General features: G+C 44.6%; 2 protein-coding genes and 2 long non-coding RNA genes across 8 annotated transcripts; all 4 read right to left on the reverse strand.

Moving 5' to 3' along the window:
• Positions 1–7,067: 7,067 nt before the first annotated feature.
• Positions 7,068–11,317, reverse strand: LOC135378686 (uncharacterized). Of its 4 annotated transcripts, none has more exons than XR_010418530.1 (4): positions 9,967–11,301; positions 8,579–8,668; positions 7,288–7,393; positions 7,068–7,218 (listed from the first exon to the last, which is right to left on the reverse strand). It is a non-coding gene; the product is annotated as an uncharacterized LOC135378686 (long non-coding RNA). The 4 variants fall into 4 exon arrangements; XR_010418532.1 differs by lacking the exon at positions 7,068–7,218 and having other exon boundaries at positions 7,261–7,393; positions 9,967–10,359; positions 10,987–11,317; XR_010418531.1 differs by lacking the exon at positions 7,068–7,218 and having other exon boundaries at positions 7,261–7,393; positions 9,967–10,050; positions 10,987–11,305.
• Positions 11,318–13,730: 2,413 nt separating this feature from the next.
• Positions 13,731–21,172, reverse strand: LOC135371478 (uncharacterized). The gene is made up of 3 exons (XR_010415626.1): positions 21,068–21,172; positions 18,167–18,290; positions 13,731–13,885 (listed from the first exon to the last, which is right to left on the reverse strand). It is a non-coding gene; the product is annotated as an uncharacterized LOC135371478 (long non-coding RNA).
• Positions 21,173–24,472: 3,300 nt separating this feature from the next.
• LOC135371487 (uncharacterized) lies at positions 24,473–28,635 on the reverse strand. The gene is made up of 6 exons (XM_064605527.1): positions 28,563–28,635; positions 28,019–28,260; positions 26,311–26,327; positions 26,168–26,229; positions 25,494–25,601; positions 24,473–24,610 (listed from the first exon to the last, which is right to left on the reverse strand). Exons 2-6 carry the CDS (start codon positions 28,256–28,258, stop codon positions 24,552–24,554), a joined length of 486 nt encoding a protein of 161 aa, XP_064461597.1. The 5' UTR covers positions 28,259–28,260; positions 28,563–28,635; the 3' UTR covers positions 24,473–24,551.
• Positions 28,636–52,106: 23,471 nt separating this feature from the next.
• Positions 52,107–116,553, reverse strand: LOC135371503 (uncharacterized). Of its 2 annotated transcripts, XM_064605528.1 has the most exons (6): positions 116,469–116,553; positions 91,009–91,151; positions 84,478–84,626; positions 84,317–84,402; positions 72,414–72,494; positions 52,107–52,344 (listed from the first exon to the last, which is right to left on the reverse strand). In XM_064605528.1, the coding sequence occupies exons 1-6, from the start codon at positions 116,539–116,541 to the stop codon at positions 52,187–52,189; spliced, it is 690 nt and encodes a 229-aa protein (XP_064461598.1). In that variant the 5' UTR covers positions 116,542–116,553; the 3' UTR covers positions 52,107–52,186. The 2 variants fall into 2 exon arrangements, with proteins under 2 accessions (XP_064461598.1, XP_064461599.1); XM_064605529.1 differs by lacking the exon at positions 72,414–72,494.
• Between the last annotated feature and the right edge of the window lie 27,626 nt (positions 116,554–144,179).

Below are 144,179 nucleotides of genomic sequence, written 5' to 3' on the forward strand. Positions count from 1 at the left end.
CATTGTAGCCTCATCAATGCTATGCGGTAGCAAATACGGGAACAGAGGATGATGAATAGGAGGGCTGTGGAATCAACATTGATTGTGTATGCGGTAAAAAAAGCTTGTGAATAGTCGGGACCAACGTCGTGTAACATCACATAGATGTTATCGTTCTTTAGTTCACGATGTCTCATTTTTAGAGCCTGACGTTTTAGGGTTTTATACGAATTCTTCCCCGGATTTGTGCATCGAATTGAAGGCTGCCTGCTTACAGTGAGACCTGATGTTTACCCAGCAAACTGCCCTTACTGAGAAGTCTGTAGGAATGCACACTAACTGTTTGGCAGCCAATGCAATTACATCACACTTTGTACCAAACCAATAGTTGACTGACTGTGCGTAACTTCTTACCGAATTTAGCATACTGGAAGTTTTTTCCGCCCAAGTTCACATGAATTCAGAGCACATCTTTCGTTACCCAAGTTTTTTCCCCTCAAAATTAGAAAAGAAAATATTTCCTGAGAACTTCATTTTGATCACAATGGATTGCTCCACAGAGATGCATAAAATGACCAGGTAACACCTCTTTGCTCACTGTACTATCCACGGCATAAATTTTGAATGGCCAATCCCACTGGTTAACAAGAAAGCAGGCTACTTTTAGTATTATGTCCCAAGTTTCTGTTTATCTGTATCAAGAAGAATACTGATCTCTGTGTTGCATTTGTACCTTTGACTGAGCACAAATATGCAGCAGGAACATCTTATGGGAAAAACTAGAAGCTTTGTAAATTTTGTTATTCAACTTGGCTGATCTACAGATGTATTTGAAAGTGAGATGAAGGCAACAAAGCAACATTGTGGCAGTGATGCGGTGTTTACATCTGGTTTTCAGAAGATGGTTTTCTAAAGTGTCCGCAAGCACTACCAAACTGTGTTATCGCCCAAGATAGTTCAGCGTCAATGTGCCAAAGTGTTGGAAGTGAACAAATGCACCCAATTCTTTTTTCTTGACTTGTAGTTCATGCTTGCACAGTGTAAAATTTTAATTTGTTACCTCTTGGTATACAGATCTTAGCAATGTTAATGAATTTGAAAACTGTCTATCATAGGTGCTGATGGTCTTTATTGTTGTAAGTGTATTTGATCTGCTACAGTTTTTCGTGTTACTGTGTTGACCCCTTCTGCTTGGGCCACTTATGGCTCAAAGTATGTATAAATAATAAAGTGACACATAAACATGAACGAAAATAGCGCAGTGCCTTCTGCAGGCAGCATAGAGGAACTGCATCCGCATTCTTCCTCACAGCCGTTATGTGCCAGTGAAAAAAAAAGCAAAAAAAAAAGAAGAGCTCACTGTGCATCTCAGAATAGCCATCTAGCATACATTCATGTAATAGCTTTTCAATTGGAAGCAACTACAAACAGCATAGAAGCACGCGACCTTTATATACGTGTACTTCGTTTTCCATTTCTCCGATCTTCTGATAGACAACACATTTTGTATGACCTGCAGAACGTACCCCTAGATGAAGCACACGGAAAAATTCCGGTATAAACATAGAAATTATAAATAATTTGATTTAAATATATAATAACATATGTCCCAGGAATGCACAGTTCATAGGTAACGTCTGCCCTTTGTCTTGAAATTTGGAGTTAAAAACGTCAACATCACACTTAGACTTACCTGTTGTACCTTAGCATAATGTCAGCACATCTACAAGATGGAGACTCAAATATTTTGGCTAATGTCTCTTACATGTCACTTCTCTCTCTTTCTTAGATATATCAGTGGGTTTGGCGAAAGTCTGCCGATCATGACGCCTAATCTGGTGATGTTTTTTATACAGGTCTCATCCATATCAAGAGCATCAGAGCTTCAAACGTGTGCGACGGTTTATCATGGTCTATCAGCGGAATCAACCTGCGATGTTCCCGTTGCACCAGTGTTTCCGGAAGCGAAATTGACGCCCTCCTGGTCTACGTCACCAAGTCCTGCTATATTTCTTCGCCTGCAATGCGATCTCCTCAGTGGGCTTGGCGAAACTCTGTTGGTCATGAAACCTAATGTGGTGCTGTTTGTTATACAGGTCAGTGATAAATACACATATGGTATGAGATCGAACTATCTCACCTTGTTGCGTGTGCCAAGCTCACATGTTTAGTTTATGTTATCACAAGAACTAGTGGACGTTGCAAATAGACTACTCTCTTTGTCGAGGGCCCGGCCGAGGACGCTAGCAACTTGGTGGCAGGGTACAAGTTGCTTAGACACGCCGTCCTCCGCGAGGGACGTTAAATACGGGGTGCCGTGTGATGAGCTTTCATCGCACGTTAAAGAACCCTCAGGTGGGCAAAAGTAATCCACAGACCGACCGCTGTGGCGTCGCTCATGATCTCAGTTGTCTCGCGACGTAAACACACAATTATTATTATCTTTGTCGGGGAACGTGGAAACCAATCCAGTGCCTACTGATTTACTGGCTCAAATTGCTGACGATATACGAAGTGTCAAGTCTGCTAGAGCTAGCACTGACCAAGTGTTGGAAAATATTCAAGGTAGAATTTCTGTTATTGAAACAAAACTAAACGAAACAGAGGAGGTCTCAAAGATGGTCCAGGAGTGCAATAACGAAATATTCTCTCTGAAATCACCTATTGAGCATTTGGAGGCGAAGGTTCAGGATTTAGAAAATCGTTCTTGTCGAAATGATCTTGTGATCTATGGAATCGCTGAGGACGTCTGTGAAACAACTGCTAGCTTGTCTAAAAGTCACGACCGAATGAAACAGTCTCTTGGCCCTGACCCTGTCATCAGTTGAGCGTAGCTTGGGAGACATAGTGAATCTAAACATCGTCCGGTCATTCTCAGACTTCACAATTACTCTGGGAAATCTAATGTGCTGCGCACCTGTTCAAAGTTGAAAGAGTCCAGTATTTCCATCTCGGAAGACTACTCAAAAAAGGTCCGGCTGTTACGGAAAAAGCTGGGGGAAAGCGCGGCTGAGAACAGGCGACGTGGCGACAGGGTCTCATTGCACTTTACCAAGTTAAGGATAAACAATGATTTTGTTTGATAAACAATGATCTTAATCGATGTGGTTCATCGGATTTGTGCAGGGCTGTGAACAACGTCAAAGTTGAGCAGGTGGTTCAGGTGGTTCAATTTAAAGAGCAAAGCGTGTGTAACCTAGTCACTGCAGCCTACTGCTGCTATCTTGTCTTAAAGGATTGCTAATTGTCAAAGCAATAAAAGCTCTTATCTTAAACCTCTAGTCTGGAACGATTGAGTAGCTTGTCAAAAATGTAAAATCCCGCTTGCAACAAATTATGTAGTTCTGCTGTGTGTTCTAACTGCCAGTACACCTTGACGTAAGTGACCAAATGGAATTTATATTTGTGCGTCCTGCTCAAGAACTGGTGCAGTTAGCGAGTACTGCAGGGAAACAGAATTTATTGCAACGGTGCTTGGTTTTGGCGCATTTTTGTGTGGGGGTGGAAGGTCCCCCCACTCGTGGGGGCATCAAGTGACTCCCCCCATGGGGTCACTTGACGCCGGTAGGAGTCAAAACAGATGCATGCCAGTGGGAGTCAAATGACTCCAGGAGGGGGGCTATATATGTGGCAGGATTTGACTCCCCCAAGGGGAGTCACCCTGATTCCCTTATTTTTTAGAGTGTAGCTGTAGCAGTTACCGCACCAAGAATTATACGTTATTGGCTGTTTTTCACTAACCAATCGATACCTAGTGGAGCCAATGCGGGGGAATGAGGAGTTAGCCAGAGAACTTTTGCTAGTTTGCTGGGATATGTTTATTAAAAAAAGAAAGGAAAGGTTAGCCATGTAAAGAGCCAGCTTATACAACGGCTTTCAGACGGAGTAGCGTTTATCACTTCATATAAACGCATAGTCGCATTGACGTCGTGTAAACTCGTAATAGTGGTGCACAAATGCGCGAATAAAAGCAGCTGTTGACCTTGAATTTACAGATACAGGAGAAGAAGGAGAAATCAGCTTCGTTACTAATCAGGCGCATCCTATTTCCAATACATGCATCAAATAAGGGTGGCTGTATATTATGCAGCCGTGCCTTTCCACGGCAATTTTCACTCTTACCATAGAGGCTCTCTCGAGGAGACGCACCAAAAATAACCGATGCCCATTTCGAGTACCAACTATATTCTTTAAAGTAGAATTCCATGTAAATTGTCTGAAGAAATACAGCATGTGTAAATTTTGATTTTGACATGGTTGTGGCTCCGTAATAGCATGGTAGCGTAAGAGTAACTTGTTACTGTCAAGTAATGGGAACGCGTTCCTTTTGCAGCTTTGTTAACGGGTAACGTATTTAGTTCGTTTTTTTTTTCGTGGTAACGAGTAACGGTATTTGGTTCCTTTTTTTTCGGTAACGTATACAAGTCTGTTGTGACCCCCATTCAATTTTCTTGTTAACTTACTTTCCTTGGCCTGAATTACATAATCATAACTACATGACATAGCAATAATAAACTTGCAGTATCATAATGATCTTTTGCCTCAGAGAAATTTTGCTAAAAATATGCAGAACTCAGATTTGAATAAAGCTGCAAATTTTTAAATAATTAAAATTTTCAAAGCATGTGCAAAGGTTTCCCAGTCCTACAAGTTGAAAGTGTGTAGGGAGTAATTGATCTACATGGCTTTTCATATGCGTACAATGTGTGCTTCAAACAAGGTTTTATATAAGGACAGCGTGCATCTTCTATCCTGTAAGATTTCAATATGCTGATTACAACTACAGTTTATGTGAAACAAGCAAGTCATATCATTCTCCATGGAAAGAGAGGTATGGTCCAGAACGGTTGAAAATTAAGGACGGTGCCGAACACACATATGAGCATAAAAGCAACAGGGCTAAGTGGAATGGCCAGTACACGTGCCGCACAGGAATTGTTTACGTAGATTGTTGTCGTATTCCAAGGCGCAGTCCTATTCAGAGTATACCGTTCTTTGTAACGTAAATAGCTGTGCGGGATCCTTTCGAACAAACTCAAAGACACTGTCACAAACACATTGTGCAAGGCGAGCGTGTTCGACCGCTACGTAGGAGGAGAGAATAGCGAGTTTTAGTATACCGTTGATAAGGTTATCGTGTCTATCGGAACCAATCGTAGTCGCGCGTGACTCAGAATCTTATCCACTGATTGGATCCGGTTGATACGGTTCGACGCAAGCCACGTTAACAACGGTCTGCTAAACCTCTCCAATGCGTTTGAGTCTTGCAGAAGTATGAAATTATCATCAAAGTCGAAGAACCAGGAATAAATCAGTTTTCGTTCGTTATTTTTGTTCGTTGATCTTCAAGCATATATTCTGTGAGATTTATTATTAACCGTGGCTACTTACGCGTTTATTTTTGAAAGTTTATTTTTAAGAGTTTCAAACGGGATACACCCATTTCGGGGCTGTTTCTCGAAGCATATTGTCCATTTCACTCGCGGCCATATCACGTGACTGCGGCGACCGAGGGTGGATCTGGGAGGGATTCTGAAACGATGTATTTTTAATGATTTTTTCCTTGGCCGTAGATTCCTAACCGTTTTTATTTACACGGGGATATTTCATCGATTATTTCTGTGCGTCGATTTTTAAGCGGATACTCCGAGAGGTTAATTTTTAACAGTGGCTAATTACGCGTTTATTTTTGAAAGGTTATTTAGAGGGGTTTCAAACAGGATACACCCCGCTGCCTTTCTATCCCTAGGCAATTGAGCAGGACGGCTGTCTTCCTGGCGTCTCCAAAACGTGTTCCTCCAGAGGCCTCGAAGTACGTATCGAACAGTAGATGCCATTCGGGCCAGAAAATGAGCGGATTACCAGGTACAGCCAGAAACCGTGGCGAAGCTTGAACGTTCATTATAGGTCGACTGCGCCAAATATGTTGCATCGACAGGGTTATTCTAGCAAACGTTACACATTTCGATTCGCACTGTAAAAATAGAAGACTAGGTTTAACCCATCCGAAACTCTGCAGACTGATAGCCATTTATCTGAAGTTTCATTCTAATTTTTTGTAAGCGATATGGTCATGTAGGAAGAAAATTAAAAATAAAGCAAAATCTGGCCCCATGCGTTTTCAATGGCCTATCCTCCGCAAACACCGCCAGTTTTCCTTGTGTCTGTTTCACATTCACATCACTTCACACAGGTACGCTGCCTAGAACGATGTGACATGCCGATTCTGACGTTATGTACCAATTCTCTTGTTACAGTCTTGTTCTGTATGCTGATGTCACCTGTGTGTGGTGAAATGAAAATGAAGCGCACACAGCAGAAAACGGCGGCTTTCGAGTGAGATAGGCCATAGAAAATGCATAGAGTGAAATGTTGATTGATTTTTAATTTTTCTTCTACAGGACCATAATGCTCACAAAAAATTCCAACAAAACTTCAGACAAATGGCTACCAGTCTGGAAAGTTTGGTGTTGGATAAACCCCGTGTTCTATTTTTATGATGCGATCAAAATGCGTAACGTTTGCGAGACTAACCCTCGGGCGAGTCCCGACCACACGACGTAGTTCATACCTTTATTCTCTTCAGAATTATCGAACACTCCATTTCTTTTACCTCTTCTTTTTTTCCGCTGTGGTCATCTTCCTTTGTTCGCAACGTAACAGGTAGGGGGTGAGTACCTAACGACAAAACCACCAGTGTAAGCTACATCGTACCGCTGTCCTGTTGGGGGGTCCCCGAAATCCACCATTAAGAATAAACGTTTAAGAATAAAACATTCAAGAATAATCCGCTTAAAAAATACAGGATTAAAAATATATCTCCTAAAATAAACCGCTTACTATCCCCGCTTAGAGATCACCGTTTAATAATCCATCATTAAAAATAAACTGTTTCAAAATCCCCTCACCATCCAGCACGGACACGGATTGCAATTTGCGCCGGGTTACCCTATTAGAAAAAACCATACAAGTGTCCGTTTGGCAGTCATACGGTATAACTGAACGGACTCCATACACTCTATGGACTGGTACGGACTCCGTACGCTGTATGGCATCCTATGGCAGTCCGTACACTGAATTGCCTCCTATGGCAGTCCGTACACTGAATGGCCTCCTATGGCAGTCCGTACACTGTATGGCCTCCTATGGAGTCCATAGCCTGTATGGCCCCCGACCTTGCTGTATGGCATGGGTATGTGTGGCAGTCCGCAAGATGATGGGATGAGACGTGAGTGTTTGCTGAACGTAACACCAGCACAAAATGAACACAACTAGTGCATGTCAATTTGACAAAATTTATTGTCTTACAGCCTTTTTAGGAAGTCAGCCAAGTAGCCGTTAATTGGATCAATTCACTCAGTCAGACTTCTGCCTTTGCGGCTGGGCTTCGTGGCAGTGTACTCCTGAAAGCAACCTAAAATAAGAAAATGAGCATGCGTTAGTACCAAATACCACGCTACCATATGCTCTGTGGAAGCATATTCTACAAAAATAAGGAACTTCTTAACATGATGGAAATTGATGTTCTGAAGCTCGAACACAGAGATTAAACGAAAACACACTAAGCTTCAAGTGTCTAAGAAATACAGAAGAAGGAAGTCACTGAAAAAGCCAGTTGTAAGACTCTAACCCACATTTCGTGGTCCAAGACTGCAATTGAGCTAAGCTGTCCCACTTTGTAAGACAGCTCGTGGTGACCAGCACCATGGGGGCAAGTAATTTGATTGGTCAACGAGGCAGCTCTTGACGCAAGTAATACTGTTTGCTGTTCATTTGACAATGTTAACATCATATGCTACAGCTGAGCTCAGAAACCCATTTTATCTGTACAAAAAAAAAAGTTTAAATGAGGAGTGTTCACTGGCTTTCTTTCAAAAATGTTAAATTGTGCTTGCATCTGCATCAGTATTGTACATAACAGCTTAGAGGACAAAGACTGGTGCGAAGCAGCTTTACTATATAGCGTAAAGCTTCCTCTCAAACGAACGGGATGATAGAGCTTTCTCAAACAGAGGCTTTTTGTTGAAGAACATCCCCCACAGCCACACAAACAGATAATGGGGATCATCTCAGGGCTTTCTTTAAAGGAGTGCTGAGGTGCAAACAAATAGCTCCTGCTGAGGAACCATGAGCATAGGTGACGCAGAGAGCAAGCGAGAGAGCTCTGTTCTGCGCCCCTTTGAAAAATTATTCGCCTCGTGAAGAGAGTGCATCGCAGAACGAGAGGAAGTCGGGATGTATGTTACTCCTTCACGAGACCAGTGATGTACTGCAGAACTGCTCAAGCAGTTATAAGCAGACTGTGATGTGCGAAGAAAAAAACTAAGAAACAAGGTATGGCGCCTTCACCGTGTCATAAAAGCATCGTGTTCGTTGTCTGCAACTGCTCTCTCCAACTATTTTTTTTTATAAATTCAACTGCGCAGCTATAACGCAGAGAAGAGTGAAAATATTTTGCATCGTGGCGCCTGATGGACAGCTTGACAGGTGAGGCAAGAATTCGGTGATGTTAAATGTCACCACATTGCTCCTTAACAAGTGGATACTGTTGTCAAAATAGAAAAATTGCTCAATGTTCTGGCAGAATAAATACACATACTCGTGACAGCAGCAACTGCTGGCGCCGCTTTGCAGTCATGATCTGTCCGTGGAGCTCCCTAGGTGACCGCACTGTTCTTGCCACTTCTCGCTGCAAAATTTTTCAAACCAGCCTGATACAGGTACCGGCAGGCTTCACATACACTGCAATAAATATACTATACCGTGGCACGAACAATGAAATCTACAACTCAGACATTGGGGTACTGCCATTGGAGAACTGCACTACACTGATATCTTGTCAGCTATGTGGAAGTAAACAGCTCTTGAACACATGGAATAAGAAGCTCGTGTAATGCACGTTGTACACTGCAGCAGTGGGAGCCTGACAAAAGAGCAGCAAGGTAGTTGGCATGGTTGGGACAACAACTTATAAAATGGAACAAAAGCTGTAGGCCATATTCGTCATTGTACTTATTCACGATAAGTAATGTGATGAAGACACAGCTACAGTAGCCGCCAATGTGACAAACCGAAACTTTTTCGTTCAAGATTTTGTACGAATACTAGAAAGACAGCTCTGGAATAAAAGATGGCGGTTCATATTGGTCCAGTGCTAATGGTGCTGTAGGCACTATCAACAGCATTGTCTGTAAACTGTTTTCGGATTGTTGTGTTCGTTCTGGTTGTGCCAATAGGCACAGGGCAATCTGAAAACAGTTTATAGACAATGCTGTTGATAGTGCCTATAATGACATTAGCACTGAACAGATATGAACCAGTATATTTTATTCCAGAGCCGTTTTTCTAGCACTGGCATAAAATCTTGAACGAAAAAGGTTTGGTTTGGCACGTTGGCTGCTAGTGGAATGCTGTGCCTTTATCAGACTGCCCATGATGAATAAGTATACTGACCAACATGCCTTACAACTTTTGGTCCGTTCTATAAGTTCAGTCTTAAGCATGCCAACTACACTGCACCGCTGCTCTTTTGTCAGGCTCCCACTGCTGCAGTGTAGAACATGCATTGCACAAGCTTCGTATTCTATATATCTAAGTGTTGTTTACTTGCACAAAGCAAACGAGATCTCAGTATGGTGCACCTCTCCAATTGGTTGTACAGCAATGCCTGAGTTGTAAATTTCCTTGTTCATGCCACAGTATTTGTCGTGTGGTATCAGCAGCTTTAACAGTAACTAACGTAAGCAGTAGATGCATTTATGAACATGGACTTTGCTCCACAGTAACATCCAACAAAAAAAGAAAAAACAGAACATTGACAAATGCAGACTGGGAGTAATAAAATTAACAGAGATCCATGCTTTGACTTCATGCATTTTAAACTCACACTGTCATGCTTGTCTGTGTACACGTGAGAAGTAGTGAGAAATAAAATGCCATTCACACCGTTTCCCAACGAAAATAAAAAGTATTAAAGCGTAGTCCTACCACAGAGCTGCATCCGTGTCATGAGCATAAAAAATCTGTGGCACTTGCTTGTGGACGTCACACTGTCTTGATAAGGTACGTTTTCTGGAAAACAGCATTTGACAGATGAAAGGCACAATCAGAGGAGTATGTCGTACAAAGCATGGCATGCATGTAACTAATATAGTGTGGAAACACTACAAGTACACAATACTATGTTCATGTTCATATATGTCAGAATATATTTTAAAACAAAATTTTGTAGGAAAAGAAAGATGGCTTCAGTACGCAAGCATGCAGTGGGTGAGCAAGCCACGCCGTGCTGTCCACGCCTGTAGACTACCTCGGCTCATTCTCATTACGTTGGATGCACATGTGACTTACTGTGGTCAACAGCCGGCCCACTCTACTTTTCTGAAAATTTAATCATGAATTACTAACATATACATTTGACTTTATTTATGAGAAATTCACCTGTGTTATTTTATCTAAGCGTTGCGAAAGACAAAAGCAATGGTTTGACAAGATAACACGGGATTGTTTTAAAAAGTGAATGTGTTACGATTTCGGGGCCAACTATACTATATGTCTACAACACAGGGCACTTGTATTTGCAGCGACATAGAAACACACATTCAAGTACGTGCATCTCAAACATATGATGATCTAAACGACGAGATGTAGCCGAGACACACCCGAACAGAAACATCTAAGCTTCCAACCCATCCGCGCACAACCAAGTCGCACATGACAAACCACAGAACCCCACCTAGCAATCCTCAATGGCACGCGCTTTTGTATGTGCAATGACGATTATGTAACACATTTCAACGCTTATTCCAAAGCTAATCAGCCGGGTCCCGATACATAAACAACCGTTGCTAACTCTAGCGAATCTCACTCTCCTCTCGTGATCGAGTTTCGTTCCTTTGTTTGAACGGATCGCAAAGGATTTTCAAACTTCACGCATGCACTTTGCAATCACAGATAGCATTCCGTATCACTTCATTATCACATCACAACAAATATTTATATGTTTACCTTTCATTATCGGCACCTTGGCGGGACAACAGTCCATCGTTTCTTCGCCAGCAGGCATAAACAGCCGTTGAGCTAAAATCGTCCACCGATCCTTCATGGAAGTGCAACTTCTTGACACTGTAGTAACTACCTCCACTTTGTCCGCATATATCACGAGTTCATACACTGCACGCAGATTAAAATACGTTGTGCAGCCAAGAAAGGTTTTGCTGGAAAAGGAAATTGATCACACAGAAACAACGTGCTTCGCCTACGTCCGCCATAACCACCCAAAGCCAAAAACACAGCGACACGTAGCCCCCTAGGCAAAGTGCATCTAGCAACACGTAATTTTTATATATTATTTCTTACCCACTTTTGGCTTTGCGCAAAAGATTAACCGGATTAACCATCATTTTTCTCAAACTAAATAACAGTGCCCCATAACATTAATCAGAGTGCCATACGTTGACGACCATCGCCATTCCTAGACGGCAGTTTGTCTGTTTCGGTTTCTGTTCTATTATTGCATTTTCGTGTTATGAAAACACCGTTCCACGGAAAGTATTACGCCAATTATGTGCGTGTATTTGTGTTTGTGATTATAGAACGCTCACTTCAAGGCATTGAGAATGATGTCAAATCACGAAAAGGATAACTCGTGATATCTCCAGAAAATCGCCACGAGCGGCACCCAACGATATATGAACAAAGGACCAGCATAGCCTATGTGTTACTTCAATATTGTTTGCCTATTTTTAGATCCCTATCATGCGTCAACAAGTAAATATTGAATCATTTTATTCCTGCATATCAACGTATCCCATCTGCCCTTTATGGTAAATTAATCAAACATATATATGTTATTGAGTATAGCACTAGGCGAAATTCAATGATTGTTCCAAAGCCAGCCGGGTTCTGCTTCCTTAATTCCTGTTGCTAGCACCAGCGTATCTTTTTCTCCTCGAATGACAACAACTTTATATTATTATTATTATTATTATTATTATGTTATGTAAACAGTGCAAACAGCTTGATTGTGTGCCGTAAGCTAAAAAAGCAACGTAAACAAATCCGCTTTAACAGATTGCAGTTTGGAAAAATCTCTATGATAGTGGTGAAAGTGTTGCGGAATGCGCAAAGCAGCAACCATGTCACGGTGATGCGCACACAGCGCATTTTACATCTAGTCGTCCTTCGGCTAAATATGATTTCTATGCCTGCCAAGAGATTCCGTACACACAGAAGTTTGCTGTATGGACACCTGTACGGCCGTCACAGAAGTCCGCAAACTCGCTCTACGGACTTTGAACGGCTGCCATAGAGTTCCGTACACACTCTCTATGGAACCCGTACGGCCACCATAGAAGTCCGCACATGCCATATGGATTCCATTGGTGCACCGTAGCAGTCCGTACGCGTAGCGTTTGAGGACCATATAATTCCATAGCGTTCCATACCATTTCCATTCAAAGTCGTAAGAGTCCACACAAGTCCATACATAATCTGTATGGACTTTTATGGTTTTTTCCAACAGGGGGTTAGTTCATGTTATGTTAGGTTAGTTTAGTTTGGTTTCGGTTAGCTTGGGATAGTTTGGGATAGTTCAGGCTAGTTTGGCCCTGTGAGGTTAGTTTAAGCCCCTTGCTTGCAGTTCACCTTGATTTGGGCCATACCACATGACTCTAGCAACTGTACTGTGGATTTGGGGGGATTCTGAAACGATTTATTTTTAACGATATATTCTTAATCGTGGATTCCGTAGCGTTTTTATGTAAAGGGGTATATTTCGGCGATGATTTTTGTGCGTTGATTTTTAAGCGTATATTCTGGGAGATATATTTTTAACAGTGGGTACTTACGCGTTTATTTTTGAAAGGTTATTTATAATGGTTTCAAACGGGATACACCCGTCCTGTTAGACTGCAGCATATATTTTGAAACTGTTCATTTTAGACGATATATTTTTAAACGGTTCCTTTTAGACGATATACTTTGCAACGATATATTTTTCATGGTCGATTCTTGAGTGATTGTTTTTGGGCGGGGATTTTTGCGCGATTGATTCCTTATCGGGGAATTTTACGTGGTTTATTGCGAAACAATGTTTTTTGGAGGAGTTTTTCTTAAAGGACTCATTATTAGTGAATTTTTGTGTAACTCCCCCCCCCCCCTCACGTATTGTGATGTTGATGCAGTCTTGTGCTAACACCGCGCAAAGCATGGTGAACTGCGGGCAACGCACTTAAACTAACCTCAAAGGACAAACTAGCCTAAACTATCCCAAACTAACCGAAAGCAAACTAAGCCTTCCTAGTAGACCTAACATAACCTGATCTACCCTGACGCAGAAAGGGATCAGTCCGCCTCCGTGCCAGACGATGGGGGATTTTGAAACAGTTTATTTGTAATAGTGAGTTATTAGCAGTTGATCTTTAAGCGGAGATTTTAATCAGTCTATTTTCGGAGATTTATTTTTAACCGTGTATTTATTCAGCGGTTTAGTCCTTGAGAGTTTATTGTGAAGCGGTTCATTATTATTGCTGGGTTTCGTGTAACTCCTCACCCGGAAAGAAGCACACCAGGTTTTTACGGTTTTCTTTTTACACTCTACACGTTTTATTCCGACCAGTTTATACTCCAAGTTTATTTTCCGGATTGTAAATCAGAGTTGTATCAGGGGAACCACAGCGCATTTCCAAAATTATTCCGCAATAAAAGCACACAGCCCAAAACAAGAGAAATTATAGCAAAATACCAGTGGCTAAAGTACCAGGAAAGGCAATGTTTATTGGCATTCTTGTTTCTTCGTTGCTCATTAGCCCGCAACATCGTACCTCAGCGTGCACACACCCCCTGTGCCATTGGCGAAGGGGACACAAACACACCATTCCTGTTGTTGGCAGATTGATCCCGGACACTGAAATGACGTGCACAAATTTCAGGTTGATATCCTACTATACCACATGCCAGAGTTAAGCAATCCGTTGGCGTTCTTCCTTCAAATACTATAGTAAAAAGAAGAAAAACAAAGTGTCTTAACCGCATAACACTCCCAGTGATTACAGCTGCGCCGAAGCATTTGGCAGCAGGACGAGCGCTTTTTTTATGAATATTAATTCGTGGGAATAGCCACAATAACGTGCGGGGCATCGAACAATATTATTCCGCGTGTTATGCGGGTTCTGAGTCTGTTATGCGGTAAAGCTCTGCTTGCCGTGTGCAACAATGCAAAAGAGAAGAGTTTCCGATAATAGTCGCGTTTACGTGAATGCGACAGAAGCGCGTCGAATCGAGTGGAAACCTGAATGAAGACGACGGACTACGCTTACATGGATGGGGAGTTTGTCTGGAAACTGGCGCTTCGTGACGTCACATTCCGTAGCTGCTGTTTCTGTTGCAATTTCTTAAGATCTTTTTAGTACAGAAAATGCATTCCGCTGCCACACTAACTTCTTTCTTGTCCTCGTTTTGATTTCCGTGCGCATCTTCTGTTTACATACACGCTTGCACGTCTGCACATATACCGCCTTGTTCCACGCCTATAGCTGCGTTTACATGGATACGACACAAGCGTATTGAATCGAGTCGAAACCGGAGAGAAGGAGACACGTCACCATTTAGATGGATAGTCGTCGAGTCCACGTCGAAGATGGCCCCACGCCGTGTCATATCGGAAAGTTAGAGGCGCACTTCTAACTTCTTCCACATACTCCAGTTTCCGGTGTCCTGCTACCTTCACACCGAACTTCAAAACGTAGAAAACCGTCTGCACCCCATTTTCAAGCGTATTTGGCAATGAACCCTGCTCTACGGCTGCAAGGCCAGCAGTTTCTCTCAGCCTGGACTAACTTACGTATCCGCAACGAAGTGCTGTAGAAGCTCTAGATGACATTCTTCTCCATTGCCCACACTACCAACGTTCCCGAACCGTACTCTCCGGATGGCTTAACGATCTAGACTCTCGCCCCCTTTCTCTCACAAAATTCCTTGGTGCCTGGTCATATGCAGCCCACCAACGCTCTGCCCTCGAAGCTCTCTCCACATTTGTGGATACCATATGAGTTCGATCCTTATTGTGAAGGAGCTCATTATTCCATTCCCCGCATCACCACCAGCAATGGGGTAGAGTATTACCCCTGGAGATGAAACTCCCCATGCATTATCTCGCAATAGAGTTGTTGTTTCGCTAGAATAGAGCATCGTATTCAATACGCTGGATAAGAATGGATACATGAATACCACACAAGCCTATCGTATCCAGTTGAATCGACTTTATCCATGTAAACAGGTCAACTCGCTCGGAGAGCGTATCGCATGCAATCCGCTAGAGGTGCATCGTGACGGTGGATGCGCATTGATATTGTGCATGTAAACAGAGGATGCGCATCGAGGCAAATATTAGGGAATTCCCAACCACGCCGCAGTGACTGCATTTTGGAGAGTCAACTTGTGTCAAGCGGTAACCCCACTGCGCTATAAAAGCCACATCGAGGCGCATTCGATGAACTAATGCGGCATCTTGACGAGAGGTGTGACGAGGCATCAGGAAAGTGAGCGCTGGATCAACACTGCTCAGCATGGCCGGGGGGAGAATGCCAGTGGTCAATTGGCGGAAAACCAGGGGAGTCACGAGGCGTCGAAAAACGGACCGACGATGTCCTCTCAGCCTCGCAATACGCGTCCGTCTCCGAGACGAGACAGCTGGTTCTGCTGCGCTGTCGACCTGTTTATTCCGTTCGACACCGCAATGGGCTGGAGCTCATTGGAGAACCAGCCTGTGCCCTGCTTCGTAGACAGGGTTGTAAGCCATTAACACGTCCACCACCAACGGTGCGCATGAGCCTGGGATGCCAGAATTTTCAATTGCTTGCAGCTATCGTATCGAATTCATCATTTACATGACCACATTCATTGCGACTTCGGTCCGCTTTTGTGGCATTCATGTATACGCGGTTAATGAACACAAGAAAGAACACAGTGGTACATAACATAGAGTGACATTACCTAGGAACTAAACGAGGGTACATGTGCAAGAGAGAACGCGAAGTCCAGCAGATAAAGTGATGTTTACTCGGGGCTAGCGAAATGAAAAACGTACGTAACACAGAGCACGATATATACACAACGAATACGCACAACGAACAAAGGAGGCGTTTCGTTTAGACGGTGCGGAAAGAGAGAGACGTAGGATAGATCACTATCTACACAGGACAAGTAACGTTTCCTTGACACTGATGGAAGTACATAGGTCAAAGCAGAGTTCGAGGGAACTCGTTACAAGTAATTTGTTACTGTAACTAAGTTCTTTTTTTGGTAACTTGTAACTTAACTCGGTACTCTTGTGCTGTGGTGACTTTCAGAGTATCTCGTTCCTTTTTCAGGTAACTTTGCCAAAGTAACTTCAGTTAAGTTCCAAGTTACTTTTAACTCGCTTTTCACTCACGTTCGCCTATGTTGTTACTTTCTCTCCGGCTCCTTCGTGGCATTTTTCCCTAAAACGTGATATTCAGGGAACGACAGTATTTTATTCAAGAAGTAAGAACCGCTGCCATTGAAATGAAGCTGAACCATTGTGCGGCCATAGGGAATAAGATGCAAAGCATTTGAATAGACCCCTACCAGAGAAACATCATCATGACGTTGGTAGACAGACTGAAATCTAAACGAATGAGAAGGAGAGGGCTGGGTTTCACGAACGAGCACTTGTTCGCTGCCTCCCACTGAAAGAAAAGTAGGACCGACGGTCGCGTCCCTTTAAGGGATCATATCGTAATCCTATCAAGACCGTGGCCGTCGGGCACGGTCTTGTTCACCACTAGCTCACAGCGTAGTTCAACTCTACCAAATATGTGGCGCTGTCGAACACAATGACGTCATTTGTTCACAAACAGGGAGATGAGAATTGTTGGACATAAACGAAAACGATCTCGCGCGTTGCGCTCCTCCGCAGGTATGTCAATGTCTAACTCAACTGCACACGCACGCTCCACCTGCGTAATGCTATTTTGTGCCCGAAATAACTTGGAAGTAATTCGTTTCCTTTTTTAAGTAACGCAGTAACTGCGAGTTACATTTCAGGCTGAAGAACTTTGTTATTAACTTACTTGCATATTTCACACGGTAACTTAAGTTCTAATGAGTTCTTTTTGACGGGTAACTTCTCAGTTTATGGGTCAAAGTAACATTTTGTTGAGCCTGAAGGAAAGGAGAGACTCAAGGGGTATAAAGTGAAGTACTCCGGACAAAGCAACGTTTGCTTCAGATTGAAGGATAGGAGGGACCCAAACTAGAACGTGTGCAGAGGACGAAATAACATTTCCTTGACGTCGGGGGAAATTAGAGGCACAAAACACAACACAAGGTACACCGGAAAAGTAGCATTTGTTTCAAACTCAGAAAAAAAGAGATGCAAGTCAGCATATCAAGTCCACAAAACGAGGTAATATTTTCTTATGAATCACGGATAAGAGATATGTATGAGGGAACATTATGTACACAGGACACAGCAACATTTCCTTGACACTGAAGGAAAAGAGAGACGCCAGACAGAAAACGAAGTACAGAAGACAAAGTAACATTTGCTTCAGACTGAGAGTAAAAGGAGGCAAGGCAGAACACGAAGTACACAGGACAAAGTAATCTTTGTTTGACTGACGGTAAAGAGCGGTATGCAAAATGTGGGCGGGAAAATGTAACACTTCCTTGAGGCTGAGCAAAAATTAAGACGCAAGGCCGAACACGACGTACACAGGACAACGTCACATTCCCGTGAGACTAAAAGGATACTCGCAATGCAGAACGCGAAGTACGCAGGGCAACGTTACTTTCCCTTCAGACTAAAAGAGACCGGTCACAAGGGAAAGTAGCGTTCCCTTGAGACTTTGGGGTAAGACAGACGCAATACACATAATTTCCGTAGAGCTGAGGGTTAAACTAATGCAAAACAGAGCACGAACAACAGAGAACAAGGTTGCATTTCCTTCAGATTGAGGGGACATGCACAATACAGAATACGGGGCACACATGACGAAAGTTGCGTTTTGTGTTCCCTCTGTCTAATGAAACTGCTAACTTTGCAGCATCTGCACCAGCTCCATGGCATTCAACAGGTCTATCACAACTATGTAACTGTTTCACTGTTTCACACTACGTTCACTGATTTGCTCCGACCATGCCTATGAGCGTGAGATATACTAACCCAGGTTGTACAATTGAACTGATACGGTGTGTCACCTTGGAATAACTGAGTGATGGAGTTCGGCGAGCGAAGCTTGACATTCTTCCCGACGTTTTGAGAGACCCCCTGTCTCGATTCTCCTTGACTGTTGCAAAAACAAAGAGCAGATATCACGAGATTTGCCTTCAAAAACTATCATAGAAGCTCAAAGCTACAGAAAAGGCAAATTTCCGCGAATATTGTTCACATCATGTTGGCACCAAATATATTGAGAACGATAAGCTACAAGGACCTGAGTAGCAGCTTCAGGATATCGTACAAACACACTGAGGACCATTCCTTTAGCAGTTTCGGTACTCTAACGTACATCCCAAGTGGCACAATGTACTGAAAGTCGAGTGCAGTAGGGGTGGACGGTATGTGTCTTATCAATGTTCTTTAGTTTGACGAGTCTGTTCAAGGCCTTCCACCTACCCGTCCACTCCTATCGCACTCAACTTTCAGTATACAGTGTGCTGCCAGGGATTTTACACGCCTTCACAACCTTGTCATAACTGGAAGGGGATGCTACACCCTTTCAAGGATCACTTCGCCAGTTTTTTTTTTATATGTAAGCTTGATATTATGCATGGCGAAACCTCCAAAAATCCAGATTGCCTGCCATAGCCTGACACACACAGTATCCTCACGGCAATGGGTTCAACGATACAAGCGCCCACTGCATTCATTGCGACATATTTTATAAACATTCTTCTTCTCGAAATCGCGAGTTATTGAGACATCGAAATGTTTGCATCATAACTAGGGTAGGGTTTTGCGGTATTGTCCTCTAGGCATCGACATACAGGCTCCGATATTCTACGTTTTTAAATATTCGAATTAATTCGAAAAGTAACGATTTTCCTATACGTACTGTGTAGGGTCAACATGGAGCTTCACCAATTCATATCGCGGAGTGCTAACACCCAAGTAGGACGAAACAGCTGTACTCGGCTGGGAGTGCACGATCAAATTGTAAACATATTCTCGACGTGCAGCCATAGAGCATTAGCTATTTTTCCTTTGTATATATATATATATATATATACGCTACAATTTGGAGCTTCGAACGACTAGGACGTTGTATATAGATAGGGGAAAAAAGACACCAGCGACTGAAGTAGGGAGTGGGGGAAAGTTATTTATTAAACTGACAGTTAAACTAAGGGTCTGGGGAAGTCTACGTTTCGCGGAGGCTCCGCCTTCTTCGGGACTAAGACGAAAATCTATGTGGCTAGATTTTATTCTTAGTCCCGAAGAAGGCGGAGCCTCCGCAGAAACGTAGACTTCCCCAGACCCTTAGTTTAAACGCCAGTTTAATAAATAACTTTCCCCCACTCCCTACATCAGTCTCTGGTGTCATTTTTCCCCTATATATATATATATATATATATATATGTATATTAAATATAAGATTATATTAAATTTAATATAAGATTAATACCAATAAGATTTAAGCAATAACCCTACTAATATGCTAGAATCCATTCAAAATCGCGCAGCACGCTTTATTATAGCAAACTACAACCGCACAGCAAGTTTTTCTCTTATGAAGCAGTATCTACAACTACCCCATCTAGCTTGTCGTCCCCCCTAAAGTTGCTCGCTTATCAGATTAAGAACAGCCGCAAGAGACGCTTTCGTGCTCCTTCTCAAAGCGACTGGTAAACAGCGCTGACGGTTCTGTCGTTCAATAGGCGAGATAGCGTGCTCTTATCATGGATGATCATGGGGCAACGAAAGAGAGGAGGAGGAGCCCTATTGCACTGTGAAGTGAAGCCGAGATTGGGGGCCACTACAATGAAATCACCGCTCGCTTTCCTGTCTATGGCAGCCCTCAACGCATAGTTTCGGAATACTTGGAGAGGTGTGCTGAGAGCGCGCCGAAGTGGCCCCAAAGTGACCGCGAGCACTGTGGGATATATGTTAAAAATTCACTACATCACAGAGCACTCTCCTAGCCAACCATCATCTAGAATGACAATGTTCTCACCCGATTTCTTGAAAACAGGAGGAAGATCCTTTTTCTTTCTTGTTTTCTTCTCATTTTTTGCTTTATGTTTGCCATAATTGGTACAAAAAAGACGCACGCTTCCCATTTTCATCAAATCAACGAAGATTACGGTGTCCTTCGGGATGATGGTTGGCTAGGATCGTGCTATGTGGTGAGGTTCATTTTTGAGAGAAGGAGAAGGAACACCAAAGGCGAGTTCTGCAGTCTTGCGGCCCTTCCTTGTCTTCCGTCACCCCCCTGTGTCAACCAGGCGGACGAACACGAAATTGACAGCCGGATAGGTGATCCCAAGAGTGCGTTGGTGTACTGCTCCGCGCAAGAAATATCTAAACCGAAACTAATTCATTACTCGGAAGAATCCCTAAGTGTCGACACGTTTTTTTTGTTTTGAATATTTTTCGCTGAAGGTCCCAATGCGTAAAACACAGGTTCCGTAAACGTGGGAAGTAAAATTTGAAATATACTATGTTCATTTATTAATTAGTGAGCGTATTCAAATAAGCCGCTCACTACTCAGTTCATGGCCGATGTCCCAAGGATATTTACCAAAAACAAATTTCTTCGATGGCGCCACCGCTTCAGGAATTATTCAGCCTGGGGATTTTCGTGAAACACCCTGTATATGTATTGCATAACAGTCTCTGCACCTAGGTATGTGAAATAAAATAATTGCGGAGATCCAGGAATTTCTTCATTTAATCGAATAATTTCTGACACACTCTCATTCAGATGCTTATGCTCTTCTACATCTCATTGCCGCGAATTAGGTTACGTTCCTCTAGGTATGAGTCGTTTTCCCTCAAGCTCGCATTATTAATAAGCTACAATAATAAGATTGATAGTATTTAAAATAGGATATATCAACTTACCGAACGGCTACTGTGAGTACAATAGCGACGACAAGAAAAGCCCGCGGCGGGAAAGCCATGTCGACTCGTCAGTGAACCCTGTCCACCTTTGCGCAATGCTCCCCACTCGGGTTTTATACGTAAGCCCATTGCATGTGTTCCTAGTCATTATCGGCGATTAATATTTAAGTGCACAAAAGCGTCCGCCGTGTACCTGTCACGGAACCTTGTACGAAAGCGTAAATAAATCATTTCCGGGTCGTGAAACGTTTTCTGCAGAAAAACGTTTCGCTACGACTTCGTCTCCGAGTCTTCCGGAAAACGAACATAAAAATGTATATCACGAGCTTATTGTTATATCTAACAATGTCTTCATTTGCGCTATTGACGACTCTGTCTTGGTAACCGAAATATGAATCTTCAAATGTCGCACGAGTCCGGGTTGGTTCGTATAAGTACCCCCAGATAAAGTCTAAGGAATAGATAAATAAATCAAGCTAGGTTTCAGTCCTGTAGATGAATGAAAACCTCTGAAGGAATGAGCAACAACTACTTTAGTGTGAGATGATGAATTAAAGAAATTACGATGGTTTTAGTTGACATCGTGCAGCTATTAGTTAGTCTTTCCCTATGCAGCAAGCGTGCTGAGATGATACATAATGCATGACGCGTTAAATAAGATCTGAAGATGAAAACAATAGTAACTTCATTTTTAAGATGAGGAGTCGAAGACGGGTTTCATTTCTATTATAGGACAAGGGCGCTGTTGTTTGGATGAGAGTCTGGTGAGAGTGTCTTTTGTTCGGCTGCATATTATTCGTTTATTTTGGTTGGTTACTCACACACTGAAGTAACATTTTTTTCGACAAGATATGAAGAGTGATTTTTTATCACGCATCACGTAAGGCATCCTGATGTCACTACTATTTGAGCAGAAGAGTAAACTATGATAAAGATGTTCAATATTGCAAAATATTGTGAGCCTCGTGATATTACTGACTGACAGATATATGCAACTTTAGCTTAGGACCGCTTGCCGGACAGAAAAAAAAAAATACTTCGATAACACCATAATGTATCATCAGTGCATGATACCACATCGTGGATTTCATATAAAATGACGTATTTTTACTCCAAGAATCCGGGAAAGCGATTTCACGAAAAGCACTCGGATTCTAAGTATATACAAGGAAAACCTTCATCATAAGTTAATGTTTTCCATTGTGATCTAGTATGGGCCGCTTTTCATAAAAAAACAGAAAGGGCTTTCTACGTTCTTCTCAAATAAGTACCTTAAATGCGGTCTCAGTACCTTAAATGCGGTAAGAACTCCTATCTGCAGCAATAGTTAGGGGTATAATATGTGTGAAATTGTTCCTCTACGCTTCGTAATTCTATTTATAGGTTATTGTTCGATACCTCTCTTTTATAACGGATGCGGCGATAATATGTCATCTGAAGAATTGTAGCATCCGATCAGACGCCAACCGGGAGGTACACATAACGTGGTCTGCTCTATGTCGGACAGCAGTCTAGAAGCAGCAAGGAAAAGTGACGAACTTACGCGAGTTGGTAATATGGCCTACAATGCTGGACAGAAATTGTGACACCATGCAATATACTTCTGCGCGACATTCGCTTACGCGTCTTGTTTTCTACGGTTCTTTCTGCCTCTGACGACGACGACAGAGCGTAAGCATTTCGTCCACAAAGCACGCGGGCGCCTCTCTTTATTTCTGTACCTGTTTTCGGCACATGATGGGACAAGTCTAAAATATTAAGATAAGAAAAAATGCGTACTCAGGCTAAAAAGCAGTGGCGGACCGACGGACCGCAGATGGGGGTGGAGATGGCGAAAGGGTTCGCTGTTCTCGGCCTCACGGATGTGGGCAACGTCCCCAGACGGAAATAAAAAGCCCACGGTTGTCCATAGGATATCCGAAGCCGGACATGTGGATGTCCGTGGGATATCAGCTATTTTCCATCAGACGTCCTAGAGACGTCCGAGTGGCCACCTCGCGGACATTCCGAGAAATGTCCGTGGCAGGTAGAGGTACGGACATAACTACTAGCAGTGTTACTTTTATTGTTTGTTACTAATAATATCCTTTCTTGCATCTAGAGCACATGTTAACTATGAAGTCACTCATCACACTGGATGAAAGTGTAAAAATGACTAGCTTTATTTAGAAAAACCTTCAGGTAGAAGTAACATCACACTTCAACTGCAAATATAAGTCAAAGTATCAAAATATTGCGAAGTACGTACTTTTATAAGATGTAAATTGAAAACAAAATGTGATATGTCAAGAAGAGCACACGCGCCCTTAGCGTACAGGGTGAACGTAAACTTATAGAGCACCAATAAGATCACTGGTAAAGTTGCTATCACAAAAGTGTCCTCTGCTTTGCCCAAAAGGCAGAGACAAAACTGTTTGTACCTTCAGGTAAATGTTAATACATACAAATGTATAGCTAAGGATAAAGGCTAAATAAGGATATAAAAAACCACTAAGGTAAAAAAAGGCACATATTACGGGTGTCTCAAATCCAGTTATTCTGGTCCATAAAAAATGCACATTACAGGGTGTCTCAGCGAAATCCTCGGGCTAAAGAATTTGTACACGAGTGCATCAATAGAAGAACTTTCTTTCTTACAAGTACCTGTCCGATACTACCTACAAGCTGCGTACCGTGTGAATGAGTAGGAGGCGCTCATTATTTAACTAGAAATTCAAATGAGTTCAGTGAAAACATAACTTCTAAAGCAGCTGCTGTCAGCATTAAAATGGGTGCTATCCCTTTTAGGGCCTTCAGTGGACACCATTTTGATAAAAATCTGCCACTGAATCTGGTCATTTGTTGCAGCAATTAGTTGGTTTTTGTGGTGGCTGGTCTCCATGAAGCGCAAAAAAAGGATGCTCTTGAACTCCTTTATCCACCAATGAACTTTTCCTTCAGCACTCCCTGTTGCAAGATAAGCTCAAGAACACTGAATTCATTGGGGGGTAAGGGAGTGGAAGGCCATCCTTTTGCACTTCACCGTGACAAAATCTAAGCCTAAACCAGTTACTGCAACAAATGACCCGGTTTTGGTCCCATATTTTTATCCACAAAGGTGTCCACTGAAGGTCTCAAAAGGTGTAGTACCCATTTTAATGCTGACAGCACCCTGATTTAGAAGTTATGTTTTCACAAAACTCATTTGAATTTTTAGTTAGATAATGATTGCCTCCCACTCATTCACATGGTGCGCAGTTTGTAGGTAGTATCAGACAGGTACTTCTAAGAAAGAAAGTTCTTCGATTGGTGCACCCGTTCGCAAATTCTTTAGCCCAGGGATTTAACTGAGACACCCTGTATTATGCATTTTTTATGGACCAGAATAGCTGGACACGGCTGTGTAAGAGCTGCAATCTGTGGCTGGAAAACTCCCCCGTGTCATCCTGGGATACGAAAAAGACACGAAAAATTTGAAAAGTTCGCCCAAAAGATGAGTGTCTAACTAGTGGCCTCCGGAATTCGGGGAATCTGGATCACCTCCGGAATCTGCTTCGCCCATACCTGAAAGACAACAACAGACTATAAACAATGCACATAACACAGTTCCTGTGTTAGTCAATCTGGGTCAGAAGTTTAAAGACTTAGTATATTTAAGCCTGAAATAACTTTTCCCCATTTCTCTTAGAACTATTCAATGGTCACTTCAGGTGAAATTTACATCCCGCTGCAACATTAGAGAGAGTTACAAAGCCTAGCTTTTGTGAAGTAGTAGGAAAGGGATGCATGCAAAATGCCAGGTAACACATGATTCTATTTTCTCTAATACTCCTGCAGGCCCAGTGACCCTAGCAGGAGTTACAGCAAAGCAAATAATATCAACACAAATTGCTGTCAACTCTTTCTCAGACTTTTCAGATTTCCGCACGGCACACTAGAGAATTCAAATTCTGCTCAGTATGGGGAAACTAAATACTCTTTAAAAAATTGTGAAAAAATGTAAGACTTTTTATTTTCCTACACACACACAAAGCAAGAAAACCATTTTGCTGCATTTGCTGACAGTTTACTACCAGACTAATACAGGTTTGTACATATAGAAATTTGTGAATACGAATAGTACATGTGTATCTCTAAAATTGCACCTTGAATATGGATGAAATTTATAGTGGGCTTCTCCGCATGAAGTGATGCTGAGCTGCAGGCAAATGTCATGGCTGTAAAGCATATTCGAAATCGGAAACTTTCAAATATGAATCAAATATGAAAACTATTTGACAAGTATTTGAAATGTCAAATACTGGCACACTGTTGATTCAATGAGGTTGGCTTGTTCCTCGGGAAGTCCCATTTATGATATTCAGGAAACATCAGCAAAAACCACAGTGCTTCATTTTATGAAACAACAAAGGCAGGATGCCAAACAAGGCATGGGATCTATACTTACGGTTCTTTTTGTAGAGACGTTCGCTCGCGTGGCGGAGCCACGACTTGATGGCTTGTTCTCCCTCGTAGTCAGAAGCGCCTCCAAAATTCTTATTCTCACTGAAAGCTTCTATTAACGAACAGAAAAATATAGTCCATAAAACATTTGTGATTATTCACCTTGTTTTCTACAGTTCCTGTAGAGGGACATGACAGCAACATGTGAGCTGCACAGAAAACAGGATACAAAGACACCATTTGCGCGACGGTACAACTGCTGCTGCTGTGACAATGTAAGGCACCTCTGGGGGCAAAACAATTAGTGACGCACATATGGTTGCTGACAACTGATTTAACCCTCTAGAAGCCACAAAGTTTATCTAAATTATAAGACAATGATGACTATTCACCTTGATATCAAGAATGTTCAAGGTGACCAATTAGTGTACTTCTTCGCACATTGAACAAAAGTCTATCCTGTGTATTTTGTCACCGGCTTATGCATCACGGATGCACTTATTAAGGGGGGCAGTGTGAGGGACACCGGGACCAGAACTGTGTGTGTGTACTCTCACGAGAGGAGAGGGAGAACGGATATATGTACGGGAGACATGCAGGAATAAGTTTAGGGTTATGTGAGGACCGGAATGGAACAAACCTTACAATGCTATTAATGCAAAGAGTAGAAGTTCATACCACGCATAACTGCCCAGCACCACAGATCTTTAAACTTCGACTTTCCCTTCTTGCCTTCCCAACTGTAATTAACGGCAACATTGTCCAGCATCAACATATTCAATATTCTTGTTGTGGCGTCCTTCGCACTGCGTCCTCCGTACCTTTTCCACTTGTTTTTCTGCAAGAACGTTAAGGAGATGATCAGGATGATGAACACCATGCACTTGGTCAATGCCAAGCACAGATCAATCATGAAACTACTATTCACATTCACTGCTATTCACAAGTCAAATACCCGTGAGTATTCATGGTTCCCTGAAAACACATCTGTGCATGTGAAAGCAATGTGAACAGATATTGAATGATGGGCTCAGCGACTATTATCTACGTCGCATATCACTAAACATTTTTAAGCGATAGCTGCTGTTGAAGATACACAGCAGGGACACTATTCCATTGCATGTCCTCTCTCCTCCACACAGATATTTCAGTAACTTCATCAGATTGTACAGCCCTTCTGTTTAATAAAATGGACACCAAGCCTCGTGTGCGCTGTTGTTTTACATTATGGAGAGGACTACATGTCGTCTGTATCTCGTAGCTGTCTCTCAGTGGTTGAGCGGCAGTGAAACGGAACCAAAATTAGACAGACAGAAGGTTAGAATTGGCAAGTTAAGTTGACAAATGAATGGATGTTATTAGGTCAGCAATTTTCAATTTGACAACAACCTCAACGAAACACAATGTACCAGCCCATTACAAAGCAAATGCACATACATGTGAGTGGCAGATCAAGAAGCTATACCATCTGTATTGAAAGCAGAGCAGCCATCCTCAAACTGAGAACCCATTTCAGCATGGTAGTTACCTGTCTCAAAATCTGAGAACTCTGCACAAGAACGTGTTCAAGCGCGATCTCTTTTCTCTCAAATTTGCTTTATGCAACCGGTTCAAACGCTGAGTACGAGCTTGACATCGAACTCGTGTGAGAGATTAATCTCAAACCGCTGTATGCAAACAACCCCTGGAGGGCAATGGTGGCTATGTCATTGACATTTTTAAACCCAATACGCCTTATTCGTAAGTGCTGCAGTATCGTGGCGGCAGCAGGCGGAGATTCCATGTTTGAGTATTCGGGGGGGGGGGGGGGGGGAGCGATCTTCTGTAACAGGGCCAGGTGAAGTGTCAGAATCCTTGAGATTCAAGCTTTTTAGGATGGCAGGTGAGCAGGAAGAATGAGCCCATGAATCCGACGTATCTTTCGGAAAATTTGTTTTCTATGACAAGTAAACAGCGAGTACGCTCGGTGTAGCTGCAACTTTGTGACAATTTTGCATCGCGTTGCGCACTCTTAAGACTGTTGCTTTTGTACATATGAGTACTCAGCTATACTTTCCCCAAGTTTACACTGGAGTATTTTAGTACGGTGTCTTACAAGGTAACATAGTGGGTCTCTATGTGCACATTTGTGCAGCATGCAGTGGCAATGGAATTACTACAGGGCTCCCTGCTTAGCTACTGGGTCAGTTCAGTAAGTGATGCTGTGGAAGCACCTGATGTTTCTTAGCTAACAAATAAATGAGACTAGCAGCAATTCAGTATATTTAGTATTCAGTAGCTGCAAAATCCAGAATTACTAATACCCTGTATGTATGGACATAATGATGTCACCACATCCTGACTGTGTAGTTTTTAGAAGAAAGGCTAGTAACTTGTTTACAGATACTACACCTAACAGTAAGGACTGTATCATGAAAAGAGCAACCATGTTATACAGTGATTCAATCATAATTCCTCTTTGCAGTGTCAGGCGCCACAGAAAAAAGCAAAGTAGGTAGAAATCAAAATCAGAGCTATTTCATGTCTTACGAGTGCCTTCCGCTTTGAAGCTGACTGTCCAAGTGACTTGTCAAAGTCCTGAAAATCCTTCAATAAGGTAAAGGGAACTGGTTCAACATCATCTTCGATGATATCCGGCTGCTTTGACAGCCGTGCCAGCAATATGTCAAGTTGGGACGACACGGCCTCTTGCATCAGCTCAAGTTTTGATACCATAGTATCTTGCACCAACTCAATTCGCCTCAGGAGTCTCAGCGTCTCCTTCTGCATATCTGGAAACAGGGCACCAGCAATGAGCCACTAACCATGTAAGACAGAAGTACAGTCACGCAGCTTTGCAACTAAACACAATGTGAACGAATTTTGCACTTCAAGAGAAGCTCACAACTCCAGTCAATTTCACATAACAGACAATGCGTTTCTATCCCCAATTTAACAACTCAATGAACAATTTGAGTAATAACAAGTGATAAGTTTCTTGCTTGAACCATTCTACAGCAAGAAAGACTCCTAATGAATGTTCTGATAATGATAGCAATGTGGATGCAAGATGTGTAGCTAAGGAGCACAACACCTGTGGCAGTGCCAGTGGAGTGCTTCTTCGCTGTTGATGCGGTGCTGCTAAGTTCAGTGTCCTCCACTACACTTTCGCTACTAAGTGTCAGTAACGAGCGTCGCTGGCTCGATGGTTCTGTAAGTAGTATATTGCATTTATAAGGCCAGCATTACAGGAACCATGATGGGGTATCAAAAAAAAAAAGAAATCTGGGTTAGTGATGATGACGGCCATCAGCAAACAGGTCATTCTGAAGAACAACTTTTTTCTTGCATCGATTGTTATTCATTCGACTCTGACTGCTTTGTGATATTTCTGTGCGCTTAGTCTATCGAGCAAAAAAATAAAATAATGACTGTCACAGAGCAGTTCCCAAAGGCGCAGTTGCCATTTTTTGTAATTAACCATTACTCCTTCCTTGCTTGGGTTCTTTCCAAATATAAGAGCAACTGGAATGCACTACTTTCACTGTTACAGCCATTCAATGTTTTTATACTTGAAATGTTCTACACCCGTGTAAAGTGAACTCAAAAGTGAAATAAAAATAAAAATGAATAAAAACACACACACATCTATAAACAGGGTGTCCCCCCTTTATTATAATAAAAAAACTACACCATCTAGAGTCATGCAGTCAATGGCATTTGTTCTTACTGGGTTTTTGTCACCTCCTGTTGTGAATGTCGTGTAACGTAAGCTTAATTATGCAAATTTTTGCGAGCTTAAGTCGGAAATTTGCCTAATAAAGGTCACTTTTTTATCCCACCAATGTGAAGAGCGTGTCTAATTTAGTCAAATTAATGATAATTGACAGGGATATTCAGGAGCTATCCTATCGGAAAAAATAGCCGAACATCATGCTCTACGGAGGTCGCACAGAATAGCGGACGATGAATTTTTCAGCGCAATCTTTGTCAGTCCGACGAAAGGAGGTTGGAAACCCAGCCCTCCCCGACATCGCAGAAAGAGATAACACAGGCATGGCTTAGCACGTCCGACTTTTGCTTGGATAATACTTTCCCTCTTCCAATTTTAGGAACTGTTACTTTTTTACTATCACCCTGTGGGCTGGCTTCAGAACCTCCTTTCGTCGGACTGACAGCGATTGCGCTCAAAAAGTCATTGCGCATTATGGTCCGATGCTCCGAAAAGCATGATATTCGGCTATTTTTTCCGATGGGATAGCTCGTGAGTATCACTGTCAATTATCATGAATTTGAGTGAATTTGTTACGCTCTTCATATTGGTGGGCTAAAAAAGTGACATTTACTTGGAAAATTTCCGAGTTCAGTTCGCAAATATTTACATAATTGAACTCTGAGTACATGACAGTCACATTAGGAGGTGACAAAAACCTAATAAGAACAAATGCTGTTGACCGCGTGATTCTAGGTGGCGTAGTTTTTTTATTATAACTCAATGACACATTTTCTGGGACACCCTGTGTATATATATATATATATATATATACGCTACAAAATTTAGGTTCGAACGACCAGGATGTTGAATATAGATCCCTCCCTACTTCAGTCTCTGGTGTCTTTTCTCCCCTATATATATATATATATATATAGGTTAAAGAGATTAATATATCAGATGGCTGCGAAGCTGAATAAAAGTAAAATAATAAGACGTGGATGACAGACTTACAGGAAAGTTAACAAGAACTAATTTATTTAACGGGTAATTTAACATATACGTATCATAATATGCTATGAAACGTATAAATGAACGGTCGACACTTCAACAGTGGCACTCTCTTTTGTCCTGACAAAGACAGTGCCACTGTCGAAACGTCGACCTTTCTTGTAAACGTTTCATAGCATAATATAATCTGTGTTAAATTACCCGTTAAATAAATTAGTTTTTGTTAACTTTCCTGTAATGTCGTCCATGTCTTATAATTTTACTTTTGTATATGTGTACACATATATAGATATATATGGGTTCATATATCTGACGGCTACGAAGTTGAATAAAAGAAAAATGCGACATGAATTACAGGTTACAGAAAAATTAGCAAAAACCAGTTTATTTAGTAGGTAATTAACACAAAGATTATAATACATTATGAGACGTTTTAAAGAAAGGTAGACGTTTCGACAGTGGCACTGTCTTCAGCAGGACTGAAATGTTACAATGCAGCACATGGCTTAATTAAGTTCTTGGAGTGACGTCAAGATTGGTAAAGGTGCGCCACAAGGCAGGCGTCACCTTCAGGAATTTTCTCCGAGGAGTGATGCCCTGCCTCTACCCAAATTTGATTGAAGAATAGAAAGGGCGACATCATTTACGGAATAACAAGGCTGTTTGAAATGATGAGGAACAGGAAGATTTGGCTTTTTCGTTAACGTCCAACCGGTGGTTGTTGAAGTTGACCCGAAAAGATGTTTTGGTTTGACCTACATATTGTGCTTGACATGCATTGTACTGAACAGCGTAAACAACACTGGATGAATTACAGTCAAAGTCACCATGAATTATGATGAAGAAACTAGTTACGTAGCGGTTGACATTGGAGCAGACTAGATTATCATAGAGGTCCCTGTAGATTCATCATCATACGCTTGACGTTTTGCGCCGATTTGAAGGAACGACAGAGGAGCCTCCAAACTGGCACCCTTATTCACATTTTAACTACGAGCAGCAGAATGCGTGAATCTCATTCCTTTTGCATTATTCTCATGATGACCAAATCTTGCATAGAGCGAAGAGATATTTTTGTACTTCAGTGCCCCTTTAATAACTCATAAAATTCCCTGACAGCTTCACATTATCCTGGATTTTAAACAATTTGTATACTGTAGACATAAAAACTCTCATTAATGGGCACAGCACCTTTGCCAGTTCGAAAAGGATGAATATGTGGGAGCTAGTAAGGAGCAACCACACTGGGACAGAGGTCCGATGGGGCGACAGTTTATTCCTGGAATGAGCGAGCGAGAATGATGATCGAGATCGTGTGCGTGAAAAGGGCATGCTGTCCGTCTTCTTTTACGGTAGGTGGCCGCCACAATTCTTTGTAGTTGACTGGATGGCGGCAGGATCAGTATCGTCCGCTGTTGGATGTTGTCAGCTTGACAGACCTGAAAGCCAGTAATTGAGAGGTTATGAGAGGCTGACAGGCTCCTGACAGTTGGTGAAAAGTTAATGACTGTGCTGTTAAGACGCTGACCCTGAAAATAATAGTTTGAAACGACGGTCAGAAGGAGACAGGGTGACTCTATGGCGCATCAAGTCTTGCTCACATGCGTATGCTCGTTCCTTAAGAACCACAAGGTATCTTTCAGGAAAGGCAGTCTAACACATTCCATGCGCAGACTATAACTGTAGCGGAGTCGTAGAAAACAGTAAGTTTAATGTTATGCGTGTCTTGCGTAGCTTGGTGTCTTTGGCTTCTTTTGCTGGCGATACTACAATAACAATGAATGCTAGAGCTTGCCAAGCATTTTTCTTAGGACTTCTAGCAAAACAAATGTAAGCGTCAACAAAGCAACAGCCAAATGTAAACGAATGGAGCCTTGAAACATGCTTCAGCTTTCTTAATGCTGGCAGGACAAGTAAAAATAATTCACTGGGAAGCATAACACAATATCACTGTCTTCCTAGATCAAGCTAGGCAAAATTTTCTCATTTTCTAGTTCAAGTTAACCTGGAAAAGTTCGAAGTGTGGTAAATGACAAACATTTTGCAAACTGCCTTACATGCACCTGCATAGTCTTTAGTGGCCAATGTTTGACCTAAGGATGAGCCATGATTTGTAGTATCCTTTCTTTTCTCCTTTCTGGACAGCACTACAAAGAACAAAATGATCAGCTCAAATCTGACATGCTGGTAATGGCCTGTCTAGGATATATGTATGTCCTGTAGGATGTTTCGCTATGTGATGCCCCTTTGCACAACTGCCCTTAGCCTATGCTTGAATAAAACATGTCAGAAGTTCAGCCCAGTAGCCGGGAAGAAAATGTAAAAGGGGTTAAGCACGTACTCTACAACAATGCTACATATTTGAACGTCTTTATCAATGGGAAATGAATACCACACGTTACGTTAAGTGTTCGCACCCGGCATCCTGTGTGACGTTGTGACGTAGCCTGTGTGCCGTTGAGAATGAGGTGGTTAGGGAAACAGAGGAAGACCAGAATCTGAGAGTTCATCAGAATCATCGCCCGAGGAAATTCGACGTCTTGCACGTTTCCTTTTCGGCGGTAGTACCTTCTCTGTACACAAGTCTGAGGTCTCCACAGCAAATGGAAGTTTTATCCTTGCTTCATCATATGATCCTTTAAAAAAAAATATTCGATTTCCAATTCCTCCTGAATCAAGCACACAAGAAGTAACGCACAGGATATTTCTGCTGTTCTGATATATATATATATATATATATATATATATATATATATATATAATGCAGGGAAAAAGCCATTAAAGGAACAAATAAATGATACTAGACGTGTTTGTTATTCAAACTTACAGATTAACATGGCTTCCATGGCTGCACGCAGAAAAACAGATACTCATGGAACGATGCGGCAGCACCAGAGGACACGTGTTTCGCCGTGTTTGCGGCTCGTCGGCCCTGGGTAGCTGCGCATCGTTCCGAATTGGCAAACCAGGGGTCACTCAGCGAGCGATATATAGCGAGATATATAGCGAGATATATAGCGAGATATAGCGAGATATATATATATATATATATATATATAATATAGCGATATATATATATATATATATATATATATATATAACTGTTCTGTAATAGGATCTGATCATTTGACTTTTTTCCCATAAAGCATTGATTGACTTTTCTACCCGTAATGTACGCATACCAATTAGCTTCTGCTTCATCACTTCATTCAGTATTTGCTGCCACTTTATCGTTACTATTTGGTCACTATATTAATGAGAATTTTATTGCGAAGTCTAAGAGAGCACACCGTTATTTAAAACCTAATTTTATTAAATACTAATAATATTAAATAATTTATCAAACTAGTATTAGTAATATAAATAACACACCTAATTTAGATGCAGTTTACTTTTTACTAACCAACCAACAAGGTAAACAACAGAAGCAATGGTAATCTTACCAAACCATTCCATAGGCTTGCATGGGCACTCAGCCCAGTTTGGCATCGGATGAACAGATCTCCTTACAAGGCTTGGGATTTGAGAGCTTTTCACTGGTGGCCACATGCAGTGATTATCAACGATCCAACTGCTGGGGACAACGGCCACCTCATCATTTTCGTCAGTAAATCTGACTATTGCGAAAGAACGGCCGTCTGCATAAAAGTACACAAGCTGCGATAAATATGGCAAGAACAAATTTCTTTTCCCTGTGTCTTGTTTATGATGCAACAGGTTGTCAGCACCAGACAGTTAACCCAGGACATGATACACAAGATTATCAGTAAAGCTAGAAAATGGTATGCAAGACAAACGTGGATGACTCGCGTAGGAAGTCATCCGAAACAAATCCAAGAAAACATAGAAAAATACCATACAGTACTACAAAAACTGAGATAATGCCAAAAGCAGGCCATAGTCTGCGGCACCTGCAAAAGGGTTTCTAGAATGTGTGCAGAAGAGGAAAGACCACAAACTTCCCATCGAAAGGAAACTTCATGCATTTGCGTTTCAAGTCACTAATTTTCCAAACGTGCAAGGAGGACAGCTGGGACACCACATAAATAGACAGTAGCGAGGAGCGGCATGGTTTAGTGTAGAAGTCATCCTTGATCAGGTACTTTCTTCCCACCAAGCAGCATGAACCTGACATTGTGTGCGCTACATTTTCTACTTGAACTATGCTGCCGTCAAGCATCACGTCAGGCTCCTTCGTGCGTAGTACAAGTTTGTCAATGACAACTTTTTTGTGCTGTGGTCCCTTGCAACCAAGTGGAAGTGGGCCTTCTGTGTGTCTTCTTGATAATAAGAGCCCAGGCAACCTAACCGAAACGGAGACCGGCATTCTGTTCTCCTCGCTGATGCGGTTATAAAGCTGTTCAAGTGGTTTTTCTGGCTTTCGCTTGAGCTTTTTTAGCTTCTGGATGAAGTTCTCAAAGCGGAAAGCACTCCACACCTCCAATGGGCCATGGCGTCTCACATCAGAGGTCAAGTGGAGCAAAGCATGTACGTTGTGTGAAACATGGGCTTTTCCATAGAAAATAATGAAAGACTCCACAAAATGCTTCAAAAGCTGGTGCGCATAGTCCATCAGTTCACTGCTGGGGGTATGTGATGAAAGGATACTGATAGCACAGTGAAGTACCAGAAAATGCTTGTAAAAGCTTGGTGGAAGTGCACCATTTAGGACAACCGGGCCCGCATATAAGACAAAAAAACTGAATTCGGTGGCCTTCCATCGTTCAACCTCGTCAAGACGACGTGGCTTTCGATTGAACTCTGCTGCGGTGAAAGCTCGCAATGACTCAAGTTTGTCCGAAATGTCTCCTTGTACTGATCTGCTAAACAAATGATTCTGGGATCGAAACCACAGGAGTAGCAGCTTCCTGCAGACCCCAAGATAAACCACATGCATGGGATCAAGCGGTACTTGTGCCACAAGGTCCATTGGCAGCTCCTCCAGAATAGAGTCACCTGTGTGGTGGCATTCCTGGCTCCGGCTTCTAAAGGACTCATCAGTACGAAGTTCTGCATTTAAGTCAGGGAAACAGGTACGGCCCTTCAAATATTCGCCTGCGGTAACACATTTCGTACAACTATAGTACCCTGTATGCCCTTTGATAGACAGCACATAGGACTTTGCGGGGGCATCACAGACAAGGGCCTTCAATGCCACAGCAACAATTCTGTCATTAATGGAAACAGACTGTTCAAGCACCTGCTTGATGTCATCAACAGATGGACGCAAGAAAGCATTTGCATCTAGTGGCTTGCTCTTACCATAGAAAACACCAATTGGAAATGGGTCTCCAGAACCACAGCCAACAACTCTGCATAAAGCTGGGTAAGGTAGGTACCTTCCTGGGTACCTCCCAGCCTCGACGTGACATGGCCAGCACGCTAACCACTGATACACGCGGAAGTGCGCCACTGCGCAATAGAGCCGAGGTAACTGCCGTCACATCCCTATTGCAAATAATTCCTGCGGTTAACTCAGAGTCTGATGTCTTGAGGTATTATGGGACATCTGAGGTCTTGAGGTTGCCTCAGAGCTTGAGGTCCTGGGGTTACCTCAGAGCTTAGGGTTCTGAGGGTACGTCAGAGCTGAGGTCCTGGGGTTACCTCAGAGCTTGAGATTCTGGGTTTACCTCATAGGTTGAGGCCCTGCGGTTTCCTCAGGGCCTGAGGTTTCCACAGATTCGACCTAAAGGTATGGACAACACAGAGAGCCCGTAGCACGAATTCGTGTTCATAGACTTTTTATTGGTATTGGGGTCATCAGGTTCTAAATATTTTTCAGACACTTTAATTTGTCGTTCAGTGTCGAGACTCTCTTCATTTTCTTTCTGGCTTCTTCGCCTTCCTCCGCTCTGCTCTTGAAGCACTGGAGGTATGCACCTAGAAATAAAATTAAGTTGAGGTACGATAACCAAAGAGGTAATACAAAATAATACACGAAATACCGAAGTTTACGAAATTGAGTGAGCATGTCTGCATCTACGAAAGTAATTTGCTCCACGCAGTGACAAAACTATGAAAATTCATTACGGTAAATTGCCATACTCAAAAAGTAGACAGTTGTGACCACAGGCATACGTCTCCAAGTAAGCTTAGTAGCGTTTTCAACAAGAAAAAATTACGACAAACGCTTGTCAAATCAGAGGGATGAACAATCTGGTGAGCAGCACCCTCAGGCACGTTGTCGAATGAAAAGCAACAGAAGGACAGAAATTTGGTGGTGATAATATACCGTTCAAGATATGTAAACACTCACGTTATTCTGCGTTTGTTGCGGTTCTGGCTCACGCCTTGGTGGTTTTCCTATCCGCTTTCGTTCACTGCAGGCCTTGGCGATATCCTCATTGCCTATCACCCGCGACATGCAATTGATCTGGAATGCATGGGAGGGAATCTGAAAATACGTACGGTATCACAAATACTAGAAATTCAAAGTTACATCAACTCCTAAAGTGTCACTTTCCATTCACAAAATACTGAAGCATAATTGTTCCTTTGAAACAAAACACACACACGCACGCACACACATAGAGCAAAATCTATATACAAGAATATTTCCTTCACGTATCTTTCAGAAAGAAGCTTTCACGGGTTTTCTCGCCCTCGTTCCGGAAAATAGCGTGCACTGGATATTCCGTGTTGCGACTGAAAATCTGTGCCGATCGTTGTCTTCAGAAAAATTCCTCACGTCGTCCACAGGAGCAGCAACTCGAATGTCGTCAAGAAACTCACTTATACTCGTCATCATGACACCTTATTAATCAGCGGCGCACAGCACGAAACAAATACACACGCATACCATGGAAGCTGGCGCGTAAGTTCCCAAGCCTCAGGTTTTAGTAATATAAATTATAATATCCAGCTCGCTTGCTTTTTTGCAATTCTTCCATTGTGCTTTTTGTGTAACGTTCGTATTGGTGTACAAGTTGTGGGCGGTTTGTGCTAGCAGAGCTTTAATTGATAACCGAATATAATTGACTTTATGCCTTCCTGCTGGTTTATGTGGATGGCAGTTATGAAATTTCACGTTTTGGAGTTATGGTTTGGTGTAGGCTTAGTCCACTTTGCCAATTTAATGAAGGTAACATAATTAACCGGGTATCCGCACGAGCGACTTTATCTGGCAGGATGTCGGCAAAGGAGAGCGAGGAGAAAAGTACGCGCCAACAAGATATCGCGGAAGAAATGCTGAGCGCATCCGACCGACGTCGGAAGTGGCGATGAAGAAGTTACTCAAACACGTGACGGAGGACGGCGCTGAACGCAGCGCAGCTAGCAGACGAATTCTGTGGAGCGCGCACAGAATCTCTCGGCGGTACACGAGTGCACGAGAAGACGTGACGTTTCTCATGTGCACCCAAGAAACTATGACGCCGCTCCGGTCTCCCTCGCGACTCCGCCGAGATCTCGCCTGAAAAAGTTGCTCGTGCGGATACCCGGTGAATTACAAGTCGCTTAACTAAACTCTACTCCAAAAAATCTTGCGAACCTCTCCAACCAAAAGGTCCCCTGAGAAATTCCCACAGAAATTCCCAAGGCTGTAAGGTATACCAAGGTCTGAGGCCCTATGTTGAATCTCAAGATTCGCTGAGGTAGCCGTAGGACAGCTACGGCCTGACCTGAGGTCTTTAGGCAGAACCTTAAAAGAACCACAGCAAGGTCTTGGGTTCTGAGGTAGAACCTCAGAATTTCTTGAGGTTACATCAAAGGAGCGAAAGTGAGGTCTGAGGTCCTGAAGTAGAGCCTCAAGATTTCTTGAGGTAACCTCAGAATAACCACAGGCAGTTCTGAGGTAACCTCAAGACGTTTTTCCAATAGCGATTGGTTGGATGCGGAGCTATCGGATTCATCTTCACAAAAAGTGTCACAGCCAACAAGTTAAAATTGCTGTCTGATACCCACACAGTCGGCGGGCTAGCTTGGTGGAGCTCATAGCCCTTTGATGCACATTCATCATATGCAGCGCCACCTGATTTACTCAATACGGCAAGAACCAAGCTTCGAAGTACAAAACTAAATCATCGAAGCTCTAGTTCTTACAGTGGCACAGTAAGGAGACCTGTGTCTTTTGTAGGGGCCCCAGAAATGGTTCAGTTTTTGTGTGCAATCCCCTTATGTCCTGTCTCGTGCTTCTCCCGTTAAAGAGACATGATTGCTTCCTGCACCCCGTGATACTTCGAGCGGTGATGACTGGTGACTTCTCGGGGGGTGGCAGGGACAACGCCACAGCGGTTGGTCAGTGGATTAAGTTTGCCACCTGAGAGCTCGCTAACAGGACACAGAAATGGCACAGCACACACAGACACACGGAACACAGGACACAGTACTTAACATCATTTCCGGAAGATGGCGTGGCGGAGTAACTTATAGCTTTCCACAAATTTCTTACCTGGGGCTGTGCGGGCGTCTCGATTGCTGGAGCCAGTGGCATATCCGCTGGTGCACCGTGCATCGTTTTGACGTTCGGGGGTGTCGCTGGCGTCGAACGGTTTGTGTGGCACCGTGCATGAGAACAACAGAAAAGGAAAATGCAAATGTAGGAGCGATAAGGTCCTATATAACTGCTGTGTAGGCCATTATGGGATCCTAAACGAGCCCATGCAGGAGTCATAAGTTCCTATATTGAGGATGTAGGAGTTACACGGACCCTATATGTAGACCATGCAGGAGTCATACAGGGTCATATACGGCCACATAGGAGACATCCTTTGTCGACCAGTTATGAATCCCTGACACTGAAACAAAAAGAACGTGCAGAAACACATACCAGCCCTCCTAAAATCAATATAAAATTTTTACACCTTAAAATAACTGACGTTCGATTCATTTTTGGAACATACATATACAAGTCCATTATTGATCGATCAAACATAAAACATAAAATGATGCGTGCGTTGCATGCACACACTTGCCATGTTACAGTACTTACCATGGTGTTTTTCAGCCGTCCAGTGGTTGTTGAACCCCATCCAGCGATATTGCTTTGTCGCTCGGTGGGTTTCTGGGTCTAATATCTCAGCGTGCAGCAACCATATCGGGACGCGTTTTTTGTAACGAATTCCCGTGTCTTGCTTCTTCGCATGCATGCTCGTGGCTCGTGAGAAATCCTGACAGTTGTCGAGATATTTGGAAATTCAAGGCCCCCGTCGGCGCTACCGACACCTCCAAACAGGGTGTCGAACCGAAACGTTTTTCATTCCGGTTTTCGTTCCGGTTACATCATAAACGATCAGGTACCGGTTCTGCTCCGGAGCAAAAAAATAACGGTTCATACCGGTTTTTAACCGGTTCCGCTTCTGCTGGGAATATTCATCCCCACAAAAAAATGTAATGCAATGTTACCGAATGTAAACCCGTTTATTCCGCATACACGGTATTTAATATCAATAGACAGCTGTGAAATTGGTAGCTCCTATTCCTGTAGGTTACTGTCTGTTCAAATGGGCTTTCTCCTTTATTGAAAGGCATGCTACAAACGGACTTGTTTGTCGTGATGTCATACGTAAAGTACTTTCTTGCTGGGTTGAATCGATTGCGTCCCATCCGAATGTCTGTTGCTACCGTCTAGCCAGCAAGCACCACCGCACGAGTACGACGCAAATCGAGGAACACCTTCATTCACAAACGCGCTCGACGGCTCCGTTTTATTTTCTTCGTGTCCTGTCCACAAAAGAGTTGTACACTTTGCACGGGCATGCCCTCGCGTATACGTAAATGTTCAACTTAAAAATTCAACTTAGCTGCTCTCATACAAGGGACGCGTTGCGCGACATTACCGATAAAGAAGCCGTTATGCAGCCTCTTTGGGTCGCTTTAGTTGAGGAGAGGTTGGGGGGATCAATTTAAAACGAACACTACGGCACATTGCTAGAGAGTCACATGTACCTCGAAGTCTGTGTGCGTGCGCGAACTATACACAAAGGGAGCCTAAGGGTCATACTATACCAACATACATTCCACCGTAACCGTAACCCTCGTATAGTATCCATGACATGACTTCAGAGCACACGACGTCTGTTTCATTCGCCTATCCGTAGTCCAAACCGGCGAAGTTTCTTCTTGGACCGAAAACCGGTAAATATATTTTTTCGGTTTCCCTCCTGAGCGAAAAAAATGTATACGGTTTCGATTCTGTTGCGGTTCGCACCAATATAGCGGTTTTTTCGGTTTTCGGTTCCGGTTTTCGGTTCGCTCCGACACCTGCCTCCAAAGTCCCGTAACTCTCGCCCGGTTTGTCAGATCGAAACCAACATTTAGGTCCGAACAGGTCTGGAATAGCTCTACAATCACTCAAATCACACTAGCAGCTGATCGGGGAGTACCCTGTTACCCACTCTTAATACTACAACTTTTGAAATCCACGCTGAGAAATCCACCCTTCAAATTCCAATCCTTTGAAATTCAAGCTGTCAAAATAAATCACAATGTGTCTATGCAGTCCAGTGTTAAGCATGGTTTTACGTGACAAAAATCAGTGTTTAAGAAGGTCACACTCCAGAATAACGAGTCTTTATGCAATTCTGTGTCGTATTCACCATGTATCTCTCAATTATTCATTAATTTAATTAAGTTACAGGCGTAAATAACTACGCGTATGAATACTAGGAAAAGAACGCTTCTTCTTCTTCTTCATTAAGGGTTAGGGAATGTTAGCCATCCTCGGGGAGGCTTCAGCGGTTCGGCCGTTCGGCTACCATTGGGGACGAGGCTATTTGAGAAAATGGAGTAACGACGGAGCCGTATGGTGTTGCGGGATGTGCTGCATAAAAATGATAATCACTGCAAGCTCTAATAAAGCATATGTTTCTTCTGCCGATTTCGTCAACTATTTGGCGTGCTAAAACGCGCGTGCAACCCATGAAGGAATTCATAGGTGAAGTGACATTGATGCAGTCGTAGCTGTTTTGGACAGGAAATCGGGTAGCGAAAAATGTCCAGGATAAGCAACATATAAAACGTATCGCAAAACTGCTGTGTCGACCATTTGTCACGACGGTAATCACGTAAACATCATGTAAACGTTTCTTGCTTTGCTCGGCCTCAGCCTACGAAGAACCGCTAATGTTATGTTTTATAAGAGCCGCGAAAAGTGGTTCAGCAAGGTAAAACTGTGCCGGGAACGCCGTCACATGAGGGATGTGTTTAATTAAATCAATAGAAAGATAGCAAAGGACTGTTACTGGTCATGTAGAAAGCAGATCTCGTTCACCAACACATCAATGGATTATATAAATAGTCTTCCTGTCAATGGACAACTGACATTTTTCTCCCGTCCATACTGAGCAATGTTGACCCAGAGCTTGGTTTCTGGACGCCACAAAACACTTCTCGCCAAGATGGTGCACTGTGACTCATGGACCGTGACTCAATGGGGCATTTACAGCTCAGTGTCATTAACACACGAGACAAGTTGATTCTCTCAGATGCTGCCACTGCAGTGGTGTAGAAGACCCAGAGATATTCTTTGTCATTGCCCACACTACCGAGCTTTCCAAACTGCCATTTTCAGATCTCTCAATAATCTGAACTCCTGCCCCTCTCTCTAAAATTACTTGGCCTATGGCTAAATCGAGCCCACGAATGCCTGCTCTCAAAGCTCTTTTGCCAATTTTGGACTGCATGGGACATTATTTCCTTCCTCACACCACAAGCAGCTATGGGGTAGAGTATTGTCCCAGGCTATGAAACTCCCTGTCCATCTCAAAATAAAGTTGATGAACAACATCTGCAACTTCTGCGAGGTGGTTTAAACCACTCTTATAACTACATGTTATATAAACAAAATACAGAAGCAGACACTGAAGATTTTTGTTTAAGTTTAATTTGTACAAGCTTTCGCGTGGAAGTCCACGCTTCCTGAGGCACCTGAGGAAGCGTGGACTTCAGTGTCGGTTTCTTCATCTTCAGTGTCGGTTTCTGTATTTTGTTGATGTCATCTACAGGACTTGACTCCCCTCTTCGTATACACTTCAACTACACGTTATGTGTAACCTAGGAATGCTGGTATGTGGGTGGCGTGGCTAGTTTGCCACAGTACCACAAATAGGAGCACAAATGGCTGATAAATCTGCTGCAGAATCTGGGCCAAGAGGATGAGCACTTGGAATCATCACAGTTTTTAGTACCATGCTGAGGAAGATAGAGTAGAGTACCCTCAAATTTTGTACTACTTTTTCTGAATTACTTTTAATTATGCTGCAGCTACATAGGCAGCAGTTAAAATGCTACTCACAATTGCCAAAACTCCATGCTAGCACTCAATTCTTTTTACAAACTTTGGTTTGTGATGTGAATAATGTTTTGGTGACTTCTATAGACCCGGTTTCACCAACTATATAGTATGCTGATATACTGTGCTATGTGAAGCACCAGCTAAGCCCCAGTTAAGCTATGCCCAGCTATACCTGCCCACTCAAGTCTCTCCAACTAAACCTTTTTGTTGCTCATGATAACCTCAGACGTGACAATCAATTCAAAAGGTGTTTTAGAAGAACATTTCGTTGCTCGCAAACAAACATCTTCTGTGACAACACTTTCTTCTTATAACCTCGGTGGAGATCAGTGGCGTAGCCAGACCTCCAAGGTTGGGGGGGTGCTCGATATGAAAACTCGCTGAAAAAAAGGGAATGATGGATAATTTTAAGCAAAGTGTTGCATGAAAGTGGTGTTGTTTGACCCTACATTTAAATAAACTGTACTTGCACACAAATCATGCTCGACAGTGATCATGCTGGAAACTTCTAAGCCAATATCCTGTTATCCTGGAACTTCTGCATGATGTGCCTCAGAAAAGAAGCGATTCAAATTATTAGAAGAACTGTACTAATTGAGAGGTATTAGTGAAAGTTTTCTATATGTTACACGACACAATTGTGCATCAGTAATGAAATCTTCAAGCAAAGTACTGGCGTTTCACAAATCGTGTCACTATACAGAGCAAAATTTGGGAGAGGTGTAAAATACAGTGTAAATTGGAATAAATTTTATAAGCATTGATTATGTTGGTACGTGCCATGTTTTTCTTAATTGTTTTATACTCCATTCTCCAACTTGGGGGCATCTCCGGAAGCAGGCTACATTTTGGCCCCACTGCGCATGTCTGACATTTGTATGTTTCACTGACATACAACCATGGGCATAGTCAGATGGGGGGGGGGGAGGTACAACACCTTCCAAAATTGTACCTTTGGTAGTGCATTTGGGAGAGGGAAACACCTCCTACCCCATGTAAAGTCCCCATAGACCCCCCCCCCCCCCCCAATATTTTTCTGGCTACGATACTGCACGCAATGGTTATGAAAGATGTTAATTTCTTGATTTACAAATCTGTTTCTCCCTCTCGTGCGTGGGAATAACTTCATCAACCTTGCGATAGTAATATCCAAGGGTGACCCCTGTTGCAAAATAAACAGTCTGTGTGAATTGATACGCCTTATTTAACAAGTTTTTGGTGTCACTGGAGGAGGGAGAATGACGTCTTGTGATTAGAAGCACCCAAAAAGACTAGATAGAGGCATCCATATGCATTCCACAACCAGTGGGCTAGTCATGCAACAAGATTGTGTGCTTAAGCGGTGTTTTTTTTAAATTCCGTGTTAGTGCTGCGAAGCAACTGTGGCTATGAGTAGCGTACAGATGTGGACAGATCGAGAGAGGACTGCAGGAAGGAGTGGGGGACATGGGGTGTTAGCATGTGTCCTGGGCCGACTTCAGGGGAACTGTGCCAACATCAGTCTGGAAAGTCTTCGGAAAATCGAGGGAAAACCTGAGACAGCACAGCCGGTGCCAAACCCATGTCACCTCCCAGCCTTGGCGTGGAAAGCGATAATCCTAACCACTATGCCATGGGAGCTGGTGCACAAGCAATGTAACTCCATCTCTTCTGTGGCCTACCCCTGTCTTGGTACACGTAACTTGCAGGAGCCAGTGCATAAAAGTGGGCCATTGTCGATACACAAGTAATAAAGGTAAAAATGAGGAAAATACTGTGAAGTGCTCCTATAAAGCTTTGACCACATTGTTCCTTGTTTTGAAGTCCATATATATTCAGTGATCTCACAAAAGAAAGGTGCACAGTCACACCACAACACAAACTGTACATGCTACGAAAACACGGGCAGTGGCTTACCCAAAATTTCGTCCTTGGGGGGCTGGGTGGGGCTATGCAGGGAGGTGTATTTACATGCTCTTCCACAAAATATAGCACAATCTCAGAGGTTTGTGGAATGTTGGGGTGTCTGGGCAAATCACTGAGCTTAGGTATGACATGCACACACGCACACAGCAACGTACGTGCGTAGAGCGACTTCGTATCATGAAATTAAATAACAGGCCGCTGCGTTGTCAATTTATATAGACATGTGCCGGACAATGCAATGAAACAGCAACATTTAGTGCAAAAGAATATACGAACTTGTCAGTCAAGACATATGCACAGTCACAGCGCAATGGATAAAGCGTTTATTGTTGAAATGAGACAGCTATTGCAAAGGACAGTGGAAACCGTTAATGCATAATGACATAGAAGCACAAGCACACACATAGTGAGCTATATGTGGTTGTCGCTTCGGAACCGTTAAAATAAACGGTCAACAAAACGGGTTTGTTCCTGTACTTTGCAAGAAGACGTGACTAGCGACATTTATATTTCGGTGATCGAAACAAGTGACCTAGCGAAGCACGCAAATTTCACTGAGTAGCACGAATAAGAGCTCCGCTTCTACCGTTGATCACTTCGGATTTCAATACAACACTTCCACACCACTCTTTTCCTCCTCCAAGCGAAGCTATCAGGAAACTAGCACAGATGGAGGAACAAAAACAAGCGACGCAAACCAACGGACACACGCAAACTGACGGCACACTAAACCAGCTAAACACAATGGTATCCTGGGCCGATACGAGGTAGATACCATACCTATCCCCTGCGTAGAGATACAGTCCGGTATCAATCCGCCGCTGTGCTAGATTATGGGGGGATTTTGAAACAGTTTATTTTTAATGGTGGAATCTTAGCCGGTGATATTTAAGCGGATATTTTAACCGGTTTATTTTTCCCGATTTATTTTTAAGCGTGAATTTTTTAAGCGGTTTATTCTTAAATGTTTTATTTTTAAGCAGTTTATTTTTAATGGTGGATTTTGGGTACCTCCCAGTGCTCTTGCGATCGGCAGTGCGGCGCTACTGTACGATGGCGAAATGGCACGGTACACAGAGACGTGCACACATTCAGTTTTTTTTTTTAATTGTGGACGATTGGAGGCACGGACAGTTATGATATTGTATGAAAATATTGCAGAAAGGCCTTCGAAAAAAAATTCTATTTATTTACATTTCACCTATGTGCTACAGTAGCCGAGCTACGGACTTTTGGAATGAGTGGCCTAAAATACCACACTTTTGCAGCTTTCGTAAGGTTTATAAAACTTATGCTAAAAAATGTTCCAACTTCTACAATGCCTATTGGAAACTCGAAAAGCTATCGAACAGAGTCATCCTTGTCCAAATCGGTTCAGTGTGAGCTGGAAATATCAGGGGCCGCCGGAGTCATATGACATTCATGGACATGTTGCTTCCCTACAAGTTTTCCGCCAAGGTGCTGCTTGCAGAGTAACCGGAGACGTTGGCTAGAAGGAACACTACACTGGCCCGGGCTTACCCGAAAGACCGAGCCAGGCCGGGCCGAGCTTTGCGTTTTTTATGCGGGCCTGGACTTGGCTCGGGTTTCCGCCAGCGAGCGTGGGCATGGTACGGGCTTGACAAAGCCGACCGTGGTCGGGCATGTACGCGAACATATTTGGCGAGACTGGACAGCTGAACTTTAATGTCACTTTCTTTTTTTTCATCGGGTATGGTGTATCGTGGTATTCTCATCTGACAACTATCACTTTTTTATATGTGATAATGCTTATTTCGTGTAATAGGTCTGGATTTCTCACGCGCACTCACACACATATCTGGGCGTTTGGAGTGGCGGGCGCGCTGAGCAATTCCGGCACGAGGGTCAGTTTGGTTAGGTGTTGGGACATATTTCGTTCCCGTGAGAGTCCTGTACGAGGGTCAGTTAGGTTAGGTGTTCTGACATATTGCGTTCGCGTGAGAGTTCAAGAAGGAGGAATAACACCGGTGCATGCGCAATAGAACGGAAATGAGTCTCTCTTGATCCGCAAGGTACATACATATCGCCCACGCACCACAGCGCGCTGCCTTCCCAAGCAAGCAAGCAGGCACCAAGCACACAGCGGCTTGCCGGCAGAGAAACACTGCCTGTAAAACACAGAGCGTACGTCCTGACTCTCCGCCAATTAGCGGCGTCCTTTTCCTCGCTGCGCTGTGCTCTTTCAATACTCGGATTTGAATGGAGACCAGTGCAGAGACCAGAGCATAGCGCACGTCAAGAGCACCCCAGGTGGTCCAAATTACCCGCATTGCTACCCTGCGGCATGTGCAACATGTTACGACACTGCGCAGACAAACCTTACGTGTAACATCACAGCACCATAGTACCATTTGTGTTCTTTAGTACGAGGGGTGTTCAAGTCAAACAGGGACTTTTCATTTTTCAATCAAATAAAATGAACCTAGAGGCGAGAAATTCGTTTTATTTTTCAACATAATCTCCAGCTGTACTAATGCACCTGTCCTAGCGTTTCACCAGGGCTTGGATGCCAGCAGCCTAGAAATCCTTACCGGCGCGTAGCAGCCATGATCGGACCGCGTTCTTGACTACCTCGTCGCAGCTGAAGTGGCAGCCCCAAGGAACGCCTTCAGTGGCCCGAAGAGATGGAAATATCTGGAGGAGAGGTCTGGAGGTCTGAACTGTAAGGGGGATGTGGCAGCAACTCCCAGCGAAGTTTCTGTAAGGTGTGTGTCGTGAGATGCACGGTATGCAGGCGTGCATTGTCCCGTAGGAGGAGAGCTCCTTTGGTGATGAGGCCCGGCCGCTTTTGCTTCAGCACCTCATGCACATCCCTGAGAACGCGGCAGTAATATGCACTATTGATGGTGGTACGTCCCTGGCAGAAAATCAGCATGAACAACGCCAGCTTTGTCCCAGAAAACCGTGGCCATGACCTTACCCACAGACGGGGTGCTTCGGAACTTCTTGGGAGCTGGCGAGCCTGGATGCTTCTACTGTTTTCATGCGCGTCCAGACTCATGAGTGAAATGGTGCACCCACATTTCATCACGCGTGATGATCCCATCGAGGAACGGCTGTCCTTGTGTGTCGAACGGTACGTTAGCTCTTGGTAGATTCTCAGTCTTGTCCGCCGGTCAAACAACGAGAGGTGCCCCCGGACCCAAACGGGCACTAACTTTCCGAAACCGGAGGCGCTCATGAATGATGGTGTTCAACGTTCTCACAGAAAGGTCCGTATTTCGAGCCAGTTCGAGACATGTTATCCCTCGGTACTTGAGGATCAGGCGCTCCACAAGTTGGATATTCTCAGGAACTCTGAAACTTGGCTATGAGCCGCCCCGGCCGGGCTCCTCCTGCACTGATGTACCGCCGTCTAGGAACCGTTTGCACCACTCAAATGCTTTGCTGCAGCTGACTGTATCGTGGCCATACTGAGCCTGAAGTCTTCTGCGAATTCGAATTTCAAATGACTTTACGCCTTCATTCACGAGAAATTTCATGACAATTCGCTGTTGGATGTGCGCGCTCACCTCGTTGCCGGCCGTCTTGTCCAGTACGTGTCTTCTATTTTGCACAAACTTTGGACCACCACGAAGCTTGTCACGTGTGAAAATGACAAAAAAGAAGTAGCACGAGCCATTTGTACACTCAGGGGACAAAAAGTCCCGGTTTGATTGAACAGCCCTCGTAAATCTAAATACACCTCCGAGCCTCGTGAACACATAGAGCAGAGGCTGGCTGTGACCGGGCATGAGCATAGAAACAGTCAGGTACGGGCTGGGCCCGGGCCGGTGGAGCCAGGTCTGGGGCACAGCCCCGAAAATTAGGCCCGTGCAGTGCTCTAGAAGGAACCTCTTGATCTTGCGTTTAGAAGATCCCGGTGTATTCTGCACCAGCACGATGAGGGTGCACTCTTAAAATTTTGACTTCTGTCTGGTCGTGTAAAATGTGGCAGCATTTCTATCAGGGGTCAAGGACGACTTTCCAGACGCCATTTTTCAAAGCGATAGGAGAATCACAAAGATATCAAAAACAACCCCGTCAGCACGGCGCCAATCGCGTGCAGAAAACTCAAGCACAACGTGATCGAGGCGAATTGTGCCTCCGTCCGTTGTGGCGCTTTTTTCGTGCTGTCTAAATTTTTGTTGTTTCGTGCCTGGGTCTTCTATATGTCACCTGACTATCGTACACCAATCATGCGGTGGTGCTCCCGCTCATTCAAAGCATGGCTGCGTTCGTGCACATACGTCGCGTTTCGTTTCGTTTTCCTGTGGGCAATCGTTCTTGTCACAGCTTTGCGGACAGCTTGTAGAAGGATAGGGAAGCTCATACCTGAACTGTTTGTAAAGTAAAAGGGTGATCTAGTTGAAGGCCATTTGGGATACAACAGATTCTGTATTATGATAAAATTGCTAGCTATCTTTACGGTTACGGTAGGACATGCGAAGAGAAATAACGCTTTTGGAACTTTGCTACATTTATTTGGAGCATATACCTTGGCAATGAACTGGCTGAAAACGTGGGTTCTACTTACTGACTCCCGATCTGTCGTACAAACACGCATTCTGCGCTATTGATGGTGGTACCACTGGGCAGAAAATCAACATGAAACAACAACAACAACTTTATTACGGGATGATGGATGGGAAGTTTCATCGCCAGGGGCGATACTCTACCCCATTACTGGTGGTGATGCGGGGAATCAACATGAACAAAGCCAGCCTTGTCACAGAAAATCGTGACGTTACCCGCAGACGGGGTGCTTCGAAACTTCTTGGGAGCCAGCGAGCCCGAATGCTTCCTCTGTTTTGATGCGCGTTTAGATTCAGGTGTGAAATGGTACACCCACGTCTCGTCGCGCGTGATGATCCGATCAAGGAACGGCTGCCCCTCAGTGTCGAAAAAGTTCCTTAGCTCTTGGGAGATTTCCATGCAGTCTTCCCTGCCGGTCAAACACTGAGTGCTTCCTCGGGACCCAACGGGCACTAACTTTCCGAAACTGAGGGTGTTCATGAATGAATGAATGAATGAATGAATGATAATGTTGAACGTTCCCACAGAGAGATCCGTCTTTCGAGCCAGTTCGAGACATGTTATCCGTCGGTCCTTGAGGATCAGGTGCTCCACAAGTTGGATGTTCTCACGAACTCTGACACTGGGCTCTGAGCCGCCCCGGTCGGGATCGTCTTGCACTTATGTACGGCCGTCTCGAGCCGTTAATTTGCACAACTCAAACGCTTTGCTGCGGCTAAGTGTATCGCAGCCATATTGAGCCTGAAGTCTTCTGTGAATTTCAGATGACTTTACGCCTTCATTCACGAGACACTTCATGACAATTAGCTGTTCGATGTGTGCGCTCACCTCGTTGTCGGCCATCTTGACAAGCACGTGTCTTCTGTTTTGCGCAAACTTTGGACCACCACGCGGTGAACGCGAAGGCCTGTCGCGTGTGAAAATGACGAAAAAGAAGTAACGTTAGCCATTTGTACACTGAGGAGACAGAAGCTCCCGATTTGACTTGAGCACCCCTCGTACATTTATGTTTCAAACCCCGACCAATCAGACAGGCACCGTTATGCGTACGCTCCTACTCCACTTCTCATGTTTGTGACTTGTTTAATTTTTACTACTCACGTGTAAAGGGAAATGTTGGGCGCTTGCTTAAGCACATTTTCGTCCAATAGAGCTACACAACTAGCCTACTTCATTTCTGCTACATTCGTCCGCGTTGCGCCTCCTCTGTGAACAGCAGACGCCACGGCACGCGCGTGGGGCGCTGGCCGCGGCGCTCACAAGGACAACTGCATTTCAACGTGTTGGAAAAGACACTGAAAACATACTTACTATTCGTCCTCGCTTAACTGCAAGATTGAAATGCATGATTCGCCCCAATGTCCAACGGGGACACCAATGTGTCCTCTTTCGGGAATTGAGAGACACTTGAACTATTATGTTGATTTCCTTCATGTCCGAATCGTTTTGTTGCGAACAGGTCACCTCTATTATTGTTTTCGGTTGCGCGCTGGTTCGGGTTCAACAGTGTGATAAAAATTGCGGTTCGGGTTCGGTTCGACACCCTGCTCAACACTGTTACACTTCCTATCGATGCTTTGTCAAGCGAAATAACACGAGACATACATATAATGCACAGCTTTTGTGCACTAGAAAAGAAAACGTAGCAGCAGAACATACACAGAAAGAAACATGGCAGCCATGACAGTCCATTAGGGAGTGAGTGATGACAAATGCAAAACCACAAATGTAAGCTACATCGTAGCGCTGTCCTCTGCGTTGAGGTACAAAAGTATTACTCGGCTGTCGTATTTGACTACAGGATATATTTTGAAACAGTTTATTTTTAACGATATATTTTTGATTGGCAGTTCTTGAGCGATTGTTTCCTGGGCGGGGATTTTTGCGCGGTTGATTCCTTGTCGTGGAATTTTACGCAGTTTATTGTGAAACAATGTTTTTGAAATGGCTTTTTCTTAAATATTTGTTAGTGTAACCTCTCCCCCCACCATTAATCGGATGCTACATGTGTGTTCGGATTGGTTGCCGGAATTTGAAAACCGCGCTTCCTCGCCTGCCTGCAACGTACTCTCTCGGCGGTTTCATTTCAAATTTCAGAGGTGAACGCCGGGTCGGCGAAATTCTTCGTTGGCAGACACGTGCGTTCGCCGTTCGCCGTCTTATCCGTGTATTGTGGTGATTTTGATCGCGCTGTGCTGTTTCTCGACACATGCGTAGGTATACGGACAGTCACCCGGATTTCAAACTGAATTCTGGCTCGATGAACACCTTCGAGCGCTGTCAGATTTGCATAGCGGTGACAAGAAAATAGGATTCATAAAGTAGCATCGTTTTATGTTTGACGTACAGCAGGCAAGGGCATGATGATAAAGAGATTGTGTGGCAGTATGTGACGTTGGTGACATTGGTGGGATAAAACAGTGAGCTTTACTTCGCAGATTCCCGAGTTGAGTTCCCAAAAAAATTACATAATGAAACTTAGGTTTAATTAATAGTTAAAAACCTAGTAAGAACAAATACCGTTGATCGCATGATTCTATGTGGCGTAGTTTTTAAAAATTAAAATTCAATGACACGTTTTCTGGGACACCCTGTAGACACAATTAATAGAAGTAGAACATCTGGGAACATGTGTGGCTTTCTTATTCAATAAAGTGTCCACGTATAGAGGGTATCAATCGTATTATTGAAGCATAAACACAACAGTGCCAACGAAGGAATCACGGATTGCCTTTAGTCGGTTTCCAACACTCGAGTACAGTTGTCAGGTATGACTGCTTTCCCACTACGAAATGTGAAAATGTTTTAGTTGCGTTGCGCCGAATCGCGCCTGACCATGACCCCTTGTGGGATGAGGAAACGTGGCGTAGCGAATGCAAGCTGTCGGCGTGGAACGCGGGCGGTGTAGGGCGAATGTCGGGCTCTAAACCAGCCTTGACTAACGTTCGCCCGTGTCCATCACAAAAATTGTATGTGTGGAACGTTTTTACTTTTCAGCATGTAAACATGCTATGCCATCAAGAGTTGTCCAACGGTTAAAGGCACAGTAGATAAAGGCAGAGCAATGCGAGCGACGGCGCAATTTTGACACCATTTTGGATTCACGGCGTCGCAGTTATGCTTTCCCGCTGTTGGATGTAGACCGGGACACTAATCTCTATTTCGCAATAAAATGCGATTATCCGCTTGCATTTATATTGCATTATAGCTCATCTTTGGAAGCGACTGAACAGGAATTTGTTGATTGGTGGTTTATTGAAAGGTGGTTTGAACCAATCATAACTGTGCACCACGAAATGCACAACGAAAGTGGTTTAGAGTGTTACGAAGCATATACGACTGGTAAGGGGCAACAGCCCTTTTCTTTCATGCCATCCTTATAGGGCTCTTCTTCTGTCGTGCAGTTCAGAGTCTTGTAGTTCTCCTCGCAGTCTGCCAAAGTATCATTTGCGAATTCTACTGGCGTCCACATCATGCACTCTGAAAATACATTCGCATGCATTCCCGTATCAGTAAGGTCATACGAGCGACAAACAAAGCGAAAGTAAAGAGAAATAACATAGTTGTGGTATTCCCTCAGGGTGTAATGAGTTTCTCTGAAACACGTTATCTATCACGAAGAGTTTTTGCACTGAGTCACACCATGAAAACGTTGACACTAGCACCATTATAGGTATACCACGCTCGCTATCCAGCGACGAACTATAAGTCATCTCTAAGGGACTAACACTCAATTCTGTTAACGAATACGAAATCCACAAGAACATATCAGACTTTGCGAAATGACTTCACCTCAGAGAATTCTTCGCTGACAGAAAACAACAGCAACCTCCGACTACCGTCAACTTGGACACTAAATCACGGCGGAGATCCCGCACTAGGCCTGTATAACAAACAGCGTTATACGCATTCGGCCTAAACCCAGCTTCCGGTTGTCTAGTGCCGGTCGAAACCCCACTTCCGGTTCTTCACTTGCAGTCTAACTCACTTCCGGCTGTCCACCTCCGGTCAATACTTGACTTACGGTTCGACGGTTTCAATCGTAGCGTGTAAGTTCAACTCATTAACCTATAATTTTCCTCAATTACTTTCAATTAGCCTGTGATTATAATTAAATCACATGAGGTAATCTTGTATTTAATTTAATTTCCTTCTATTACGTGTACTTGCTTGAATTCCTTGCAGTTCCCTTGTAATTGATGTTAATTACGTTAATTACCATGATTTATATTTTGTTATCTCTTGCAACCTGTGGTTACCATCGGTAACCTTTAATTTTATTTAATCTTTCTTTTAATTACATATATCTTGCATTCATTATCTTTTTACTCAACTTTCCCGTTTTAATCGCCTTTAATTACGTTAAATTGCTCTTACCTCTTACCCTTACTTATCTTTGATAAGTACTTTGACTTCAATTACAAATAATTTGCCTCCATTTACATTTACTCTTTGATATCCCCTTTACGTGTCCATTTGTACCTCTCCTGGGTGAGGCTTCACGATCCCATACACGGACATACACATACATACAGATTTTTCATTTTGACGCTCCTAATGCTAACGCAATACAGGAACTTGTAGCATGACTCCGTAGGAGCCGCAGAAGCTTCTTCTGAGTATAGCCCGAGTCCAATCGTCACGAATCAAACTTGCTCAAAAGTTCTCGTTCTGACCACACATTCAAAGCCCGAGTTTCGGACCAGTGTGCGTTCCCTCATTGTGTCTCTGTTTCTGTATAAACAACAAATCATGTCAGGAATTATGAATGATGCACTATATTGAAAGGGTTGCGACATGCCATCCCGGCTTAGAACTAATAAACGTAGAATACGTTCGTTGCATCGAAGTGCACCTGGACCAAAAGTTTCACAACGAAGAGGGCAATAGAAACGGAAAAACTGCGGTTGCCAAAATTCAAGCGGCTCTGATATCCCAGTCCTTTGCCACCGCAAGTGAGGCAGCGCATGAGAAGTCAAGCAGCTCTTAGTTCTGTGATGTCTTCGCTTCGCTCGGGAGTGTGTTCGGGGTCTTGTATATCACGACACGTAGAGGTATAATTCTTTTTTCCTCAGTATTCTGGCGTGCAGTACAATGCGTTCATGATATAGTAAACCACATACATCAAAGTGTCCCAGCCCCTTTAAGGAACTGCGAAGTTATTGCGCACCACTTTATCCTGGTCTACCGAATACGGAATGTTCACTACAAAGCATCCTGGGCAGTCTAGCTATACGCTGCCTCTGGTTTACCACAGTCGTGTCACTGACATGTCATTGCCAGATGTCGCAAACGGATAGGAACGTTTACGGCGTATTGAGAGGGAGGTCGAACAATGTAAGGACTACAAAGAGTCCCTCTTTTAAACTGAATGTCGTCCACCACACCACAAGTCTTTGTGTCTTCATGATCCTGTCTTTACTGCAGTGTGAGATTTTTCGATTAAACAATTAATATCTTCGAATTGCAATTGTTGTGCATTTAAGGCTCTGCATGTAGTAATCGGTATGCACGCCTCTAAATGGATTACGTATGCTTTAGCTATATGTCGCAAAATGTTTGTGTTATAAACTGATGACAGCTGATTTTCAACATCTTTTAGTAGTATATGTCAATAGTCAATATGTAGAACCAACCACGCCTGTCCAAACTGCAACGTTTACTGAAAGACTTGGGACGCTGGGGTTCTAGTACTGAGCGGGAATCTCAAAGGTGGTGGCGTAAACCGTCCTGCCGTTGTTGGCCTCACGAATGTGGGCTGCGTCACGACTGTAGCCAGGATGAGATGAGATGATGTGATAACAGATGAAGTAATGATGACGGCCGGAATCTCAAAGCGCAAATGCACAGGGACAGGAACGCGATCCAATATAAGACATCTGCTTTCATGAAGGCAGATGCAGTAGTTCAGTGGTGCAGTGCAGGCAGTCGGTTCATGTTCCTATGTATTTGCTGCTTTAATATGTCTACACTGTAGCATTTACGTCAGTGTGAAGGGTAGGAGACTATAACCTCTTTGAATGGATGTCCTAGTAACGTTTATAAAAGGTGCTGCTTAAAAGTTATCTTCTGGAAGTTATCTTCTGGAATAGAAGATAAAATACTGTGGTTGTTTATCCTTTACCAAAGGTTATTAGATTACGAATGTTCTCCGTCGTTGATACCATTGTTATAAAGAAATTAATGCGTAAGAGCTTTACAGCTTCTCACAGGCTGCACTGGGAATAGCAACAACAACTGCACGATTAACGACGTCAGCGTTGGCGGAAGAAACGAAAAAAAATGGTTTGCAGCTATGTTGACATGTCTAGTGGTGATGACAATCGAAATGTATAGGGCAGGTTGCGATAATCCTTTACCACCCAACTTCAAAAGCAAATGGGAAAGCTAAGCGCGGTCAGCGCTAAGTATAGACAACCGTTCCACTCAAAGCGTGGAAAACTGAGACGACGAGTAACCGGCACGCACGTAATGATCAGTGTTGTTCGCACGTGACCCCAGCGTGTACGCTCACCAATCCCATTGGTATATTAATTAAAACGTAAACGAAATAATCATCCCGAAATAAAGTTGTTGTTTTTTCCTGTTTTTCTAAAGGTGATCCGTTCAACACCCTCAGCATTCGGCACAGTGCACATTTAAACGTACTAGCAGCGCACTAAAAACGAGGACACAACAAAAGGTAACATGAAAGGCAGCGGGGCGTATGTCTGCTGTACCCCAGCTTATCCTATACCAGAGTTCGGAGTAACTCGTTACTGTAACTATGTTCCTTTTTTGGTAGCTAACTTAAATCGGTACTTTTGTGCTGCGGTAACTTTCGGAGGAACTTGTTTGTTTTACAGGTAACTTCGCCGAAGTAACTTGGGCGAAGTTACAAGTTACTTACTTTTAATTACTTCGCTCTTCACTTCTTTTCTTCGGTTCTTTCATGACATTTTATGCCAAAAAATGATAGTACATTAGCAATAGCGACGATTCACCGGCTTTCCCTGTCAATTTAGCGACATTTTAGCAATCTCCGATGGTGGCAGCGTTGATTCACTTGCCTTAGTTGGCCGCGCACATTAATTTTCCTGACAGTCGCTAGCGGGCAGCGGCTTCCGTCTTGGCGAAAGTGGGATGAGTGAGACAGAGGTTGATTTGTCCCTTCAGATGACGCACCCTTGGAAGTCGCTGGGGAGGCGTGTTAGCTTAGCTAAATTGGTAGATCCCCGGACCGATAATCCAGAAGATGTGGGTTGAAGTCCTACAGGTGGCTAACCTTTTCAGTGACTTCATTCTTTCATAATTAATTTCTTAGGCCCTTGACGCCTTGTATGCATTTGGCCTTTCTGCGTATTGCACTCCTTCGAAAGGAACTCAAAGTCGAATTGAACTGTTTACGCGCACTGCACATGTGTACAGCTATTTTGTATCCGAAGTAACTTTGAAGTAACTCGTTCTATTTTTCCAGTAACTGCGTTACATTTCAGACTTTTATTTCGTTATTAACTTGCATTTTCGTTACAATTTTCACACGGTAACTTAACTCGTAACGTGTTATTTTTGGCGGGTAATTTCTCGATCTATGTTCTATACCAGCCAATTTCATATTGACGTAGATTTCTGGCGCAACGCAATAGAACCCGATGTGGCTTAGTAACCCTGTCACACGGACTAATTTAATGTCATTTCTGTAAAGTGCACTCCAGGCCAGGGAATGTGACTTTGGCTCCACGTGTGCATGTCCCCAAGAACACAGACGGTCCCCAGGACGTCCTCACAGTGTCATTGTCTCCTCATCCTTCGATATGCCTGCCTGATACCGCCCTGAGGATGTTACTCGCGGATTAACTGTGAAGAGTCGTTCAGGTACGTCCTGCGGCAGTCCCGGTAGGTAGCTATCGGAGTTAGAAAAACTACCTTGTTCAATTTACCTGATAAGGCTCTCCAAATATTGAGTGACACGTTTGTTTTGCTTTCTGGACCGATCCCAGTAGCTGAATGACGTTCGTCAGAAGAAAAGGCAGTCCTACATAAAATTTCTTTCTCACCAAAAAGGTGTCTGCCCAAGATACCTGGAGTATTTACCGCGGAAAAGACAGAAAAGCGCGATTCTGTAGCACTGCTTTTGACTTTGAAAGGTCCTACCCGGATGTCTCAAAGCAAACCCAGTAACAAACATAGACTCCATATAGACTCCCGAGAGTTAACACATCAAGCAATTCGTCGCTTGAGTGTTGTCTGTTTGCGAAATTAATTTAATTAAACTTCGATAGCTCACCCTTCGTTTGGTGTCGGAGGCGAGCAGGACTCTCGAACATACGGAGGATCGCAAAACAAGCAAGAAATAGTGTCTGATTTTTCTTTGGAAGGGAATTCCAGTGGGATATGGCTGATACGCTGTGGCACATCGTTGAGGTCATGTTCGGCGTGTCCTGGATTCGGTGGAGTGTCTTTCAAATGCTCTTCCAGCCTCCCGTCCCGCATCGCGATTAGAAACAGTTCTTTCTTTTCGCAGTTGAGATCAATTAAGAGGTGTGGGTTTCTCGCTGCATTGCAGCACATGGTGGGCGCGTCCGTACTGCAGCAGAAGTGCTAAGCCTTGTTCGAGCAGGGGTTCATCGTGAGGGAGCTGTGCTGGGAGCTGTGCACTTCACAAGGCGATGGCAGACATCTTCGATCGTCTTTGAAAATGAGACAGGTACGTATGTGCTTCACTTTTAGGTGGCCATGTAGAATGTGCCATTGCCACATACGCGACTTTCCGCAGGGCTTCGTTCGTTGCATGGTGACACATATTGTTCTAGAGCTCATATTGCTCTGTGGCGGCTCGTGGAAGACGATGACGACGCGCCTCTGCTGCCACGCGCTACGGCGCTGGCACGGCAGTTCTACCGGCACCGTCCTAGTGTGAGGCCACGTCCATCTGCCCGCTGGGACATTCCATCATCGCCGGTCAGGACTCATGTAGAGGAACACCACCTCCTCTACATTTGGTGACCCGAACAACGAACACCATGTTCGGCGTAATTCGGCCACTCAACATTCTAAATTTTTCGTCGGCAAACCAGCAGCGAACCACCCTCTAGCAGGCAAGGCGCACCGGGACCACTGTTCCACCGGGGACCCGCAGGGAGATCACAGCAAGCTCACTTTACGGTCACCACCTGCTTCATGATGGTCCTCCCCGGCACTTCTCTGGCGACAAACAGCATCCACGCTTACGTACCGGTCGCGGTACTGTCGCCCACTCAGCAACCCACTCACCCAGCAACAATCAGCTCTTAGCAACGCAACTCAACGCATTCACTCAGCAACAATCAATGCTCAGCAACTCAACGCTCCACAACTCTACGCACTCAACGGAATCAGCAGCCACTGCACGCAATCAGCAACGACACAGCACTCACACCTCATCTCTGGAACCCGCCCGGATCGCAGCGCTCTTGTTCCCCCCATTCCGCTGCTGCTGCATCAACAGCCGCAAGCACAAGCCGTGTGCCCAGTCGTCCACCATCCACGAGTCGTCCTCATTCTCCTGTTCATGGTATCGACGCGGACCTCAACCGCATGCACCGCTCCGCGTCTGAGGGTGGGAGTGATGTGGCGGCCCGTGGAAGACGATGACGACGCGCCTCTGCTGCCACGCGCTACGGCGCTGGCAGCAGAGTTCTACCAGCAGTAGCAGCAGTTCTACCGGCACCGTCCTAGTGTGAGGCCACGTCCATCTGCCCGCTGGGACATTCCATCATCGCCGGTCAGGACTCATGTAGAGGAACACCACCTCCTCTACAGCTCTATAGAGTTGTCATCTAGTCCGTGTGAAAGGTTAGAGGGAACCAGCCTGGGTGGCTGGTCTTCCGCTCCGATGCCAATACAGGGTACTTTGCGAAGTCGGTTCCTCGGCCTTTGTGCTCTGGGCAAGACTTCTTTTTCACCTTCTAGATTTCTGTCTTGTTTTTAAATCTTGGCGCTCATTTCCGCTATGGAAAGTACATACTAGACTTTACCGGGCAGTTTGTCAATATGAATTGACAATAATCAATCTACGAAACAGGAGGTGTCAATAGTGCCTGTGGTTTCTAAAAGGAAAACAAATAAGCTACAATAAAACGATCCTAGATTATGTCAGTGCTGTCTCATCACACTGTCCTACATCGGCCCTTAATGACCTCCTAGGGGAAATCATAAGGATATCGTAAGGAGATGTATGAGTCCCATTTTAACAAAAGGGGGATACGCGAGGACCGACTTCGCCCTCTGGCAGACGTCCTGACTGGCCCTGTATGATATATCATACAGGGCCACCGTCAGATATCTCAGGGACGACACTGTACTCTTAGGGATTACACGGCTGAAGTAAGTGGCACTTAAGCAGTGATGGTAATTACGTTAGAAAACAACAAACGACGGCAAAATTTTTAAGCGTGCGCCGCAATGCCTTCCTCGTCATGTCCTTCTCTAATCTAGAAACAGCTCACGCAAACTTTCTTCTGGAACATTAACAAACTGACCTCAAGCATGTGCCCCTAACAAAAATGGCCGCCACTATATCGTGCAGACTGGGTAGTTCTCACAGGCTGTTAACGAGTGTAAGGACATGATTTTTCAGCACATCATCACACTGCACTAAAATAAATGAACGCGCGACTGAAAATGCTTGTTTAAAACTATTGTAGTGTCAGGGCCCCTCGCTTTTCTCATTATTCTTACCTGTACCACATACCCTGCTGTCGAAGCTACACAGTTGGTCAGCCGAAAGAGTAGTGAAGTGGACAACTTATTATATCGTTAGCGCACTTTCTGACGAAAGTCACTAAAAGACGTCGTGTGACAGCAGACAAATCACACTGAGTGCAAGTGTCACTCGTGGAAACTTCAAACTGATACTAAAGCGACAAAGTGACGTCTGACAGGGGTATACCTTATCCCTACCCTACAAGACCTTAACCGTGTCTCCACACTAATAGGCGGACGGACCTTACGTGTAAATACACTCCAATTACCTAAAACGTTTAGGTCGCCCCATTACCAACCTAAAGACCTAAAAATATGTGTCTTGCCTTTGTTAAAGGGAGACGTCGGAAGCAAATCGTTTGCAGGCTACTCTTACTTTTCCGATTATTGATATGTTTCCGACGTAGTACGCAATAGCTCGGCTGCAAACGGCGCAGACGTTTCAAAAACGGTTGGTCGAACTGTGAGGAGCGGTGGCACTGAGCCACCTCTGAAAGAACATGTTGAAGGTAACACTGGGCCGCCTTCCTGCGTCAATGGGTGCATCTGCTTGTGTGCATTAAATACTTTGTAGTTTTCTTGTTGTTTTCTGCAACAACAAGTAATGAGAGGGGTGGTGCAAGGTGCTGCGTCAGAACTTTCGGCAACAAGTCAACTTCTAGGTCTAGGTCGTTTTTTTTCTTTTTTTTTTGCTTCCGGGAGCTGGAAAGCGTGTCGCCGCGAGTGGAAGGCAGCGCTCCGATACAAGCGGAACAGAGCGGAATTATTCAACACAGAATAGGATATGTTCCGACCATTTCGACATCTTGACATCTGAGCAAGTCTCCAGGAACGAAAAGTGCTGCAGAGCCACGTTGTTCCTACGCTCTCCCCGTGTGTATATGCTAACTCAATGGACCGCGTACGCAAAAAGGAGACTCAAAGAGGTAAGAATATAAAAGATGGTGATAATATTACCTCCTTTGATAATTTCCTTTGATAATTGACAGACGACTGGTTGAGCTCAAACTATATAGATTGTAGATAACGCTTTGAAGAAAGACTCGTCATACTCGGCAAATGTCGGCGCAAACAGATGTTGATGTCCGCGTACAACTGGATCTCCGAGGAGACTTGTCACACTCGGCCGAGTCAGAATAGGATAAAGGGTCGTGATGGCCTGATCCCATGACGGAGCACTCGCCTAAACCTCTATGACCGGGTGCGACACACACAGGTACTTCTGCTGCTTCTATACATACCCGATGATTTCATGCGTGGGCTTCGTGTGTGCGCTCTAGCAAAGAGAAGTCCTGGCCACCTCCTCCCACGACTGTGGTTTCTATTTAGATTAGCTGATATTTCCACGTAATACATCGTGTCAGAGGGAAACCGTGCCCAGAGTCGGTACTTGAGGCCCAATAGGCCGTTTTCCAAAGTTCCAGGGAGCAGCGCACACCCTGCGAAGACTTGCAGGAAATGCTGTGCAAAACGGCAGCGCCGGTGGCTACACCGGGGCGACGACGACGCCGCCGATCGGAGACGATAGCAAATCGCTGTCATTTTGGACAGCCCGCCCTGCCAGAGCGCGAACTGCTCCCTGGAAGGTTTTCAAATGGCCTATATATACTAAAAGCGTCGTGCAACGTTTTTTTTTTTTTTTTCAGATCGTCCGGAGTCTCCGTTTAAACTTGCATGCTGATTCAATACTTCATCCTAACATCTCGTCTGGTCAAATGGGGACGCCAGCAGGGCCACCGCATTTGCCATCACAGACCATCGACGACCAACGAGTCCGCATCCTTTTCCCATTTATGCCAGACAGGGTGTTGGTTAAGTGCATGCAAACGGACTCCGTTCCCAGACCAAACAAATGCGCAAAGAAGTTTATTTTACGACGGAATAGCAACAGGAAGGCTCGCGCACTCCAACATCATCGGCGCGATCAAAACGAGATAGACGAACGGAAGCAACGGGAAAATGAAACCAAAATCCCGTGACCCATCTATGGCAGTGCGCTGCATATTACTAATGCTCCCACTGAAAACTCTGGCGTCACTTCAGTCAGTATCTTGACGCCCAAGCATTCGGAATGTGCAAGAGTTTTCGAACCACTTAGTGCCTCTGTAAACAAATCTGGAGAATTCTTGACTGGATGTACTGTAAGGTCAACTTCCCCTCTTCAATCTTTTCGTTGAGGAAGAAGTACCTTAGATCAATCTGCTTGTTCCTTTCTGACGTTTTTCCTTAAGGGAAATTATTGCTCCCTGGTTGTCAGCCTGCGAAACTTGTGGTTACTTCTAGAACTCTTGTACTCCGAGTTGCTCAATAAACTGTTGAAGCCAGAACACCTCTTTTGCAGCGTGACCTATAGCCAAGTATTCTCCTTCAACAGATGATGACGCAGTTGCGTGTTGTTTCTTGCTGGTTCACGAGATAGCTGCGTTTGCAAGCGTAACGACGTATCCACTCAAAAACTTTCTGCCAAACGTGTCACTTGTGTAATCTGCATCGCAGAAAACTTGAATACAGTTCCCACTTTTCTGGTAAGTCAGCGCATAGTCCTTCGTTCACTTTAAGTAACACATAATATGCCTTAGCGCATTCCACTGTTCTTCAGTGGGGCATTCGCCGAACTGACTTTCCTAAGCGGTGACGAGGGCCAAGTCGGGTCCTTCAACTAGGTACAGAAGTACCCCAACTGCCTGCCTGTATCTGTGCTCCATACCGCCTCCTGTTTTTCAGGCGTTCTGACGTTTTTGGTCATTACTCTCACGGCTCAACGGAGGCGGGGTAACCCTTGGCATCCGTTGTTGCCAAAGTCTCCAAGACGTCGTAGATGTAAGTCATTTGGTCGAGCGGTGATGTACTAAACGTGATGTACTCACGCGTATGGAAATGATGTGTTTGTCCCAGGTCCCCCCCCCCCCCCGTCACACTTTTGCCACAAGCAACCAGTGAACATAGTGAGTTCCTCTTCGTTTCTTGCAATGATCAGCAAGCCACCAAATATGGACAGCTACAATTAGATCTTGACATTGGCTCATGTAAATACACCGACCTGCTTTGAATCTTTTCTCACCTACTCGTTTGGTGACGTCGTCCTCTGACGGACTCTCCGGCTTAGTGACCCATCACTGGGCTTTAGAGACCCGTTCGCAGTAAGGCGGGAATCCATCTGCGAGATAAGTGCAGGCTCTTCCGACCTCAAAAGCTTCCCTGGTACGACGCGGAGACGAAAAAAACGACGCGAAAAAAAAAAAAAAAACGTGGTCCGTACACATCTCGGACCTGAAGGTTTGCCAACCCCGAGGCTCCGACGGAGAAGAAACCGATCATGTCACCAGCTCCCGTGGCTCAGTGGTTAGCGTGCTGGCCGTGTCACGTCGAGACTGGGAGGTCCCCGGGTTCGAATCCCGGTGCCGGCTGTGCTGTCTGGGGTTTTTCCTGGGTTTTCCTCAGACGCTTTCAGACATATGTCGGCATAGTTCCCTTAGAAGTCGGCCCAGGACGCACATTCCCCCAGGGCGTGAGTCGTGACGTTGCCCACATACGTGAGGCCGACAACGACAAGCCCTATCACCACCACCACCACCACCGATCATGTCCATCCTTCTTCTCTTCACGCGCTGAAGGCTCCTTCTGAACCTGCTTCTAATCGCTACAGCCTACGCCTTCGCAGAGGACCACGTAGGATCTACTATTTCAGTCACTAGGACCTAATGCATGCGGTTTAATTGGTATTAGTGCGATTTCGATCCCTATTAATCTATTTTTGTTTTTTTGTGCCACTGCCGACAGGCCAAACAGTTTTCCGTGCTTCCCGACCGACCTCTGATCCCAATGAATATTCGACGCGGTCCAGGCGTTGTCCCTTGGTACACGCCTCCTGTTCATTGACCTCCAGCGCCGCCATGTCTACACTGACACGGCAGTTGTCCACGATGAACGCCCTCTTTCGTTCGCCTCACATAGCAAGTGGGCACCAAACCCCGGCCTCTATACGCGATGCTAACCGGAACATTGCCCCATCCTTTCAGAACGGTGACCCCGACTGCCCACCGCTACGGTGATCAGCCCGTCCCTCTGAGCAGCTGAGAGCAGAAGTTATGTCCGACATGTCAAGCAGCGAAAGTTCACCGATGGACTTCAGTATTTTCTGATGAAGCTGACACTGATCTCTCGGTGCAAGCTGGTGACGTTCCTAACCTAAACGTTCAATATGAATGCAACGAACTTTCTATCACTTGTGAGGGGATCCTCAAACTTATTGAATCTTTGTCTTTATCGTCGTCCCCAGGTTGTGACCTAATTTCTGCGAAGCTTCTGCTGATAACGAAAGAGTACTCATGTAAAGTCCTACAGATAATTTTTCAACAGTCTTTGAACTGCTCCCAGTTGCCTTCCGATTGGAAGCATGCAATAGTTACACCAATTCCTAAAACCGAAAAACGTCACGCTCCTTCTGACTTCAGGCCGATATCCTTAACTTGTATCTGTTGTAAGGTTATGGAACATATTAGATATTCCCACATTATGAACGTTTTGGATAATAACAACATGCTTTTCAAGAACCAACATGGTTTCCGAAAAAACTATTCATGAGAGACGCAACTTTTTGAATTTGTTTCTGACGTCTATGAAAGCATGAATTGTGGTAGGCAAGTCGATGCAGTTTTTATCGACTTTCGGAAAGCCTTCGACCAAGTGCCGCACAAGCGCCTTCTTTGTAAGCTCGGATCATTACGTATTAAAAATAACATAGTAAACTGGATAAGCGCTTTCTTGTCTGCGAGAACACAGTGTGTTAGGTGGGGTAGTGCACCGTCTTGTTATTCTCAGGTAGTGTCAGGCGTGCCTCAAGGGTCTGTGACCGGTCCCCTTCTCTTCCTTATCTACACAATTGTTCTTCACTTACGTGTAGATTGTTCTGTACGTCTTCATGTCGATGATGTTGTTGTGTACAGAGAAATCAGTGGTGTAGAGGACTGCGTTGCTTTACAGAACGATTTGGTCTCCCTTTCTGAATGGTGCAGCCAATGGTTAATGGAATTTAATGTCTCGAAGACAAAATGTATGACTTTTTCCAGACGAAATATTAAAGGGACTCTGACCAGAAGTTCGACAAATATTTCGTTTGCATCTATTACGAAGGTATAATATGCCTCCAAGCCACACGCGAAATATTTTGGCTGTGCGCGGAGGCAAAGTTTGCCAAACAGGGAGCTGAAAACCGGCTTCGCTTTTCCCCCTCAACTCGCGCAATCGGGGCCGAAATCTAGCCTCTTTGCAGTGGACATCCGCCAATTTCCGTGTGTGTGACGAAGTCACGAGGGCCACGTTTCATTGGGCGCCCGGACCGGAAGTTCTGTTGTTAGTGAGTTTGTGAGAGCGCCGGCATCCGTCCGGAAAGCGATCTTCAATATGGACGTCGAAGGCAGAAATGCGGAGACTTCGAGCCCGGAACTTCTTTCTGACCTTTCTGCGATCGAGACATCGAGAAGAAAATTCTGCGTGCTGAACAGCTCGGTAGGCTTTCGAAACGTCGCCGATGCCGCGAATGCGAGACGAAGTTAGAGCTCTACGAACATCAGTTACAGATGAAGCAAACAGCATGAGTCGACTGTCTTCAGGTAAACGATGAGCTTTTTAACGCACACTGTGATCGAACATGTAAACGTTCTCAGAAATTTCGTGTTCTGATATCTAATGCGCACTTGCTGTTCATGGTGCCGGTGTGGCTGGTGTGTCATAATGCCGAAGGAGATCGAATGCTTGTGCTGCAAGGAGCTCGAAAACACTGCCGAATGACTGCAGTATGAGTGCATTACAACCCACAAAGATTTCCAACTTCTATTCTTCAATATGACTGTCCTGAAGGTCGCATATTGAACTCCGTGGGCAGCGCGAACCTATGAGCGACTGTATTCACAAGTAAGTCACATGTGTCCTTGTCGAACGATGTTAAAATTTGGGCGCCCAAAAGTGGTTTGGTCCTGCAATAGAGTCGTTAAAAACTCCAGTACAGGGCGCAGCACATAAAAAGGCTATACAGTACACGACTCTGAACTGGAGAAAACCAATATAGGCGGTTTTGTAATTGTCAGTGTGCTGTGTCCTGAGTCACGTTTTTATGTATTGCCCTGTGCATAAGGTTTTAGGCGTAGGTTTTTAGCGATATTGAGTGTTCTTGATTGTCGATTCAGTGAAAAGCAAAACAATTTTGGGTTCTAAAAGAACACAGCATGTGTAGTAATGTACAAGGTGTGGGCAGGTAAACTGCAGTTACTCTCAGGTACATGTAGAAATGACAATGCACACACACTGTACTGGGGTCACACACTGTACTGTAGTCCCTTTAAAGGGACTCTGACCAGAAACTGTGGGAGCTCTTTCGTACTTGTAGTCGATATAGCACCCAACAAGGACTCTCCATGCGAAAATTCACGCATTAAAACCCCACGGTTTCTCTAAACTCGAATTTTAAACATTCGACTTCATCCGAGTGCAGCACGCCTAGCGTCAAACCGAGAAAACATACGTTTATATAGAATATCCACCCCGGCCCACCATCAAGATGACGTCAACACGGGGGCCACTCGCAACACCCACAATTGGCTCAAACGCGTCACGTGGTCACGCAATATCTGTCAATTTCCTTCGTGAAATGGCATTTCTACGTTAATATGTTTTTGTTACAGAGCCTCAAGAAGAAAAAATATACCCTGCATTTATCACCTGCAACAGTTTCTACGATTTTCTTTTCAATCTGTACACGGCATTCGATATATGCTTCCGTATCCGGTCAGCTGTAATGGATGCCGTATGCCGAGCTTGCTAACTGCGAACTTGTGTGACTCCCGGTTCATCCTCTTTGTTCGGGTCATTGGGTTGGTGTTGGAGTTGGTCACCATATTCTGAACGTTTCACCTATCGTTGCGGTGTACTGTTCTTGATCTGCTGCGAAGCGACGAACCGCAACGGCAGTCACTCGCCTCAGCGAACTTCTGTCTGCTGCATCTGAAAGGAGCATGGGGACCTGATGATACCTTCAACTAAAAAAAACCAAATGTGCTCTCGTGTGGTCCTGACGGAAAAGTAGTATCAACAAGGTTAGCACATTTATTTTTCAGTTCCAAGTCTACGTACTGAAAACCATGCAGGTGCAGTCGATCATTCTCGTAGCTGTTGTGTAACGCGTATGCTTTTTCGACCAAGTTATCGTTATGAGATCCTTCTGGTGGCTTCTTACTAGGCTATGCCGCTCCGAAGCATTGAGATGACGAAGCGTCGTGGTAGCTGCGCCTCCGCCTTCGGAAGATGAATCAGTCATTCCACACTGTGCTTACTGGCTTTGTATAGAGTCTGGCAAATCCGACAGACTTGGACTGCCTTTTTCAAGAAAGTTTGAAATGTAAGTATGTGTATATTGGTTTCACATATCCACCAGATATTGAGCGTGTGTATGATTGTACTTTATATGCTACAGCGTATCAGCGTACATTATTATTCAACACGTAGTGTGGCAAACTCGACATCAGTCACACAAAGCCAACAATTGCCTTTTCTTCAATTGCTTATTTTTATCATATCATGTTTTTGTCTATATCTCAATTTACCAACCAACAAAGTATATTATTTTAGTATAATCTGATATTTAACAAGTCACAGTTTTGCCATGGTTTTGGCACACTATAGCCCGAGTTGCTTATGCGTCATTAAATTGAATCATCGTCATCTTCAACTGCCATTATTCAATTGAAGTGCCAGGCGGATATAATGATATGGCAAGATATTTTTTTTTGCTGTCATCCTGGAATTGCTGATTTCAGAAGAGTAGTCACCGTGAAGTTTGTTTTCGTTTTCAGAAACATTAAGAGGACTAAAACCAAACACTTTTTCTTTCAGAGCATCCCTTATGCACCTGCATTTCAATTCCAATCTGTATTACAAGAATGACAGACCACTCAACAGAGATGAACATCTGAAAGTGAAAGAGCTGGAATGAAGATACGTTAATCTGTGTCAAAGGTTCTTAGTATGTGTGCGAGTTGAGGACATAGGTCTCAAGCTTACTCCTGTCTCCAGAAGAGGTGACAACTATGCTCCTTCTATCTATTAACCAGCTCCACTTTTTAGGGTTCCCTGTAAACTAATGGAGCACATCATGTACTACCACGTTGTCAACCAAGTTGACTCTGTCAATTTCTTTTTTTAAATTCCAGCATGGCTTTAGAAAAGGGTATTCAGGCAAAGCTAACGTAGTGGAATTCGTTCACAGCATTTCAAACTGTCTTGATTTCTGGGTCCATGTAGATGTAGTATTCTTTTTATTTTGTAAGGGCTTTTGACACTGTGCTCTACGCTCGCGTTTGGCCAAAGTAGCCTAATTAAAATTTGATCCTGCTACCTGGATATGCAGTTTCTCAACTAACCGTAACTGTGGCGACAACTCGTGAGGAGAACCTATCATATCGCCGTGCAGCAATGTTATGTTATGTTACAATCGCTTCACATTTTAATCTAGTCAAAAGCAAGGCCTTTTGGTGATCGGTCTTGTATAATTACGTGCCCCTCCGTTATGTAACACCACACTGGGTTCTTCAACCTATGAGAGAGAAATAAATATATTGCCAAGTAAATTGTCTACAAGGCTCGTTATTCCATTTCGCCACACTACCACAAGCAATTGTTAGAGTAGTGGCCCAGGGTATGAAGCTCGCCACTAATCATCATTCAAACAAAGTTCATAATGTAAAATGCTTTACTCAGAACACTGGCTTAACACAACAATTAAGAATAAAGAGAGTAAACGTTTCATTGCCTATCCAGGTGGCATCATCCCTCCAACAGAGAACAATCAAAAACAACATCAAAGGAGTCAAATCGGTGGTCCGCATTCCTTTCATCCAATGTATTTCATACGCTATTTGGAGGGCGCTGTGCCCATCAGGCATTTTGACTGTGCATATCAAGTTGAGTGCATAGAATCTGATACAACCTACATTGGCGAGATAGACAAAAGACGTGGGACAAGACTAAAAGAGTCAGGGCTACTAATGCTTAGCTTAACTAAACAGGACCGAATCAGTCTACCACTGCTGTCCTAAGGGACATATATTTTGATGGTGCAGTAACCTTTGCTCATGACTAGCGATGGGACCCTAGAAAGTTCTTAGAATCCTGCTTTATCAGGCGTGATGCTTCAGCCTGTAATACATACCGTGGCCCCCTATCGGATGTGTAAGATTCCCTCTTAGATAGGCTGATGTGCTCATCTTTGGCCTCTGTTGTACTGATGATGCCACCCGGATAGGCGACAAAACGTTTACGCTCTGTTTTTATTCGTTGTGTTGAGCGGTGTTTGCAGTAAAGGACGCTACATTATGAGGTTGTCACCCGGCTTTTGGAATATATTTTCAAATAAAGTTGTTGTTTTACAAAGCTCAATACATTGCAGAAATCATTCTTGTTGCCTATTGTTTTGGTTGTGCCATTCTTGCAGTCACATGAAGCACTGAAGGGCCAATTTAAAAAGTAAAGGCAGTCTGATTTATGTTCTTGCCGACATGGCACAGCGTATGTACGAGGTAGCTCCATTTCAGAAGCCTGAGAACACTCAAAGCAATTAGTGTGCTAGCATCAGATATGGTGCACAGCATTACATATTTGCTTTTGCTAGGGCAACTAAGAAGGGTGGATAGAAAGGCAGTTACGACCTGTTTCCACAAAAGACACTCAGATTCATTAGCAATTTCCTCCAAGAGAGCCAAGGCTTTTTCTAGATTACTAGAACATGGGTACCTGGTTATAAATAACAAGAATTCATCTACCAGAAGTCAGTGTTTCACTCACCCTGCTTTCCATCAACACTATTAAAAGGTGTGATCCCCAAACCTGCACAAAATTCCTGGAGAGTCTTTACTGGACACTGTTGCTGTCCCTCTCACCAGGTGCTCTCTATCAACCCGATTCACAGTTCTGGATGCACTGCCTGAGCTAACTTCAGCATGCTTTCCCAACACGAATGGTAACTGCTATGAGGAGTGTTGTACTTACTGAAAGCAACATGAAATGCTGTACCTTGACAGGTAACGTTGATATCCTTCTTAAGACCGTAGAGAGATGTTCCTTGCTCCCTTTCTTCCAAATCTTACTATCAGACGCAAGCCCACTTGCCACCAAGCCAATGAGATGTGCCTCACAGTCAGTGCAATCAAGGGAATCTATCACTGAGGCTCAGAAAAGCTGTTTTCCATCGGGATCTGATCCAGCACTGAGCCGTGAGTAGCCCCGTGAAAGTACCAGGGTTTCTTCGAATTTTAGATGTGCCAGCATTTGTTTTCCTCCCCTCCTTCTTTTTATGTAGTAACTGATTACTTTAGCCTTGTACTGCTTTGGAGATTGAAGATGCGGAGATGATATAAGAGGTGGAACTAGGCTTTATGCAAAATGAGGCAAAGTGTGACTATGTACAAATCTTCTGAGAATGTCTGTGTATCATTCACACAAAGAGAGGATACGTGTTACATCTTTTTCCGGTTTTGATATTTATTTATTTATGAATATATCTCAAAGGCCATTGCAGGCATTACATGAGGGGGGATATCAACATGGGTCACTTAACAAATACGGAAGTTACAAGGAACATACATATTTGGAAGACAAGACTCTATTTTTTGTTCGTTCATCAGTCTTGCTCAAGAAATTGTTCACTGTAGCAATGGTACACAATGTCACGAAAGGAGTGCTCATCTATCATTCCGCAAGACTCATTAAAAATGACTAGTGTTGTGTTTCAACACAACATGTTGAACTCATGAACCATGCATCATCCTGAGAGCTATAGATTATCCTAAATACAGATGCTGAATTATTTTAAATGTGATAGACGAGCTGTGCGAAGAGGTACGCCCAGTTAGGATCTTGGGTACTTGAAGCCTGTGGCATTTTCTGTGGGAAAGGCTTCCCAGACCCTCTTCACTGCACAGGCTGGGATGACCATGATCTTGTTTTTTCCAAGCTTGTGCCATACTCACCTTGCAAACTGGCGATACGCAGTGTATCTGCATCGTCTACACAGATGTACATAAAATATAGTTTAGGCAAATAGGTAACCGGTTACAGTACAGTGTGTGTGCATTGTCATTTCTACATGTACCTGAGAGTAACTGCAGTTTACCTGCCCACACCTTGTACATTACTACACATGCTGTGTTCTTTTAGAACCCAAAATTCTTTTACTTTTCACTGAATCGACAATCAAGAACACTCAATATCGCTAAAAACCTACGCTAAAACCTTATGCACAGGGCAATACATAAAAACGTGACTCAGGACACAGCACACTGACAATTACAAAATTGCCTATATTGGTTTTCTCCAGTTCAGAGTCGTGTACTGTATAGCCTTTTTATGTGCTGCGCCCTGTACTGGAGTTTTTAACGACTCTATTGCAGGACCAAACCAGTTTTGGGCGCCCAAATTTTAACATCGTTCGACAAGGACACATGTGACTTACTTGTGAATACAGTCGCTCATAGGTTCGCGTGCCCACGGAGTTAAATATGCGACCTTCAGGACAGTCATATTGAAGAATAGAAGTTGGAAATCTTTGTGGGTTGTAATGCACTCATACTGCAGTCATTCGGCAGTGTTTTCGAGCTCCTTGCAGCACAAGCATTCGATCTCCTTCGGCATTAGGACACACCAGCCACACCGGCACCATGAACAGCAAGTGCGCATTAGATATCAGAATACGAAATTTCTGCGAAGGTTTACATGTTCGATCACAGTGTGCGTTAAAAAGCTCATCGCTTACCTGAAGACAGGCGACTCATGCTGTTTGCTTCATCTGTAACTGATGTTCGTAGAGCTCTAACTTCGTCTCGCATTCGCGGCATCGGCGACGTTTCGAAAGCCTACCGAGCTGTTCAGCACGCAGAATTTTCTTCTCGATGTCTCGATCGCAGAAAGGTCAGAAAAGTTCCGGGCTCGAAGTATCCGCATTTCTGCCTTCGACGTCCATATTGAAGATCGCTTTCCGGACGGATGCCGGCGCTCTCACAAACTCACTAACAACAGAACTTCCGGTCCGGGCGCCCAATGAAACGTGGCCCTCGTGACTTCGTCACGCACACGGAAATTGGCGGATGTCCACTGCAAAGAGGCTAGATTTCGGCCCCGATTGCGCGAGTTGAGGGGGAAAAGCGAAGCCGGTTTTCAGCTCCCTGTTTGGCAAACTTTGCCTCCGCGCACAGCCAAAATATTTTGCGTGTGGCTTGGAGGCATATTATACCTTCGTAATAGATGCAAACGAAATATTTGTTGAACTTCTGGTCAGAGTCCCTTTAACATACCCAGCGATTATACTCTGAATGACGAAATTCTTGACAAAGTGACCATGTTTAAGTATCTTGGAGTTCTGATTTCCTGTGACCTTTCTTGGAGTGACCTTTCGTCCCTCACAGAGTACAAAAAGACACAGGGCCCTATGTTCCTGATGCTCTTGGCCTCCTCTCCCGCAAGTAATTCAATTGGCCAGGAAAGAACATTTTGCGTGCGACTGGCCGCTGTGACATACGGTGGTTAGGTTTGAACTCTCGTAATGGTGTGACTCATTTGCAATAAGGGGCATTTACTTGTGGTGTAGTGATACATATCGCTTAATCATTCTGCGTTTAATAAATATGCAAAAGGATCTATAACTGATTAGAGTAAGAGCGACGATAGCGAAGAAGTCATTTCTTTCTAGCTAACTCTAACATCAGCTGTATCCGTGGCCAAAAAAAGCTTTCAAGAAATCGCACAGAGAAATCGCACAAACAAGAAATGGCACGATAACTCACGTCCAGAAACCTTCCTGTCGATTCCGACCAAAACCAAGCATCCAGACATCTGATGGAAATACTTGACGTCGAAGGTAAGCACTATGGGAGTGATACGCGTGCATTGTTCGGCTACATGTTGTACAGCAGATCTTACATATTTTAAGTAAATACCTCATTCTAGAGAAGAACTCCTATTTCACTAAATTATTCCTACAGTTATAAATGCATTACTACAAATGAGAGTGTAGGACTCTCTCCAATGGCCAAGGTCCACTGGCTTTGGCTGCACAATGATGATAGATCTATAATTCATATTGACAGCACTCAAAAGGTGCCGTGCTGCGAAGCATTGAGTTGCTATTTTCTTTCACTCTCATTAGGACCACGTCAGATGTGGATGCCTTTGCATCGTTTAAAGGTGAAGAGATGGTGGTTTCATTTATAATCGACCAAGGGGGCGCCGGTGATATTTTTATGTTCTTAAGAAAAAATAAATGTTATTCCTAATCCAAAAAGAAGCAAAACAAGCCTCGCAGGTCTCTGCAATATTTTGTTCTCGGTCGGCGAGGCTCCAAGTAAATGAGTGCGATTTGGGCAGTTCCAGCTGTTCCAAATTTGGCGCGCTGGATCCTCCGAACGGCTGCTTAATTTTTTTTTACTGACAGAATGCGTGGTGAAGGTTTTCTAAAGACAATGAAATTCAATCGCAACGCCCGGAAAATTTTCGAAAAAAAATCGCGGAAACGCCTCCTGGGACATTCGTAGCGCAACTTTGCCAATTTTTTATGTGGTCCCGTAGTTCGAATATCGCGAAAATATATGAGATGAAAGAGCTTCTTTTACACTTTCGTTTCCTATATAGCGTGTTATCATATCTTCAGGCATCCGTCCACAATGACGCCGTAATCGCGAAGGGGTGCCAGAAAATCGCTGTTTTCAGGACCGTTTTTCTCAAGAAGGCCATCTTCAATTTTGTTTATATTTTGTGGACATACGCCTTGGACACCGCTCTTTGATACTATAAAGTAAAGTTTCTGCTTATTTTATTTCTCCAGGGCGCGCAAATTCTTTTCCCGCACCCTTGTCGCTTTCAATTCTAAGCGCCGGAGAATGGTATTCACAATGTGTGCTCTTTTTCTTTTTTCCTTGCTGAAGAGTATGACATTACGGGCTCATCAGACTGACTGACGTGCACCCAAGGATCGATCAAGGATATACTTACTGTAAACATATATTTATTGTTGCCGTCCTACAGTGGAAGCCCCAGCACCAATCGCGTACGATAAACACCAGTTCCAGGCGGCACTGAATATGTTTTTTTTTATTGAATACGCCCAAAAAGACTGCCACAATTAGAGCTGTTCGTAAATACGACACCCCCAACTCTTGTCCAGGTGTATGAAGATCGCAGTCTGGGCACAGGACGCACAGCGGACCTCGCGCTCTCCTTTTTCGCTACTCCGAACGCTTCGGCATCCTCACGTGGCACATGCAACAGCGTAACGTTCGGTAACCTCGGCGTTAGTTTGCACACAAGATCTTCTCCTCTGAATGGCTTCTTCTAGGGGTGAACGGAGATTGTGCAGTGATGCATGATTACTACTCCGCCGACCCCGTCGCAGGCATTCTTCCCGTGGCCATGCTCGCTGAACAGCCATTTGGTGATATTGGAGCTTCTCTGCAGTACATGAAACTGGTGTCTATTTTTAAAGTGTGCTGCAACTCCCACATACGTACATGCATCGTACAAAGATCCGACTTCAATGTGTTCATCAATAGTTTTGATGGTGAGAAGCGTCAGTGCAGTGCCATGACCCACTTCATCCGACAGAACGGCGTAGCACCCGGGTACCGGTCAAGTGATTCACCACGTAAGTGAATATTGTTATTTTGTCTTTCTTCCAAGGGTAACCCTCTAATGCAGAAGGAAGAACGACCGTCCAATTTTCCGCATAGTCAAAGTGGAGGACAACACTTTCAGAATCTGAGAATTTCCTCTCACTACCTATCGCATTCCGTTGAATATTGCGCACGTAGTCATGAGTTACGTAGCGGGCTAGCCACTTTCTCAGAAGATAGATAAATTGATCAGTGTTGAGGGCTAACTTCTTAAGTGTGCTTGATTTCCATATGGCGAACTCTATCTCCTCGGCATCGGCGCACATCTCCAAATATTCCGTCGTCAATGCACTCTCACCTGGACATGATATGCACCTACCCAGCTTGCACTCTCTTGTTTGCGTTGGACACAAGCACAATGATTTGAGGTCCTCAAGCGCAAAACACCTGTCCGAGACAAGACTCAGTGCATTCAGACACAAGTCGTAGTTGGCACAATAGGTGCAAACGCACTCTTCCCTGTAGCGGCTGTGACGGGCGAAGGGAATAAAACATTGTCAGCCTCATTTTGACATCGGGATGCGCCTCCCGAAACTTGTGGTATGCCTCCTGAATTTTTCGTGACATATAGCGCTTTGCCACTAAGTTGTCGGCATCTGCTCCGAGAATCTTCACAACACCTCGAGGCCTTGGGCTCTGAATTGTACAGTCCAATTCATCGTTCAGCTAATACTCGACTGTCCACTTCACATTCTCGGGGTCGATAACATTCATACCAGAGTATCGATCAGGCGTTGTCCATACTCCGCAGGTTTCCCGAAGCCTTTGACTCTTCTTGATCATGTAGGTTGTAGCTTCGGGAATAGCTTGATGTATTTCAGCCTGGGTGGGTGACAAAGGGATTAAAGTCAAGAGCCGACATCTTTCCTGAACATACGCGTTTCGCAAGTTTTCAAGCAATTCGTCGCTTTGCCTCTTTTCCACAGTTTCTTCCTCCACAGGAAAGTCCACACTGTAAGCGGTACTCAGCCGGCGACGAGATGACTTTGACACGGCACTTGCAATTTTCTTTCTGCTTTCGTTTTACGAACAGCACGATGCGTCTAACTTCCGTCGTCGGCTTTAGTGGGCTGACCCCAGTGTCGTCTTCACAAATTACCTTGTTCACACTTTGCACGATTTCAATCGGATCACAAAATTCTGGATCTTCGGAGCTAGGAGGTGAACGATCTTGTTGGCTTGAGGGTCCAGACTCACCGAGCTGCAATCGGAATGCGTTAAAGCAGTTCACATATTCATCCGTATCATCAACACGGTCGGCTTGACACGCAGGCAAAACAGCCTTTAACAAAGTCGCACCAATCAGTGACGCAGCCCTGAAGAACAGTTCATGTTCCACAGTATCTTGTTCGTGTGTTGCCCATTGTAATCCGTGCAGAACAACCCCTTCTTGCTGTAGAGACTCACTGCCATTGACGTGCTAGAAGAGCACGCTATGCCGGCAGCCAAAGGAACTAAACGCGTAACTGCAATACAAGCGTGCAAAACACTGAGTGTGGAGAGCAGTAAGTGTGGAGAGCTGAAGTCACTAAAACCGTTTCACTCGCTGTCCCCACGAAAATACCGTGGTTTTCTTGGCGAAGGACATCTTTATGAAATTAACAGTTGAGAAATAAAGAACCTCACGTGCACCCACAAACCGTGGTTCTGTGTGTTGGCAGTAGTGGTGCCCTTGGTATTCCCACTTTTCAATGCTTCGACACTGCACTTATTTCGAACCAGAATGTCGATAGTAGCCAAGTAGCCGATAAGGCTTCCCAGACTTCCTTACATAAAGCACCGAGCTCGGAAACAAATGGACGTCTCAAAGCGCACGTGAAGAGACTTCCGTGCGAGGCTTCCTGTTCTCACGTACAGCTGCACCTTGACGAGGCTTATCTCGGAAGGATTAACCCTATGGGGACAAGTGGGTGGGCTTCAGAGTGCACTTTTGTTTTTAAGTTAGTCATAATAGTAGAGGTTCGTCTTGGTTTTGTCAACCTCTAATGACGTAGCTTTCAGCAGGAGGTAAACGGGTAAAAAACGCGATTCTCTGACTCATAGGATCTAAAAGCGACCAAGACGCGGGAAAACAATTTGCGCGCCCTGAAGAAATAAAATAAACAGAAATTTTATTTGATAATGTCAAAGAGCGGTGTCCAAGCTATGTCTCCACAAAATATAAACAACATTGAAGATGGCTTTTTTGACAAAAACGGTCCTGAAAACAGTGATTTTCTGGTACCCCTTCGCGATTACGGCGTCACTGTAGACGGAGGCCTGAAGGTATGATAGCAACCTATACACTAAACGAAAGAGTAAAAAAAGTTCTTTCGTCTCATATAAGTTTCGTCATATTCAGACATTATGGGACCACGTAAGAAATTGGGAAAGTTGCGCTACGAACGTCCTCGAAGGCGTTCTCGCGATTTTTTTCCTAAAATTTTCCAGGCTTTGCCACCGAATTTAATTGTCTTAAGCAAACCTTCACCACCCATTCTGCCAGTGAAAAAAAAAAAAAAACTGATTTCAGAAGAAGGAAACCGTTCTTAGGGTCCAGCGCGATAAATTTGGAAAAGATGGAACTGCCCAAATCGCGCCCGTTTACTTGGAGCCTCGCCGATCCAGAACGACATATCGCAGAGACCTGCGACTAGGCTTGTTTTGCTTCTTTTTGGATTAGGAATAACATTTATTTTTTCCTGAAGAACATAGAAATATCACCGGCGCTCCTTGGTCGATTATAAATGAAACTACCCAGGAGTCATATTTTATAGGAGGCACAGTAAGCCTGATATGCTTTGACTTAACCGCTGGGCACGACATTGGGGAGGTGTGTTGCGAGGCTGTAGGAAAATAAAGGCAATTATACGGGACGAAGCTTCCACTGAGTCCGCAGTAACTTATTGGTCGCCCGCTCTGTGCGCCGATTACGCTGACAATGTTTCTGCCACCGGTGTGAAAGGAAGAGACTCCGATGAGTATAGGAGGGGTTTATCCTCCCTCTAAACACTTAGGCAGTACCGCGGAACATCCGACCTAAGATAACACAAGATCCTTCATCCTCCCTGCACGAAGGTAACCGCCAAGATGACTGACGTAGTTACGCGTGACAAGAAAATATTATCATGTCAGTGCCACGTTTGAGAAAGCGATCAGGTACGTTAGAGTATAGGCTGAGCGTTTGGTGATTTGAAGCCGTGTTAGAAACCGGTAAAATATAGCGAATACATGGAACAACGGACAGCGAAGCTGTTTGCTAAAAGGATCAGAATAACTGAATTCGTGCAAAAATATTCCAGAAGCCAGGTGCGGTCATGATGAGAAAACAACGAAGTTGCACACCGGCTTGACACAACCAATAACAATTTATTGCAGACGTTTCGTCTCCCATGCGGGGGACATCATGAGTGAAAGCAAAATGAGAGACGACCGCAACTAGCGGATTACTTAACCAGGTCGGCGAACTCTTGGGGGGAGGGGGCCGTGATTGGTATTGCACACTGAAGGTTCTCCTCGCACGTGCACGTGACTCAAGCAGTTTCCTGGGACCCCACCTGTGTTCCCTGGCTAAGGTCACAGCATTGGCGTAGTCAAAGAGTGGTCTGTTTTCCAACAATGCTCGGTGAGCTCAGTCTTAAATCGCGGTGCGTTTGTTGAGTTACGTACGTCGCGCTCATGCTCTTTTAGTCTTGTGCTGCGCTTACGGCCCGTCTCACCAATGTAGGACACCTCGTAACCGAGACATTGTACTTTAGTACTAGTAGTAGTATACTTCTAAAAGACATCTAAATGTAGACTTTGGGAATGTCTATTAAACGTCTAACAAAGTCGCTCTATTGCTCCGTATCCGTCCCCTAGCGTTCCCCTAGCACAGCTAACGTTACGCTAAAATACGGCCACTAGCCGGATAAGTATAGCATCGATTTGGACCTTTTTTATACCAAATGCCAAAAAATGGACAGCACTTATTTATCCACTGAGCCTTCATATAGACATGTGTTAGCCATGATGTCTAAAATTATACATAATTTATATCTAAATTTTGGCACTAGTGGCCCATGTATTGGTTCATCCAGGTATATGTCCCTCACGTGCACATGCAGGTATGTGTGGTTCCTGCACAGCATGTCCATACAATTCAAAAAGGCACCATGGATGTTGGTCCAAGATTTATTCCTATTACCATACAGGGTAAACATTGGCTGGCATATTTGAGACTTCGTGTTGTGTCTGTCCCTTCGTGTTCCCTTTTCCCGGTTTTTTACATTATGCATTGGCTGGAGTTGCAAGCATGCAAACAAGTTACCAGACATCGTGAGCACTTCCCCTCTTTGCACAATGGCATACTAATAAATCGCAGTATTTGTACCACTGATCGCTGCAAGCAATGCCTCTGTTTTCGAGTCCATGCACTGATCTTGATTGCTCCAAAGGCAACAAGTTCTTTACACACGTGTGGGTTGGTAGATGACTGTGGGTAGCACGAAAGAACGTTTCCAAGATGCACTGAAAATAGAAAGAATGTATATGATAAAAGTATAAACGCCTGTATGTAAAAACGTTGGATGCAGCTTGTTTACTGAAGAACTGAAATTAATGCATATTTTTTATTCAGGCATATACAAGTGTCAAGTATTTTCCTATCCAAACATGTCGGATCATATTTTGCTTCTACAGAACCCATGTGACTTCCTACTGACAATTCGAAGACGAAACCATTTTTCTACACACTTGCATAACGCCATGGCGAAATTAGAGAATGGGCGACATCAGGTAATTCCAGCACTCTTCACATGGGGGAAGGGGTACAAGTCCATGCTTTATTTTTGCTGACTTTGGCACAGCATGGATCATGGACTGAAAGACAAGGAACTGAAGTAGTTTGCATGCCTTTGCCTACCTCTATGTAACGCAAGTTACCAATGTTTGAAGCAGTGCTAAGCATTCTGGGACTTTCCGAAGTCGACGTTACTAAAGAACCGTGACGTGGCACACCGTAGTCTACAGATGAAAATGCGCACACGCTAAAAAGGAAAGTGTGTTCGGAACCTGAAGTAATCATTGTGACAGCCTGCACTTAAATGGTATCAATTACATAAATACCATGAAGTTCAAACATTCCAACTGTAACTGACACTAGCGTCAGACTAGTGAGCACATAGGAATCCAGCGATATTGAACAACAGCACAGTCAGATCTGAAAAGTTAACGGTTTTCGTTTACCTGAAATGTGAGTGTAGCTGCAGCTAAGCTGAAGTGCCAACAAATGACTCACAGGACATGCGTTGTATTCGTCACCTCCAGTCCATGAGTCTGCAAGCACCTATAAAAATAATAATGACATGGAACCAAGAGATACCCCCGCCAACATGATGTGTGCGGTTTTACACAGTCAGCTATCAAATCAAAGAACTGCTCAACGTACGTACTGTTTTAAAACAAATGCAACGATCTTAATTACCTTGCCCCTGACAAAGCGTTCACTTTACCTGTATGTTACTGCAACACAGAGAGCACTGAACGTAATCAAACGATTGAATTTTATTACCGCACATTTACTTCAGTCCCACATCTCCATTGTGTTCGTCACTCATACGCAACCACATTCTGCAAGCAAAGAAAACTATATTCAGCTGCTGTGTTCTACAGCTCTACCGCTGCGATTGTGAACACAAGCAGTAACAAATATGAAAGCGAAGGACAAGAAAGAAAGAAAACTCACCCCTGAAACCTGAAGTCCAGAGAACAAAGGGACGTTACCTCCCTTCCATCGTTGCGACAACGGGGCTCGATGTTACGCCATCGTTCATTGCATTGGGCAGGATGTAGGAACTGCCTCGCTGACCCAAAGATTGCAAAACAAAGTACGTGCGACGTCGCGCAAGAAATAAACTTACTATACTTCTAAACACTTCTGTAGCGTGAGCTCCCAGCAACGAACCGAACGCGAGCGAACAAGTTTGAACACTAACCGTTGTGCGGTTGCGCTGGCTGCGCCATTTGCCGACGTCTCCACACTGGCCAGTCCTCCTCAGGTAACCGAGGATGCGGCTGTAGAGTATGTACCATTGCGCCAATCTACAACGTTGCAAGCTCATTGGCCCAGGCTGCGTGCGCGCTCCGATTGGTCGACAACGTTTTGAAATCGCATTTTGTACGCGCGCATGTGTGTGCAGCGTCCCGGCGGCCGTTTCAGCAGTTTCAGCATAGTTTCGAAATAGCTCGCATCGGTCGGCACGGCGTCCGTCCTCTTGTGTTCCGTGTTTCGGTGATGTCAATCGGCAGAACAGTTTGTGATTCTACGCGTGTTGTGCTGTTCCTGGACACGACTATTATCCCACGTACAGTCTATCAACTACGGAACTGGAATGCTTCGTGGGCTGGTGCGGTTGGAGCGTGAAGAACGCGTTCGGGCGCCGTTGGATTTTGAGGCCTGACAACAAAGACAGGATTACGATTACATGCCACATAAGCGCCTTTTCCGATCTGCAAACAACGAAAGAAGATGCTCATCATAAAATCAGCCGGCAAGGCGTCCTCTTGTGTTCCGTGTTTCGGTGATGTCAATCGGCAGAACAGTTTGTAGAAGTGTTCGCTGGTTTATTCATGCGTCGATGTGATTCAACGTGTGTTGTGCTGTTCCTGGACACGACTATTATCCAACGAACAGTCTATCAACTCCGGAACTGGAATGCTTCGTGAGTTGGAGCGGTTGGAGAGTGAAGAACAAGCGCGGGCCCCGTCGGATTTCGAGAGCTGTGTTCGTTTTGCTTCAAGTTGGAACTTAGTTACAGTGCGTCAGCAACGCAGTGAACTTTGTATTCACAGTGCATCCATGTATCAGATCTTTGAATCAGTGCTTTGTGTCAAATAAATATTTCTTTTAGCCAAAAGAAGCTTCAGTTATTTTGAATATTGGGTAACGGCGGTAGGCGTGAAATCCGGTAGAAGTCGATGGTAGCCAGAACCGGTCGAAAGGTCAGCCAAAGTTAAGGCTCCTGACTGGCCGACTGGCATTGCATAATTTCTACAACGTTGCACTCTCATTGGTCGTGTGCCCAGTGTTGTGTGAATTATCTCAAACTATGGGCTCTATGGGGAGCTGTTGGAGCCTGCACTGGCGCCAGTACTCAGGTACTGCCTCAGGTACCCGCGGACGCGGCTGTAGAGTATGTACCCCTGCGCCCATACACCATGTTGCAAGCCCATTGGCCTAGACTGTGCGCGCGCTCCGATTGGTCGAGAACGTTTTGAAATCGCATTTTGTAGCGCGCATGTGCGTACAGCGTCTCGGCCGTTTCAGCATAGTTTCGAAATAGCATGGCCGGCATGTCGTCCTCCTGTGTTCGGTGGTGTCAATCGACAGAACAGTTTGCAGAAATATGTTCGCGGGTTTATTAGTTCGTCCTTGTGAGTCTACGCGTGTTGTGCTGTTCCTGGACACAACTGTTATACCACGAACAATTTGTCAACTGCGGTAGCGGAATGCTTCATGAGTCGGAGCGTGAAGAACAAGTTCGAGCACCGTTGGACTTCGAGGACTGTCAACAAAGACAGGATTACGTGCCACACGCGCTTTTCGCTTCGCTATAATGGATGCACCGCAGGCAGCGAAAGAAGATGCTCATCATGAAATGGTACGCACTCATGAGACTGGCTCGGTATTAGGAGTTGAACGGTGTGTTCGTTCTGCTTCATGTTCGAACTTTGTCCCAGTGTGTCAGCAACGCAGTGGGCTTTGTACGCACAGTGCGCCCATGTATCAGATCTTTGAATTAGTGCTTTGTATCAAATAAATCTTTATTTTACCCCAAAATCGCTTTAGTTATTTTGAATACCGAGTAACGGCGGCAGGCCTGAAATCCAGTAGAAGTCGATGGTAGCCAGGACCGACCGAAAAGCCAGCCAGACATGGAGGCTCCTGATTGGCCAACTGGTTGTGCATGATATCCACCACGTCGCAATTTCATTGGTCGTGTGCCCAGTGTTGTGTGAATTATCTCAAACTATGGGCTCTATGGGGAGCTGTTGGAGCCTGCTGGCGCGCTGAGGCATTGCATTGCATTCTGGGATGCTCCTGTCTACAACGTGACCGCTCACGTGACCCTCTAGACAGCACGGCGCCACCAGAGCAGACGACGCGAGCTGTAGTTGTGTCACAGTTCAGGTGACAGTATTATGTTGAACGCGTGCTTCCATTTTATTTCTGTATGTTCGGATGTTCACTCTTCTATTAGAAGATCGGCACACAGTGTGCAGAACGCAAAAGGAGTACGCGGGACCGGAAACATCACGTCTGGCAACGGTGACTTCCAACGTATGTACGTTTCTTGGTGAAGTGGTAAAGAATGCCGTACTCAGAACACTATTAATGAGATTTGTATAACAACAGAGGACCTGAAATTAATCTGCGGCAGAGTGTCAGATCCAAAACGAACAGCTCATAATGACTGCAACACACACACAGGCGAATAAACAACTGACCGCGTGTACTTACGAACGAAACGTGTTCCCGTGACAGAGCTGGTTTCCGTTCAACCAGAGCCGCAGTCGGGACAGGAACGCATTACTACAATAAATTACTTTCGAAAAGCAAAATCACAGGAAGAGGAGCGCGAGAAACAAAGCCTTGCAAAACCGAAACTTTAGAGGGGATGACGTGGTGGACAGGACGTAATAGCGATTTTGACTCGAGCGACCGCTAGAGTGTGGCTACGCTAGTCTGGAGGGACGAGCCGCTCCTTGTGTTGCTTCCTCCATGGTTCAATCAGATGGTAGGAATCCAAATTTAAGAAGTTGCCAGTCTCACAGGGCTTACGGTAGACGGAAGTTTGAATCTGGCCGGTGGTGAGCCTGCGCACGGACACGTCCAAGAAGCGGAACCGCTTGTCCTGTTCAAGTTCGTAAGTGAACTGAATGGACGGTTCAGTGCTGTTCAGGGCCGAGTGGAGTTCATCTAGGAGGTTGCGATTCAGGATACGAACGTGCCGTCGACATACTGTCGGTAAAAGATGATGTTGTGGGTACATCGTTGGAAAGCAGATTCTTCAACATATTCCATGACGAGATCCGCGATTGTCGCGGACACCGGGCTGCCCATCGGACAACCTTCAATCTGATGGTAAATCTGCCCCCGAAACGAAAAGTAAGATTGGTTCAGGCATAATGTCCTCCACCGTGAGAGACGTACGTGTGGGAAGGGTGCTGTCGTCACGCAGTCGTGCTTCAGCCACTTTCACTGCTACCGCTGTGGGGACGTTAGTGAAAAGGGAGACGACATCAAAAGAGGCCATGATGTCGTTGTCATCGACCACTTGATCTTGAACCAAACAGACGAATTCCTTCAAGTTAGACAGTGTTAGACCATTTAGTCCGTTGACTGGGGTGATTAAATCCACAAGGTGCTTCGACAGGTTATATGTTGGGGATCCAATAAAGGAAACGATTGGTCGCAGGGGAAATCACGCTTGTGAATTTTGGGGAGGCCATATAGTATAGTGTTGAGTCATCCGACGAGAACAGACGTCGATACGTCACGTCATCGAGGCGTTCGTTTTTCTTGATGTCGCGGAGGGGATCGACAACATGGCGTTCAGACTTCGCAGCACAAGACTAAAAGAGCATGAACGCGACGTACGTAACTCAACAAACGCAAAGCGATTTAAGACTGAGCTCACCCAGCATTGTTGGAAAACTGACCACTCTTTTGACTACGCCAATTCTGTGACCTTAGCGAGGGAACAAAGGTGGGGTCCCAGGAAACTGCTTGAGTCATGGCACGTGCGAGGAGAACCCTCCGTGTGCAATACCAATCGCGGTCCCTCCTCCAAGTGTTCGCCGATCTGGTTAAGTAATCCGGTAGTTGCGGTCGTCTCCCGTTTTGCTTTCACTGATGATGTCCCACGCATGGAAGACGAAACGTCTCCATTAAATTGTTATTTGTTGTGTCAAGCCGGTGTGTAACTTCGTTGTTTTCTCAACTGAATTGGTGGACAACAGTGGTTTCTAATTGGTATGTGTACTCGATATCACATTATTACCTTCCCCGCCAAGTATGGGTGATGAAACGTACACAACAGTTCCATTGCCCCCAGGAGGGGCTTGCATGACGCAGGGCTCTTCTGAGCTATGACGGAGAATGTGCGATTATGTTAGGACAGCATCGAACATGCAAGCAAAAGAAGGAGCACCGGCCACTTACTAGTGATCTCCGTTCCAGAAACCGTAATGCGCTTCAATCTTTTGTCTCTTGCTTATTATGCGTCTCTTGATCAGGTAGACACATTTATTTTCATCCTTGTAAAAGACAGATCGTCTCATGAGGAAGAAACCCTTGTCCCTTTGTAATGCCTGTAAAAGACAGGGGCAGTTTGAACGTGATGCAAATTAAATAAAATATGCCAATGAATAATAACGAAGGTATACACTATTTGAAGGCTACTCGGACACCTCCGCAAGGTTGGTATCGTGGAAACTTTACATATGTATACACCAGTCTTAGACAAAGTGCTTGTGAGAATTGCAAAAAAAAGTAAGATTGATGCATTGTCGTCATTTTGTAGTCATAAGTGGTGTCTAAAGGCATGTGCCGTGGGTTATAACAGCATGCACGGAAACATCCACACAGACGACTCAGCATACATGTAGGGTCACATATGGATGTCACCTTCAATGACTGTTCAGTACCTCTTTTGGCCTTAACATATATTACAGATGCGCCGTATCCGCCACATCGGAACTATGCAGTTTCAAGAGGGCGCCGCCTGATTAAACAATAATCTTCTACCCATCGACTCACCGGTGGATTTTGTGCCACACACAACTGTACCCGTCGAGAAGCGTCCGTTCTACACCAACTATATCTTAATGTTGCCAGAACCCATCTAAGTCTTCTCCTCTAGCCCAGGTGCCCTACATTCACATCTTCTCAAACTGCCAGTGATTCGACACTCCTCGAACCACGCTCAGACAACGACTACTCGAGCTGCGGCGTACAGCTTTTTCTCTGGCCAATTTGCTCGACACCGTACATCATACACACCCGTCAGTGTCCAAAGCGTATTTGGCATTCTTCAGTGACACAGATCTGATACACAGCATGTTATTCCAGTTCTTGTCACCTAATTCGTCAGTGCCCCACCCTCTCCTCTCACCCTCATACACATTACTCTCATGCTTCAAAGAAAACGCCATTTGTCCTTTGATCTATGTCATCCATCTTTCATCTTTTCTCAATGTATCTTTGATTTCCTAATGCTTCTTAATAGCAAGCAGGAATACTCTTTGCCACATACCACCAACATATTTTCTTCCCTTTTTCTCTGTTCTAACAAATTTGCGCTTCCTTCTCGGGTCGTGCCAGTGAGATACTTTCTAATGGGTCGTCGTCAGCTGTTTCGAATGGTAAGAAGGAAACATGGCACCAGCAGTTCGCAATAGCTGCCTGGCTTAGTAGTATCAGCCGTAGCATCAGCAGCAGTTGGCAGGGCGGCGACGGTGGCGGTACCTCTACTACTCTTAAGTAGCAGTTACTGACCGCGAGATCAGTTAAAATGGTCGGTTTACTGACCACCCGTTAGGCTCATTTAAATTTGCAGTAATTGGAGTCATCCAATGAGTGTGATCGTTACCCACAGCCATGATGAGCTCGTTCAGCAGTCATAGAACAAAAAGGAAGGGAGTGGACAGGGATAATTCATTTATTTGAAAATCAACAATGTCATCCTGAACAAAGCAGTCCGGAATTGCCACTCACCAACATGGCTTCTCCGCCAGCCATCGTCGCTGTGATGGTTGCACATGTTCACGAGAAATGACACGACATACGTCTCATCATGATGGTTTTCCAGGTAGATAAAAACATGGTAGTGGTCCGACAAGAATTTGAATATGACCAGTCATTGCTAATCACATACATAGACTTCTAAAAGTATACTTCTAATCGCAGGCAAGCTAAACCACAAAAAGGCCCTGTCACTACTATTCAGGGCTAATAATGCTGCTCATCATAAAAAGGCCTAACATCAAGCAAGTGTGTAGCAACTCCAGATATGGCTAATCGTGCACAGACACTTGGAAAGCTAATCGCGGACACTGCTTAACGTGAAAATGACCTAACCACTTGTAATGACATACGTACGCCGCAACAAAAGCGTCTAATCTCGAAAATGTTTGGGAACGCATGGACAAGTCCAGATATGGCTAATCGGGAACACTTCTAAGCAGGCACGTATAGCATGCATAAGCATGCATAGCTACAAAACTCAATGGTCAATAACCAGAAGTAGGTTAATAAGCACCTGACCAACGTATCAATCACAGTGGAGTGGACAAAGCACTAAAACTCGTCAATTTTTTTCCCCGTAGTCATTCGTGAAAGTATCACCCTACACATTGTTTAAAGAGTTCAGCATCACAGCAACGGAACGACGCGACATACGTCCCCACTAATCAAAAGTGAGACAGAGTGTGAGACGTGCTAAGTGTGTATCACCCTTCTGACCAGTAGGTGAAAATGTGCAGCTATCACGCTTGACAAATTTGTCCATGCGTACGTGCTTCTTACGGGAAATGAAGTCGAACCGTTTCAGCAAAGTCCAGCAAGAAAAGTCCATCAATAAGCTAATGATTTCAGCATTTCGCTATGTTATAGACTTGGTGGCCCTCTTCAATACAGGAGATATCTCTCCAGGGTTGCTATGGGAGATGGCACGCCAGATGTACACCCGTTACAAGAACATCTCCATAACCATTATGATGAACCTTTGGTAATAATGCGTGAGTTTTTTAACTCGACTAGCATTGAATTCAACTACATGAGTGCAAAGATTGTGGACATTGTGGATGTGAAGTACAGGTTGGGGCAAAAGTTTACGGAACACGCGAGCGACATACTTTTTCTTCCTAGAATTAAGCTCAGACACGCCACCCTTCATTCGACTCAGACGCAAGCAAAACTCTCAAATTTGTGGAATTCCACGAAACAATCAGTATGTGATATCGGTTTTCTCCTAGGAAGCAACTGCCACTGCTGCATCTGCCTTCCTAACTACACACGCTGTGTGCTCAGAGGTGGTTGTCCTGAAAACACTGACAAATTACATGTGTACCCATAGGTCGGCGAATTCACTCATGATGACCATCACCGACATTATTCACCATCACATCACTCAGAATGATGTGATGTTGAGTGATTGGCAATGATGTTATGTGATTCAACGATGTGATGTAATGATGAGTTTGATGTTGCATGATGGGCCATGATGTGATGTGATGTTGAGTTTGTTGTTGAATGATAGGTAATGATGTGATGTGAATTTTATGTTGCATTATGAGCAATGATGTGATGATGACACTAATATTGTGCGACGGGGAAATGACCTGATGCTGAGTTTGATTTTGACTTATGCGTGAAGAAGAGATGTTCAACTTGAAGACTCTGCGATGGGTTTGTCAAGTTGAAGTTGGCGTGTTAGAGTGTGGGGTTGACATTAGTCGTGGCTGTGGAGCACACAACTGCCCATAGAAGTATGAATTGACTAGACATGAATATGGTACCCCATTTTCAGTGTACCTGTTCTCGTGTCCTGTGATAATATGAGCTTGTTGCAGCTTGTAATATGAGGGGCCTCGGTTGTTTGGGCGGAGGTGTACTTGGATTAATGACAAGGAGCAGAGGAGGTGGGCTGACCTTGGCACGCTCGAGCTATTAGTTTTGCGTCGCCTCAGAGCAGGTGTGGTGTTGTTGGCTTGGCACCAGAATTAAGGAGCGGCGTGCTGTTATATCGCATATATCAGGTATAGGAGGGGAAGGGCTTGCCGTTCGGTGTTTCATGTGGAGTTGGGGACTCTATGACGCTGAACTTCAATGGCATCCGTAAGGGACAGAAAATGAGGATTGACCTTGGCACTCTCACGCTGTTTGCTTTACATCGCTTCAGAGGAGGTGCGTTGTGGAAGTTGGCTTATAAATCAGTACTGAAAATCAGTCTCCTGGCAATCGTTTCTTGTGTGTTTGTTACTGCTGGCAGAGAAACATACCTTATGTCTGGGTGAATAAGCTAGTACATGAAAAGATGGGAGAGATATTTATGCACTGATTCAAAACTGAAAAAGTTGACTAGAGCTGACTCGAGTGGGCGGGCACCCCGCCGAGCCCCAGCCACCATTGCGACACCACAAACAATACGCGTTTAATTTACAAACGTCACTGTAAACGTCCGCGATCCAAAAGATAACATCTGCCCATGAGCCTAGACGCACGGTTGCCGAAGCCCCGAAGCATGTCGTCGCCGAAACGCAACCATGCACAGTATACAATGTCTTCTGTCTCATAACTGGTCTCTGGAGATCAGATTCAAAATCCATCATACACCATGAAGTTGAACTCAGAACGAGTTATGAAGTTGAATTCTGAACAGTGATATGATGGACAGTGATGTCAAGTGATAAGTAACGATGTTATGGGCTGTGATGTCAAATGATGAGTAATAATGTGACGAGTTGCCATGTTGAATGGCGGGCAATGATGTGATGAGCTGTGATGTTGACGCTGAATGAATGATTATGATTTGATGAGCTGTGATAGTGATGTCGAATGATGGCTTATGATGTGATGGGCTGTAAGCAAGGCCGTGTATGATGTGATGTTGAATGATATTTCGAAAAATGACGAACAATGTCTGTACACCTAGGGAACGAGCGTTGTCACGGGAGCACCTGGGTACGGGTACTCTCGACGTCTCCAAGGTATGCAGTCATCAATTAGGTTAATTGAGTAATGGTGTATGATATGCACGCCCTATCGTATGCACCAACAACAGCGCGTTTTAGATGACATTCATCATGATGACCGTTTCATCATGATGACATTTAGATGACATTCATCACATTCATGACATTTAGAAGACATCATGATAACCGTTCCGCAAAAATAAACCAGTTGCACGATTCCTTTTGAGTGACGGAGAACACGTTGCTGATATCTGATTGAATGACAGCTATACTGAGTCGACATCGAAGGTGCCTACGACTCCCTAAAATTCTGTAATATCTCCAGAGAGGTGCTGTCAGCACAACGTAGTGATATATTAGGTATCTGTCGCGTTGCTGTACGCTTCATTGTTCATTCTGGCCTCTCAGATGCATTTAGCATGAGCTACACACCGGTTGTACACACTTGTGGTACACAAAGCTACACGCTGCATTCGTTTCTTCCATGACGCCAAATACGTGTGTTCTTTCAACCAGTCAGTGACGCTTCTGGAACACTGTACCACACACACGAAAAAAAAAAAAAAGAAGGCACAGCCTTTATTTTCTGCAAGACTACTTTCCTCACAACCGACGTTTCCGCATCGGACATAATTGAGGTGCTAGTGTTTCCTACGCTTCAAACCACGCGCGCTATGTAAGCATGAGTATCACTCCTAACATCTAATTTCACCTTTCAAGTTTCACAGTACCGCGAACGACTTGGCTCGACTTGGCTTTGCCTCGTGTATCCAGTAAACCAGTATCTAAACATTCCTGATAACACACCTCGGGGGCCACAATGACATCTATCAAGGAAGTTTTTCCATTAAGACGAGGCACTGACGTAGCAGTCATGACCGTGTACGTGTCGTTTTTCCTTTGAAAGGCTTCCATCAACTCACGTTGACCCTTAGACGTGCTCCTCCCGATGACCGGCACACAATCGAACGATGGATAGGAACCGCATGCCTTACAATGCAAAGGTAAGTTAGTACTGCCACCAGACCTGATAGAATATTCATGTTCTTCGAGCCTGACATTTACACAGTGTCCGCTCTGATCAATGTAAGCTTTCCACATGGTAAGGGTGTACGGTAGAACATGTGTTTGACATGCTCAACATTTCTGCACCTCTGGTTGCCTGGACGCATAACCCCAACAACTTACAAGGTGCATGTAGTGTATCAGCGTAGTCTGAGATGTGTTCATATGCCATCTTCATTCAGAGTGAACCTGTAAATACACTGTTGCTAACTTATAGTCTGGGTACAGGTTGCTGTTCACGGAACATCTAGAATACTACAGGACAGAGAGCAGAACTTGTGCCCCATTCCTGTTGGCCACTTCCTTGATGACACAAGAAAGCTTATGGTGATAAGGAATGACTTCCAATCTGCCTCGCTCCAACCCATCACAATCTACATCCCTTTCTAATACCTTAGTTAAGCGCTTGAGCCTCGTCTCGGACATCTCCTTTCTCTTTCCTTATTAAATATATCCCCCTCGTCACGTCAACCGCTATCAACACAGGTTCTGCAAACCCAGCACCCTCAAGCGTCATCCGCTCGAAACTCGACTGAATTAAATACGAACAACTTTTCTTTAGAGCATTGCCGATACATAAGACAGAAAACTCCCGCTTAAGAAGCTTCGAATGCCATGCCTCAAAATGTGGGAGACACTTTTTGGTTCGGGGAGAGTCGTGCCAACAAACATTATGTGGATACATAGAAACAACTGCAAATCCAAAAGCCTCATTGCTATAGGAGATGCCAGTTTCTTTGTAAACGTTAGCCTCGTGTGCGAAAATTTATTTAAAATAGCTTTTGAGTCGGTGAAGCCTGCCGACTCCCCACTACTGTTATCTGATCGATTTCGCCATGAAAATAAAGTCTTTGCTATTCGTACTAACATAGTAATGTCCCGAAGTTGTCAGTTGAGCCGTTACTTGCGCACAAAAACAGGTCTCGTTACTCACATTCCAGGCAATCTGATCGTTCTGGTTTCTAACACATTCCCAAGTGAAGAGGCAAGCTAGAAGTAGCGCGATCTGCATCAACATCGTGGCTCCCGTGATGCCCAAGTGACAGCTGTAACGCCTTGACACAAATATCACGTGACCTGCGAGTGTGGCGAAAATCATATTCGAGAGAAGCGGTCAGAGAGGACGTTTTCATGTGCATCAATGACAGTTGTGGCATTATTGTTTTCCTGTTACTTCCTAACATTATGATATCGGAGCGGAACATCCTTTGCAGGAGGATTGCGGTCTATTATTATATAGTTTTTTGTAAAAATTGTGCATCTGAGATGAGGAAAGCAGACATTCTATGTAAAGTAACGTTGACACGATACTACCCAACTACTCTCGTCCGCTGTTAACACGGACGCCATGCTCAGCGCTATGGCAGACATCATGGCAGGAGTTTCGCCTACAGCCACTGCAGTTCCATCCGTATCAGCTGTTGCGCGTGGCATTGTTCATCGCCGGCCGCAAAATCGTTCTCGGCGCGACCAGCCATCTTGTTTGGTTACCTCCTCCGTCCAGATGCGTACTCGACATAGCTTCGGCCTTGTACGACATGCAAAGCACGGACTCAAAACAAAGCGCAGGTTCGAAAGCGCGATGTTGAACGCAGTTTTCAGAAGCACGCAAAAGTATATAAAGATTGAGTGCATGCACAGTCGTATGAAGCTGTCCAACTATTTCACGAATCGCCATTGTCATCAGCACGGAATGTCATTTCTCTTTGCCGTGTAGCTACGCATAGCCTTTGCGAATGACATTCATACGAATGTCGTTCGTTGGGAATGGCATTCAGTTTCCCCGTGTGACAGGGGTACCAGTTGTATTCTGGTCAGAATATGTTTAATAAACCTATGACATGAACATAAACAGTTCGATGCGACAAGTTGTCTTCTACGCGCATTCGTAGAACCACGCCAAGTTTTCGTCTTGGGATACAATACAGGCTGTGATTACCAAAACACAGCTCGTCCCTATGATGAACGTCAACTGAGTCCCCAAATTTACGGCCAAAACATACATACATGCACACTGAAGCCTTGGTAAAGAAGTACAGAGGGCTGTTCAAAATATTTACAGTTGAAGATGCCTGATGAAAGTATATGCGTCAGTTCGTCGAGCCGAACAAAATATTTAGACACATGCAGTTCCCCCCTCCCCCCCCCAAAAAAAAAAAAATTACACAAACACAGGCGAGCTTATTCACTCTCGACTCGCCCCCAGGGCGTAACGAGTTAGGAGAGGGACGAAGTATGACATCACAGCTTCTGCGCGGTCAATCGAGGTCAGCGCGTCATTGTTTTGCCCGTGAGGGCTTTTTTCTTTTCTAGTCATTAAACTTTTCCCTTGGGGGAGATTAGCAATTGAAAGGGTGACCGTGGGCTAGGATGAATTTCTTGTCCCGCATCGTATACGCTGTGTGCAATTCTTCTTAAGAGCCATGAGGGGGTGTCGAGGGAGCTTGCCGTTGTTGGTCGCACTCAAGTGGGCATCATCACGACTATAGCAAAATAAAAAAAAAAGAAGAGAAAAAAGAAAGGAAAGTGGGAGAGGGGAGTTGAGGACTTCAAAGTGATGCATAGGGCAGGATGACCGATACTGATGGGACGGAGGCACACTGTAGCACTATAGTGCACTATAGTGGTCTTTCCGCTAGGCCCGTTTCTTGAAGAAAGCGCACGAGGCCGCGAGTTTTTGAAAGTCGTTCTGCACAAGAAACTTCGGGGAAGAGGACGTCCGTCAGTATGCCAGGCCTGGCGTGGGGAAGATGAGATTCCCGCATAGTATGGTATGCACGGCATTCTGTCAGGATATGTGCGATAGTGTCCGGATGATTACAGTGTCCGCAACTGGAGTCCTCCCTGGAGCCGATCGTGAACAATTGCGAGTTCGTGAACGCAGATCCCATGCGTAATCGATGGAGCATTGACTGCATACCACAGGGAAGGTTTTTCGTGGGAAGATAGGGTCGGTGATTCTGCATGATGTCCTGTATGCCAGGATGACGCACCTCAACTAGCTGTTTGACGACCATGTGCCTGTCAGTGTCGGCCGGGACTGGTAAGGATGGGCTGAAGCTGTGGTGTGCTGAGGATGCTAGCTCGTCCACTCGTTCGTTGCCTCTGATGCCGCCATGAGACGGGATCCATTGGAGTGTAAGCTGACCTCCAGTTAGCCTATGCTGGACACACGACCTCCTTATATATCGGGCTAGGATGCTACCACACATGGGGTTCATCACGTTGTTGAGGGCACTTCTGGAGTTCCGTAAGCAAAACGGCCTTAGTTATTCCGGTGACTTGAACCGCAGCAGCTGCGTGTAACGAGGCCAGGAGTTCGGCCGTCGTAGATGAGATTGGGTAACGAACTGATTTCACTTGCCAGGCCATGTTCATTGACGGGATGTAGTACGCGCTGGTAACGCTCTCGGAACGGTGGTCAATGGAGCCATCCGTGAACATCAGAGTATGTGTGTGATAGACGTCGCTTATCAGGTTCTCAGCAGCCATCCTGGCCACCAGGGGGCTGGACTCACTCTTCTTCTGTAGACCCGGGTTGTAAAGCGTTGTTGCGGGCACGAACTCGCGCCACGGCGGCGTAGGTGGACTAGCTGGGAGCCGAGGAAGAGCCCCCCTGTTGGCTAGAGAGCTGGTGGCACTAGCCAGGCGTCCTAGGGATGTGTGTGTCCTTTGTTCGAGGTTGGTGAAGAGGGAATGCTTGTTGATAGATGTTGATGCATTGTCCAGAAACTGGAGTCCTAAGAGCCATGAACAGCTGACTAGCAGGTGATACTCTAAACCAATCAGCGAGCGCGGACTGTGTAGAGTCAGTGCAAGGACACAGGCTGTTATTGCGCGGCGCACTTTAAATTCAATTGCTGCGATAATTATAACACTGTGGGGTGAATTACTTCTCATGGTGCACTTTGCTGGCCTTCTTAACAGTTTTAAAGAAAGAGAACAGTGTGTTAAAATTTACTTCTGTTCTACTTTAAGTCTATGTCAGGAGCAGTCTTGCATGGCAACGAAAATCATTCGTGTGAATAGTCCTGTTAGCACAAGGAACCGAATTCCAGCAGCAACAACTTTATTCAATGATGATGATTGGGAAGTTTCATCGCCATGGACGATAATCTGCCCCTTTGCTGGTGGCAATGTGGCGAAAGGGAATAATGAATTCCAGAAACAGATTGTGCGTAGGAAAAATAAGATTGAAGCACGTCTATGTGCGGGCTGAAGGGCACAATGCTCAGAAAGTGCCCACTTCGTGGTGGAGAATGCCCCGCCAAATTACAGTATAACCAGGAGTTTAAATAAAGGTACTTCAGCCTTTCAAAAGCTCGCTGCTTACTAGGCGGCATTAAATTTGTAACGTGCAGCCACAGGGAAGCGGAGCCAAACGCACGTGGCTGTCGTCTCATTGAGAGGGTGGGTGCAGATTGCGATATTTGTATACCAGAATCGAACGAAAGGAACTTACCACAGGTTACTTGACACACTACCAAAACGAGGAACGAGTTCCCCAGGAAGTTACTGGAGCTCAAAAGCAACGAGTTAAGTTAAAAGTTACCGCACGAAGTAGCTTAGTCACAGTAACGAGCTACCTCAGCTCTGGTAAGGACTACTGATAAAGGTTACTGTTCCGTTCAATAAGTTTCAGGCGTGTTGTGGTTCGAAAGAGCCTAACGTTTCAAATTATCTAAAAGTGGCCTAGAGAACGGAAACTGAGATGTTACGTGATGAATAGACAGAGACGGCGTACAACAGCCAGGCAATTATATGAAATGACGCTTCGGTGTTCCTGCCCATCATCTAAAGTACAGTGATAACAATATCGCTGGTCAGCTGCTTTTTAAATAAGGTGGCGTAGCAATCTGGGAGCGGGCCGGGATGTGCATTCATACATCCTCGATGTGAAAATAAATAACTAAATAACAGTAAATGACTACTTCTCAGGCGTCGGGAAAGTGGCGCCCCCATTGCCGGGTAGCAGCCGCAGTAGCCCTCTCCTGCACTCACGGCTGGGTCGCCACAGGAGGGAGACCCCGCGTATAGCTGTGCGTGGCTGTCCCGTGTCTGGGGAAAGGAGGATCCTGCTGGTTGAGTGGACCCAAAGGTTGTTTTGGACCCTTTCGTGCCCCTCTTGGAAAGCAATACACCACTTTGGCCCCTGCTTCCCATAGACACGTGGTCCTGGAAGGCCCGGTCAGGACTATTCAGCAAGTCGCCATCTCGTTTTTCCTTACTTTGTCTTTTCATCTCCTCCCCCTCCTCTGTTTTTCTTATTCACCTTCTTTCGCGGCAATGGTCAAGCTTGGGCAGTTCTTTCAATATTTCGTTGAAGCTGCACTTGGGTATTGTGTACGGGAAGTGTTAACGTGCAGACCGTACGCTACCCTGGTTGGGCTCGCTGGTGAGCGGCACCCCACTGCACTGAATGACATACATCTCTTCATGGATTCAGCCAGCACAAAAAATCGTGATCGGCCCTTGAAAAGGCATCGCACCGATAGAATGGGGCTTGATGTCGTAGGTTTGAACCCGGAACCCTGGTTCCCAAAAGTACTTGTGATAAAATCTGACAATTAATCCAGACCTCTTGCGAAAGTATCACCATTTTTTCTAGCAAAGGAACTTCAGAAACTTCTGGGCAAGTCTTACAATGCTAAAAAACTTAAACACTGGGGATCTTCAGGTTGAAGTCCGCACAAAACAACAGAGCACTGCACTCCAAGCAGTGAAACAGGTTTGTGACATCAAACTCACGGTCACAACATACCGCACCTTAAAAATAGTGAAAGGCGTGATCTCCGAGGATGAACTCTTTTCATGCTCTGAAGCGGAGGTCGAGGAAGGATTGAAGAATCAAAGGGTTGTATGTGCAAAGCGCATTGTGATGAGAAGGGATGGTAAGGAAGTCCAAAAAACGCATGTAATACTCTCTTTTCAGTTGCACACACTCCCATCCGAGATCAAGGCCGGCTACATTAACTCTCATGTATGACCATCCATTCCAAACCCCGGACGATGCTTTAAATGCCAACGTTTCGGCCACAGCTCCCAGATGTGTCGTGGACAACAAGTTTGCCCAAAGTGTGCCGGTAATGACCACCGGAGTCATGTAGCAAAGAATTTCACTGTGTCAATTGTTAAGGCAGCCATCCAGCATATCCGAGGCCATACCCACGCTGGAAAGACGAAAAAGATACACTTAGAATCAGGACCGAACAAAAAATGACATATAAGGCAGCAAAAGCACAGCTGGACTTACAAAAGAAAGGAATGTTTTCTGAGGTGTGCGTAGGGGAGTGGCACCACACAGACTGTCTGTGAAGACCCACATAAGCGTAGAAAACTGGGGGGGGGGGCAGTGGGGCTCGTGCCCCCCCCCCCCCCAGGCTGTGAGTTCAAGAAGCCTCCACCTTTCCTTCGCCAACGGCGTGAGCTTAACCTAAACGCTTCTGAGGTTCCAGAGCCGGGAGCCACCCCGCCGCTGCCATGCGAGCAAACAGTGAAGGCAAGCGCCGCGTCTGCTAGTGACCTTGCATGCTCGCGCGACGCTGCCCTGCAGACGCGACGACCATTTCTGTTCGACACGTTGTTCTAGGAGACGGGTCCGTCAACACGACATGCAGAATGGATAAGTATGTCATTAGAAAGCCTAGATTGTCTACTGATGCGCCCGAAACCGCCAGCTCGCAAGATCCACACACCGTCAGTGTTTCACCACTCGATAGTGACGTGAACACCCAGTTTGCTGCTGGTAAGTCCACTGGTGCAAGCTCAGCAGATATTGCAGGAGACGGGCCATCCCCGCCATCTGAAAAACTTACCATTGGAAGAAGTCATGAGAAGAACGAGCCATCATCCAGCAAAGGCAGCGGCGGGAGGGGCTACCTTAAGAGTTGGGAATCCACCTACGGATGGCTTTCCTACAACGCTGAAATTGGTAAGGTGTACTGTTCCATTTGCGTCACTGCCAGGGACAAAAAAATCCCGCTTCCATGCACATCGCGGGGCAAAGACTCATACGCTGCATTCGTTGAACAAGGTTTCGAGAATTGGAAGAAAGCTCTTCAACGATTCCGGAGTCATGAGAAGTCAGCGCTTCATCGTGAAGCTTCCACGGCGCTGAGAACTGCAAGCACAGGAGCTAACGTAGCGACAGCGCTCTCTGAATCGACGCTCAGCCAAATGAAGCAAAGTCGTCAAGCTCTGTTGGCAGTTCTGTCGTGTGTTCGCTTTCTGGCATGTCAAGGGCTCTCACTTCGCGGTCACGATGAGGACGAAGGTAACTTGAGGCAGCTTCTTACGTTGCGGGAAGCGGATGTGCCAGGTCTCGGTTCATGGCTCAACAAAAGTAAGTGTAAGTGGATTTCGCCGGACTTGCAAAATGAGATGCTTGAACTCATTACCCACAGCATGCTCCGTTCCCTAATCGGAGAAGTGCAGGACGCGTTGTTTTACGCGGTGATTGCTGACGAGACCTCTGATATTAGCACGCAGGAGCAGATATCCTTTTGCCTCGGGTATGTCAAAGAGGGTCTTGAAGTGAAAGAAGTCTTTATTGGATTTTACGTGACGGCCGATACGAGAGCAAGCACCCTCTTCTCAATTCTGAAAGACGTGTTGTGTCGACTGGATTTTCAAATTGAGAACTGCCGCGGACAATGCTACGACGGGGCTGCAAATGTGTCCGGCAAAAGCGGTGGACTTCAAGCCCTAGTTCAGGATATTCAACCAAGAGCGATGTTTGTGTACTGCCTTGCGCACACTCTCAACCTAGTGTTTCAAGACTTGTGTAAGCAAATTGATGTGTGTCGAGACTTTGTCAGCTTGTTCGCCGACTTGGTAAATTTTGTGAAAACATCTCCAAAGCGCCTCAGCTGGTTTGAACAGTTCCAGAAGGAAGGGACACCGGCCCTCAGACAATTCTGTAAAACGCGGTGGACGCTAAAGGCATCCTCACTGCGGTCAGTGTCAAGTAACTACTCTGAGTTGGTGCAGTTCCTTTTCGCTCTGTCATCGGATGAAAAGAATGACACAGGAGCAAGAGCCAGTGGCTATGCAAAAGCGCTCGGAAAATTTGATTAATATTTCATGCTCAGGCTGATGATCCTGGTGTTCGAGAGATTGGAGAGCGCAAATTCTGCTCTGCAGAAGAAGAGCTTGCAGTTTGGGCATGCAGAGCAAATAGTGAAGGCCGTTAAAGAATGTGTTGCTGAACTCCGCGACAAATTCCCTGGCTTTTGGAGCACGGTGAAAGCCACGGCTGAGAAGCTCAAAACTGGGAGCCCCAGCCTTCCGATAAGCAGCGACAAGCACCACGTCGTTACGACGAAGGATCTCAAGCACACGAGTTTAGATCCTCGGAAGCTTATTATCGACAAAGGTTCTACATGGTAATTGACACGGTTCATGCGTCTCTGTGCACTCGGTTTCCTGCCGGAATGTGGGACCACGTGATGAAAGTCAAAAAGTTCTTGATGGGAGAAACTGACAGCGCTTATCTGTGCGAATTCTATAAAGGAGATCTTGATGCAGGTCGCCTTCAGCTTCATCGAGATATGCTGTTGGACATTGCAAAGCAGCGTTCCGTAAGCCTTACTTCGTTTCAGGACGTAAAATAGATGCTCTCAGGAAAGGAAGGTGAACCACTGAGGACGATACTTCCAGAAGTTGTTCAACTTCTTCGAATTGTATTGACCATTCCTGTGACGTCTTGCACATCAGAAAGGTCCTTCTCGTGCCCTACGGAGGCTCAAAACTTACTTGCGTTCCACAATGGGACAAGCCGGTTAAATCATATTGCCTTGCTTCATTGCCACAATGAGCTAGCTCGCGATGTCGACTTGAGCGCTGTAGCAAACGAGTTTATCAAACGAACAACTCCTAGGGAAAACATGTTTCAAATTGTTGGCTCGAAGAATGCTATTTTTTCGTGGCTTCTAAAGACATGTCGTCGTTCGCTGATACTCGTGTCTGCTTCCTACCATCCAATGTGCCGGTATGCACCTGCCATCATGTACCAGCCGTTAATTTGGCAACCACATAATAAATATTACACGTTGTACATGGTCGTCACTGCGTTTCCGGCTCGGGCGCCGCTGGACTCCTCCCGTCCCCGCCCGAGTGCCAGGCTCGCCCCCCTCCCCCGGGAAAATTGGCGTGCTACGCCTATGAAGACCCACAGTCCTGGGTCTCCACTTCACACTCCCTAACCAGAACAGAGAGACACAAGTGTCCTCTGTGGATGCTCCGGGCTGGCCTAAAAGCCAGCCCTTATAATGCAGCCGCAACCTCTTCGGAGGCTGGTGGCTCCCTTTCAGTCTGGGATGTGGTTACCAAGGGTCCCTCCCAGACAAATACACAAAACGTGGAAGTCGATGACGACGACTGCGCATGAAACTGCGCGTCGCAGAAGTCGTCATCGAGTCTTCCAAGCAGTTTCTCTCCAGCAAACGAGAAACGTGAGAGGACAAGTGGCAGAGGCAGGGGAAACAAAGGTGCGGAACAACAGGTACGGAACAACAGGGTACGGTGTGCCCCTAGCGTCATTCTGTTATTTCTGACAATGAGCATTCTGCAATGGAATTGTAGAGGTCTCTTGTCAAAGTTGGAGGACATTAACGACGTTATGACTCAGTATGGGGCGTCGTGCTTCTGCTTACAGAAAACATGCCTGCAGGAACACAATTGTAATCCTTTTCGCATGCATAACATCTTCAGGAAGGACCGCGCAGACGCCACACGCGCATCAGGGGGCGTTGCTGTGATCCTCCCACAGTCCATTCCTGCAAAACACCTTCCACTCGTCACCAACTTGGAGGCTGTTGCCGTCCAAGTGAGCTTCCATAGGGTCATTACAGTATGTTCCTAGTACCTTCCCCCTTCAGCAGCAATAGAACAGAGGGAGTTGGAGGTATTATGTGACCAGCTTCCTCGACCTTTCATTATCCTAATTATTTCCCTGTGCAGCCCATCCATCTTCCAGAGTTTCAGCTGGACAGTTCAGCAAAATCCTTTGGGGAGTTGACCACTTCCCGGTTATCATCAAATTCCGTGATAGAACAAGTGCCATCCTATAGCACGGCCGCCACGGTGGAAACTAGGTGAGGCTCACTGGGATACTTTTTTAACTGGGGTGACTATGTTGGTTTCTCAATCCCACTTTTGCAAGTAAATAGAAGACTATGTGAGAATATGAATGAACAGGCAGATGCCCTCTGTGAAGACTTTCAGAACATATCAAGCTCGTCACACTACTGAAGAGAATTCACACACATAAAAGAAAAGGCAGAGAAAACAGTAATACCAAGCGGAGGTAGCGACAGGTTCCCTTATAATATGGCTTTCACCATCATAGAAATATCAAGGGTTTTGGCAACAACAAAAGTGACGGCAACTCGGTCCGACCGCATCACATATTCCATGCTTCAACGTTTGTCCAGAAACTCTCAAGAAACACTGCTCCATTTTTTTTTCAATAGAGTTTGGCAGGAAGGACATCTGCCTTCCAGTTGGAAGATGTCAACCATTATTCCATTTCTGAAGCCGTAGAAAGATGTTTCCAATCCTTCAAGCTACAGGCTTGTAACACTCACAAGCTGCTTAGGCAAGACATTTGAACGGATTATTAATAACCGCCTTGTATATGACTTGGAAGAAAATAAGTGCCTTGAAAAATACCAACGTGGATTCCCAGGGGGGTGTTCGACAACTGATCATCTTGTCCGCTTAGAGACCACCATCCGTGAAGCCTTCGTACGAACAACAACAACTTCATATTGAGGGGAAGAGTGGGGAGGTTCATCGCCACAGGCGATTCTCTACCCCATTGCTGGTGGGGATGTGGGGAATAAAATAATGAGCCCCTTCACAATAACGATCGAAGTCTGATGGTGTCCAGAAATGTCAAAAGAGTTTTGAGCGCAGATCGTTGCTGGGCTGGGGGGGGGGATATAGGTTTATTGCAAAACAAAACAAAAAACACGAAAGAGGGGAAAGGTTAGCCTGGCTCCAGCAGCCGACTTGCTATTCCCGCTTACAAAAAGGAAAAGGGAGAAAAGGAAAAATAAAGAGAAAGAAGAAAAAAGAAAGACAAATCGGAAAGAGCGAAAGAAGAGGCGCAGTCACAGGCTCAGCGCGAGCCCTGTGTCGGTAAGGAAGCGTACGAGCTCCCTTCCGATGCGCCACTGAATGGGGCGTTGCAGAGGGCCCAGTAGCGTTGCCAGCGTGACCTCCCTGAGCCCTAGGGCAGCTAGCCGCTCCATCAGAGCGGCACGGGGAGTGGCGAACAGGCGACAGTGGAGAAGTAGGTGGGAAGTGGTGCCCTCGGTAGAGCAGGCTGCACATGTAGGGGTGTCAAGCGTGTTGAGTTGAAAGAGCCGTGTTGGCGTTCGAGCCACGCTTAACCGAAGACGGTGGATAACGGACGCCTCCCTCCTCGTGATGTTTGGGGGAGGGACGTATTGCATTTTTGGGTCGATGGAGTGCAGAAATGTATTGGGCGATATGGCACGTTCTGTGAAATCTTGGACACAGCGAGAGCGCAAGCGACGTATTTGGAGCAGGCAGGCAGACATTGAAAGCGGGATGCTGAGACTCAAGGCAGCCGTGGTATGGGCACGTTTCGCAGCAATGTCGGCACGGGTATTTCCGGGCAACCCGACGTGACTGGGTACCCACTGGAGCCGTACGCTGTGGCCGGAAGCCAAGAGCTCGTTGTATCTGGCGATTACAAGCGTGCGGAGATCGCAAATAGCACTGCACCGGTACGATGCCAAGGTCTCCAATGCTGACTTGCTGTCCGTGAAGATGGACCACGAGTCGGCCTGTGAACCGGATATGGCGTTGAGCGCTTCATAGATGGCTGTCAGTTCCGCTTCGGTGGATGAAGTTTCATGCGGCAGCTTGAAAGTCTGCGTAGTATCGCTGTGAGGTATGTAGAAAGCTGCAGACGACGCGCCGTACACAACCGAGCCATCTGTGAAAATTCCTTTACGCTGACCGTGGACACAGTTCAAATGGTCAAGAGCAAACTGGCGTGCAGCGAGGACAGGAGTGTCGTTTTTGCGGGACATGTCGGGAATATGCAGGTCCGTCGGAGGCAGCTCGAGGGTCCACAATGGTGGAGCGTATAGCAGGCGCGACGGAGGGGGCGGAAGAGACTGTGCCAGCCTGCAAACAGCAGCCTCGAAACCTGACCTTTCATACAGTATGTGAATGTCCCGTAGGTAGTGGGCAGCATGTCGTGTGCGGTACCGCGCACATGCGCGCAGGGTCTCCATGTCGCGTAGGACGTGGGCTGGCGTCTCCTTCGCCTCAGCCAAGACCAGGAAGGTGTCGGTCGTTTTGGGGACACCAAGGCACACTCGAAGGCTTCGCGCCTGGATGTTCAAAAGTTCGCGCTCTGTCGTTGAACTTAGACCGTGCAATACCGGTAAGCTGTAACGCAGGAGCCCTAGGACGAGTGAGGTATGCACCTGGCGAAGGTCAGGGTATGATGGGCCCCAGGACGAACCAGAGATGCGGCGGAGGACGTTCACGATGGTAGTCGCCGCGGTAGACAGGGCCTTGACGTGCTTGGACCAGGTCAGCTCCCTGTCAATGGTTATGCCCAGGTATTTGTGATGACGTACGAGGGCGAGCTGTTGGCCGTCAACGCGGAGGGGGAATTTGCGGAAGGATCGGCGGGTGAATGCCATGGCAACAGTCTTGCTAGGTGAGATAGAAAGACCACGGTCGGAGAGGTAAGATACGATAGTGTCCAAAGCACCTTGCAAGCGACGCTGGATTACATCCCGACGGGTGGAGGAGGCCCAGATGCAGAGGTCGTCGGCGTATATTGTGATGTTGACATGTTCACTTAGTTGAGCAGGTAAAGCGGCCATGATGACGTTGAACAGCAGTGGGCTCAACACACTCCCTTGCGGGACACCTCGCAGAACTCTGTAGTGTGCAGTGTCCCTTTGAGAGGTGCGCACAAACAAGGTACGATCAACGAGGAAGTCCCGAATCCATGCGAGCGGGCGGCCCCCAATACCAGCCTCTTGGAGCGTCGCAATGACAGTGCTGTGCACCACGCTGTCATATGCTTTTTTGACGTCTAGGAAGACCGCTGCTGTGAGCTTGCCTTCCGATCGCGCTTGTTGTACGCTAGAGACAATGTCGATTACGTTGTCTATCGCCGACCTGCCTTGACGGAAGCCGGCCATGACTTCAGGGAAGATGTTCCAGGCTTCGAAGAACCAGTTCAGGCGAGAGTGGACCATCCGCTCCATGACTTTCCCTGCGCAGCTTGTAAGTGCGATTGGCCGAAAAGAGTCGATGTTGTGAGGGGACTGGCCAGGTTTAAGGATAGGCACGATCATCGCGGACTTCCAGTGCGGCGGGATGGAGCTGGCCTGCCAAGTTTCGTTGAAGAGGCCCAGAAGGAGCTGGCGGCCACAAAGCGGGAGATACCGCAATGCTTTGTAGGTGACTCCGTCAGGACCCGGCGACGTGTGCGCAGGCGAGAGCCCTATAGCAGATTCGAGCTCGGTAAGCGAAAATGGGGCATCCAATGACGGATCTGCGGAGGACTCAAGGGCTACAGGGATGTCAAGGGAAGACGCGAGAGGAGCGGCAGGTGTCGACGTCAGGCGGGCACAGTACTGCTCTGCAACCTCGACTTCAGGGCACCCAGTGGCAAGCGATAGTGAGCGGAAAGGATGCCTTTGGAAAACGGGAGTGGCGAGCCCTTTGAGCACCGACCAAATTCGAGACATGGGTGTTCTTGGAGACAGTGATGTCGCGAAGCTTCTCCAACGGTCGCGTGTCAGCTTGTACCGATGCCTATGAATCACCTTCTGTAGCCGCCTCGCTTCACTTTTGTCGACTGGGAGATGTGTGCGGCGGGCGCGTCGCTCGGCGCGGCGGCGGATAGCGCGCAGCCTCTCATACTCCGCGTCGACGGACGTGAACTTGGCAGGTATGTGGTGCACCTGGGTCGCAGCGCGCGCCGCGTTAGCAACCACGTCGCAGAAGTCACGGGCATTTTGGGGCCTCCAGTCTAAAAGTGAAGATTCGAGCATGCATCTGTAGGATTGCCAATCCGTTCTTTTAGCGGTGTGGGAGCGGGCTTGTACTCGCGAACCTTGCATGCTGATCAGGACAGGAAGATGATCACTTCCTAGGGTATCAGCGCCCACCTGCCATCTGAAGCGATGTGCAATAGGAGCTGACACAACAGAGAGGTCAAAGCAGGAGGAATGGTACGTTGTCTTCAGGAACGTAGGGGAGCCATCATTGAGGATGAAGAGGTTTCGCTCCTCGAACAGGGCTGCCAGTCGCTCCCCTCGCGTGTCGGAGCGCGCGCTGCCCCAGATGACATTGTGGGCGTTGAAGTCACCACAAAGAAGATATGGAGGCGGGACGGTGTCCAGTACTGCGGCCAGGTCCCCAGTATCGTAAGCGACCGCCGGAGGAAGGTAAAGTGAGACCACAGTAATGACAAGGTCGGCCATGCGCACGATGCAACATACGTATTCGCCCTGTCCGCCCGTAATAATATCCTTCTTCATGGCTGGAATGTCGGACCGAACAAACAACGCGGATCGGCATCGCCCGCCACGGGGACTGGAGGTGAATGTCACGTAGTTCGATAAACGAAACTCTACCGGAATTCCGCATTCCGATATACACATAATAGGAAACTTGTGTCGCCAGGTGAATTGACGGAAGTCGGACACTTTGGACAAGAGGCTTCTCGCATTCCATTGGAAGACCGTTGTCTCTTGAAAGTGCGTTGTCGTTCCGATGTTATGCTCTGATCGGTGAGGTCGAGGCTGGATGAGTTCAGTTCCTACTCTGATCCGCCAGGAGAATGGGGGCGATGAGGTTTTCAAGGCCTAGGATCGATTGAACATCTGGGAGAACGGTACAGTTAGGGCACCCAGTAACTATGGCCTTAAGTGCCGCGAACAGCAGTTTTAATATCACCGATGCGACGTCACCGCCGCGTGTGCGGTCTAAGGCGGCACGGGATGAAGGGGACGGAGATTGGGTGTTGCTTGGCATGGCAGGTGCAGGATGCTTAGCCGCTGTGCGCTTTGAAGCGGCCGCTCGAGGTTCGCACGGCGGGAGCGGAGGGTAGTCGCTGTCCGGCCACGAGGGATGCTTCTCGGAGGCAGGGCTGTTGGTAGGCGGATGGCGTGAACCCGTTATAGTTGGTGGGGCAGGTGCACGCTTCTTTTTTGGCTTCCTCTTGCGTGCAGCCTTCCTGACTACTTCCAGGGCTTCTTTGTAGCTGCTCGTAGAGCGGGATCGCACCCGGGCTACGCGTCTTTGTTCCCTAAGTTTCGGACAATCTGCCGACGTGGCAACATGACGCCCCTTGCAGTTTATGCAGAGCGGTTCTTCATTGGGGCACTCAGCGTTGTCGTGAGACGTCCCGCACGTTGCGCACGTCCTCTTTCGGGTGCAGCACGCAGCCACATGGCCATATCTAAAGCGGTTGTTGCACTGTACTGCATGGGGTAGGTAGCTTTGAACCTGCATCATGAGGAGGTGAAGGCTGATTTGGTTTGGCGGCTTAGAACCAGGGAAAGTGAGCCGCACAGCTCCCCCATCCTTTCTGATTCGTCGAGCCGCGAGGACCGGAGGTTCAGATTTGATGGCGCCCAGTATTTGCTCGTCCGTAAGCGAGGGGTCAATCCCTGGGAGCACACCGTAGCACGAGTTCGATGGCCGTGGTTCATAAGCGCGCACAGGGACGGAGCAGATTCGCCCCAGTTGTAGGAGTGATGGCTTTGCGGAGGGTGAAACAGCGTCCACTGCGATTATGTTCTTCGAGTAATTGGGGCGGATCTCCCTTATTCGCCCTGGAAACTCGGAGGTGAGGAACTCGGAGAACAGTCTCTGTTCGAAATATCGGCGGCTTCTGTCCTGAGGCAACTCCCTTCCTACATCTCTACCGGTTCGCTGGATTTCTACCCATCTACGGAGATCTTTAGGTGGTTAAGACGAGCGAGGTTGGAGTTGCGGTCAGTAGGAGTAAACAGTACCGTTGTGCCCTCTAGAGCGGAAGCTCGTGCGGTGTTGCGGCGGGCAGCTTTGCGGGGACGCTTTGTGACCTCCTGGAAGGGCGGCTCATCGTCCGAAGATGGGAGACCGGGACCATCGCACGAGGAGGAAGGAGGAAGACTTCTCTTCCCAAGGAGCACGGTTCCGCAGCTTGCGGATGAGTCGCTGTCAATGTTACTTCCCCCCTCTGTGGAGGATTTGTAGCTGGGGTGCTCAACCCCCTCCATGCTCGGAAGGGGGGAACCGCGTCGCGAATCCCAGTTCGCAGGATTCAGCAAGGCGCCAAGGCGCTGGTGGAGGTGATAACGTCTGGCTTGAGGCTTAAAATTTTCAGCGGGTACCAGCGAAACAGAAGCGGAGCAGAAGAGCCCTGCCGTGCTGGGCTGGATTGGGCCAGGGACCAAGCAATTTCGATAGGGAGAAGGGGCGAGAGTCCAGTTGAGTAAGAGACTCAGAGAGTGCGGTTCGGGAAGGTTGGTAGTGGGGGCAATGAAGAAGAATGTGCTCCAGATCCTCAAGAGCACTACAGTGGCAGCAGGTGGGAGAGTCAACTTGTCTCAAGCGGTAACGCCACTGGGCTGTAAAGGCCACATCGATGCTCTGTATTCTTCACATATAGGGTCTGTATGCTTCGACCTTAAGAAGGCCTATGACAGGGCATGGCGGTACGGCATTTTAGGAGACCTTCACTTTTGCGGAATACGTGGTCGGCTTTACAAATGTATTCTAGATTTCCTTCGGGGAAGTATGTTTAGAGTTGCGACTGGGAACTACATTCTCGCGTCCTTCCATACAGGAAAATGGTGTTCCCATTGAGTATATGATTCCCAAATGAGTATACCCTGTTCATTCTTAAGATGATTTCAGTTACACAATCACTACCCCCGTCGGTCACGTATTCAGTCTATGTGGACGATGTGCAAATATCCTTTGCAACGTCAAATCTTGCCATGTGCGAGAGACAGCTGCAGCTTGCAATTAATAGACTGACTAGGTGGTCAGTTAAGAATGGTTTTATGTTTTCACCAGAAAAAAAAACGGTTTGTGTGCCTTTTCACGGGTAAGAGGGCTGTTTCCGGAACCATCTCTGAATATAAATGGTCAACCTCTTATTGTACAATCGGAATACAAATTTTGGGGGCTTACTTTTGACAAGAAGCTCGCGTTACATTACATTAAGGTAAAATGCACCAAATCATTAAATCTGCTGAAAGTTTTGTCTCACAGATCTCGGGTAGCATATCGAGAGACTTTACACGGGGCGTACACTGCTGTGGTCCGGTCTAGGCTGGATTACGGGCGTACTGTTTATGGGTCAGCACGTTTTCTGTCTTAAAACGCATAGACACTGTACATCATTACGGACTACGGTTGGTTCTTGGTGCTTTGCGCACCTTGCCAGTGGAAAGCTTATATGTTGAAAGCAGCAAGTGGCCATTGAAAAGACGACGAGCCTATCTTTCTATCCTTTATGCGTTCAGGGTGAGAAGTTACTCACAGCACGCTGCTCGTTCGAGTGTTGGGGACACACGTTTTCAACGGCTGTTCTTGAACAAGCCTCACTTGTTCCTCCTCTTTCTATGCGTATCTCACAACAGGTTGAACAGTACCACTTTTATCCTTTCAACTGTCTTCTATCAGAAACCACTAGACGTTAACCTTGATGGACCTCACCCACAAGGTCTAACAGTTTCTTAGCAAGATACAACAAAAATAATACCAACATGGTCGTTTTACAACAGGAGTTTGAACATTTAAGAGAAAGTTTGAGAGAGCACACAGGATTCTATACAGATGGGTCCAAAATCAACACAGGTGTATCATGCCATGGTGATTGAGAGATGCACCAGGGCAATTCGTTTGAACCAGTACATGACCATTTTTAGTACCGAGGTCTACGGAATAATTGTTGCACTGAATTACATTTTGCAGCACAACATCATATCATCACTCGTTTATACAAACTACTCCACCTTATCGAAAGGTACATTGAAAGTCACGGGTATCCTCTGAGAAACAGAATGCATGAGACCCTGCGATGCAGACTGAGAATAGGGCACACTTATGTTACTCATGGGTTTTTATTTCGAGGAGGGAAGCCTCCTCAATGCACACACTGTGGTGAGCAGCTCTCTGTTGTTCATGTCATCATCTCACGTCATCTCATTGAAAGTCAACGTCAACGTTATTTTAGCATGTTTTACAAGCACTTCACACCTCTTCACTCAGCCCTCTTATTGGTTGATGAACCGCTCGTTCAGTTTGATACTGTTTTTAACTTCCTCCAGGATACTGGCCTCACTGGTAAGTTGTAAAATTCGTACTTCTTGGTATTTCAGTTTTACTTCTTTTATGATGCGCAATGGTTTGTTTTTTAACGTCATTATTTTACTTTTACTTTAATTTTACTCTCATATTCACTTCTTCGCATACCCACTGTTTTTGGCGCTCTATGGCCTTCGTCGCCTTTGCGCCAAAAAAATCACAATGACAATCACTACCTCTACTATTTGCGGAAAAGAAAAGGAAAGTGACGAGGCATTTAAATTAGGTTGTAATGTGTCGTAACTACGTTGATGTGCCTCTTATATTTGTAAGGTACTTATTAAAAGCGTCAGCAAGATCTTTTCCAGACACCTGGTCATTTTCTATACACGCTATACGTTCTTTCGCTCTGGTTGCTTTTCCGTTGCTCCGGAATATAGTCCAAATTTATAGGCTTAGGGTTTTTTGGAGCCACCGGCTCTTTGAAAGGAGGAATTCACGGACCTCGGGAGGTCCAACGTCTGTATGATACTTCCTACCGGTCAACAGGTTCCCGCCAGCCCTGCCAAACCCAAGTTCCCAAGGTTCAAGCGCTTCTGCCATTGGAGGCATTATCTTTACCTCCGCATGATGGAATTGTATAGAAAGGCCATCGTGATGAAGTGGAATCCTCGCAGCCTACGTAACAAGCTCCCTCATTTTAAATCTCATCTCCATCAATACAAGTTCCCTTTCATAGCTGTGTGCGACCATGGCAAGAATGCTGCGCATCCCGTTAATGGTTATACAATCTATCGGTCTCATCAATCCTCTGAGAGCAGAACAGCGGTATACGTTCTTAGTGACATCGTGGCTGCACCCATAGGGACAGTTTGTAATCGCCCTTATGATTATGTCACCTGCAAGAGCCGCCTTGGGCACATGTTGTTAACAGTCGTCAGCATCTCTCTACGTCGTGCTGTACAGGTTCCGTGGACTGACCTCGAACGCTTATTCAATTCACTGGAATCCCCAGCTCTCGTACTGGGTGACTTCAATGCTCTTCGTACGACCTGGGGAAGCCGTAGAACGGACGGACGGGGAAGGAGGTTGTTGGAAGCAATGGAGACTCCTCATATGTGCCTACTTCACAACCGACAGCCAACTTACGTGCGATCATCAACGTCACTCGATGTCCTGGATCTTTCGTGGTGTTCAGCAGACATAGTTCGCCACTTGTCGTGCGCTACCGATGTCGACACGCGAGGTAGTGACCACTTTCCCCTCTATATTTCGCACGATAGACTGCCTGTGTCACCCACTACTTGACTGATCTCTTTCACGAATTGGAGACTCTTTCGTTCCGCCCTCCGCATATCTGTGCACAACGGTATGTCCCCAGAGGCCCTCTCGCAAGGCATTCATTGCGCCATGCAGTACGCGGTGGTCCTGTTTAAAAGGCCAACAGATCACGTCAGTATTCTCCAGCAGTTAGCCACCTTAGAGCATAACGTCGCCGAGCAGAGAGAACGCCTCGCCGAACTGGGCAGCTTCCTGACATTGTGGCCGGATAAAAGCTGAGGTAACACGAGAACTTAAGAAAGGGGACCGGAAGCGTTGGCGTAAGTTTTGTCAACGCCTTTCACCGTTTGACCCGGCCACAAAGGTCTGGAGGAAAATTCGAGCTCTGAAGGATACGCCACCACAAAAGAATCCTCTCCCGGCATTGACTATCGTTAAGGGTGTAGATGAAACCACGTTAGCAACAGATTTCTCCGTCGTCCTAACCACAACGGCGGCTTCCCCAACGTCTGCGGTACATAACACTTTTGCCCGGACCTTGACAACAGCAGTTCACCAAGACTCGCACCGTCCACCGGAGGTTTTGGACCGCGATTTTACTTTAATCGAGCTGAAGACTGCGTTGCCATTTGTGAATGTGCGACCGTCCCCAGGACCCAAAAGAATCACCAACGCCGCACTGCGAAACCTTGACGAGCGGTCACTCCAAGCTCTTCTTTATGTTTCTAATACGTCATGGCGACAGGGATCCGTACCATCTACCTGGAAGGAGACATTAGTTGTTCCTATCCTCAAACCAGACAAGCAACTGTCCTAACCTCCTTCGCCCTGTGAGCCTGACAAGCTGTATGGGAAAAGTGATGGAGAGAATGGTTTTGCGTCGCTTCGACGGGTGGCTCGAAAAACAATGTGCGTTCACTCAAGAAATGGCTGGATTTCGTCGCCACCGAAGCTCCATGGATCCACTTCCCGACATAGTCTCTACAGTCCAAGAGGCTCGTGCTCATCGGCGCCTCGTTGTATCGGACTTCCTGCACAGTAAGCGCGCATGTGATATCGCCTCGCCTATATGTTGTCATATCTGTTACCGCATATGATACCGTCCCTGTTCATCAAGGCGTAGCCCAACGAAGCATGCACAGTCCTACACTCTTTAATGTCGTACCGGCAGGACGCGACTAAAATCGATAGTTCCTCGCAAAGTAGCACTCCGTGTATGTCGATGACGTTGGACTTTGGACAGTAGGCAAGTCACGACTAGCCATCCAGCGTCGTTTGCAACAAGCCTATCCATATGTCCATCTCTACCTTTCGCGACTTGGAATGAACCTTTCACCCGAAAAGTGTGTCGAGCACCCTTTCACCTATAAGGCTATGATTAAATTCCCTCTTTGGGCGGGTGCAAAGAAGTTCGAGCCTGTGCATTCCCATCGCTTCCTTGGTGTAGTCCGGGACTCGAACCTGCGCTGGGCTCGCCTAATTACGCACCTTGAAACCAAAGTGCAGCGATGGCTTCCTGCAATTCAGCATCTTTCTGGCTGGGGCTGGGGCTGTGATCATCGCTCCCTTCTAGCCGTTCACGCGGCTTTGGTGAGGGCAACTGTGCTTTACAGCCTTCCAGTCTTGCACAGGGTTTCTACAACGTATTTAAATACCCTTTGGACTCTGTTCGCCCGGGACCTTCGTCGCTGCCCTGGAGTTCCAAGAGTGGCTGAAACAGGGCATGTCTTAGCTGAAACTGGGGAGCTCCCGGTGGACGTCCTCCGTCGAGCGGGCAACTCCTCGACACTTCCTACGTTTGCGCGCGCACATTCTCCGCCACCCACTCCTTAGGAAAATTCGATATCGTCCTGAAAGTGATTTCAATCGCGTCGCGCAGAGGACGTTCCAGGCTCTCACTGGCTTCATACCTAAGGACGTCACACGGACGAACGCCCCTGCGCTGCCTGTGCCATCCACCTTCGCACGCCTTCCGGACCTTCAGGACCGCAAAGATCAGGTTCCCCTTCAAGTCCTTCGAGCCGATTTTATGCTCTCGTAGACGCGATGTTTTCTACCTCTGCCGCCGCATACACCGATGGCGCATCTCGAAATGGCAAGCCCGCGTCGGCATTCGTCATCCCACCCGAAGGCGTAGTTGACGGACGTCGCCTTTGGCATCAAACCTCACAATAGCTGCGGAATTCTGTGCCATGCTTTTCTTTCTGCAACACATTGTTCACTTTACCCCACAGGATTGGGTGGTATTCACTGACTCAACATCTGCGCTGCAAGCAATTAAGAATTCTGGTATTCGAGGGTCCTCCGCACCTTTGGTTATGGATGTGTTAATGGCTTACAAACTTGTCTACCAAGCAGGGCACAGGCTCATTCTCTAATGGGTTCCAGCCCATTGCGGTGTCGACGGCAATGAACAGGCTGACAGCGCCACCGAAGGAGCTCTCTCGTCTCGGAGGCGGACGCGTATTGCACTGCTGAGAGGAGATCGTCGGTCCGTACTTCGACGCCTCGTGACACCTCTGGCCAACAGACGGCTAGCATCCCCCCCCCCCATCGCCATGCTATGCTGAGCAGAGTTGATCAAGCGCTCGCTTTCCGTATGCCTACACGTATATAACTCGTCATGATGCCACATTTGTTCATCGAATGTGCCTCGATGTAGCCTTCACAGTACAGTGGCGCTACAGCTTGAGACAATTTGCCTCTCCCCCTGCAGCCGTTGCAGTGCTGTTGAAGATCTAGATCACATTCTTCTCTGTTACCCACACTACCGGCCTTCCCGAACAGTAGTCTCCGGATCCCTCACCGAGCTAGACTTCCGCCCCCTCTCTCACAAAATCCCCCTACCGGTCCCTGGCCGTATCCAGCACGCCAACGCTCTGCCCTCAACGCTCCCTTCACCTCTATGGACACTGCAGGACTTCGATCCATATTGTGAAGGGGCTCATTGTTTCATTCCCCGCATCACCACCAGCTATGAGGTAGAGTATCGCCCCCGGCGATGAAACTCCCCAGTCATCATTCCGTAATAAAGTTGTAGTTGTTTTCGCTCTGCCGGTACCAGTTGTGCTATTCATATTTTTCCATACTGCATGACGCTTTGTAGATAGTAAATCACGAAAAAGCCAGCTATAGTACCCTGCTTTTGCTTTGCGCAGAACTGACTTAGATTATTCCTCTACTGGTTAAATATTTGAAGCTCCTTTTAACCCTTGCCGTTAGAAATGCTTGATATAATTTCCGTTTGTGACGAATCATGCGGATTAATTTTTTGGTCATCCAATGTTCCCGCGCTTTGCGAGCCAATGTATATTCTACCAGCAGAAAATATATATGATAAACTGTAGTATACTGTCTTATGAATATGTGAAAACCAACGTTTGCCTTATTTACTTCGTAGATAAATGACCAATTTGTTTGCTATATTTCAGTTGAGTTGAGTTGATATGAAAAGAAAAAAATTGAGAAATAGGCACTCATTTCGAGAGCCGGCTAGTCCAGATCACTTAAGAAAACACAAATGACTATCTACAATAAAACCAGTGAGTGACAAAGACTCTGGGTCAGTCACTCACGTACACTATCCACACACATTGTGCACACACACTGTCAGTCATACTGTGTCCACCAACTTGGAGTCTGCGCAAAATCGCACAAACGCCTGTATGGCGTGAAACTGATGGTCGGGTGTGCAATCACCCAGAACCTTAACGACATCAAATGGTCTGCCATCCAGCCGAGCTAAGATGCTTGTAGATATTGTTTGTGCTGCTGATACCGTGGACACGATAATAAGATATGTTCAGTGTCCTCAACAGTCCCACGGGTGCCACAGTTGGGTGAATGCGCCTTTCCAAGCTTGTGAAGAAGACGTCGGCTGTAGGGCACGTTGAGGTGGAGCCGGTGGTAAAGTGACGCAAACGGCATAGGGAACGATGTCGGGAAAGTAGAGGCAAGCTCCGGGTCAACGCGGTGTAGCAGCGAGGTGCGAGCCCCTCGCGGTATGGCCCTAGCGTCGGAATTGGTGAAATATATGAGTGATGTGCTCTGCGTGCCGCAGCATCAGCTGCATAATGCCCAGGTATGCCGCAGTGTACTGGGATCCACTGAAAGAACATGTCGTGTCCAGCAGCCACCGCCTCTGCGTATAGTTTTACAACATCAGCAACCACAGGGTTGCCAGCACTGGTAGTTCTTGGTTCTTGCTATATTTCCGTTCGAAATCTCTCGACTGAAATAGTGTTTACGTTTTGAAAGTACTAGCTTTTGCTTTTTTTCTTTCAAACTTTCGAGGCATGCATGCCTATGAAAGCAAATACTGGTAAGTGGTCGCTGGCGTCCGCAACAACAGCACCAGCCATTAATTGTGATTCTTCACACCTTGTAACTGTTAGATCAATAAGAGTGGACGTTTGTGCGTTACACATGGGGGGTTCGGTCATAATTTTTCACACGGCATGAGATTGTAACAACGTGGGAAACTAATTATATCCCTCTGAGTGCTCTAAGATATTTATAATGATGTCACCTCCAAGACATAGAACATATCAATCTGAATTTATAAAATGCAAAACTTGGTCTACGTATACCAGGAAACCAGTAACGCAACCACTAGGTGGTACATACAATGGGGCAAAAATATTTTCGCGTTTTTTAAACTAGAATTTTAAAGGTCCTGTGTATACATGTAGTAAAATGTGACGCAGTTTTATAGGATAACAAGTTGCTTGAATTCACGGGTAATGTTCCTTTGAACATAAACTGCGACGCATCCTCCCCGTTTCCCAGCAGATATCTTTGGTTCTTCGTGAGGGTCACACATCCGCCCAGCTCCAGCCATGACGTCAACAAAATAGAAAAAAAAAAAGAAGAAACATGTGCAAAGGTCACCACTTTGTCTCGCGAGTGACGTGATGATCTTCGAACCTTCTTGTGTTCAATACGAAGTGGAAGATACGACGGAGGAGACGTGGAGGAGAATGAGACCGTTTTCCCAATAAACCATACGCTGAGCGGTTCATCTTCAAGAGGATCATCGTTTATGCGAACAACAAGCTCGTCAGCTCAAACGAGATGTACGCCTACAGGAGTATTTTGGATGTCGTGCTTCATTCCACGCGCGGGGCTCAAGAGACCGTTCCGTGAACGGTCAGGGCTTTGTCGGGTTTGTGGAGGACGATGTAGCTTTAAGAAACGACTACCACATCACGTCTCGCGGTCCGAAACAGCGCTTCGAAGCGACGAAGGGTGGGAAATATTTTATCCTGGTCAGCCAGATCAATACCGACCAGTTCCGAGAGCCGCGCCTGGTAGTACATGCCGTCGAAATTCGTGTCATTTTCCTGTTAAATAACGATGATTTTAGGTGGATATCGGTCCCCAACGGTAAGAAAACGTACAATTACGAGGTGGACATTAAATGGATGAGCTTGCACTTGAAAAACGTGATGCTGGCGCCTTCCCGTTTTTTGGAATACGAGCGAATCTTGGCTTCTGCCCCAGAAACATTGGCGATCTCCATTTCCGCGATACCATACAGTTTTTCAACCTCTCCTTGTCTAACCTAGTGGAAACGCTGCTCGCCAGCGGTGGCAGAGCGTGTTTCATTGTACCGTCAAATATTTGGTGATCGTTCCCACCGGCTCCTCAGGAGAGACATTTATCCGTACAACTTCGTCGACAGTTTAGAAGGGTACAATCTGCCCGCGCTACCGTCAAAGGAAGCTTTCAAAAGTGACCTGAACGACCAAGAGATCATGGATGAGAACTATCACTACGCTCTGGCATTTTTCGAATTGTTCCAATGTAAGGACCTTGGCTGTTACACGCATCTCAACGTCACGTTCGACGCATGTCAGCTGAACTTTTATCGGATCACTGTTGATCATTGACATCTAATTTTACTCACGTAATCCAGTTCAAAAAAACGTGTCAAGAATGGTGTTGTTTTACATGTGGTTTATCAATGCAATTTCCGCGAGTACGCGTTGCATGTAAAATCCTGAAATAAGACTTGCGCACACATAACATTACTAATTTTACGTTGGCGGTGTCATCGCTGTCATAATGCGAGCCGTTCCACTGCCGGTATATGAGTGTTAAGTGTGCGTTACATTCTTGTATTTCAGTTCGCATATTGAAATTGGACGTACAGCCTGCGTAAAATCAATGTCCGTACTTCGCGTTTCACATACTTCAATGATATTCGATGTGAGGTTTACATTCTATCAACCATCTCTGCTGTATGAGGGCCGTTAATATGTCATGTGTGTGTCAGCGTCGTTATGGCGTTGTGAGGCTTCTGTTGTGTTTGTCTTTCTATGTTTAATTGCACAGTCCGCAACAACGACACACGTAGTTAATGCCATGATAAGACCGCGATGATACGGTTGAACTCAGAGATAATGGAGTGCTGTGGTGATCGACGTCGATCTACTCAGCTATTTTGGTGTACACGTCTAGTTACACGTAACAGGCAGCTTTCTATTAGATCTTCCACTGTTGTGGCAATTCTCAGCAGAAATAAACCAATAGCAATATGTGGGCGCAGTCCCCTAGCATTTTGATATATAAGAACTAATCATAGGCCTGTGTAAAAAGAAAGTAGAACGACGGGACAAACGAGCAGACCAAGAAAGATTTTCTCGAACAGCGATCTTCTGCATGGCGTCGATATTGTGTTTGACACCTGCACTAGGTTAATCCACATCTATGTAATCTATCTAGAACTCAAAGTTCTCACCAGTACGTAATGGTTAGTGTGGTACAAAGCAAAACGCTTTAGAAACACTTGCTACTTACCGAAGTCAACACATGCGAGGAAGGCAACGGAGTACCAGAAGGCAATCATTTTCTTCGGGTGTAGTTGCGACATAACACAGACTATTAGGTATTTCCATGACTGTGCTGGTTCCCCGGATAATATCGATTGGTTTCAGGGTATACACACAAAAAAGAAGAAAAAAGATATGACATGTCAATCAATGTACAGAGCACCTGCATACGAGAATAAAATGGACAAAATGGAATTAAATATCAGAGGTTGCTCTAGTGAGATGTTTACCATTACACACAATAGAGTATGCCGATGCTTATAGGTCACTATACGGCTCTAGGGAACATTTTTTTTTTGTCGTAATAAGATTGCTTGAAAGGCCAGAGATTTCACATGAAGGACAGAAACTCTAAGAGGGCCGTTACGTGCAGCATTAGTATAATGTCAACATACACGCACTAAGCTACACTGCACCAAAACGACATCTAAATGGTAGACAGACGAGGCAGCACTTGAACAATGAAGAACTGAATATGCAACCACCCATGCAGTGATGAATTACCAATATGCACTCTTATTAGATTTCCAGTTCATTTACAGAGCAACAAATACCAACGGCGCGCCTAAGTGGATACCAACTGCGTCTGGTCGTGGATAGTACCCAAGTTCGTGCTGAAGACTGGAACATGACGGGTTCGAATGCCACCACCTGCTGTGCCGTCTTACGTTCGTCCTTGACTTTCAGGCAGGCTTTCCAGACGAATGTTGGCACAGCTGACCCTGAAGTCGGCGCAGGACGCAAACAATCCCCCTGACCACCACTGCTTTCTGCTGCCCTCTCTCCGCCTCTCCATGTCTATACAACAATACCAGCCTTATTTTAATGTGTTTCTTACGTAGCTCATGCCCACTGTTGCTTGCGGCGCTAACACGGAATAAAAACACAAAGCAATATAGCATAATCAACGGGCACATTTCTTTTTCCTTCGATGTATGGTTCTGCGTAGATTGCATAAGGAACTTTTCCAATATTTGGTTTGCATCGTATAAAAAAAGAAAAGAAAAAAAACTCGTCGGAAAACACGAAGCGGAATTCGAAAGTTTGAATACGGTGTTCTCAAAGACACGGAAAAGAGTACATTTCCTGGAATCTGAACACATCCAAAGATTCGAAGTCTCAGGAATAAAGGTACGATTTGTACTAATGCGAATAATATATTGCTTTTATTAACATGTCAGGCGTCCCCTACGCGCTCTTTCATGTTGGTCAACTTTAAACTGCACATGCATCTTCTTGCATGTTTCGTTGATGTGCACGTGTTCCTAAGCAAACATAGGAATTGGCATTCGATTCATTTCATAACGACACTTTGGTGTGATTTATATTTTGAGCGTGTAATTCGGTACTGGATGCCACATCCACAGCCTGTAGGGTAAGGTGGGCGAAGATGAGCCAGAGATTTGCAATTCAATATAAACTTTTTATTTTTCGTGTAAAAAAGGAAAACTTGCCATTGGCACATTCACAGGGGTCTAGAGCGTCTGACCTAAAATAAGCACACAACAAGAAATTTAAAAAATTCAGGTTCTCTCATCTTGCTCCAACCCTCAGGGCAAGAAGAGACACGACATGGCAATGAACTTTACAAATTACTTTTCGTAATCCAAGCAGGCAATGGGGTATAGCCTGCAGGCCCCAACACAACCACCTTGAGCCCAGTGCCCACACGATGTGCAAGAAAACCGCACAGAACCCGGCGCTATTATGCTCCACCGTCCTTTGCAAACAAGGCACCGCCAGTCTGTTGTGTCGCTGGTCGTTCGCTTTTCCGTGCACTTCTGCTTTGCTGGAAATACACTAGGGAACAGGAAAATTTGCTGGAAAATCCTAAGCAATATGCAACAAAGAAATCTGTGGAGAACAAACATAAAGCCACCTAATAGTTCACTTATGCGTTTCTAAATTACATTAAATTTAAATTTAAATTTAAATTTAAATTTAACATTAATTTAACATCGTAGAACGTGAAGAAAAACAATGTGCAAGTTTCCGGCGATGCAGAATCAAAAATAACAAAGACGGTTAAGAGCATCAGTTGTTTACTATATACATTAAAAACAAGACTTTCGTGCAGTAGGCTGCACTTCTTCAGGTTCAACCTTCAACCTGAAGAAGTGCAGCCTACTGCACAAAAGTCTTGTTTTTAATGTATATAGTAAACAACTGATGCTCTTAACCGTCTTTGTTATTATTAATTTAACACTTAGTTGTCGTGTATTGCCCAGTGCATATCATCAAATGCATTAATTTTTCTGTTCAATACCGGTTAACGAAGTGGCCGCTTATTTTGCATATATCTAGACGAATGAGTAAAGAAATAAGGTGTGAACTTACATTGATAGAATAAGTCTTCAAACTGCTGCATACATGACAAACGCGCCCTCTTGGCGGGTCTTTATTGATTCCAGGCAGAAGTAACCAATTTTTGTTTCTCTTCAACGGATACATCAATCCCGACAAAGCTCACTTGCAATAAGGCGGATATGCAGAGCCACCTATGAATGAAGTTTCAAGCGCGTGGAACAACGTGTCTATGAGACAGGCGGCGTCGAACAAAATATATCGCGCCTTGCCCCATCTTACCCTAAGTTGCGGCGGATCAGAACATCAGACGCAATGGATTGGTCAGGACGTCTAGTGGTTTGACGGTCTGATGGTAATTTAAAACACTTGATGAGTCTACAGAACCATCAATCTAAATGTATGGTCTAGTGTTGCATGTCCAGTGTCGTGCTCTTTCTTTCTGCATGTTGAGTGCTGCTTTGAAGTGCTATGATCAACTACCAACTACACCAAATAAGGATCTTTTCATGTTGTAATATCATATTTTGTACTATTAGAAACAGCGTTTTTTATGATGCGCATAACATCAGTGTAGTTGGTTTGTGCTCAATAAACAAGAGTTTGTTGATACATTGTTCTCTCTTGCAGAGTAGTATTTTCTGTAGAATAAGTAAAATTGCAAAAAAACTAACAAAATATAATAATAATAATATGTCCTGTATATGTTCTCTATATGTCCAAATCTTCCTGGAACCTTCCCTGGATCAGCAAGTGCAGAAGAAATACAGATCCTCTGTCTGTCCCAGAGACATAAATGGGCTTTTCAGCCTAATCCCTGGGATATCCCAAAATCCCAAGTGGGATATCGCGTGGACGTCAATTTGCAATAATGACGTGTGTACGTTCCTGATACATCTATGGTTTACTGAGCTTGTGTGTTCATTATTTCAAAGCACAATCATCAAGGAAAGCCAGCTACACCAGTTGTGTCAGATTGGCATGTGGATTGAGTCTGTGTCTGAACATTCAGGGTGTATGTTGGCAGATATATAGGAAGACCCAAGTAGAGTTCAGGGTTTCCATTCCCTCTGGTTATTTTTTGTAGCACACATAGCAATCACTGCACGTCATCAAGAAATCAAGCAAGCAATCTCATCGATGGGTGCAGCTTGGAGAAGGCATTGATACTTCTTCCTTATAGGTCTACCACTTGAAGGACCTGAGGTACCCTCAAGCTTCTGGCGAGACCCTAGATCTCCTCCAAACTTTTTGTATGAAGGGGTCTTGCTTTGATTCACCTCGCATATCTGTCGTTCTCGAAAAGACTTAGCAGATCCAACAGCTGTCAGAAAGTGCTTTACACACATGCGTTAAAACCGTTGATCTAAGCTGTCTGTCAGGTTTCGAAATATTTAATATCTATGCACTCACACAAGGTAGTGTGAACAAACTGTGATGTTACTTTGGCGTGCTCACTGTATTGTTTTGAGACTCTACGACAAGTCGGCTTATTGTTTTCAGGTTCTATAGGCCATCTAATGCGGTTGATACAGTCTCACAACTATCATATCTGCACACGACCTCAACCATAGTGTGATATTCACTACACCAGCAAGACACTGAGAGTAAACACACATTGCACATTGCTTAGCACCAATTTCTACACTCTTAATTTGGAGACGCCTAATATGCAGTGTGACACCTTGTGTCGGCGCCTTTCTAGTTGTAAGGCGCTGGAATTTGATCTAAGCGTCACAGCCTCGTGAATAGGTCGTTAACATGGGGTGAAGGAAAGAACGGTTTTAAGACTCACGCCTTAAGCTCAGATGCACTGCTTTTAATAGCTTCTTTCAAATGTTGTCGATCTGATAGCCTTCGTGCCAGATTTTTTGCTGCATTCATTGCGGTCTTAGTAGCGTATGGATGTGCTCGTCGCAGGAGGGGTAATGCAAACTTGCACAATGATTTAAAGAATCCACTGCCTCTCTGAAACATTGGTCCCGAGTACGGTGTAAGGTCACCAAATCCATGACCGTAGTGGATTACACTTGTACTGTTTGCAAAAATTGTAACTGGTGCAAAGCCCAACATATTGGAGAGGTATTCAGATACTTGAATGGTTACACCATGAAGTGGGTTGACAGTGCACAGCTTTGTGTCATTACTATATGCGAGTAGAGCTTTGCCCTCTAATTGATTGTTGATTGTATGTAGTAGTAATTCTTGAGTTTCATGATGATCTGGTGGGATAGTTATTCTTTTTGTAACAAGTACTTCTTTCTCTATAATCAAGTCATAAGTGCCTTCAAATGGATCTCTATAGTAGTGGGCTGTATCACCTTCTCAAATAAAATTATTTAAGTTGAGAAGATTCTTGAGTTGTTCTGGACTAGCAAGGAGACTGTGTAATGATTGTGACAACTACTACTATCCTCACGAAACGTTACACTTGCTTCAATTTTGTGTGTTCTAAAAACGAGTTAATGTGGTCTTGACAGAACAAAATGGAATGAATGCGATCAAGCCAATTGGAGTACGAATGGAAATTTCTTCTAGTATGCATAGCTGCAAAGCGAATTCCTCTCGAAGGTATATGTCCTGATGAGGCACCTTAGAACCAATTATAGTAGTGCCTTGAATGGATGACACTCCGATAGCATCTTGTAAGTTGTCATCTTGAAATTTAATTGAACGAATAGAATATGGCAAATGAAACACCTATCTTCCATCATTATAATTAAAAGAAATGTTCAAATACATAAAAAGGTCTAGAAGAGCCATTTCCAAGGTTCTTTTAATGACGATAGTCTTGCGAACCTCTGCAAAGTCTTTGTAATCCACTTGCATGATACCGTCATCACTCTGTGGTATATTATAGAATAGATTACAGATGGATAGCTCTTCTAATCTAACTTCATACTTTTCACTCAATAGTAGGGGCACATTCACAGGAACTGTAAAGTTACCTAGGGTATTTGTTGGATATAATTCGGTGGAATCATCGGATCGGAGGTAGATATAAAACTCAGAGCCTGGCAACATCTTGTGCTGGAACCTATGAATTAAATGAATCGACCTAACCAGCCCACTTCACTTTATAATGAGTGACTCCATCAATTTTCTTACTAGATATAATTCTTTGAATTGGATATTTGTTATCATTCCGTTTGATTATGTGTTGCAATTCATTTGCATAATATGTGCCCTCTTCTTCTACACCATATAGCTACACCATATACCTCGCAATGGTGTAGACAACGTGAGACCAGTGTCCTGTGTACCCCTTGCCAAAGACTGAGTGATTCAAGAGAACTCGAACTTGATCAACAACTTTAAATGGTACCTTTCTCGTGATATCATAATCTTTTTTACTATTGAGTCTATTGAAGAGTTCAACCTCGTTACTTTCATTCACTTCATTCGGCGCCATAGTTGAGTGGTAAGAGTTATTATAATCCTATATAATCTTTGGAAGAATTGTAAGGTATTTGTAATTGCCTTTACTACAGAAATAGCAGAATAGGCGACCTTTCATTGTTCTAATTGCGCGTTCCGCAACTCAAGCTTTCATAAAAGAAAACGAGCTATAAAGATGTATACCGTGACGCCTACACCAAGCCTGCACATACTTGTTGTAAAACTCGTTACCGCGATCGGCACGTAGTAAGCACGGTGTTTGCCTGTTTCGAAATATCTTCATAAATACTTTCTTCCCGTCTTCACCTCATTTGGTCTTGAGAGCTGTGGTCTTGAGAGCTGTGGCCATGAGTTGCCTCGGTAAACTGTCTATCACAAGCAGTACGTAAGAGAATCCTTTATTGTATTTCTTGTATTGAATGAATGAAATGAGGTCTGCCTGGTACAGGTCGTTCAGATGGGGTGAGATGACTTTCCGTCTTCTTCTTCATCTTCCAACTTTGTAGAGAATATAGACGTCATCGCATTGTAATTCTTGTAGTACTTCTTTCCTTGTGATTTTCTGTGCTTTTTGATAAGGTTTAGCGCCTCCACGCCCGCCGTTATGGGACTCATTCTTCTTCTGTGAAATATTCTTCGGACGAAGATGAAAGCAGCTTTGTTCTTTGCGGTGACTTGTATGTTTTCCATAATATTTTATTCTTTGATTTTCTTTGCTGTTTGTTTTTGTGTGATGGTAGAGGTTTTGACACCTTTAGAAACCAAGCAGGCCTCACTCATTTATGACAGGACCGGTACAAGACCAATTCCATTATACTAAAGCCGTGATTGGTTTTGGTGTTATCAATGATTTCTCAGTTTTCATTCCATGACAAACTCCTTGGTAGCATTGACACTATCCGTCTTAGTTTTTTAATATTTATATTATCTGGTAGAGCATCATAATCGAATTTTCTACTAATACATTCCTCAATTTGTAATAGATTTATTGTTGGCAGATCTGATTCTATTGATGGTTTCAATTGATTTTTATGGTGTAGTACATAGGTTTTAGAATACATTTTACCTTTATGTCTTCACTTTCATTAGATTATAAAATAGTGTCCACTGGGTTTAATACCTCAATTTTTGTTTCCATTTTCAAACACCGGCTACTTTAGCTATAGCCCGCCCTGCTACACCACCTTACATACTATTCAAACCTGTGAGTAACACTGGAAGTAGGGGAATCAAACCTCCTCGTTGACGATATAGAAACTTTTGTAGTGTCTTTGGCGATTTGTGCAATGTTTTATATGCGATGAAATGAATTGTGGCTTTATATTTCTTTACAGCTTTGTATAGTTTTGGTGACAATTTAACATTTCCATTCAATATATTCTTGCAAACTTCGAAAAGGGCTTCAATGCTGCGTAGAGGAGCCTCCCTGAAAATGTTTTCCTGTTGTTTTGGAGTACAGGTTGCAAGCACTTTAGGGAAAGTTAAATGGTGACGTAGGCTCTTCATTGTGGTATGAAAACAAATTGTAACTCTGCTTGGTTATACCTGTTCGGAATCGTTTATCAGACTGGGTAAGTGGATGTAGATCAATCACTAGATAACCAAATGGTTTCTCTGTTGCCTGTTCGAATGCATTCCGGAAGTATGCTAACTGCGATTTCCCGTAGATTTGTCGTCCTAGAAGTTCGAGTTGCGCTCGAGACCTTGAATTATTGAATATTATATATATGCTGTTGTGGGATCGGGATAGAGTGCGATAGTTTACATCATTATGGAATAATACTGACAGAGAAAAATAATTGGTGCATTCTTGTGATGTGATCGCGTCTAGAGATGAACCATGTGTTGCATAATATTCTTTTCAGTCATGAGATCGTCAACTATAATCAGTGTTTGTACGCTCTCATCCCATGTATTCGGTAATTCTTTACTAAATGTAATTGTAGTGAATTCATTCTGCCAGCTAGCATCATATTTACTAACGTAAAATATTTGTTCCTGGTCTACACTGAATACTGATAGGTTTTTCAATATGTTTTGAACTAGGTAAGTTTTTCCTGACAGGGAAGGTCCACATGTAATAATTCGCGCCAGGTGGATGAAAGAAAATAGTCTTATGTCAGACATTCTGTCGTACAGATAGAATTGAAACTGATAAAAAGATGTGTTGAAAAGTAGATTTATTACCATCCAGTGCTTCCCCAACATTCGATTTGATCAAATTGACTTTTCGCAGACTCTCATTTGGCCCTGAGGAGATGCTCGTGTGACAAAACACGTCTGATAGCCTCAGCTTTTGCTTCGTCAATTTCTTGTTTCAGACACCATTTCCTCTCTTCAGGTGGCTCGACGTCCTCCTCCTCCTGTTTCTTTCCAAAACAGCGACGAAAGAGGTTCTGCAAATTATTTTGGGAGTAAGCTCCTGTTTTGGGGAACGAATAGGAAAATGAGGAGGTGGGCTCGTCTGAAAGGTAATAAATAGAAAACAGTTGAGAGGAGGTGATATATAATATGATATATAATATGATATATGATAATGAGGATGAGGCACGTTTAAAAGTGAAAGTTTCTTCCTCACTTGTCTGACTCAACTCAACTTGTCTCAAAAATGTCTGACCATAGTTTTTGCTTTGCAATGTAGTTCTTTTTCTCATGAATGTTTTTTTTTCAGTATTTAGCTCAAGTCTCATATCCTTTGAAGATGGTGAGGAATTATAATGAATATGAAAAAGTGTTTAAATTTTATTTCTTGTTTCAGCTCCGGAGTCACCTCTGCCAATATGTATGTATTATCAAAATTTGTTTAATTTGACGTTAATATACGAGTTCCATTTCAGATGACTTTGCGGGAACAAATGATTGGATCTGTATATGATTATGCTTAGTTATTAATAATTTTTAGTCTCTTTTTCAGCTTATACGCTGGTACCACCACAGACCCCGGAATCTGAATAAAAGTTATAGGATTCGATATAGTTTACGATAATAAATGTGATTCTCTTTCAGATTATTGGGGTCCAATGTGGCCGCTGCCACAGTGTATGTATTATTATAACGCGAGTATAGTTGTTGCTAATGTGACTATCTTTTTCAGATTACCCAATGTTGGCTACACACTGTATGTATTATTGAATGTATAAGATGATATTAAGTTAGATTCACTTACAGATTATTGGGGGACTATCCTTGACTTTACCGACCAAGAGCGAGGGAGGCTCCGCCTCCAAATGGTGCGCTAGTAGGACTCTGGAGGCGGAGCGCTGCGGCCTCTGCTCTTGCCTAACAGATGGCGCACCGGTAGTGCTCGGCTCGGGATATGTGAGCTGCTGTCGACTTCTTCTTCGGTAGAGCTACAACCTTGAAGCTGACCCGCAGCCTCTGCTCTCGCAACATTGGCGCTCGGTAAGGGCACGTGTGGTTGCGATAACCTAAATTCCGATGACGCGGCGATACTGCATAGTTTTGACGCCTTTTTGACGTTTTGAGCCTTCCTAGTCCTCCTACTGGCGTGCATTTTGGAGGCGGAGCCTCCCTCGCTTTTGGTCAGCAAAGTCAAGGATAGTCTATTGGGGTCCTGTGCAGCCGCATTCATCACAATGTATGTGTTATTATAATGCGAGTCTGGTTGTTGATATTGTGATTATCTTTTTCAGATTATCCAACATTGGCTCCACACTGTACATATTTTGAATGAGATTGTGGTTTCATATAATATTAATCCCTGTTTCAGGTCACTGCTATGTCCAACATGAGTTATCGATTGGTAAGCAATGTGATGATGTGTATATTCTTTACATGTACTGTTTTGCATTTTGTTTCATCTGTTTCAGGTGGTGAAGGTTTTTCGGCTGGCTTTTTCTCCTTCACCTGATTGGCACAATTGGCACAATTGTCAGCACTATTGGCATTACAATTGGGTTTAATGAATATATTTCAACTTGTACTTTTTGTGTATGACTCCTCTTTGCATGTATTTGCATGTTATAAGCGCGCAGGCAACCCTTCGCCGCGCGCGAGAAAACATACACGAGTGAAGTCGGCCCAGGGCCCAGGGGTCCATGTTGCTAACTCTCATCCCCGACAATACGACACCTACTACTGTAGTTATGTGCCACTTTTAATGCGTTAACATTATGATGAAAAGCCGGCGTCGTAGCGGGATAAGAGAGGTGTCAGTGTACAGCGCGGCACGTGTCGGAGAAGAGTGAACCAGGGTGAGCTCTTCAAGCTGATTCGCTCTTCTCTGTCAGGTGGAAGCGCGGAAGTGAGGAAGGAAACTCAGCTGGAGCCGTCATCAGTTGCGCCTCGTCTCTGGTCGTGTTCAGACGGTTCTCGTGCGTACTCTGAAAGATCGCGAGTGTCTGAGTTTGTCCCATGTCGTGTGGCAGTTTAAACTGCAAAGCTTTCCAATGGATCTCGCATGTTCCACTAATCAGAATACTAGTCAAAGTACATAAAATTATAAGAAGCAGAAAAGATGCACAAGAGATGCAATTAGAAGTAAGATGAACGTCTATTGCTGATGCATCGTCATCACATTAATTACATTAATCGCACTCAAATTTTCTAGAGCAGCTGCCACTTCTTTTCTTTTTTTTTGCCGGCAACCGATGAGGAACTATAAGCGTATGTTGCCACCAAAATGTGAAGCAGTGACACAGACACTGTGCGACGATTTTTACGGTGCAGCTAGAATATACTATTAATTATACGGTTTTCCAACGTTGGCGACAAGAAATGTTGGTTGACCTCCTGCAGTTTGCATAATTACAGTTGTGCCCAGCAATTTTCAGTGCCAGGATAAAAGGCGACTGGCAGTGGGTAAGGTGCGTATGTTCCGTGTCCGTAGACCAGAAAAGCCTCTCTTGTCACGCTATTGCTAATTCAATGCTGTCCCACGTGCAATAACCCCTGTGTACCAGAATACTGCACAAAAATGTGCAGCAAAGTGTTGAGACCAAAGTTAAGCACAAGTGTCTTTGGTCAAGACCGACGAGCTTGCTCCGCGAACGAAGATAAAACAACAACTGTAGGGTCGGAATTCGACGTGCAGGATCGGTCCGGTTTCTGGAGTGAGGCACTGAAAAGTATGAGTGTCAACCCAATGGCAATCTTTACCGAACTCTGGTTCGGTCGCACTCATGTATTCCGGCAACGCCGTCTGTCGCGGCTCCGTTACTGGCCGTACTTCGAATGCTAGCATCTTGTTCACATGCAAAGCAATTTGGTTAGGCAAATTTTATAGGCTTTGCCTATGTCATTTACATTTTTCTTGCCAGCTGATTCTCAATTAAAACAGTTTCCGCTGTTGGCAACACTTGCGGTCAATACTACTGTCAATCAGTACTGTCAATACTTTTCTCGTCATCTTTGACATAGAGTATAAACACAACTCCTTCAGCCGAAGATTCCGTTAGTACTTTATTGAGGCAAATATTCTCGTGGTCGTCAATATCGCCTATGATGCTTACGTAGAATAACAGAAACCAGACGTTTTCATGCGTATGTTATGATGCTTATGTAGAACACCAGAAACTCTCAGCCGTTGAATCTTGACGCGTGTTTCTAGTGCATGCCAGACAAATAAGGTAAAGTGGGCAGGGTCTCAGTCTCTCTATCCATCTCTCGTTTTTGATGCACACGGTGGATATGGCTGTGTTCTGGTACTGTTCGTACTTGATGAGGAGGGTTGAATTCTATCCTGTTCTTGATAGCGAAGAAAGAACCCGTGGCAAGGATGCAGATAATGACTCCGGAGATGGCGAAGATGACGTACGGCTGCGGTCCCACCCTCTTCACCATGCTCGACTTGCCGCTGGTCCCACTGGTCTCGCATGGGCGGGGCCATAGGTGGCTTCCTTTGCTTCTTCTTCTTCAAAAACTTCATCTACCTGCCTTCGTACCTCGTGGAGAGTGGTGATGCTGATGCCACTTCAGGAACCAAACACCAACAAGTTTATTTAATGCGCCGGCACAAATATGCGAGAATGCATAAGGGATCCGTAATGGGTCAACAAGTTTAGTGGCAAGCTAAGCTGAAAGACTAATCTGTTATCACGGGTGATGATGCAGTGCAATCTAGTGGTCACGCTGAAGCGGTGATGCTGATGACGAAGTCAAAATAGTTCACGAAGGTCACCGCAGCTGGAGTCACTAAATATGCTACGCTTCAGAGTATCGACACTATCGAGGATAAAGAGGACTCGCTGTTGGGCACGTTGGTAACTAGACATGAAGAAAAAATAAAGCGCGAATAGACACGACGAAAGCAGGGAAGACGGGACAGGCGCTACTCCAACGAACAGTTTAATGATACAAAAAACCAGTACGCAGGCGCACAGCCGCCAAACCAGACCAGTCACCCTACCTCGGCCCACAAGCACAAGGTTTTGAGCTCGTGCGCTTGTGGGCCGAGGCATGCGCTTTTTGGAATATTTTGAGTTGTAATTCGTTTTTAGTAAGACATAATCGAGAATATGGTGAGGAGGAAGACTTACTTAAATTAATTTGAAAAAAAATATGGCGTCCTGTTGTTGCCGGTACTTGGTAGCCTTTATGGCAAATGGGCGACGCAGGCGCTTTTTAGAATATTTTAGTTGCAGTTTCTTTTTAATAAGACATAACAGAGAATGTGCTGAGGAGGAGGACTTACTTCAATTAATTTGAAAAAATATGGCGCCCTGCTGGTGTCGGTACTTGGTAGCCTTTATGGCAAGTGTGCAACGCAGGCGCTTTTTGGAAGATTTTGAGTTGTAGTTCACTGCTAATAAGGCATAACGGGGAATATGGTGAGGAGGAAGGCTTACTTAAATTAATTTGAAAAAAAAATATGGCGTCCTGTTGTTGTCGGTACTTGGTAGCCTTTATGGCAAGTGGGCGACGCATGCGCTGTTTGGAATATTTTGAGTTGTAGTTCGTTTTGAATAAGACATAACAGATAATAGGGAGAGGAGGAACACTTACTTAAATTAGTTTTAAAAAATAGCGTCATGTTGTATTCGGTACTTGGTAGCCTTTATGGCAAGTCGGCGACGCAGGCGCTGTTTGGAATATTTTGTGTTGTAGTTCGTTTTTAATAAGACATAAAGGATAATGTGCTGAGCAGGAGGACTTACTTAAATTAATTTGACTAAATATATAGCGTCATGTTGTATTCGGTAGTTGGTAGCCTTTATGGAGAGTGGGCGACGCAGGCGCTTTTTGGAATATTTCACGTTGTAGTTCGTTTTTAATAAGACATGACGGAGAACAGGCTGAGCACGAGGACTTACTTAAATTAATTTGAAAAAAATATGACGTCTTGTTGTCGGTACTCGGTAGCCTTTATGGCAAGTGGGCGACGCAGGCGCTTTCTGGAATATTTTGAGTTGTAGTTCGCTTTTAATAAGACATAACAGAGAATGTGCTGAGGTGGAGGACTTACTTAAATTAATTTGAAAACAAATATGGCGTCCTGTTGTTGTCGGTACTCGGTTGCCTTTATGACAAGTGGGCGACGCAGGCGCTTTTTGGAATATTTTGAGTTGTAGTTCGCTTTTAATAAGACATAAAGGAAAATGTGCTGAGAAGGAGGACTTACTTAAATTAATTTGAAAAATATATAGCGTCATGTTGTATTCGGTACTTGGTAGCCTTTATGGCAAGTGGGCGACGCAGGCGTTTTTTGGAATATTTTATGTTGTGGTTCGTTTTTAATAAGACATAACGGAGAATATGCTGAGCACGAGGACATACTTAAATTAATTTGAAAAAAATATGGCATCCTGTTGTGGTCGGTACTTCGTAGCCTTTATGGCAAGTGGCGACGCAGGCGCTTTTTTTGAATATTTTGAATTGTAGTTTGTTTTTAATAAGACATAACAAAGAATGTGCTGAGGAGGAAGACTTACTTAAATTAATTTGAAAAAATATGGCGTCCTTTTGCTGTCATTACTTAGTAGCCTTTATGGCAAGTAGGCGACGCAGGCGCTTTTTGGAATATTTTGAGTTGTGGTTCGTTTTTAATAAGACATATCGGAGAGTATGGCGAGGAGGATGACTTACTTAAATTAATTTTAAAAAAATATGGCGTCCTGTTGTTGTCGGTACTTGGTAGCCTTTATGGCAAGTGGGCGACGCATGCGCTGTTTGGAATATTTTGAGTTGTGGTTCGCTTTTAATAAGACATAACAGAACATGGTGAGGAGGAATACTTACTTAAATTAATTTGAAAAACATATAGTGTCATGTTGTATTCGGTACTCAGTAGCCTTTATGGCAAGTCGGAGACGCAGGGTCCTTTTGGAATATTTTGTGTTGTAGTTCGTTTTTAATAAGACATAACAGAGAATGTGCTGAGGAGGACGACTTACTTAAATTCATTTGAAAAAAATATGGCGTCCTGTTGTTGCCGGTACTTGGTAGCTTTTATGGCAAGTGGGCGACGCAGGCGCTTTTTGGAATATTTTTAGTTGCAGTTTCTTTTTAATAAGACATAACAGAGAATGTGGTGAGGAGGAGGACTTACATAAATTAATTTGAAAACAAATAAGGCGTCCTGTTGTTGCCGGTACTTGGTAGCCTTTATGGCAAGTGGGCGACGCAGGCACTTTTCGGAATATTTTTAGTTGCAGTTGCTTTTTAATAAGACATAACAGAGAATGTGCTGAGGAGGACGACTTACTTAAATTAATTTTTAAAAAAATATGGCGTCCTGTTGTTGCCGGTACTTGGTAGCCTTTATGGCAAGTGGACGACACGTGCGCTTTTTAGAATATTTTAGTTGCGGTTTCTTTTTAATAAGACATAACAGAGAATGTGCTGAGGAGGAGGACTTACTTCAATTAATTTGAAAAATATGGCACCCTGCTGGTGTCGGTACTTGGTAGCCTTTATGGCTAGTGTGCGACGCATGCGCTTTTTGGAAGATTTTGAGTTGTAGTTCACTGCTAATAAGGCATAACGGAGAATATGGTGAGGAGGAAGGCTTACTTAAATTAATTTGAAAAAAAAAAGGAGTCCTGTTGTTGTCGGTACTTGGTAGCCTTTATGGCAAGTGGGCGACGCATGCGCTGTTTGGAATATTTTGAGTTGTAATTCGTTTTGAATAAGACATAACAGATAATAGGGTGAGGAGGAACACTTTCTTAACTTAATTTTAAAAAATAGCATCATGTTGTATTCAGTACTTGGTAGCCTTTATGGCAAGTGGGCGACGCAGGCGCTTTCTGGAATATTTTGAGTTGTAGTTCGCTTTTAATAACACATAACGGAAAATGTGCTGAGAAGGAGGACTTACTTAAATTAATTTGAAAAAATATATAGCGTCATGTTGTATTCGATACTTGGTAGCCTTTATGGCAAGTGGGCGACGCAGGCGTTTTTTGGAATATTTTATGTTGTGGTTCGTTTTTAATAAGACATAACGGAGAACAGGCTGAGCACGAGGACTTACTTAAATTAATTTGAAAAAAATATGACGTCTTGTTGTCGGTACTCGGTAGCCTTTATGGCAAGTGGGCGACGCATGCGCTGTTTGGAATATTTGGAGTTGTGGTTCGTTTTTAATAAGACATAACGGAGAACATGGTGAGGAGGAATACTTACTTAAATTAATTTGAAAAAAACATATAGTGTCATGTTGTATTCGGTACTCAGTAGCCTTTATGGCAAGTCGAGGCGCAGGGTCTTTTTGGAATATTTTGTGTTGTAGTTCGTTTTTAATAAGACATAACAGAGAATGTGCTGAGGAGGACGACTTACTTAAATTAATTAAAAAAATAAATATGGCGTCCTGTTGTTGCCGGTACTTGGTAGCCTTTATGGCAAATGGGCGACGCAGGCGCTTTTTGGAATATTTTTGGTTGCAGTTTCTTTTTAATAAGACATAACAGAGAATGTGGTGAGGAGGAGGACTTACTTAAGTTAATTTGAAAACAAAATATGGCGTCCTGTTGTTGCCGGTACTTGGTAGCCTTTATGGCAAGTGGGCGACGCAGGCGCTTTTTAGAATAATTTAGTTGCAGTTTCTTTGTAATAAGACATAACAGAGAATGTGCTGAGGAGGAGGACTTACTTCAATTAATTTGAAAAAATATGGCGCCCTGCTGGTGTCGGTACTTGGTAGCCTTTATGGCAAGTGTGCGACGCAGGCGCTTTTTGGAAGATTTTGAGTTGTAGTTCACTGCTAATAAGGCATAACGGAGAATATGGTGAGGAGGAAGGCTTACTTAAATTAATTTTAAAAAAAGTATGGCGTCCTGTTGTTGTCGGTACTTGGTAGCCTTTATGGCAAGTGGGCGACGCATGCGCTGTTTGGAATATTTTGAGTTGTAGTTCGTTTTGAATAAGACATAACGGATAATAAGGTGAGGAGGAACACTTACTTAAATTAATTTTAAAAGATACCGTCATGTTGTATTCGGTACTTGGTAGCCTTTATGGCAAGTCGGCGACGCAGGCGCTGTTTGGAATATTTTGTGTTGTAGTTCATTTTAATAAGACATAACGGATAATGTGCTGAGCAGGAGGACTTACTTAAATTAATTTGACTAAATATATAGCGTCATGTTGTATTCGGTACTTGGTAGCCTTGATGGAGAGTGGGCGACGCAGGCGCTTTTTGGAATATTTCACGTTGTAGTTCGTTTTTAATAAGACATAACGGAGAATAGGCTGAGCACGAGGACTTACTTAAATTAATTTGAAAAAATATGACGTCTTGTTGTCGGTACTCGGTAGCCTTTATGGCAAGTGGGCGACGCAGGCGCTTTCTGGAATATTTTGAGTTGTAGTTCGCTTCTCATAAGACATAACAGAGAATGTGCTGAGGTGGAGGACTTACTTAAATTAATTTGAAAACAAATATGGCGTCCTGTTGTTGTCGGTACTCGGTTGCCTTTATGGCAAGTGGGCGACGCAGGCGTTTTTTTGGAATATTTTATGCTGTGGTTCGTTTTTAATAAGACATAACGGAGAATATGCTGAGCACGAGGACATACTTAAATTAATTTGAAAAAATATGGTGTCCTGTTGTTGTCGGTACTTCGTAGCCTTTATGGCAAGTGGGCGATGCAGGCGATTTTTGGAAGATTTTGAGTTGTAGTTTATTTTTAATCAGACATAACAGAGAATGTGCTGAGGAGGAGGACTTACTTAAATTAATTTGACAAATATGGCGTCCTGTTGTTGTCGGTACTTGGTAGTGTTTATGGCAAGTGGCGACGCAGGCGCTTTTTTTGAATATTTTGAGTTGTAGTTTGTTTTTAATAAGACATAACAAAGAATGTGCTGAGGAGGAAGACTTACTTAAATTAATTAGAAAACAAAAATGGCGTCCTGTTGTTGTCTTGTACATGGCAGCCTTTATGGCAAGTGTGCGACGCAGGCGCTTTTTGGAATATTTTGAGTTGTAGTTCGTTTCCAATTAGACATAACGGAGAATATGGTCAGGAGGACTTAAATTCATTTGAAAAAGCATGGCGTCCTTTTGCTGTCGGTACTTAGTAGCCTTTATGGCAAGTGTTGCGACGCAGGCGCTTTTTGGAATATTTTGTGCTGTAGTTCGTTTTTAATAAGACATAAGAGAGAATGTGCTGAGGAGGACGACTTACTTAAATTAATTTGAAAACAAATATGGCGTCCTGTTGTTGTCGGTACATGGTAGCCTTTATGGGAAGTGGTCGACGCAGGGGCCTTTTGGAATATTTTGAGTTGTAATTCGTTTTTAGTAAGACATAATGGAGAATATGGTGAGGAAGAAGACTTAATTAAATTAATTTGAGAAAAATATGGCGTCCTTTTGCTGCCGGTACTTAGCCTTTATGGCAAGTGGGCGACGCATGCGCTGTTTGGAATATTTTGAGTTGTAGTTCGTTTTTAATAAGACGTAACGGAGAACATGGTGAGGAGGAATACTTACTTAAATTAATTTGAAAAATATATAATGTCATGTTGTGTTCGGTACTTGGTAGCCTTTATCGAAAGTGGGCGACGCAGGCGCTTTTTGGAACATTTTTAGTTGCAGTTTCTTTTTAATAAGACATCACAGAGAATGTGGTGAGGAGGAGGACTTACTTAAATTAATTTGAAAACAAATAAGGCGTCCTAATGTTGTCGGCACTTGGTAGCCTTTATCGCAAGTGGGCGACGCAGGCGTTTTTTGGAATATTTTGAGTTGTAGTTTGTTTTTAATCAGACATAACGGAGAATATGGCTAGGAGGACTTACTTAAATCAATTTGAAAACAAATATGGCGTCCTGTTGTTGTCGGTACTGGTAGCCTTTATGGCAAGTGGGCGACGCAACCGCTTTTTGGAATATTTTGAGTTGTGGTTCGTTTTTAATAAGACATAACGGAGGATATGGCTAGGAGGACTTACTTAAATTAATTTGAAAACAAATATGGCGTCCTGTTGTTGTCGGTACTGGTAGCCTTTATGGCAAGTGGGCGACGCAAGCGCTTTTTGGAATATTTTGAGTTGTGGTTCGTTTTTAATAAGACATAACAGAGAATGTGCTGAGGAGGACGACTTACTTAAATTAATTTGAAAAATATATGGCATCCTGATGTTGTCGGTACTTAGTAGCCTTTATCGCAAGTGGGCGACGCAGGCGCTATTTGGAAGATTTTGAGTTGTAGTTCACTGTTAATAAGGCATATCGGAGAATACGGTGAGGAGGAGAACTTACTTAAGCTAATTTGAAAAAAAAAATATATGGCGTCCTGTTGTTGTCGGTGCTTGGTAGGCTTTATGGCAAGTGGGAGACGCAGGCGCTCTTTGGAATACTTTGAGTTGTAGTTTGCGCGTTTGTGGTTTCGACAATTGCAATATTTCGAAATTATAGGTGATTCTTTTGATTTTGTACGTGTGGACTAAACACGCATCTATGTGGTATTTTGGGACACAGTGGCTGCCTGATGACATTTGCACGTTTGTGCTTTCGACAATGGCGTTATTTTCAAATCAGGGGATTCTTTTGATTTTGTACGTGCGGACTAAACACGCATGTATGTGGTATTTTGGGCAACAGTGGCTGCCTGATGAAATTTGCAGTTTTGTGCTTTCGAATATTGCAATATTTTCAAATTATAGGTGATTCTTTTTATTTTTTGCGTGCGGACTAAACACACGTGTATGCGGTATTTCGGACAACAGTGGCTGCCCAATGAACTTTGCACGTTTATGCTTTAGACAATGGGATTATTTTAAAATCCTAGGTCATTCTTTTGATTTTGTACGTGCGGACTAAACACGCGAGTATGCGGTATTTTGGGCAACAGTACCTGCCTGATCAATTTTGCGCGTTTGTACTTTGGACAATTGCTATATTTCCAAACTATAGGTGATTCTTTTTATTTTGTGTGTGCGGACTAAACACGTGTGTTTGCGGTATTTCGAACAACAGTGGCTGCCCGATGAATTGTGCACGTTTATGCTTTCGACAATTGCAATATTTTCAAATTATAGGTGATGTTTTTAGTTTGTGCGTGCGGAGTAAACACGCGTGTGTTCGGTATTTTGGGCAACAGTGGCTGCCTGATGAACTTTGCACGTTTGTGCTTTCGACAATGGCTATATTTTCAACCTATAGGTGATTCTGTTTAGTTTGTGCGCGCGGAATAAAGACCCGTGTATGCGGTATTTTGGGCAAGAGTGACTGTCTGATGAACTTTGTACGTTTGTACTTTCGACAATGGCAATATTTTCAAATCATAGGTGATTCTTTTGATTTTGTACGTGCGGACTAAACACGCATGTATGCGGTATTTCGGAGAACAGTGGCTGCCTGATGAACTGTGCACGTTTATGCTTTCGACAATGGCATTATTTACAAATCCTATGTGATTCTTTTGATTTTGTACGTGCGGACGAAACATGCGTGTATGCGGTATTTTGAGCAACAGTGGCTACCTGGTGAAATTTGCACGTTTGTGCTTTCGACAATTGCAATATTTTCAAATTATAGGTGATTCTTTTTATTTTGTGCGTGCGGACGAAACAGGCGTGTATGCGGTATTTCGATCAACAGTGGCTGCCCGATGAACTGTGCACGTTGATGCTTTCGACAACGGCATTATTTTCAAATTATAGGTGATTCTTTTTATTTGGTGCGTGCGGACTAAACACGCGTGTATGCGGTATTTTGGGAAACAGTGCCTGCCTGATGAACTTTGCGCGTTGTGCATTGGACAATTGCAATATTTTCAAATTATACGTGATTCTTTTTATTTTGTGCGTGCGGACGAAACAGGCGTGTATGCGGTATTTGGAACAACAGTGGCCGTCCGATGAACTGTGCACGTTTATGCTTTCGACAATGGCATTATTTTCAAATTATAGGTGATTCTTTTTATTTGGTGCGTGCGGACTAAACACGCGTGTATGCGGTATTTTGGGAAACAGTGCCTGCCTGATGAACTTTGCGCGTTGTGCATTGGACAATTGCAATATTTTCAAATTATAGGTGATTCTTTTTATTTTGTGCGTGCGGACTCTACACGCGTGTATGCGGTATTTCGGACAACAGTGGCTGCCCGACGAACTGTGCACGTTTATGCTTTCGACAATGGCATTATTTTCAAATCATAGGTGATTCTTTTGATTATGTACGTGCGGACTAAACACGTGTGTATGCAGTATTTTCGACAACAGTGTCTTCTTGATGAACTTTGCACGTTTTTGCTTTCGACAATTGCAATATTTCCAAATTATAGGTGATTCTTTTTATTTTGTGCGTGCGGACTAAACACGCGTGTATGCGGTATTTCGATCAACAGTGGCTGCACGATGAACTGTGCCTGTTGATGCTTTCGACAATGGCATTATATTCAAATCCTAGGTGATTCTTTTGATTTTGTACGTGCGGACTAAACACACGTGAATGCGGTATTTTGGGCAACAGTGGCAGCATGATGAAATTTGCACGTTTGTGCTTTCGACAATTGCAATATTTTCAAATTATAGGTGATTCTGTTTAGTTTTTACGAGCGGACTAAACACGCGTGTATGCGGTATTTTGTGCAACAGAGGCTGCCTGATGAACTTTGCACGTTTGTGCTTTCGACAACTGCAATATTTACAAATTATAGGTGATTATTTTTATTTTGTGCGTGCGGACTAAACACGCGTGTATGCGGTATTTCGGACAACAGTGGCTGCCTAATGAAATTTGCACGTTTGTGCTTTCGACAATTGCAATATTTTCAAATTATAGGTGATTTTTTATTTTGTGCGTGCGGACTAAACACGCGTGTATTCGGTATTTTGGGCAACAGTGGGTCCCCGATGAACTGTGCACGTTGATGCTTTCGACAACGGTATTATTTTCAAATCATAAGTGATTCTTTTGATTTTGTACGTGCGGGCTAAACACGCGTGTATGCGGTATTTTGGGCAACAGTGGCTGCCTGGTGAAATTTGCTCGTTTGTGCTTTCGACAAATGCAAGATTTTCATATTATAGGTGATTCTTTTTATTTTGTACGTGCGGACTAAACACGCGTGTATGCGGTATTTTGGGCAACAGTGGCTTCCTGATTAACTTTGCACGTTTGTGCTTTCGACAATTGCAATATTTCCAAATTATAGGTGAATCTTTTTATTTTGTGCGTGCGGACTAAACACGCGTGTATGCGGTATTTTCGCCAACAGTGGCTGTCTGATGAAGTTTGCACGTTTGTGCTTTCGACAATGGCAATATATTCAAATTATATGTGATTCTGTTTCGTTTGTGCGTGCGGACTAAACACGCGTGTATGCGGTATTTTCGGCAAGAGTGACTGCCTGATGAACTTTGCACGTTTGTGCTTTCGACAATCGCAATATTTTCAAATCATACGTGATTCTTTTGAGTTTTTACGTGCGGACTAAACACGCGCGAATGCGGTATTTTGGGCAACAGTGGGTGCCTATGAACTTTGCTCGTTTGTGCTTTTGACGATTGCAGTATTTTCATATTATAGATGATTGTTTTTATTTTGTGCGTGCGGACTAAACACGCGTGTATGCGGTATTTTGGGCAACAGTGGCTGCTTGATGAACTTTGCACATTTGTGCTTTAGACAATGGCAATATTTTCAAATTATATGCGATTCTTTTTATTTTGTGCGTGCGGACTAAACACGCGTGTATGCGGTATTTTGGACAACAGTGGGTGCCTGATGAACTTTGCACGTTTGTGCTTTCGACAATTGCAATATTTCCAAATTATAGGTGATTCTTTTTATTGTGTGCGTGCGGACTAAACACGCGTGTATGCGGTATTTCGATCAACAGTGGCTGCCCGATGAACTGTGCACGTTGATGTTTTCGACAACGGCATTATTTTCGAATCATAGGTGATTCTTTTGATTATGTACGTACGGACTAAACATGCGTGTATGCGGTATTTCGGACAACAGTGGCTGCCTCATGAAATGTGCTCGTTTGTGCTTTCGACAATGGCAGTATTTTCAAATCATAGGTGATTCTTTTTATTTTGTGCGTGCGGACTAAACACGCGTGTATGCGGTATTTTGGGCAACAGTTGCTGCCTGATTAAATTTGCACGTTTGTGCTTTCGACAATGGCAATATTTTCAAATTATAGGTGATTCTGTTTAGTTTGTGCGTGCGAACTAAACACGCGTGTACGCTGTATTTTGGGCAAGAGTGGCAGCCCGATGAATTGTGCACGTTTATGCTTTCGACAATGGCATTATTTTCAAATCATAGGTGATTCTTTTGATTTTGTACGTGCGGAATGAAACGCGTGTATGCGGTATTTTGGGCAAAGTGGCTGCCTGATGAAATTTGCACGTTTGTGCTTTCGACAATTGCAATATTTTCAAATTATAGGTGATTCCTTTTATTTTGTGCGTACGGACTAAACACGCGTGCGTGCGGTATTTCGGACAATAGTGGCTGCCCGATGGACTGTGCACGTTTATGTTTCGACAATGGCATTATTTTCAAATCATAGGTGATTCTTTTTATTTTGTGTTTGCGGACTAAACACGCGTGTATGCGGTATTTTCGACAACAGTGGCTTCCTGATGAACTTTGCACGTTTGTGGTTTCGACAATTGCAATATTTTCAAATTATAGGTGATTTTTTGTTTTGTGGGTGCGGACTGTACTCGCGTGTGTGCGGTATTTCGGACAACAGTGGCTGCCCGATGGACTGTGCACGTTTATGTTTGGACAATGGCATTATTTTCAAACTATAGGTGATTCTTTTGATTTTGTACGTGCGGACTAAACACGCGTGTATGCGGTATTTTGGACAACAGTGGCTGCCTGATGAAATTTGCACGTTTGTGCTTTTGACAATTGCAATATTTTCAAATCATAGGTGATTCTTTTTGTTTTGTGCGTGCGGACTAAACACGCGTGCATGCGGTATTTCGGACAACAATGGCAGCCCGATGAACGGTGCACGTTTATGCTTTCGACAATGGCATTATTTTCAAATCATAGGTGATTCTTTTGATTTTGTACGTGCGGAATGAACACGCGTGTATGCGGTATTTTGGGCAAAATGGCTGCCTGATGAAATTTGCACGTTTGTGCTTTCGACAATTGCAATATTTTCAAATTATAGGTGATTCCTTTTATTTTGTGCGTACGGACTAAACACGCGTGTATGCGGTATTTTCGACAACAGTAGCTGCTCAATGAACTGTGCACGTTTATGCATTCGACAATGGCATTATTTTCAAATCATAGGTGATTCTTTTTATGTTGTGCGTGCGGACTAAACACGCGTCTATGCGGTATTTTGGGCAACAGTGACTGCCTGATGAACTTTCCACGTTTGTGCTTTCGACAATGGGATTATTTTCAAATCTTAGGTCATTCTTTTGATTATGTACGTGCGGACTAAACACGCGTGTATGCGGTATTTTCGACAACAGTGGCTTCCTGATGAACTTTGAACGTTTGTGCTTTCGACAATTGCAGTATTTCCAAATTATACGTGATTCTTTTTATTTTGTGCGTGCGGACTAAACGCGCGCGTATGAGGTATTTCGATCAACAGTGGCTGCCCGATGAACTGTGCACGTTTATGCTTTCGACAATGGCATTATTTTCAAATCCTAGGTGAATCTGTTTAGTTTGTGCGTGCGGACAAAACACGCGTATATGCGGTATTTTGGGCAAGATTGACTGCCTGATGAACTTTGCACGTTTGTGCTTTCGACAATGGCAATATTTTGAAATCATAGGTGATTCTTTTGATTTTGTACGTGCGGAATGAAACGCGTGTATGCGGTATTTTGGGCAAAGTGGCTGCCTGATGAAATTTGCACGTTTGTGCTTTCGACAATTGCAATATTTTCAAATTATAGGTGATTCCTTTTATTTTGTGCGTACGGACTAAACACGCGTGCGTGCGGTATTTCGGACAATAGTGGCTGCCCGATGGACTGTGCACGTTTATGTTTCGACAATGGCATTATTTTCAAATCATAGGTGATTCTTTTTATTTTGTGTTTGCGGACTAAACACGCGTGTATGCGGTATTTTCGACAACAGTGGCTTCCTGATGAACTTTGCACGTTTGTGGTTTCGACAATTGCAATATTTTCAAATTATAGGTGATTTTTTGTTTTGTGGGTGCGGACTGTACTCGCGTGTGTGCGGTATTTCGGACAACAGTGGCTGCCCGATGGACTGTGCACGTTTATGTTTGGACAATGGCATTATTTTCAAACTATAGGTGATTCTTTTGATTTTGTACGTGCGGACTAAACACGCGTGTATGCGGTATTTTGGACAACAGTGGCTGCCTGATGAAATTTGCACGTTTGTGCTTTTGACAATTGCAATATTTTCAAATCATAGGTGATTCTTTTTGTTTTGTGCGTGCGGACTAAACACGCGTGCATGCGGTATTTCGGACAACAATGGCAGCCCGATGAACGGTGCACGTTTATGCTTTCGACAATGGCATTATTTTCAAATCATAGGTGATTCTTTTGATTTTGTACGTGCGGAATGAACACGCGTGTATGCGGTATTTTGGGCAAAATGGCTGCCTGATGAAATTTGCACGTTTGTGCTTTCGACAATTGCAATATTTTCAAATTATAGGTGATTCCTTTTATTTTGTGCGTACGGACTAAACACGCGTGTATGCGGTATTTTCGACAACAGTAGCTGCTCAATGAACTGTGCACGTTTATGCATTCGACAATGGCATTATTTTCAAATCATAGGTGATTCTTTTTATGTTGTGCGTGCGGACTAAACACGCGTCTATGCGGTATTTTGGGCAACAGTGACTGCCTGATGAACTTTCCACGTTTGTGCTTTCGACAATGGGATTATTTTCAAATCTTAGGTCATTCTTTTGATTATGTACGTGCGGACTAAACACGCGTGTATGCGGTATTTTCGACAACAGTGGCTTCCTGATGAACTTTGAACGTTTGTGCTTTCGACAATTGCAGTATTTCCAAATTATACGTGATTCTTTTTATTTTGTGCGTGCGGACTAAACGCGCGCGTATGAGGTATTTCGATCAACAGTGGCTGCCCGATGAACTGTGCACGTTTATGCTTTCGACAATGGCATTATTTTCAAATCCTAGGTGAATCTGTTTAGTTTGTGCGTGCGGACAAAACACGCGTATATGCGGTATTTTGGGCAAGATTGACTGCCTGATGAACTTTGCACGTTTGTGCTTTCGACAATGGCAATATTTTGAAATCATAGGAGATTGTTTTGATTTTGTACGTGCGGACTAAACACGCGTCTATGTGGTATTTTGGGCAACAGAGGCTGCCTCATGAAATTTGCACGTTTGTGCTTTCGACAATTGCAATATTTCCAAATTATAGGTGATTCTTTTTATTTTGTGTGTGCGGTCAAAACACATGTGTATGCGCTATTTCGAACAACAGTGGCTACCCGATGAATTGTGTACGTTTATGCTTTCGACAATGGCATTATTTTTAAATCATAGGTGATTCTTTTGGTTTTGTACGTGCGGATTAAACACGCGTGGATGCGGTATTTCGGACAACAGTGGCAGCCCGATGAACTGTGCACGTTTATGCTTTCGACAATGGCATTATTTTCAAATCATAGGTGATTCTTTTGATTTTGTACGTGCAGAATAAACACGCGTGTGTGCGGTATTTCGGGCAAAGTGGCTGCCTGATGAAATTTGCACGTTTGTACTTTCTACAATTGCATTATTTTCAAATTATAGGTGATTCTTTTTATTTTGTGCGTACGGACTAAACACGCGTGCGTGCGGTATTTCGGACAACAGTGGCTGCCCGATGGAGTGTGCACGTTTATGTTTCGACAATGGCATTATTTTCAAATCATAGGTGATTCTTTTTATTTTGTGCGTGCGGACTAAACACGCGTGTATGCGGTATTTTGGGCAACAGTTGCTGCCTGATGAAATTTGTACGTTTGTGCTTTCCACAATTGCAATATCTTCAAATTCTAGGTGATTCTTTTTATTGTGTGCGTGCGAACTAAACACGCATGTATGCGGTATTTCGAGCAACAGTAGCTGCCTGATGAAATTTGCACGTTTGTGCTTTCAACAATGGCAAAATTTTCAAATTATAGGTGATTCTTTTTATTTTGTGCGTGCGAACTAAACACGCGTGTATGCTGTATTTTGGGCAAGAGTGGCTGCCTGATGAAATTTGCACCTTTATGCTTTCGACAATGGCAATATTTTCAAATTATAGGTGATTTTTTAGTTTGTGCTTGCGGACTAAACACGCGTGTATGCTGTATTTTGGGCAACAGTGGCTGCCTGATGAAATTTGCACTTTTGTGCTTTCGACAATTGCAATATTTTCAGATCATAGGTGATTCTTTTTAGTTTGTGCGTGCGGACTAAACACGCGTTTATGCGGTATTTTGGGCAACAGTGACTGTTGGATGAACTTTGCACGTTTGTGCTTTCGACAATGGGATTATTTTCAAATCCTAGGTCATTCTTTTGATTTTGTACGTGCGGACTAAACAGGCGTGTACGCGGTATTTCGGACAACAGTGGCTGCCCGATGAACTGTGCACGTTTATGCTTTCGACAATGGCATTATTTTCAACTCATAGGTGATTCTTTTGATTATGTACGTGGACTAAACACGCGTGTATGCGGTATTTTCGACAACAGTGGCTTCCTGATGAACTTTGCACGTTCGTGCTTTCGACAATTGCAGTATTTCCAAATTATACGTGATTCTTTTTATTTTGTGCGTGCGGACTAAACACACGTCTATGCAGTATTTTGGGCAACAGTACCTGCCCGATGAACTTTGCGCGTTTGTGCTTTGGACAATTGCTATATTTCCAAATTATAGGTGATTCTTTTTATTTGTGCGTGCGGACTAAACACTCGTGTATGCGGTATTTTGGGCAACAGTGGCTGCCTGATAAACTTTGCACGTTTGTCCTTTCGACAATTGCAATATTTTTCAAATTATACGGTGATTCTTTTTATTTTGTGCGTGCGGACTAAACACACGTCTATGCAGTATTTTGGGCAACAGTACCTGCCGGATGAACTTTGCGCGTTTGTGCTTTGGACAATTGCTATATTTCCAAATTATAGGTGATTCTTTTTATTTTGTGTGTGCGGTCAAAACACATGTGTATGCGCAATTTCGAACAACAGTGGGTGCCCGATGAACTGTGTACGTTTATGCTTTCGACAATGGCATTATTTTTAAATCATAGGTGATTCTTTTGATTTTGTACGCGCGGACTAAACACGCGTGGATGCGGTAATTCGGACAACAGTGGCAGCCCGATGAACTGTGCACGTTTATGCTTTCGACAATGGCATTATTTTCAAATCATAGGTGATTCTTTTGATTTTGTACGTGCAGAATAAACACGCGTGTATGCGGTATTTTGGGCAAAGTGGCTGCCTGATGAAATTTGCACGTTTGTACTTTCGACAATTGCAATATTTTCAAATTATAGGTGATTCTTTTTATTTTGTGCGTACGGACTAAACACGCGTGTATGCGGTATTTT

The sequence above is a fragment of the Ornithodoros turicata genome, chromosome 1 (assembly GCF_037126465.1).
Source record: "Ornithodoros turicata isolate Travis chromosome 1, ASM3712646v1, whole genome shotgun sequence".
Lineage (NCBI taxonomy): Eukaryota > Metazoa > Arthropoda > Arachnida > Ixodida > Argasidae > Ornithodoros > Ornithodoros turicata.

What these genes read in the sequence shown, in the direction of transcription:
- LOC135371487 (XM_064605527.1), bottom strand. Translation starts at nt 28,258, where the DNA reads ATGCAGAAGGAGACGCTGAGACTCCTGAGGCGAATTGAGTTGGTGCAA. An exon ending in GTGCTGGGCAGTTATGCGTG is followed by an intron (nt 25,602 to 26,167) that starts GTATGAACTTCT and finishes GTTCGTTAATAG; the next exon opens with AAGCTTTCAGTGAGAATAAG. An exon ending in ACGTCTCTACAAAAAGAACC is followed by an intron (nt 24,611 to 25,493) that starts GTAAGTATAGAT and finishes GTTGTCTTTCAG; the next exon opens with GTATGGGCGAAGCAGATTCC.
- LOC135371503 (XM_064605528.1), bottom strand. Translation starts at nt 116,541, where the DNA reads ATGTCGCAACTACACCCGAAGAAAATGATTGCCTTCTGGTACTCCGTT. An exon ending in ACCCATACTTGGCGGGGAAG is followed by an intron (nt 72,495 to 84,316) that starts GTAATAATGTGA and finishes TCACTCCCATAG; the next exon opens with TGCTTACCTTCGACGTCAAG. An exon ending in CGACAGGAAGGTTTCTGGAC is followed by an intron (nt 52,345 to 72,413) that starts GTGAGTTATCGT and finishes ATGTATTTTCAG; the next exon opens with AGTGCATGATGTGGACGCCA.